Source organism: Sminthopsis crassicaudata, chromosome 2 (genome assembly GCF_048593235.1).
Source record: "Sminthopsis crassicaudata isolate SCR6 chromosome 2, ASM4859323v1, whole genome shotgun sequence".
In the NCBI taxonomy this organism is placed as follows: Eukaryota; Metazoa; Chordata; class Mammalia; order Dasyuromorphia; family Dasyuridae; genus Sminthopsis; species Sminthopsis crassicaudata.
The window spans coordinates 434,835,838-434,940,935 of NC_133618.1; the positions used below are offsets into that span (position 1 = coordinate 434,835,838).

Genomic DNA, 105,098 nt, shown 5'->3' on the forward strand with positions numbered 1-105,098 from the left:
AGGGGGTCTGGGGCCTCAGGGAAGTTTTGCATATTCCCCTAGGCTTAAGGAAACATGCCTTTGAACCTGCTGCCAACATAAGCCGTGTTGGAAGGGATTGATTCCTTCCCCCCTCTGAACCTTAGTTTCTTCCTATTCTTTACATAATCAAGATGATAATGCTTCCATTGTCCATCTGTCAGGACTGATAATTCTATAAATTGAACAATACTTACTCTGATATTAGGCAAATTATTTAATCCCAGCTTCAGTAAAATGGGGATGACAGGACCTGCTCTACTTGGCTTTGGGAAGAACACTGCATATATTGAGGAAGCTACAGGAATCCTTCACCTGGTCCTGGGTTGCCCTCCCCCCACCCTTTGCATAACTTATTCTCAACATTTATTTCTATAAGATTTTGATTTCCATTTTTTTCTCCCTCACTCCTCCCCAAGATGGTAATCTGATATAGGTTATACATGACAATCATAAACAAATTTCCACATTAGTCATGTAGTGAAAGAAGAATCAGAACCAAAGGGGAACATCCACAGAAAGGGGGATAAAAAAGGGAAAATAGTAAGCGTCAGTGTGCATTCTGACTAGATAGTTCTCCATAGTTCTGGATGCGGATAGCATTTTCCATCTTCAATCTTGGAACTGTCTTAGATCATTGTGTTTCTGAGAAGAGCAAGTTGATCATCGGTATAATGTCGCTGTTACTGTGTATGATCTGGTTCTGATTACTTCACTCAGTATCAGTTCATATAAGTTCTGGGTTTTCTGTAACCTGCCTGCTCATCATTTCTTATAGAATGATAGTATTACATTCATGTACTACAACTTGTTCAACCATTCCCCAATTCATGAGGATCCACTTGATTTCCACTTCTTTGCCACCACAAAGAGCTGCTATAAACATTTATTTTACTTTTTTGTCATATTATTAGCTAACCTAATAAGTGGGAGGTGATGAGTTGCTTTAATATGCATTTCTCTAATCAATAGTGATTTCAAGCATTTTTTCACATGACTGTAGATGGCTTTAATTTCCTCATCTGAAAACTTCCTGTTCATATCGAACCATTTATCAATTGAAAAATGACTATAGTCTTATAAATTTGACTCCGTTTTCTATATATTTTAGAAATGAGGCCTTTATCAGAACACTGACTGTAAAAATTGTTTCCCAGCTTTCTGCTTTCCTTCTAATTTTGGCTTCATTGGCTTTGTGCAAAAACTTAGCATAATCAAAAGTACTTAACATTTCATACTATCTCTTATTCATAAATCTTTTCCTTTTCCATAGATCTGACAGGTAAAGTATTCTTTGCTCTCCTGATTTGTTTATGGTATTACCCTTTATGTCTAAATCATGTACTCATCATTTTGACCTTATCTTGGTATATAGTGTGAAATGTTGGTCTATCCCTAGTTTCTACCATAATATTTCCCAGTTTTCCCAGCAGTTTTTGTTAGATAGTGAGTTCTTATTCTAGAAGCTGGAGTCTTTGGGTTTATCAAACAGTAGATTTTAGCCAGTACCAACAATTTTGATGATTGTTGCTTTATAATAGAGTTTTAGATCTGACATAGCTAAGCTTTGGGGCCTATTTTAAGCTATATGTTAAAAAAAAGGAAAAAAACAAACAAACTTCTAGCTTCTGTCCTGGGAAAGCCTTAGACCAGTACTAGCTAAATAGGCGCTTTACCTTCTAGAATGTGTTCACCAATCTCCTCATTTATGTGCTGCATGAACAGTAACAGTATTTCTGTAGCTTTTATAAAGTTTGCAGAGCACTTTCTTCAGGTTGTCCCTGTAAGACAGGTAGTGCATGATTATTTATCTCTATTTCTAAAATGGGGAAACCAGCTGGGAGAAGGTAAATAATTTGTCCATGATCATTTGCATGAGATTCTTACTTGATGGAGAGAATGCTGCATACCTGCTCAGATAGAGCTTGCTTGAGAATCTGGGAGAGGACAGACCTTTTCTCCTCTGTGGATTCATATTTCTATTGGAAGATTGCATGAAGAATGTTGAATCAGCACTCCACCCATTTGGAGTCCTCTGCAAAATACTTCAGGCTTAGTTAGAAGCTTGAGTTATGTTGCTAGTCATTGTTGGAATCAGGATTTGAATCTGATTTTTCTGTGGTCTCCCTTCTTTTTGTCCCTTCCACTACTTGCCTCTGGGATGAAGAATGCTGTGACTATTTGTATAGCAGAGCTGATTGATGGTCCCAGCCAGTGGCTGACCGAGATTTTTAATGATTCAGCCTCCTGGCTCCACCCACTTGGCCAAATACTTTATTAAGATTCCCCTCTCCTCCTAAGGAGACCAACTATAGTACTAGGCTTTTACCAATTCAGGACTTCCTTAAGTGTTTCTGGTTCCTCCAAGGGAAGGGGTGGCCTGTTACCTTGCAACTTGGAATCTGCCTAAATGGCTGAAGGGGAGAGGGGGAGATAGACAAAGAGAAAAGGAAAAAAATACATGAAATCTATCACAAATGAAGAACATCAGAGTTTAAGAAATATTTTAGAACATTAATTAAATGGTTATTATGTGCCAAGTACTAGGAATAGAAACACAATGGAAGACTTTCAGAGATCTTTCTTCTTTAGTGTCTTCATTTTTCAGGTCATAGGATGATGGATTTAGAGCTGGACAGAAGGTTCAACCACCTCATTTTAAACAGAAACTGATATTCAGAGAGGTTAATGAGGAAACCGAGTTCACAAGAAGGGGTCGTTTATGATTTGAACCCTAATCTTTGGCCTCCAAATGAAACACTCTCTTCCTCTCCCTTATTGCTTTCCCCTGGCAGGATTGTCAAGAGGCAGATGGAAAGCAGAAGTCATTTATATGGAGGTAGTAGTTAAATCCCCCAAATGGGATTGTTCCTCCAAACCAGTGGTCCTCAAACTTTTAAAATTGGGGGCCAGTTCACTGTCCCTCAGACTGTGGGAGGGCTGGACTATAGTAAAAACAAAAACTCACACTCTGTCTCCTCCCCTCAGCCCAATTGCCATAACCCGGCGGGCCTCATAAAAATGTCCTCAGAAGGCCCCAGTTTGAGAACCCCTGCTCCAAACCTTAGCCTCCATCATGTTCTATCTACTTCCTCTATATTCCAATCTCCAAGCCTTCACCTGTGCAGTTGCCCAGGCAACGGGTGATAAGGCCTGAATTAAGGAAGAAGGCTTTGTGGAGAGAAGGGGTCTTGTGTAAAAAAAAAAAAAAAAAAAAAAACAGTACCAAGGATTGGCACCTGGTGAGCTATATGGAATGACTGAGAGTAAGAAGGGTTGCTAGAAGAATGATTGTTCTCAACTGTAATACCAGTGACTAGAGGTAAGGGGAGAACCCAGAAAAGTAATGGTATGGACATCTAAGGAAGGATAAAGGAGGGAGTAATTTATGGAATCACGTCATCCAGAGGTCAAGGAAAATATCTGGGGGAAACTACTGAGTTTTGTAATTAGGTCACTGGCATAATTTGGGGATAAGAAGACGAGATGCTCTCCCTCAGCCTTCCCATACTGACTTTGATCAGCCAATTCAATCTTTTGCTATGTTGAGAGGCGTCTCGGATAAGAGATGTGATGGACACATGCTGTCCTTTCCCCTGTTCAAACCGTATGTAGAATAGTGTGTTCCTTTCTGGGTACTATGTTTGTGGAAGAACACTGATAGGCTAGAACATATCAAGAGAAGAGAGAGTGAATATTGAAGGCATAGGAGAATACTATCTGAGGACACGTTGGGGGAAAAAAGGCTGAGGAGTCTGGGAAAAAGAAAGGGGGGGAAGACTTGGAATATAGGGTGGGACTGGGCAGTAGAACTGGCATTCAAGTGTTTAAAAGAATGTTCTATGGGAAAAGGCTTAGACTCTTTCTGCTTGGCTTCCATATAGAACTGGGAACAATGGTTAATAAAAAGTTGATTTTAATCAATCAACAAACATTATTAGGCACAGTACTAAGTGCTGAGGATCCAAAGAAAGGCAAAAGTGATGACTATCCTCAAGGAGCTCAAACTAATGGAGAACAGACAGCTAGCTAGTACATAAAAAGTGTGTATAAAGTCAAGGTGACATGGCACCAAGGAAGCGTCTCTTGACGGCTTCAGGATATAGCTTTGGGGGGCATCCACATTTAGTGGGGATGAGCTGGAGAAATAACCAGCAAAAGAGATTGAGAAGGAGCAGTCAGACAAGTAGAAGAAATCCAGGAGGACAGAATGTCCAGGAGAAGACAGTGGCCAACAGTGTGAAAAGCTGTAGACTACTTAGAGTGGGCTGACTCAAGAGGATTCCTCATCATGGAAGCCTCTTCAAGTAAGGCCAAATGGCTACCTTTTGTTTTTATTTATTTATTTTTACTATTAGCTCTGTGGATTTATTTCAGTTTTATGTTTTAATTTTCAGAGTTAATTGTGGTAATTTTCTTTATTGTAGTAAGTTTATTTATTTTTAATATACGTTGCTTTATGAATCATGTTGGAAGAGAAAAGTCAGAGCAAAAGGGAAAAACCTTGGGAGAGATTTAAAAAAAACAAAACAGAAAAAAGAAGTGAACATAGCATGTGTTGATTTACATTTAGTATCCTTAGATCTTTTTCTGGATGCAGATGGCATTTTCTGTCCAAAGTCTATTGGGATTGCTTTAGATCACTGAACTGCTGAGAAGAACCAAGCCTTTCATAGTTGATCACTGCACTTTCTGTTATTGTGGACGACGTATTCCTGGTTCTGCTTGTTTTGCTCAGCGTCAGTTCGTGTAAATCTTTCCAGCCTTTCTATAAACAGCTTGTTCAAGACTTTTTATAGAACAATAATATTCCATTACCTTCACATTTGTTCAGCCATTCCCCAATTAATGGGCATTCACTCCTTTCCCAATTCTTTGCCACAAAAAAAAAAAAGAGCTATTACAAGCATTTTTGCACATGTGATCCTTTTCCCTCTTTTATGATCTCTTTGGGATACAGACCCAGTAATGGATGGCCACCTTTTAGAGACCTCGTTCCTTTCCTGCTCAAATAGGGACGAGAGTAGTTGCACTCTGAGCTTCCTTCCAACTTTGAGCATCACTATAGCATCACTGTAGGAGAAATGAAACTGATTGTGTGCAGAGATGGTCCCCAGAAAGATGTCCTGGGAATGGGGTATCGAGGGGATAATAATACCTTGGAGATTCAGTTCAGGGATACAGGGTGTTTTGGTAAAGTTTCCTCATAGGGGTGACTGAAGGTAGAGAAAATGATGATCTATGCAGCTTGCTTCAACTGAGTCTAAGATAAAATCCCAGCAAGAAGGTATGTGTATGTCTGTATACATGCATATATATATATATGCATGTATTTGAGTATGTACATGAATATATATTTTCATGAGTGTTTATATGTGTGGATATGGAAGTCTCTGTATGTATATATTTGTTTGTCACTGTCTGTAGGTGTCCCTGTGCGTCTGTATTTATGTTTTATGTGTATATATAGCTATTTGCATATATTTGTAAAAGTGTGCAAGTATATGTGGATTGTATGTATATGGGGGTGTTTGTATGTGACTGTGTATATATTTGTGTAGATGTGCCTTTCTGTTATATGTATATGTATACGAATGTGTGTATATGTAGGTGTATGAAAGCCAGACAGAGAAATGGGGACTAAAGAATAAGGATGGGTCAGCATAGTCCCAGCATCGTCCAGATCAAAGGCTGCTGCAATAAGGAGGCATATGCCCTGTGCAAATTTTGAAAATTGCAGCCCTCCCTTGTGTATTATCTGGCTGCCTTTACTGCCTTTGCTGTTTCCAAGGCAGAATCCCCTAAAGAAAGAAGTGGACTTGAGCTTTGAAAGGCAGTCAATAGAAAGGCAAGGGCAAAGGCTATAGAGTCAGAGGACCTGAGTTCAAATGCTGATTCTGCTAGTTGAGACTCAAGTGACCTTTACTGACGCATTTACTTTCTCTGGGTCTCTTTCCTCATATGTAAAATGAGAAAGGAACTTCCTAGCTTTGACATTCTATTATCTTGGGATTTTAATTCATTGCAATATTTGGAACTGGAATTATCTCACTAAAGGGTGGAGTCTGTAAAAGCAAATACATTTATTTATATATTGTGTCTTTGTCTTTTTAATGACTATAAAATCAGCACACTTACTGTTTTTAAAAATGCCCAGGGTCACCGGGCTGGAACAAATTAAGTGTCTGAAGCCAGATTTGGACTCATGTCCTCCCCAGGGCTAGTGTTTTATCTTCTGCACCATCTAGTTCCCCATGCACATTTGCTCTTTTTTTCTCCCTACAAAGTCATTTTATTAATAATGGCAACATTTTAATAGTTTTTTTTTTATTTCCAAATATATGCAAAGATAGTTTTCAACATTCCACCTTGCAAAACTTATGTTCCAAATTTTTCTCCCTCCCACCATTCTGCCTTCACAAAACAGCAAGTAATCCAATATAGGTTAAACATGTGCAATTCTAAACATTTCCTATTTGTTGTACTGTGTAAAAATATCAGATCAAAAGGGAAAAAAACCATAAGAAAGGAAAAAAACAAGCAAACAAGCAATAAAAAAGGTGAAACTACACATTCAGTTCCCGTGGTCCCTTGGTTCACACATACATCTCCTATTCCTGGATGCAGATGGTTCTCTCCATCACAAATCTATTGCAATTCCCTTAAATCACCTCATTTTTAAAAAGAGCCACATCCATCACAGTTGATCATCACATAATTTTGTTGTTGCTGCGGTTCATTTACTTTTGAAGCCATGAAAGTCTGCGTGTCTCTATCCGTCTGTGAGATAATGTAATTCTCCTTTGTTGTTGAGTTATTTTTTCATTCGTGTCCAACTTCATGAATCCATTTAGGATTTTCTTAGCAAATATGCTGGCCTGATTTGCCATTTCCTTCTCCAGCTCATTTTACAGATGAGGAAACTGAGGCAAACAGTTAAGTAACTTTCTCAGGGTCCCAGAGCTACTAAGTGTCCAATGTTGGATTTGAACTCAGAAGGAGAGTTTTCCTGACTCCAGGCCTGGCACTCTGTGCGCTATGGTGCCACCTAGCTGCCCGTTAGTCAGTCTCATGTGTTGTAGTGAATTAAGAAGTTGAGAATCATCTATCGGGCAATGAGGTCATGGCAGGTGATGACTCAGTACATAGAAGTGAAGGAAATAAAGTTGTCAAAGCTTTATTTTTGGTAAAAGGAGGAAAAAAGATGAAGTGGTCATGTAGCAAAACTTCATGGTTTCAGTGTAATCTGTGGGGGCTTGGTGAGCCTGCCTCTGGCCATGCGGGACTGGGGATGATGAAATATCTTCTAAAATGACTCAGGAGCTGGGAATGTCAGAAAGAGAAGAAGAAAGGAGGGAAGGAAGGAAGAAGAGAAAAAGAGAAAGGAAGGAAGGAGGAAAGAAGGAAAAGAGAAAGGAAGTAAAATGAAAGAATGAAAAAGAAGGAAGAAAGAAAAGAAAAAAAAGAAAAAGAAAAATCAAATCTATCCCCTCAGCGGTTGGCATCTGTAGCAGAGTTCCCAGGAGCTGGTTGCCATAGGCCATGTCAGCCAGCTTGACCTAGTCTGGCAGAGAAAGAACTTGTCAGCTAAGACGCTTCCTCAGACAAGGAGCTGACTCAGATGGCAAGGGAACAACTTATCCTAGGCAATGTGGGGGCTCCTTTAAGAAAGAAAAAGATTCCCCCAGATTGAAAGGTATTTTTGTAACTTTTGCCCTTAATGGTTTCTTTATAGATATTCCATTGTAAAAGCTAATTGAGTCCAACAGATTAATTGATATTAGGGGGAGCACGTTGGACGGGGCTGTTAGCAGTAGTCTGGGAAGTTCCTCCTCAGAATTTGGAGGGGAGTAGTCACCCCCTGGGCACCCACCTGGGGGTGGGGTGGGAGAGGGCGGCCAGAGGAGTACAATTATTTAAAAAGCCATTGCACAGGATCTCTCATTGCCAGCCTCTCCCACCATATTTTTCCTGCTCCTGATTCTAGTTCTAACGCACTGGAATGGTGAACTCTAAGTTCTCCACTGGCTAACAAACAGCTTGCCACATCGGTGGTACAAACCTATTCCCTGTTTGCAGAGGAGGAAACTGAGGCTCTAATAGTGAGGAGAATGGCCAAGATCTGACCCAGACTCTCATCATTTGTTGCAAGGCCTCTTTGCACTGACAGAACAGACACTCAGATTGACTGTCTGATCCTCATGGGGGCCCTTAGCATAGGTTCCTGAGCCAGAGGACAGAGACTCGGGCCGACTGACCCCACCTCCACCCCCCCCTTGGGTTCCTCGGGCCCTGCCAAGGGAAAAAGCTCTGGGAGCAGCCTGCCTCCTGACCAGCTTTGGATTCCCACAGGGAGCAGCTTCTGTGGCACGCTGGGGGCGGGAGCCAGATTGTGGGCCTCGGGAGGGAGTGGGTGGTGAGGAAGAGCAGGCTGCGGGGTGACTGCAAGCTTTAAACTGGGAGAATTCTGCCTGTCTGAAGATTAGAGAGGACAGACCCCGTGGAGAAGGCAAGCTGCAAGGGGGCAACAGTAGAGAATGGAGAGACCCCAGGAGGGAGGGATGGGATGGGTACCCAGGGCCACATTGCCCCCGGCCAGGACAGACCTCTGACATCCCCTGAGCAGTGGTGGCTGGAGCTAGGGATGAAGATGCTAACGGCTCCTCTGGGGTCTGTCCCACACACACACGTGCTCCACCGGCATCACAGGTGCAAGGGAGAGGGCCTGGCGGGGGAAGGGGGGAGACAACACCTGCTTTTGGACCCTGACGCTAACTGTAAGGTCCTGGGCAAGTCATTGAATCTCGTGCAAGAGTAAGAGGCGCTGAACACCTCACAGAGCCATGCTGAGAGCTTGACAACCATCCAGATTGCATATGAGTTATAACAATATGTCATTATATAAATGCATAATATATTAAACAATTATATAACTATTTAAAATATTATATAATGTATAATGTATAATATATAAATAAGCTACATGTAGCTTGAAAATGAGAGTTATTGTGATTGAACGAACAGCTCTTCCTCTCATATTTATATAAAATATATAACATATAGATATATAGATAAGTTATGAAAATGGGAGCTATTATGATTGAACGACCAGTTTATTTTTTAATTTATATAAAATGTAAATTTTATTTTATATATATTCTCTCATTTATATAAAATATATAATATATTATAAATAAGTTATATGTAACTTATGAAAATTGGATTACTGTAATTGAACAAACAATTCTCATTCTCTCATATATATTATACACACACACACACACACACACACACACCCCCCCCTTCTGCTCAGATCTAGGCCAAGCAGACCAAATTGAATCCCTCTTCCTTATGGTGGGTCTTCCAATCCAAGAGAGACTGAATCAAAGTTTAAATAAGGAGGTCCAATGTATACATATATTGTATTTAACTTATACTTTAACATATTTAACATGTACTGGTCATCCTGCCATCTGGGGGAAGGGGTGGGGAGAAGGAGGGGAAAAGTTGGAACAAAAGGTTTTGCAATTGTCAATGCCGAAAAATTATCCATGCATATACCTTGTAAATAAAAAGCTATTAAAAAAAAAAAAAAAAGCAAAAAATAAATAAAATAAATAAAGAGGTCCAGACCTGGGTGAAAGGTGAGGAAGATAAATGATTTTGATCCCTTAGGAGAAGAAGAAAGACCCTGGAAGTTTTCTGAAGTGATCCTAGAGTAAGAAGTGCCTGATTTCGACCCTTGAAAAAAGGAATAGGCTTCAAAATGTCTCATTTCATCTTCCTAACAACCCAGACACACTTAGCCTGTTATTATCCCATTTTACAGAGGAAGAAACTAAGGCTAAGTGATTTGCTCAGGATCACACAGCTAATAAGTATCTGAAGTAGAATTGAAACTCAGATCTTCCTGATTCCAGGCCAAGCACTATGGCCTGGAATTTATTCTCCCCCCCCAAAAAAAAATCATAATAGAAAATAATATCCACATCCAAGAAAGAAAGTCTGAATGCAGATCAAAATATACCATTTTTACTTTTTTTTGTAGTTTTTTCTTTTGATCCATTTCTTCTTTCATCATGACTAATATGTAAATATGTTTTATGTTATTTCACACATATAACTTATGTCAAATTGCTTATCGTCTTAGAAGAGATAGGGAGAAAATTTGGAACTGAAAATTTTATTTAAAATGTGTGTTAAAAATTGTCTGTAGCTAGATAACACAGTGGATAAAGCCCTGAAATCAGGGGACCTAAATTTAAATCTGGCCTCAGACACTTAGCTTCCTGTTTTCACGATCCCGGACAAGTCACTTAACTCCAATTGCCTCGCCAAAAAAAATTGTCTTTACATCTAATTGGAAAAAGTAAAATACTATCTATACACTGTCATTTACCTCATCAGGGCCACAGGCAACTCTCTCAAACTGTAAGTCAGAGAACAAACTACATGGATAAAGAGAGAATTCCCTAAGAATTTTGTGGTTCAGTGAAATTTAAAGGTCTGCTCCAAAACATACCCCAAAATACCCCAAAGTCCAAAATTTAGAAAAATAAAATAAACCAAGTGAACAAATTATAAGTTGATAAGTTTTATAAGTTTGCCAGAAGTCAGTCAAAATCAGTTTTCTAGTTTGCCAAATTTCAATATCTTCCATTTAAAACAATTTTTTTTGGTGAGATGAAGTTAGTAAGGGTAACCCATAGAGCATTTGATTTAAACTCGGATCCTTCTTTCTTCTGGTGCCCTCTCCACGGTGCCACCCAGCTGCCTTTAATCAGGCTATCTTTTGCCCCTCCTCAGATTTACAAATGGGAAGTTGGGGTGGGCACCCTAAGCTTTACTTGTAGGGAACGGCTCTCAAAGCAGCCCTCATTGTGGGGGAGGTGGCAAATGTCATCCCCCAGGGTGAAGACCCAGGACGCTGGCCGAGGCTCCAGTAGGCCATACTGCTTTGCTGGAACGCCAGGCTTCCACAGACTGAGAACCACAGTTCGTTCCCTGACACCCAGGTGGATCTGATCAAAAGGAGCCCAGACATCAGGCTCGCAGGCCACTAGGTGGCACAACGCGTGACATGGCAGCAATCCCGGCAGGATAGCTGGAATTTAAATCTTGCTTTAATATGGATGATAATAAGAATAATAGGAACTAAGTATTTATGTTTACTGGCTATCTTTATATTTATAACACGACTATATTTATGTCCCTATTATCTCTCCTGGCCAAAGGTCATTTCCTTTGGTGGAGAAAACAGAATCGTGCATTTCTGCCCTGACTAAATGTCTTGCTCTTCCTTGACTGGGGGTTGTTCATGACCCCATTTAAGTTTTCTTGGCCCCTAATGGGGCGGTTTGCCATTTCCTTCTTCAGCTCATTTTGCAGATGAGGAAACTGAGGAAAACAGGGGTAAGTGACCTGCTTGGGGTCACTCACTTTGTGAGCATCTGAGACCAAACTGTTCCAATATGTATAGATGTGAATTAACTTTTCTGTGTGGGGACAAAATAGATGAATTTAATTTAAATCCCTTAATAGTAATAATCATAATTAATAACAATATTAACAATATAACCTTAATAATAGCAATCATAATTGTAGCTAACATTTATATGTCAGGTATTGTGCTTTACAATGGATAACCATTTTAACCTCAGGAGCTCAGGGAGGCAGATGCTATTGTTATCCCCATTTCACAGATGAGGAAACTGAGGCTGAGTGAAAAGATAATGACTTGTCAATGTTCACACAACTAATAAATATCTATAGCCACAGTTGACTTCAAGTCTTCCTGACTTCAGTCCTAGTGACGTCCTTCTAGCTGCCCTAAATACTTACTAGTTTGGGCAAGTCACTTTTTCTCTCTCAATCTCAGTTTCTATATCTGTTCAATGGGGATAACAACAGCACCTGCCTCCCTGATTTGTGTGGATTGAATGAGGTAAGGAATAACTTAAAAATACTTTGTGAATGCTGGCTGCTATTATTACTATTAGACCTGCCTGTGGTCCATGTTTAATATTACAGAAGTCTTATTTTATAGAAGAAAAATGAGGGGACCTCTGGGCCTACCATCTTCCAGGCTGGCACTGTTTCATCAGCTGCTGACTTTCGTTAACCCCTGCAGAACAACAGCCTCTGCTCTAGTGACCTGGGAGAAGTGTCTGAACAACATGTGGAGTCCCCCAGTTTCTCTGGGTACATTATAGTTTGGGGCTGACCCTCCCTTCTCTATTTGCAGGAATCTTTTTTTTAAAGGATAACATTTTAAAAAATTAAATAAAAATTTAAAAAGATAAACTTTGAGTGGGGTGTGCCTCCAGGAAGGCATGGTTCTCCATGGGGAGGCCCCTTCCCAGCCTAAGGCTTAATTAGCTTCTCAGTCCCCTGGAAAATATGCTTTCAGGAGGTCCTGAGGGGCTGAGCTTGCTCAGTCCCTTAGCTGGGCCCCTCTCCCCACCTCTGCCAGAGCTCCCTCCTGCCAGTTTTACATCCTTTCTCCCCTTCCTCATTCCATAGAACCTGCTCCTAACCTCATCAATAGTTCTTCCTTCTTACAAATTCTTCCATTCCCACCTTCTTTAGAGAAGGATAAGTACTAAATGATGGAGTCTTCACATTTCCCAGGTTTGGATACATTTCCAGCCCTTGCACAAAAAACCACCTTGGCACAAAGCCCAGGTGACCAGACCTGGTTGTGGCTCTGCCTTTGTCTAAAAACCCTCTGCTCCTTTTCCTGTCCTCCCCAGTCACTCAAAGAGCACTGGAAATGGTTCAGTAATTACATCACTTTTAGTACAGGAGAAGTAATCAGGAACATGCTGGTAAATGTTTAACAACTGACTGGGAAAATTGTACGCATGATATGCTTTTAAATTGAATCTAAATTATTAACATTTTCTCTATCCCTTTCTTAAATGTAGATAATCCATAAAACAATAGCCCAATATCTAATATGGAATATGTGCTCATTTCTGAGAGAGAAATGTTCATTCTGAGAATTTAGTCAATTTTCTCCAGCTTCCTCTGGTGAACTGGCCTGTCCTTTTACTATCTGTCCTGACTGATCTTGGGGATCAACTCTCTTTTACCTACATTTGTCCTAGATGTCCAGCCCAAAAGGACATTTCTCTTTGTTGCATTTCTACACTGATTAAATGTTTCGCTGTTCCTTGATTGAGTGGGAAGCCAACTTTTTGTATATTTGTATAGGTCTGAGTTAATTTCCAAAGGTCTAAGTTTTTAACTGAGTAAAGCAGCTGGGTAGATAGATAGATAGTGCAGTAGATAGAGGGGCAGGCCTGGAATCATTAGCTGCGTGGCCAGTAAATCACTTAATCTTGTTTGCTTCCCTTTCCTTGTCTGCAAAATGAGCTGGAGAATAAGGGAATGGCAAGCCACTCCAGTGTCTCTGCTGAGAAAACTCCAAGTGAGATCACAAAGAGTCGGACACAACTGTAAAAACAATGAACAAGGGGCAAAGTGAGTCAGATGGATAAATTACTATTAAAAACTTTCAGGATTTGAACCCTATGTCAAAAACCAGAACTAGCTGCAGCTCAGGCTACATGGATATGGTCGGATCTGCAGTCTCTTTGTCCTCCTTTTTCCTTCCTTTGGACATAAATCCAGTTTATCAATGTCCTTTTAAAAATGCAGTGCTCTGAACTGAACATAATATTCCAGGTGTAGTCTAATGAAGACAGAGAACAGGAGGTCTGTATCATCTATCAATCTGGACACTAGGCCTCTATTAACAATGCAACCTAAGCTTTAGGGGAAACTATGTTATACTGTTGACTCATTATGGAAATATGTTTTGCATAACTTCATTTGTATAATAGGTATCATCTTTTTTTGCCTTCTCAATGGGTGGGGAAGGGGGTGGAGGGAGTGAAGGAATTTAGAACTAAAAATAAAAATTTAAAAATTAAAAAAAATATACCATTGACTCATAATAAGTTTTGTTGTTCGGTCATGTCTGACTCTTCATAACCCTGCGGACCATTTTCTTGACAAAGACAGAAGTAGTTTTCTGTTTCTTTCTTCAGCTCATTTTACAAATGAGAAAAATGAGGCAAAGAGGGGTAAATAATTTGCTCAGGGTGAAATAGCTAGTAAATGTCTGAGGTCAGATTTGAACCCAGGAAGACAAATCTTCCTACTGCTAGGTCCAGTCCTCTATCCATGAGCCATCTAGCTTCCCCCAAATGGGAATGGGGATAATAATAGTACTTAACTTACCTGGGTGTAAGGATCAAGTGAGATAATTGTAACGGACTCTACTTCAGTGCCTGACACATACTAGGTGCTATATAAATATTAGTAATTATTATATTATTAATGGAACTTACCTCAGAGAGTTGTTTATGAGAATCAAATGAGATATTTGTAAAGGGTTTTGTAAACCTTAAAATATGATAGAAATGTTAGTTGTGTTTTATTATTATTACATCGTGACTGGGCCCAGTTCCTTTTCAAAAAATATTCTTGCTTTCACCACTTCTTTTGCATCAGACATCATTGGGCATATGCCAAGCCTACTTGTGCTCCATTGCATTTTGGGTCACTCACAACTAGTATTCTCCAGCAATTGTGGTATTTCAATATTTGAAACCAGATGGAAACATAAGGAAAACATTTGTGCTGAAAAGTTGAATTTTTGCATTTGGTGGGGAGAACTGCACTGTACAATTTTCCAAAGGAAATTCAGCTTCTTTCTTTTCCCTATTCAATTCTGCCCCAATTTATTGTTCATCTGCTTTGCCCTGTATTACATATATGTACTGACATACAAGTTTGGTAGAATGGCCAGTCAGCTGCCGGTCAGAATGTGAAGAACAGGTATTTTTCATCCACTTGATATTTCCTGTATACATTATTAGTCCAATCTCTTGTGAATAATTATAGATCTCATTAAGAGGGACTTGTAATCTTCTAGGGCTTGAAGTAATTCCATTTATATGCTGTGTAAGACATCGTCCCTGATAGTGGCCTGACCTTTGTCAGGTATATATTTCCCGGTTTTATGCCACATTAGATGAGGGAAACCTAGCTGGCGTAATGCATGGGTATTGGATTCTATCTACTTAGGAAGACTCTTGAGTTCAAACCTGGTCTCAGACACTTACTAGCTGTGTGACTGTGGACAAATCTACTTAACCTGTTTCCTCAGTTTCCTCTTCTGTAAAATGAACTGGAGAAGGAAATGGCAAACCAATGGAGCATCTTTGTCAAAAACAAAACAAAAACAAAAACAAAAACAAAACCAAAGCAAACAACTCAAGAAAAGATGGACATGACTGAAATAACTGAACAACAACAGGAAGATGAAGTTGGGAGAGAATTTGAACTAGATCAAGAATACACTGAGAAAATCTACAATCTTGACAGCACAAAGGGATGACTTTACAATATATGACTCAGGAGAAGTTATTAGAAGAATAGAAAAAAAATCAGGGACAATATAAATATTCCCTAAAAGACGATCAAAAACTCATCAATAATTCCTGTACCATATGTCTACTTTTTCACTTTGTATTTATATCACCTTCACTTTAAAATTTATCCTTCCCTTCCCCTTAAAACAATTTTTTTTTTAAGAAAGAGGAAAAAAAGTAGTTCAGCAAAATCATTGTATACAACTGAGTCTGGCATGTATGCAATATTCTACACCCATAGCCACCTCCCAAGCTACCATCTGAGAACTTATTTTAACTGATTATTCTTCCTACCCCAGTGCTATGCCTTTTTGCTTCCAGCTGTTGAAAGAGTATGGGTGGTTAGCAGCCTCTAAATTTTGGCACTCTGGGTCAGCGTCCCAGTGGCCTCACTCTAGTTACAGCTCAGATTACAATTATTTATCCACTTGCCTTACTCCTCCCTATTAGAGTCCCTAAGGGTGACGACATTTTCTTGTTCATCTGTTTCCCTGCAACATTCAGTTCAGGGTCCTACACAAACTTGGCTAGATGCCTGTTGAGTGAATTGATCAAATATAAGAATGACTCACATTTTTATGGCTCAGTTCTTTCCTCACAACATCCCTATAGAGCACATTATACAAATGTCATCATCCCCATCTCACAGATGAGAAAAACTGAACTTCTGAGTGACTACCCAGATCACATAGCAAAAGCCGAGACTCACACTTAAGATCTCTAACCCTAAATCCAATGTTCTTCCCATCATTCCACAGAAATGAAACATCAAAAATGATTTAGACCTAGAAATTACCTTAGAGATTATTTACTCAAACACCTTCATATTATGGGGAGAAACTGAATTTGAGACAGTTAAAGTGACTTGCCCAAAGTCACACAGAGAATTAGTAGCAAAGAGATGACACGAATCTAACTGCTGCCCTCTGGATTCCAGGAATAGAGCAGAAGACGAGGCAATATGCTTGTCCACAAACACTCCTTTTTGTCCATAGTACTAGGCAGGCGCTAGGGAAGATAAAGAGATGGAGCGGAGATAGATCACAAGCTCCCTGCCCTCTTGGACCTTAGAGACTGGCACAGACGCCTATAACGCTAACACACATTATCTCAGGATGAATTCATTAGAGAAGTGATGACTGATGCCATGGCAGTTCTGATGGGGAAGATTTGCAATGAGGGGGATGAGGAAAGGCTTAGGGAGGAGGTGGCCCTGGAGGATGGGCTTTCAGGGTGTGGGAGGAAGCAAAGTGGAGGAGGGGAGACATTTCAAGACTAGGGAGTAGTAGGAACAGTCTTGGAGGTGGGAGTAGAGAAGGCACATTCTGGGGGCAAAGAGTTGGTTACAGCCTTGAAGTCAGGCTCAAATAGAAATGGGGGCTACTAAACCATACGGAAGGATCCCTGTGGGCTGCATATTGATTTAGTTTTCAAATATAATATTATCTCAGTTTTATTCCATTTTTATTTATTTTGTTAAATATTTTCCAGTTACGTTTTAATCTGGATTCAGGCACACTCTGGAGAGTGTGGGTGGTAAGCAGTCCTTGGGCCATATGTTTGACACCTCTAGACTAGAGTATAGGGCAGTGTGCCAGGGAGCAGCAGGAAATAAAGCTGGATATCAGATAGTGGAGGGACTTCTGGGAATTCTATTTGGTAGGCACTAGGGAGCCATTGAAGATTTTTGAGCAAAGGAATGATGAGTCCAGATTGTTGATAGATTAGAAAGTCAGAGCAGGAAGTGACCCTTAGAGATCATCCAGGTCCAACCCTTTTACTTTGTAAGTGAGGAAATAGTTTCAGAGACACTCCATGAATAATCCAAAATCACAGAGCAGTTCTGTATCCTGGGGAGGATTTGAATCCAGGTCCCCTACGTCCAAATACAATGCTTTTACTTTATACCTGGCTGCCATTCTGTGGCCAGTTTCATTAGTAAGGAAATGAAGGCCTGCTGGGGTAGATGGAGCCCTTGCTGATGTGAAACCCTAGCCCGTCCTGCTTGCCTTAAAGGGGCCTGAACAAGAAACAAGGATGGGGTCGAGCTGCCCCTCTCCCCAGCTCCTGAACACTTGTTCCTACAGGATGGGGATGGACAAAGAGCCGAGTGAGCTGGGGAGAGGGGCTTCTGCAGTGAGTTCCTGTTGGGGCTGGGGATGTCTAGCTATTATTCATTCCCTTGTTGGGACTAACCAAGGGCAACTGGACAGAAAAGTGGATAGAGTTAGGAAGCCTCAGGCGCTTATTAGCTGAGTGACCCTGGGCAAGTCATTTAACTCTGCTTGCCTCAGTTTCCTCATCTGTCAAATGAGTTGGAGACAGAAATGGCCAACCGCTCTTGTATCTTTGCCAAGAAAACCCTGAATGGAGTGACCAGAGCTAGGAATAAACAAAAACATGGACCACCTAATGCCGTCCTGCAGAGACCACAAGGAGGTGTTGTTCTTCTGTGTTTCTGTGCTGGAGTTGGTGGGGTTGTGATGGGGGAGGGGGATGCCAGTCTTTAACATCCAGGCTCTGGACTCGGCCCTGGCCCTGGAGTTAGAGCTTGTCTGGTCTCCTGCTGAGACCCTCCTTCTCAAAGGAGACCACGACATCAGACAGGTCAGTGAATTGGATTTTAATGAGGGAGAGCTGTCAAGGTCCCCTGCCTCACTTTCCCCTCCGGAGCCATCTGGGTCCAGTGGCAAGATATAGATCAGGACGACTGCAGACGGCCCCAATGGGCACAGGAGACTCATATCAGAAGACCTAATTTTCATGAAGGTTCTGACACCTTTGGGCTGTGTGACTATGGGCAAGTGACTTCCCCTCTCTGAGCCTCCCTTTCCTCATCTGTAAAATGGGGACAGGCAATAGTAATGTTTGGATGACTCATATAACTGTTGTGAAGAAAGTGGCAAAGAAATGGGAAGCAGTATTATTTAAGCTCCAACTACTGAAGATGGAAAATGAAGACTTCTTCCTTGCCTCAGGCTTTTTATTCATCCATAGAGTAAGCTCCTGTTTCCTCTTTCTTTTCAGTTTCTGGACTGGTCTGCTCCCTTCCTTCTCCTCTTTTCTTCCAATCTGTACTTTCATGGATCCTAACTCTGGAGCTGAGAGGACTCTCAGGGGTTCTGCTGCCCAACCCCCTCATTTGTGAGGATTCAGTGGCACAAAATAACGTGCCCAAAGACATACAAAATGTCAGAGAACTCAGCTTCTCAGACTCCACAGCCAGACTGCTTTACTGGATCAGGCTTCTCTGTACCTTTGTTTATATGCCCAGAACACCCTCCTTCCATGTATTCCTCTTTTTGATTTCTGCCCATCCATTAAAACCTAATTCAAAACTGCCACACTGATACATTGTTGGTGGAGTTGTGAATTGATCCAACCATTCTGGAAAGCAATCCGGAACTATGCCCAAAGGGCTATAAAACTGTGCATACCTTTGATCCAGCAATGCTACTACTGAGTCTGTATCCTAGAGAGATCATAAAAAGAAGGCAAAGGACCCACATGTGCAAAAATGTTTGTGGCAGCCCTTTTTGTAGTGGCCAGGAACTGGAAATAAAACGGATGCCCATCAGCTGGAAAATGGCTGAATAAATTGTGGTTTATGAATGTTATGGAATATGTAAGAAACGACTAGCAGGATGATTTCAGAACGGCCTGGAGAGACTTACATGAACTGAGGCTGAGTGAAATGAGTAGGACCAGGAGATCATTGTATATAATAACAAGAAGATTATGTGATGAGCAGTTCTGATGAATGTGACACTTGTCAACAATAAAGTGATTCAGGTCAGTTCCAAAAGACTTGTGATGGAGATAGTCAACATATATTCGTATTACTTGCTGTCTAGGGAAAGAGGTGGGGAGAAAGGAGGAGGAAAAAATTTGGAGCACAAGGATTTGTAAGGGTAAATGTTTTGAAAATAAAAAGCTTTATATATATATATATATATACCTAATTCAAATGCCTCTAAGAAGCATCCTCTGATTCCCTGAAGTAACATCCTTCCAGCTATAACTCTTCTGCAGAATTTCAACTTACATCTTCAACTGCCCATTAAAAAATTCCAACTGCATGACCCGTTGTTATTGTTCAGTCCTTTCAGTCATCATGACCTTAATTGGGGTTTTCTTGCCAAAGATACTGGAAGGCTTTGCTCTTTTTTTCTCCAGCTCATTTTATAGATGAGGAAACTGAGTCAAACGGCGTTAAGTGACTTGTATATCTAGGAAGTGCCTGAGGCCATGTTTGAACTCACCAAGATGAGTCTTCCTGGCTTTAGGCTTAGGGCTCCAACCATTGTGCCACCTAGATACCCAATAACCTGTAGACACCTTAAACTCAATAGATCCACAGCTGAACTCATTCTCTTTTCCTTTAAGCCCTCCTTTCTTTTTAAATGTTCTATTGAGAATTGAGTATTGACAGCAGCATCATCTTCCCAGTTATCCAGGTGCATAACCTAAGTGCTGCCATGGACTCTTCCTTCCTTCTTGCCCCACATAAGGATTTTTGGTTTTACTTTCCAGACACCTCTGAAATATACCTACTCTAGTCCATCTTCTATCAGTTGTCAAAGACATTTTCTTAATGACTGACTGCGTTGTTCTCCCCTATGAAATAAAGTCCAGAGGTTCTCTATCACTTCTAGGATCATAGATGAAATCTTGCTTGGAATCCAAAGACTCTCCCAATCTGCTCTGTCTCCTTCCTTTTTAACCTTCTTATGCTTTATATGCCCTCAAGGGCTCTGCAGTCTAGAAACATTGGTTTCTTGCTGTTTTTTGAGTAAGAGATTCTTCATTTCCTGATTCTGGGCACTGGATATCTCTCCCCCCATCCCCTTGTGTCTAGATTTTCTCCCTCCTCATCTCTGATGAAGTTGGGAACCAAATGTTGAGGTTGGGAGAGCAATTCCTAGTTTGAAATACAAGGTGTATGTGAAAAATTCACAATAGTCTTCTCTTTGTGGAAAGGTCTCTTTATTTGCAAGAAGAGGTTAAGGACAAAACGAGGAGGTGAAATAGAACCAGGGGAGATGTGGGAGAGCATATAGTTAGCAAAGACAGGGATTTTTTAACAATTAACAAGGAAGAGACAAATTCTCTATTGGAACTCACAATTAACCAGGAGAAAGGGAATAAAGGGAATACACCATGAGATGGGAGTATGCCATAGACTGGCCAAATCCATAGAAGAGTTTAGCAGAGTAATCTCAAAAGGGGTTAGCAAGAGAAGATTATACCACTGATTGGCAGGCTAACCCAAAAAGGAATTTAGTACCCTAAAAGAGTTAGCTATAACAAGGAGAAAGATACCATGAGGCATGAGGGAAGGGGTGAGGAGAAAAACACCAAGAAACAGAACATAGTGGAGAGCTAACCCCAAAAGAGATTCAGTTACCTTCTTTCAAAGTCAGCTAAAATCTCACCTTCTATTGGAAGTCTTCTCTAATCCTGCTTAATTCTAGTGCCTTCCCTCTGATATTTTTGTTCTGATCAGAAATTCTAAGGATCTTCCCCTCCCAGACTGATTCTTTTGTGAAAGTGAACTAAGTTGCTTTTTGCCTTAATGTTTACCTATTCTTTGTTTTTTTAATTAAAGCTTTTTATCTTTTAAAACATAAGAATGGATAATTCTTTAACATTAACTGTTGCAAAACTTTGTATTCCAATATCTCCTCCTTCTCCCACCCCCTCTCCTAGATGGCAAATAGTCCAATATAGGTTAAACATGGTAGGAATATATGTTAAATCCAATATATGAATATATATTTTTACAAAGAAAAATCGAATCAAGCTGGAAAAAATGAGAAAAAAATAAAATGCAAGCAAATAACAACAGAAAGAGTGAAAATGTTAAGTTGTGAACCACATCAGTTCCCACACCTCTCTCTGGGTGTAGATGGCTCTCTTCATCACGGGATCATTTTACCTACTCTTTAAATACCAAACAGGCATTGCCTCAGACAAACTCAGACCTAGGAAAGAGCTTAGCTTAAAAAGGCCAGGGTCTCCCATTGCATTTAGGGCCATCATTGGTCTTGACTTCTGTCTTGCCACAGAATTCCTATGATTTTGGAGAAATGGGACTGCATTAGCTCTGCCTCACTTAAATCCAATTCACTTGCAAGTGAAGACATCACCCTAGTGAAGTCCTATGACTCTTCTAGTAGGAAGGACAAACAACAATTTATTCTGCACATGGCTTGTTTGCATGTTGCCTTCCTCCCTTAGACAGTGACCTCCTCGAGGACAGGGACTGTCCTTTGCCTATCTTTGTAACTCCAGAATTTAGCACAGGCTGGCAGTAAGCAAGCACTTAAGAAACGTTTCCTGACTGACTGACTCCTCCTTGATTAGCACCTTGCATTTCTCCAACACACTATCAAGTACTATTTTGTATTTTAGTCTACACTTGATGCTTGTACTTCCACACCACCCACTTACTTCTCAGCCCCTTGCAATGAGGCTGCCCAGCCTATCACTTGACTGACACAGTGCTCTCCAAGGTTCCAGCAATTTTTTAATTGAGAAATCCAATGGCTTTTCCCCAGTCTTTATCCTCCCTGACATCTCAGCAGTTCTTAGATGGTAATGACTATCCCTCTGGTTTGAAAGGTTCCTTTCCTGGAATTCAGGAACAATATTCTCTTCTAGATTATCTTCTACCTGTCTTACTACAGCTTCTCAGTCTATTTTACTGGCCTATATCTCCTCCAAGTACACTTCTCCTGGGGGGAAATCCTGGGTCCCCTTCTCTTTTCACTGTGTATGATTCAATCCAATGAGCAATTCCTAATTGTCTGTTATATGACTGGCACTGTGCTAAGTACTGGGGATGCAAAAGCAAATTAAACAGTCCCTGCCCTCAAGGAGCTTATACTCTATCAGGAGAAATGATGTGAATATGTAGTGTGTGCATAATATGGATTATATATATGAACACACATATGTATATGTACATAGATCTATATATAAATTAGTAAGTATACATTAGGGCAGGTGGGTGACACAGCAGATAGAGCCTTAGCCCTGGAAACAGGAAGATGAGTTCAAATCCAACCTCAGATACTTCTTAGCCATGTGATACAAAGCAAATCACTTAACCATTGTTTACTTCAGTTTCCTCTGATGTAAAATAGCAATAATAACATAGTCTAGCATATAGTAGGTGCTACATAAAGGCTAGCTATTATTATTAAGTAGGAAAGTATTATTAAGTAGGAGTAAGTCAGGAAAGGTTTCATGTCAGTGCTGAGTGCATCTTGAAGGAAGCAGAGATTCTACAAGGCAAAGATGAGGAGAGGAGAGCAGAGGGAACACTGAGCAAAGGTCCTAAGGTGGGATATGGAGGGTCCTCTAGTAACATTCTCAAGACCCAAAGCTTTGTTTTGCAGCCTCTTTGAGGGTTTGCAATTGTGCATTCCAATAGTTTTACATTTTGAGTCACGTCGTTCAGTCCCTTCAGTCATGTCTAACCCTTTGTGATCCCATTGTCATAGATACTGAAGAGGTTTGCCACTTCCTTCTCCATCTCATTTTACAGATGGGGAAACCGAGGCAAGCAGGATGAAGTGATTTGCCCAGGGTCACACAACTGCTAAGGCCTGAGGCTGGATTTGAACTTAGGGAAGGGAAGCTTTCCAGGCCTGGCACTTTATCCACTGCACCATCAAGCTTCACATCAGCCTAGGCCATATGGATTTTATGATTTTCTCTATCCTCCATAACCATTTGTTAAAGCCAGATGCTGAAATTCTAAGTCTTTTGTTCCTTTTCCTATGATGATACCATTCCCTTTAAGACAAGCTAGTAGCTTGAGTCTGGATTCCTGCTGGTGGGGGGATGCAGGAGCATTTTTTGGGCATCATCTGTTGAGTTTGAGTCAAGGTCCTGGGTCTTAGGGCCTCAGGGTCATAGTAGACTATGAGTTCCTGAGAGAAGAGAAGCTCCCTTGGTGATCTCATCAGTTTCTGAGTTCAAATATCATCTCTCTAGAGCTGACTCTCAGGTCTATACAGCCTGTTCTGTTCTCTTATACTCCAGTCTAGCAACGATGGCGGGCTGGGCATCTCCCCTAGTTGTGTCACAGCCATGTAAAACACATGGCCAAAATGGAGCTTATCTTTCTTCCCCCCTCCCCCCCATTCATCCCACGCCATACTTGCTTTTCCTCCAGATTTCTCCATTTCTGCAAAGGGTCATTGTCTGTCCTTCCTTTCTCAAATGATATCAGGGAGGTGATGCTATGAACATGCAAGTGAATTGGATTTAAGGGAGGGAGGGCTGTGCAAGGTCACCAGCTCCACCATCTCCCCCAGAGCCCTTTGGGTCCAGGGACCACCTACAGATCAGGACTATTAGAAATGGCCCTTCTCTGAAGAGGGCATCCTCCTCCTCTCAGTGCCCCAGGCCTCCAACCTTGGAGTCATCCTTTGTCTCACTCCTACCAATCTAAACAGTGGCCAAATCTTATCCTGTCTAACATTACAATGTAACCTGTAGCTGCCTCCTCTCCACTCACACATTCATTACTTTAATTCAAATCTTTGTCCCCTCTCACCTCCCTATTCCAATGCTTTCTTCACTGGTCTTCCTGTTTCTGGTTTCTCCTGTCTAACCTAATACACAGCTGCCAATCTTCTCCGGGCTCAGGTCTGACTACTAAGTGCCCCACTTCAAAAGCTTAGATGGCTTCTTAGTATCTCTACGCTAAGAGAATTTCCTCAGCCTGGAACTCAAGGACCTCCATGATTCAGCTTTGTTTCTTACGAATGCTTTTTACAACCTCTACATTCCCACAACATGAGGCTCCATCTAGCTGCTTCCATGTTTTTGTACAGTCGCCTCCCGTGCCTAAAACTCATTCTCCTTGCTCTCTCCCAGAATTCTTGTCTTTCTTTAAGATTCAGCTGAAAGAAGGACCATTGCCTTCATTAATATTTCTCCGAGTCCACCCCACCCTAATTGTCAGTTTTCTCCTCCTCTTCAATTTTCTTATTTTATATTCATCTCTAACTCATCTAACCCATGATATCCAGCCAGCCCCAGCCCATACCAAATGGCCAGCTCTCCTCCTCCTCCACTGTACTTTCCACCTCTTATTCTGTAAAACTAATTAACCCTACCACCATTGCTTCTGCAAAGGATCTGGCAATCCACTGCCACATGGCTCCATTCCTCATCCTTCTGACTCAGACAAAAACATGCTTCCGTGAACATCACTTCTGTAATATGAGCCTTCTCTTCATATTAGAATGTAAACTCCTTGAAAACAGGGGCTATCTCTCTTTTATCCATTAGCTTGATTCCTGGTGCACAAAAGGAGCTTAATATTCAGTTTTAAAATGTATACTGTATTCCCACCTCCCCCCCACACACATAAAAAAGCTTTTCTGAAGGCTGAGACTATTTCATATTTTCTCGGTACCTCCAAGGCCTTTCTTGACTAGAATAGGTGCTTAATAGATGATTATGGTTGACTTGAATCTCACGGTTATTGATGTATTTATCTTGTTCTCTAGTAGACTAAGAGTTCCCAGAGAGAAGGGAAGATATCTTATCTAAACTTTGTATCTCATCCTGTTTTACAACAATGCTCATAAGCTTACTGTCTGTTTGCTGTTGAAAGCTGAAGTGAAGCTTGAGCCCCACCTCCCTTTATGTTTCTCAAGGCCTCAGAAGAGCAGAGATAAGCTCCCAGAGACTGGCTAAGTCTGGTCTTTGCTTCAGAATGAGGCTGGGGGCTGAGCCCACTGAAGGTGCTGTTGACATTCTTGCCTCCTGAGAGGAGAGAAGGCCTGTTATTTAGTCATTTCAGTTACATCTGACTCCTCATGACCCTATTTGGGATTTTTTGGTTAAAGATCCTAGTATGGTGGTTTGCCATTTCCTTCTTCAGCTTGCTGAGGGATGAGACATCCTAACAACATTTGGGGGTCCCCAGGTCGGTGTTGCAGGTTTTGCTAAAGAATTCACAGTTCCAATCTCCAAGTTGGTGGAAAAGAGTTTATTTTGACACTGAGAATTCTCCTGATTGGAATAGCAATCAAGCATTGAGAGACAGAGTTCAATTTTATCTAGTCTACCATGTATACACATATTGTATTTAATTTATACTTTAACATATGTAACATGTATTGGTCAACCTGCCATCTGGGGGAGGGGTGGGGGGAAGGAGGGGAAAAATTGGAACAAAAGGCTTAGCTATTGTCACTGTTGTAAAATTATCCATGCATGTATCTGGTAAATAAAAAGCTATAATTAAAAAAATTTGTTATCTAGTCATCTATAGCCTGGGGCTAGGGGATCGTCTCCAGATGAATTAAGGGTGGGCTAGGGAGTGGAGATCAGGAGATCAGGAGAGTTCTCCTAGCCAGATTCCAAAGGAGAAGACTCAGGGTTTCCTGTTTCAGACCTCCCACAGAGATCAGAAGACCAAAGAGTCCTATTACATCAAGCTCATTTTACAGATGAGGAAACTGAGGCAAACAAGGGTAAGTGACTTGTGGAAAGTCACTCGGTAAGGAAGTATCTGAACTGAGATTTATAATTCAGAAAGATGAATCTTCCTGATTCCAGGCTTGGTATTCTATCTACCCTGTCACCTATCTGCCCTTGAAGAGAAGGTCCCTCAGACTAAGTGAGGGCTAATGTGTTCTTGGAGGATTCAAGTACACTCTTCTAGAGACCCTCACTTTCTAGGCAGAGTCTGGGAGATGGCCTGTGAAGGAGAAGGGTGGCATTCTACCAAGTGGAGCTAAAGAAAATCCTCTAACACAACCTTTACAAACAAAATGTGTGGGAGGAAGCACAGACAATTAGGAGAGGTAGAGACTGGAAAGGATTTCAGGTCAATGCTTTCTCTGTTTAAAGGTGACAAAGTTTACTTAAAGTCACTTTACTTTTGCGAATAATAAAACTTTCTTTCTGAAAACAAACCCTTTCTCCTTGTACTTTTCCCTCCCCAATCCCAGATTTACAAAACACTTTCCTCACAACCACCATAGGAAGAGGACAATATTATTAATCACATTTTTCAAATGAGGAAACAGGCTTAGTGATGGGAAATGACTTAGAAATGATACTTTAGGAAGGAATAAGTCTGTGATCGACACAACAAAACTTTGTGGCAATGGGAACTGCTGAACATATTGAAAAAAGTTAAGAAAAGTCAAATGGTTGCTCATTCTTCGAGCTATTTATCCTTTCTCCATCACAAGAATTCCAAGGTATCAATTGCCAGTTCTCAGAGAAGGTAAGTCAGAGTCTAGAAACTCAACTTCCTTTCCCGAAGAAACAGATACTTTTAAGGCAGAAAAGTTTTCCATCCTGAGAAAAACTGTGCTGTACAAGGTACAGGAAGAAGCCAGCATGGTATAGTGGGAAAAGTCCTGAACCCTGTTCAATATCTGGACAAAGCAAAAAAAAAAAAAAAAAGTTTTCTTATAAGAGAATTTTAATATTACCACTAGTTCATTAAGTCAATTAGTCACATCAACTTTATTTTTTTGTGATAATTTAATGGTTGCTTTATTTTAGTAATGATTCTTTTTTATCATTATTAAAGCATTTTATTTTCAAAACATAACCATGAATAATTTTTCAACATTAACCCTTGCAAAAGCTTGTGTTACAACCCCCCGCCCCTTCCCCCCTTTGCCTAGATGACAAATAATCCAAAAATATCTTAAACATGGGAGAAATATAATCACATCAACTTTAAATCAAGCTGAGACTCCAGTTACAGCTCTGGTACTATCTGGTTAGTTTCTGTTCTGTTTACAAAATTCCAGTTTAAGATATCAGCTAAATCCCCTAATATTTGCTGATCAGTTTATTTTACCTTATATAGATTTTCTTTTTCTGCTATAGGTTCTTTGATGTGTAAATCTTTCCTTAACTAAAGCAAATTAATAGACAGTTTTCAAAAGAAGCAATACAACTATCAATAACCAAGTAAAATAATGCGCCAAATCAATAATAAAAGAAATTACAACACTAGGAGAGATGAAAATGGTCAATTTTAGGCATAACACAACTTGACTCTTACTTCCTCCATATTTTTAGAGATTAAGAAGGGAAAGTTTTTGAAGAAAGAGGGTATGTTTATGGCTGTTGATAGAGCTGTAAAGTGGTCTAAGTATTCTGGAATTATCCTAGAAAAGTCATTAAATTGTATATACCCTTTGATCCAGGGTAGATACCACTAGCCACAGACACACACATATATATCTATATCTATCTATCTATATATGTAAATTAAGAGTCTGTGTGTGTGTGTGTGTGTGTGTGTGTGTGTGTGTGTGTGAGGAGGGGAGGTAGATGGCTGAACACATTGTATATATAAGTGTAATGGGATAGTGAGCCATAAGAAACAAGGAATGTGAAAAATTCAGAAAAAATTTGAGGTGACTTATTTTGAACTGATACAAAGTAACATAAGAACTAAAACAATTTCCCCAATCATTGCAGCACTGTGAAAGAAGACAACATTGAAAGATGTTCAATTTAGTAAGATGATCAATTTAGTAGCCAAACTTAATTTTAGAGAACTGACAGTGAAGTATTTCCCCTTCTCAGCAAAGAGGAGGCAGGCTCTTGATTCTAAAGGAGACCTACACTATCAGTCATGGCCAATGTGTTTACTTTGGTAGATGGAATGGGAGGGGAGGATGGGAGCAGTCACTGGGAAATAGAGATTTTTTTTTTTTTTTAAGAGTACCAATTATATAACCAAAATATTGAATCTGACACTGTAAACATATTAGAATAAAATCAGATCTGGAATTTTTCACATGTATGACTAGGAAAAAAAAATAAAATGAAGGACAGAGTGGAATACAAAAGGTAAAATAAAACATTTTAATTATGTGAAATTGAAAGCTTTCACAGCAGCAGAATCAACACAAGGAGGGAAAAAAATTGAAGCTATCAATTGGGGAAAACAAGCAAAAACAAGAATTTTGTACCTATTTTTGATTTTGTTTTTATGTATGTTCACATGAGTATATGTGTGTGTGTTTGCATGTAGGTGTGTATATCTATCTATATGAAACAGTTATATAAGGCTACAAATTATTCCTTAATGAATGTGTTCAGAGGATTTGAGCAAATAGTTCTCAAAAGAATTGCAACCCTAGTAAAGATCACCCCAAATCACTAATAGAGAAATAGAAATCACAACAATTCTGAAGTTTCTCTAAACATCCAGCTAATTGGTAAGGAGGACAAAAAATGGGGAGAGTTAAGTGTTGGTGGAATTGAAGAAAGAAAGTAGGAAATAAGCATTTATTAAACACCTATTATGTACCAAGCACTGTGCTAAGCACATCATTTGATCTTCACAATCACCCTGGGAGGGAAATGCTATTATCAGCCCCATCTTTAGGCAGGAATCCAGAAGTTAAATGACTTATCTGAACATCGTAGCTACTAAGTGTCTGAAGATAAATTTAAACTCAGGGCTTCTTGACTCCAGTCTTATCTCTTTACCTACTGTACCTCCTAGCTAGCTCTAGAAAGAGTAGTTTCTTACCTGCTGTGGTGCCGTGAATTGGGCAGATCATTTTGTTTATTTGATATTGTATTTTCCCCAGTTACATGTAAAACAATTATCTTTTTTTTTTTTTAATATACTTTGAGCTTCAGATTCTTTTCTTTTCTTCCCTCCATTGAGAAGGCAATGTGAAACATTTCCATGAAAGTCATGTTGCAGGAAAAAAACACATAAGTTCCCTTTGCCTCCCAAAAAAACCCTCAAGAAAAATTAGGTAAAAAAAAAAAAAAAAAAAAAAAATATATATATATATATATATATACATATATATATATATATATATGCTTCAAGCAGATTCAGACACAATTAGCTCCTTTTCTGAGTATGTAAAGCATTTGTTATCATAAGTCCTTCAGAGAACTCCTAGATCACTGCATTGCTAAGAAAAGCAGTCATTCACAGCTGATCATCCCACAATATTGCTATTACTTTTTACACAGTACATTTCACTTTGCATGAGCCACTTGCATCTCCATGCTTTCCAAGTTTTTCTGAGAGCATCCTGCTCATTATTTTCCACAGAACAATAGTATTTCATCATAATCACACACCATAGTTTATTCAATCATTTCCCAATTGATGTGCATCTCTTCAATTTCCATCTTGTAGGCAGACCATTATGGAAAGTAATTTGCAATAATGCAATCCATAATCTTTGATTCAGGGACCTCAGCATATACTCCAAAGAAGTCAAAGGCAAAAAGGTCCTATATATCCCAAAATATTTGTAGTAGCATTTTTTTTTTAATTAGCAAAAACTAAAAACAAAAATTGGGAAATGGTAAACAAGTTGCGGTATATGAATGTAACAGAATATTACTGAATGAATGAAAATAAATCCTTTAGTAAGAACCTACTATGTACTAAGTACTGTGATAAACTGGGGATACAAATTTAAAAGTCAGTCTCTGGTCTCAAGAAGCTTACATTTTAACAGGATGATGAGTATGAAGCCTAAAAATGGCTGATAGTTGTTTTTCAGTCTTGTCTCAATTGAGTCAATTGAGGTTTTCTTGGCAAAAATATTGAAGTGGTTTTGTCATTTCTTTCTCCAGTTCAATTTACATGTAGGGAACTTGAGGCAAATAGGATTAAATGACTTGCCTACGTCACCAGCTTGTATTTGAGGTTACATTTGAACTCAGGGCTTCCTGATTCCATGGCCAGTGCTCTATCCACCTTACCACCTAGTTGCTCGGAAATTTTATTGTTAGGAGCTTAGAGGGGGGCAGCTAGGTGGCGCATGGATAGAGCACCAGCCCTGAAGTCAGGAGGACCCGAGTTCAAATGTGATCTCAGACACTTAACACTTCCTAGCTGTGTGACCCTGGGCAAGTCATTTAACCCCCAGCCTCAGGAAAAACAAAAACAAAAACACATGAATTTATGCAAAGTAAAATAAGCAGAATCAGTAAAACCAAGGTCTACAGTAATGTACATGGAAAGAATCCCCTTCCCCCCCCCAAAAAAAAAACACCCTGATTGCTGTATAATTAATTTTACTATTCAAAAAATTATATCCTGCAAAACATCTCCTTTCCCTCTTTGCAGAGATAGGGATTATAGGTGTGGAACCCTACATATACTTTCAGACTTGCTGAATTGTTTTTTTTTTTTTTTTTCTTAAAAAAAGTCTTTGTTATGAAGGATGGCTTCCTGGGTGGGGGAGGGAGATATATTTGGAAATGAAGGTGATGTAAATGAATGGGGGATAGAAACAGAAGATGAGTTCATTTGCAGAGCACTGGAGGCATCATGCTGAAGAGAGTGTCTTGGATTAGGAGCTGGGAGGAGGGAGTGAGATTTTGAACCTTAGCTCTGCCACTAATAGATTTGTGATTTTGGCTAAGTGTCTCTTCTCATCTCCTCTTTAATCTCAGTTTCCTCAGTTGTAAAATGAAGGAACTGGACCAGATGACCTCTAAGGTCCCTTCTCGATCTGACACCCCATAATATCTGGGTTCCTCATTCAGTAACCTAGAGTGGGTCTATTTGTGGAAACCAAGTCCATCTGTGGAGCCAGAAGCTACTTAGAATTAAGAGAAAAGATAAGCTAAAGCTAAGATCTCTTTCTACTCAAATGTCCTCTTGCTTTAGCAAACTTAAGGCAAAACAGATTCCCCCCGCCCCCCAGCCCCTTTGATGGGGAAATTCATGCAGAATTTCATGCAGGTTTTATTAGGCCTTCCTAAAATCATTTGGTGGTGGGTTTGGGGGCATTCAGATATAGGTTGTCTTGGGATGCTGATACATTCCCACCTAGGCTGTCTTTTCACAGCCTTGCCCTACTTCTTTTCCTAATAATAACACATTTCCTATAGCACTTAAATGTTGACAAAGCACTTTCTCCACCACTCTGGGCTCTTTTCTCTATCCTCTCCACAAAGAGATTAGCCACTGACATGGCTTTAACAATTAAATTTATGGCGCGGTTCCCGACATATTCTTAATGCTTCTTCCCATCTCCAGGTCTGGATCTTCAGTTTCCTATAAGACTTGTTCACCAAGATAATGGGGATGGGTGGGGCATAAGCAGAGTTGTGGATGGGGTTAGTGAAGAGGCTGAAGGCACAATTTTTGTTATAAATGATGGCTTTGGGGGAAGGAGAAGAAGAGAGACAGGAGGGGAATGTAGATATAAAAACGAAAGATATCAATAAAATTTTATTTTAAAAAAGAATAGAATGAGGACAGACAGGATTGGGACAGGAGGGACAGGGACAGGGAAGGGATAAGAGTGGGGATAGGAAGACTTGAAATTGATTTTGAAGAAAGATAAAGAAGGAAAGTGGGGCGAGGGATGCAATGGGTTGAAGAACCAAATAGTCAAGGGCAGAGATGGAATGGGGACAGGGTTAAGGATGGGAATGACACGAGGTTGGTTTTGGGGTGGGGAAGATGGGAAAGGGACAAGATAGGTTGGCGAAGTGGCAGGAATGGGGTTGGGAGCAGCTTAAGGATGAGACGGATGGTCGGGTCAAGGGCTGGGACGGGGACGGGGCTGCGGAGGAGGCAGGGACGAGAATGATTTGTGAGCGGCCGGGGATGAGGTTGTGGGTACGGATGGAGAGAAGACAGGTGGGATGAAGGGGACAAACCTGGGAATGACTATGAGGATGGACTGGGAGTGGGGACAGTTTAAGCCTAAAAAGGGCCCGGGAGTAGATAGGCATCAGAGAAGCCCTCGGGCCCGGCACAGATCCCGAGGGAGGTGGGGAGAAGGAAGACGTCTGGGCTGGGTGGGGGAGGGCAGTGCTGCAGCAGGGTGGCCCAAGTACCTGGGCCATGTGCTGGACCGGGGAGTGTCACTGGAAGGGGGTCAGTGACGTGTGACGAGGCTGGGGGTCAGGAGCTTGGATGGGAAGAAGGCTGTGGAGGGTGTGGGGGGAGGGGGCGTAACTAGTGCTCCTCCCTCCCACTGGGTCCAGCTCCTTAGGTAGAGTCTGGCGCTAGGACCGAGCGGAGTTGGGGCCGGGCGGAGCATCGCGCCCCCCACCCTCCTGCCTCTCCTCCCCCCTCCCCCCTCCCTGCCCAGCTCTCTCTCCCTCCCCTCCCTCCCTCGCTCCTTTTCTCCCCTCCCCTCCCCTCCCCTTTTCTCCCCTCCCTTCCCTTCCCCTCCCCTCCCCCGGCTGAGCTGTGCTGGGCTGTGCTGCGCTGCAGTGTCTCTCTCCGAGGCAGCGGCAGAAGCAGCGGCCAGACTCCTCGCCGCTCTCTCGGCTCCGGCCCCGGCTCCTCTGCAGCCTCCGGCCCGCCGGCTGCACCATGGCCACTGTCAGCTTCAGCGGCCACCGCCTGGCGCTGCTGGCGGCGTACCAGGAGGTGATCCAGGAGGACTGCCCTGCCGACTGGTGAGCGGCGGTCCGGCCTGGCCCCCGGCCCCCGGCCCCGGACCCTTTGTTCCTCGCCCGCCCGGGCTCGGGAAAAGGGCTGCCTCTTTGTGTTCCCTTCCGGGGGGGGGGGTGAGCTTGGGCGGGGCAGGGGCTTCGGGGATCCCCTGGAGGGCCCCGGAAAATGGTGCATTGGGCAAAACTAGCCCGGGCCCGAGGGGGGAGGGGGCCGCCTTTGTGCGATCCGGCTGGGGAGGGAGGGGGTTCCTCCGGAGGGATGCTCCGGGTGGGGCCGGGCCGGGTCGGCTGGGGCGGGGCCAGGAGCTTGGAGTTGGGGTGTGTGAGAATGGGGGGCTCCCTGGTCGGAGTTGAGTCGTGGGTGGGGGGAGGGCTAGGGAAGCTCGGTTGGAAGATAGGAGATTAGATCCAGATGTGCAGCCCCGCGGGCTCCGGAAAGCTCGTGGGGACTCTCTCCCTCGGAGGTTCCCGGGCCCTCTGTCCCCGCCCGTCGACTAGCTTCGGGCAGGTGTGTGCGCGCGCTCCTGGGCCAGCCAAGGGCACCTTCCCGTCCGGTCGGCTGGGGGTGGGTGGTGGGGGTGTACCAGGCCTGGGCTCCGAGACGTTACTGCCGGGCTGAATGAGGGCCCCGGCCCGGCCCTAGCCGGCAGCACAAAGGAAGGAGGGAAAGAGGGAGGGAGGAGGAGGAGGAGAAGGAGGGCGCGGTGGGGAGGAGGAGGGATCGAGGGGATATGTCAGGAGGGGAGGGGGAAGGGAAGGACTGGGGCTGCTATCTGGAGATTAGGTGCTGGGGAACCCTTTTCTAGGGCCCCGCCCCCCGGGGGGTGCCTCTCCACGCGCACCGGCCCTTTTCTCGGGGAATTGGGTCGGGGGAGTGGAGCCTGAGGCGGCGATATTGGAGGCTTGTAGCTAGCTCCAGGAATGTGCTTGAGGATCTAAGAGCCGGCAGAGAAGCTTTGAAAGCTGTTCACCGAGACTACCCCGTCACCCCATCCCCGGCAGGGAATGCCCCTTCGGCGTCCAGAATAGGAGCTCCTTCCCCGCTTTATTCCATCCCATTCTCTTGTTCCCGTCCTTCCTCTGTCTCCCGATATCTTCTTTTCCCTTTCCCCAACTCCTGGGGATCTCAGGAGGCCGTGTGTGACCGGGCTGGGGGCGCCGGGGAGGAGTGTGACCCGGCCCCAAGCCTGGAGAAGTCTCACGCGGAGCGGAGGTGGGGGCGCAGTGTCTTATTCTCCCAGAAAGGGCCGTTTCTGTCCTGGTGCTGGGGCTAGGAGAGAACGCGGGGAGCTGGGTGTAAGAACCCTAGAAGACCTGCTGGGGGTGGCTTGTGGAAGGGCGAAGGGAGTGGCCCCCAGTAGCCCAGCTGTGGTGATGCGTTTTGTGCATAGTAGGTGTTCTATACCCGTCTGCTGAATCCAAGAGAGGACAGGCCAGCTTCCAGACCGGGCATTTCCCGAGATTGGGAGGGGACGGGTCCCTGGGACCAGAATTCCTCTCCAGGCGTTATAGGGTGCAATCTCTGGGATTCCAGAGCACGACTGGAAACGGAGAGAGAGCAGGGCAGAGCAGAGTATCCACATCCCAGCCCCAAACGTAAACCTTTGTCCTGAGCGAGACACAACAGCTGGTAAGGATTGGGAGTGTGAGCCGGGCCATTAAGTCTCCGAGTTAGTTTTGAGTCTGGGGAAATCAAGTTGGTCCAGATCTGGAGGATGAAGCCTGCCGTGCTGCTGAGGCTGGGAGAGTCAACGAGCTTCAAGTTTGGAAGGTTTAATACTCACGCATCAGATCAGGTTCTTAGAGTGGGGCCGTGTGCTAACTCCGAGCCCCGTGAAGAGATCACACTACTCCTGTCCATGGCGGACTGGGGGAGGAGGGGAGGAGGGGATCCTGGGATGTGTGTGAGAGGCCAGTTAACTCTGAGTCATGGGGGGAAGAGGGCAGCTTCGACCCCAGGGTGACTCCCATGAAGCAGTCCTGTTTCTGGGTGGGCAGTGAGCTAGTTCTGAGTCTGTGGGGACCCCAATGAGTTAACCCGCCTGTGTGTAGGGGAGGAGTAGTGAGTTGGCTGGCGCGGGGGGAGGTGGCTGCAAGTCAGGGGGATTTGTGGAGAGGGGTGGGGCAAGAGGCCTTGAGGGGTTGGGCGGGCCCCTCAAAATGGCTCCAGCAGCTGGAGTTCCAGCCCCAGCTGTTGGTCTTAAGGCAGCCTCAGGGAGAGGCAGCTGCCACCTGCTGTGGTCTGGCTGAAGGCTCTGCCCTTGCCCTGGACCCTCTGAGCAGACTTCTAGGCTTGGGATCATTCTTCTTCCCTTTGTTTTCTGAATTGGGGGTGTAATGGGCAAAAACCTGGGGTTTTTTCAATGCCCTGAAGCTCCCCAAGGCTGGGAGAGGGCAGTCTAGACCCAAGCCCCATATATATAGCTATTACCTAAAATATCCTCCTCCCATGAAGTCTTCCTATGCTCTTGCCCCTCCCCAGTTTGGTCCCTTTCCTCTACCTGGAAAGGAAAGTCATCCTCCTCCCCTCCCCCTTGCCTCCCCAAGCAAAGTATTCTCTGCCTAAAAGGTGACACCTAGGTTTCATCTTCTGACGTGAGACTGGGGAGAATTCAGGGCTTGAGATGGGATTTAGCTATGGGTAGGATGAGGTTGATGGGAAGTTTAGACATGGGGGGTTTGGGGGGAGGGGGGATCATGCACACACTGGTTCCTGCCACACCAGCATTGCACCACTGGCCTGAGGCCAGGGCCGGAGGGAAATTGGAGTTACTAAAATTAGCTGTCCGGGGACCAGTTGGTTGGAGACGGCTTCTCCTTGCCCTGACCCAAGCACAGGGGATAGGGCTATTGATGATAAAGAGGGTACAAAGTGGACAAGCTATGGGGAGTGGGTCGTCTTTCTTGCCCCAGCCTCCCCTGGGTAGGGAACAGCAGAGCTGAGCGACAATAGCAGAGACTGGTGGGGTGAGCCAGGCCAAGTCAGGATAACAAGGCTGGAGCCCTCACTTTAGGCTGCCCAGAATAACTGTTTTGGGCTGCTTAGGGTCTTAGAGAAGCAGGACCCACTATGGGGGGTGGACCGTATCTCAGGATTCAGAGCTGAAAGGGAGCTTAACAATCACTTAGTTGAGTTATTGACAGATATGGAAACTGAGTCTGGAAGAGGAAAAATAACTTGTCTAATCAAGGTCACATAGGTTACAAATCTGAGAACCAAGATTAAAACCCAGTTGCTGCAATTTTAAATCTAATTCTCTGCATCCCCTCCCCTTCCCCATACTTCTTGCCTGTTCCTGAAAATGGGATGAAGCCATAACTGGAAGAAAGATAAAGGATTTAAGCGGTCTCCTCGCCATGATTTGAGAGCTTTTGGACAGCAAACTGGCCTATTCTGGACCCATTCGTGCCTACCCTTATCCTTTGGGAAAAGTGCTCCATGGCACATAGTAGCCATGTAATAAATGCTTAATGATTGGCCATTTCCCCACTCCAGGAGAACCACTTCAGTCACTGTCCTGATTGAAAAACTGAGTAATACCCTGTTAGCACTAGCTTTCTTCCTTGAGCTCCCTTTAGTGACAGGGAGCCCCACACCCAGTCTTGGCACTTAGACCACTACAGGGCACCCTCTGAACTCGGTATTTTGGGGTGTATACTCGAGCCCCCCTCACAGGCACTGGGTCTTCCGCCTCCATGGGCAGCCTACAGAGCCCAGTCTATGCAGCCAGATCAAGTTATTCATCAACAGCCTGTGCGTCACAACCCATCTGGATTAGGAAGGGGGTTGAGGGAGATGTGGATGGTGGAGAGGGACTAGTAACAGGAATCAGAAGACCTGGCTTCTTCTGAACCTGTTTCCTTAGGTGGGAAATCAAGGTGCTTTCTAGAGCCTATGAAACTGGGAAGCTTCTTTATCAGGCAGTGAGTTGGGGAGGGGACACAGAGTCCCTGGGAGGGGTCTTAAGGTAGGACAGTTGTAGCTTGGGCAGAGCTGTGGATAGTGTATTGGGTAAACCTGCTTTAGTTTTGTTTAGTTAGAGGATGAGGTAGAGAGGGAGTGAAAGGGAGATCTTGACTCTGTTTCCCTCAGGAGTACAGAATGCCTACTCTGGAGGGCCCAGGATGCAAAGTGAGCGAAACAACAGAGGCTGGGTGGCACTTAGGTAGATCATTTTCCAAGGACTGCTTTTTTTTTCCCTGAGGCTGGGGTTAAGTGACTTGCCCAGGGTCACACAGCTAGGAAGTGTTAAGTGTCTGAGACCAGATTTGAACTCGGGTCCTCCTGAATTCTCCTGAATTCAAGGCTGGCGCTCTATCCACTGCGCCACCTAGCTGCCCCCCCAAGGACTGCTTTATGTTAGCACTGGTCTCCAATCCCAGCTCCGGGGACCCATAGCTCTGGGGAGGCTAACATGTCCCTGGGTTACCAGCAACTGGTTTTGTGGGCTCTTGGCTTTCTCCGAGACCAGTAGAGCTGATCCTAGAGCAAGCCAGAGATGAAGATGCCCTGATTTCTACCCTGCCCGGGCAGCCTGATGGAAGCTAAGGAACGAAGTGGACATGAGGTTTCCAGATGACTCAGCTGGTCAGGGTTCAGTGTTACTGCCAGGTTAGATATACCTACCACTTTACAAGCCCCTCCAGGAAGATCATGGGATCATGGACTTCACATTGGAAGGGAATTTAGAAAACTTGCAGACCAATCCTCTCATTTTGCAGATGAGGAAACTAAGGCTCAGAGAAGTAAAATGATTTGCCCAGTCACGAATTTGAGTTCAGTGCCTTAAGGTAACTCAGTAGTGTTTTTGAAGGCACTGTGAGGGAAAGTCATTTGGCAAAATATTTCAGGAGCCTGGAATTTAAATACCAACCTAGTTCTGCTCCCTGGCGATAGTCCTGGGGATTCTGTCCCTGCTGCTGCCTCACTATGTGTTCTTATACAAGTCAGTTCCCCATTTGTGGGTCTTAATTTTCTCCTTTGGAAAGAAGGTGGAGGCGGGTAGAGGACCTTTGCCAGTTCTAAGATTGTTTTCAGGTTGGAGGACTAAGGCGGGGGTGGCTAGGATGGCTTTCAATGGGGTCGCTGGGATTGGAAAGGAGCAGCAGCTGTCCAGGGGCCCCTTTCTTCTGACCCGGGCCACAGGTGGGCTTTCAAAGAGACAACAGCTGCAGCTGATTTGATATCTGCCAGGAACTCCCCAGACCCACACAATTCCTTTCTTGAGGGTCTGGGGGTGGGGTAGGCCTATCCAGGAGGGAAGAAGCCCTCAGGATTCTGATGTAACAGGAAATGGGCTTTGTAAAGGAAGGAAGGGAGGGAGGGAAGGGGCTGAGGTTGTCAAGCACTGGCCTCCTAAACTTCATCTAGTTTCTTTCTCCATTCTTTTTACCTTCATCTTTTCAGTAATCCTGAGGGCACATAGATCCAGGCCATCTGGGGAGTAATCATTTTCAGAATCAGAAATTTAGAGCTGAAGGAGATCATCTAATTGGATTATTTTACAGATGAGTCCTCTCTCCCAACCTAGGGCAAATGACTTGGCCAGAGTCATGTGGGGAGTGACAAGCAAGGCCAGGACTAGAGCTCCAAGGCCTCTTCCCACTATACCATATTATATATAAAACAAGCTCTTTATAAACTATAAGACTATTATCTTAAAGTTTATAAAGAGTTTGTTCAATATCCATCCTAAGAAGTAGATTGTGTAGATATTAGTTCTATGTTAAGGATGAGGAAAGTGAAGCTAAGAGAAATTAGTGATATTAACTCACCTCTTTAGTGCCTTAAAAGTGCTTTGCTGGTGAGGTAGGTGGTACAGGGATTATTCCCATTTGATGGGTGAGCAAACCAACCTCTTTCAGTGGGAGAATAAAAGCCGAGGTAGTGGGCTGGTGGATGCATGTCTAGTGTCCCTACACCTGCTCTAAGTATGAGAAGATGACTAGCTTTTGTTTCCTAGCATGTCCTGGGTCCCTTAGCTGCCGGTAGCTGTCCCCGGGGCTGTGAGGGTATTGAGGCTAAGGGGACCGGAGGCTTCTGCTGTAGGTACCAGCTAAGCCTGGGGGACTGGCTTGTAGAGGAAAATGTGACTCATTATCGATTTCAGTAAAATCCTGTGAGGGGACTAGGGTGGGGGCCGGACCGCAGAAATCCCCTAGGCCTGCCTCTTCACCACTCCCTCACAGAAGATTAGGGAGGAGTCCTTAGTATCTCTCCATCTTCTGCTTCATCTGCAAAAAGAAATCCCAGATGTTAATCATGGAAGCCAACACCCTGATCTTTTGCGGAAAGACTGAGGCCTCGAGGGGAGGAAAGGACTTGACCAAGAGCATGTGCTGAGTAAAAGGCAGACTAGAACTAAAGCCCAACCTCTGGACTGTCCAGGCCAGGACCTTCAAAGGGTTGAAAAGATGAGGATTGTCAAAACTGCTAATAAACCAGTGAGGCGGAATCATCGGGATGGGACCAGAAAAGCTGGCTGGTTAAAGAGGGGCCCTTAGAAACCGGAAAGGGGGGGTCAGGTTTGCTGGAAAAGATGGGGGAGATGGGAAGTCAGAAGCAGAGGGGTGGGCCAGACGGCCCTGTGGGGAGTGGGTGCAGAGGTGAGAGGCAGTACAATTCTTGCTTTAGTTTTACAGTCCTCCCCCCTCCCCCCAAGGAGGAGTGGTCCCTTTTGGGAGGGTCTGAATATAGATGAGGGATAATGAACGGGGATGGGGGTAAGGAGGGCCAGAAGGTGCCTAGTGGGAGTTGGGAAGAAGAGTAGCTGAGGGCTGAGAAGCTTCCTGGGAAGGAAGGCTGGGTCTGGGGGAGAGTAGGGCCCTTAAAATTAAGGGTCTGGAAGAAGGGCTGACTGGAAAGGGGACTCTGGGGCAGGGAGGAGGACATTTCCATGCCCCCGGGGTACCAGGAGGGCGGGGCTTTCAGGGTGAGGGGCGGCCAGTTCTCCTCCAAGCCCTTTGTGTGTGAGCTTCAGCTCAGCTTGTGCTGGGGAGTTGGGCCCGTGCCCGACGGCTGGGTTTGCCATATGGGGGGGAAGGGAGCAGTGGGGAAGTGCGTTTCCACCTCTCTACCCAACCCTCCCCCCAGTGGGGGTGGGGCGCACACGCGGGGCACGGGTACCACAGCACGGTCTAGGTACGTTCTGGGCCGGCCAGCCAATGGGGAATGAGGGGAACCGTATCCAAGGAACGGTATCTAAGGAACTGTCTCCATGGCAGAGCCATCGCACACCCCAGCGGCTCATTGACTAGGGCGCCTTTCCTCAAACCCCAACCATTATGGCCCATGCAGGGCTGGCAGGTTATGGCCCGGGCCCTGGGCGAGAGGCTTCGCCCCCGGCCCACCCCCGTCCAGGCCCTGGTGCGTCCCCTGCAGCCTGCGAGCCGCCTCCTCCGAGCCGGACCGGAGCGCTTTTGGGGAGGCCAGGGTCAGCGGACCCAGACTGGGAAAGGAGAAGAGTGGGAGCTTCGGGAGGCCGGCGCTTCCTGCCTCCCCCGCGCCTTCCCTCCCTCCTTCCGAGGAAATGGCCCCGGCTGCGGGTTACCATGGTAACGCCCAGTACATCGGCCCCACCGCCAGCTCGCCCCCCCCCCCCCCCAAGCCCCTTTCTTTGCCTCCCCCCGCACGTCCTGCTGGCTCATTCTCGGACTACTCCGGTCCCCACTCGAGCTCGACTGAGACCCGCCCCTAGGAGGTTCCCAACCGTCTTGGACTAGGCTTCTTGCTTGCCAGCAATTTCCCATTAGCCCCCCCTTCTCTCCCAGTCCTCCTCTCCATTTTCTCTAGGCCTGGAGAACAGAGGTGGGCGGGAGAGGAGGGGCGCCCCAGCCTGCGGAGTCATTGAGCCTTTCCTCCTGCCCCCTCCCTCTCCCCAGGGCTCTCTACACTTACGAGGACGATTCTGATGACCTCAAGTTAGCGGCGTCAGGAGGTAAGAATTCTCCCCATTCCTCATTCCGGGCAGCCCTCCCCCTTCGGCTTCCTCTTGGCAGTTTTATTCTCCCTCCCCTTCACTCTGGATTCTTTTTCTTGGTTTCCCCCAGGGAGGTCATAATTATAAGCTGGGGCCTCCTAAATCAAGCAGAGGGGTTGGAGAGTTGGGGGTGGGGAGAGGAGCAGGGCCATTTGATGACAGACTTCAGGAAGGTAGAGTCCGGTGGGACCCACACAGTGCACGCTGCCTGAGGGGGGGAAGAGTTGGGAATTTGGGGACCCACTCGATTTCACTTGGTCAGCCTGAGACCCGGTGTCCTCTGCTTGCTCCAGGGGGGGGCCTGCAGGAGCTCTCGGGCCACTTCGAGAACCAGAAGGTGATGTACGGCTTTTGCAGCGTCAAGGACTCCCAGGCTGCGCTCCCCAAATATGTTCTCATCAACTGGGTAGGTGGTGGGCCAGGGGCTGGGCCCAGCGGGCAGAATCCCGCCCCTACTGCTCGGGTGTCTTTAGCCAGTCATGTCACCAACGTGGGCCTTTTTCACCATCCAGAAAGTGAAGTTTTGGGTCTTAGGATTTACAGCTGGAAAAGACCGTTGAAGCTTGTGGATTACTATTCTGGGGCAGGGAGGGGGTGAGACCAGAACAGGAAATTGCTCTAGTGGAGCTGGAAGATAAAGGACAAATTCTGATTTCTATCAATTTGTGTACAACCCATGAATTACCCAGCCTCCGAGCTCTGGGCTTAGCCTGACCAAAGCCAATCTTGAAAATAGCCTCTTCATAGTTACCCTTTAGCTCAAGTTCTCCCCCACTAGCCAGGGTTTGTTCTGTGGAATCTCAGGATACAGGTCAAATGTTGGCTCAGGTTCCGTCTCCACAGCTACGGGTAAAAAACATTTCAGTTTTTACAAAAGCACTCAGGACAACAGTACACTTTTCATAGAGAAGATTCATAGTAGCCTCTAATTGATGCAATTTTCTTTCTTTGGTGAGTCCCTTTAACTCCTAGGATTCTAAGTTCCCTGAATCTTAATGGTTTAGATTGCCCTGAAAACTTGTGAATTTGTTACTCTTTAAAGTGATTGGACAAGTAATAAACAGGGATGATAGAAGTCAAAATCTAGGTATTTTGCTTCTCTGTATCATGGTATCACTTCCTGCTGATTTATAGGATGCCATTTCCCCAAGAGACTAGGAGTATCCATTGGTTCCTGCTTCTTTTGATAGAAGGCAAAATGTTGGATCTTTCTCCAGGAGGCTGGAAAACCCCTCCATCCAGAAGCCTGGATCACACTCAAAGTTTGGATTGCTCAACCTCAAGGCTTGAGCCACCCAGAAACTTCCTCTAAAAGGGTGAATTGCAGCACTTGGGGTCTAGAGACCTCCTCATACCCCATCTCAGGTTTAAAACATAACAGTGATCAGCAATTTTGGGAGAGGGGAGGGAACCCACAAAACACTTAGCTAATCATAGAAATTGTGAAATCATAAACCTAGAGAGAACCCCAAAGTTGACTTTTTCCTGGGACTTGGAGCCATTTGAAGCTCTGTTGCTGTGACCCGGAAAAGCAAATAAGGGAAGAAAAGAACAAGGGCTGAGTCTTCAGTGAAGATTGCTTTTCCCAGCTCCAGTACAAAAGATTAGCTTTAGTCCACAGAAGTCTGAGGCAGTCAGTTCTTACCCAACTGATGAGACACAAGTTCCTAAACAAAGATTTACCAGCCCATAAATTCAGCAAGTTGATCTGGGTTGATTAATCAACTTATACTTGGACAAAGATATAAATAGAAAGCTTATCAAATTCAGTGATGGCACAGAGCCAGGATGATTAGCTGGATAGTTCGATGTTAAGCAGGATAGAAAAGCATAGCTAATACACTGGATGATAAGAATCCAGATCCAAAAAGATCTTAATCAGCTAGGCTTAATTGAATAGATGAAATTTAATAGGGGATAAGCATAAGGACACAGAATCTCAGCTTTGGAAGGGCTCTCACAATCTAGTTCAAAGTACATGTCACTGTTAGCCTAAAATCCCAAACTCTGGGCTGGTGTGAAATGGATTCAGTTTGAAGGGAAGGAGGAAGGAGAGACTTCTCAATCACTTGGTCAGTTTAGTTCTTTCTTTTAGTCCTGTTTAATTCTTCGTGATCCCTTTTGGGATTTTCTTGGCAAGGATGTTCTGATGGTTTGCCATTTCTTTCTCTATCTCATTTTACAGATGAGGAAATTGAGGCAAATAGGGTAAAGTGAGCATTTATTAAACGTTTTCTACATGCTGGGCACTTTGCTAAATCCGAGGATACAAAATAGAGTAAAAGACAGACCCACTCTCAAGGAGCTTTCATCCTCTTGGGGGAAACTTCAAATAAACTAATAGGAACAAATAAGATATGTTACAAGATAGGTTGGAAATAATCAAATTGCATCTTTTTGATTTGTTTTGCTGCCCCTCCCTCCAAAAAAATTTCCTCTCAAAACCTCAATTGGGAGATTTAAGAAAAAGGGCCCGTCCTGTGTGCAATCACTAGTTTGCTGTTACGTACAGTATTCTTTTGCTTTAACTCACAGACAGAAGGTAGAAAATCATATTGATCAAGATACTATTTTTCTCTAATGAATCCCATTTTCCATTATAGGAACTTTATCAGACCTCCAGGTTTTTTTTTTTTTTTTTTTTTTTTTGTTTGTTTGTTTGTTTGTTTTTTGCTGAGGTAATTGGGATTAAGTGATTTGCCCAGGGTCACATAACCTGAAAGTGTTAAGTGTTTGAGACTGAATTTGAATTCAGGTCCTCCTGACTTCAGGGCTGGTGCTCTAAACTACAATTTGTACTTGTGTAATCCACTACAACTAACACCCCAGACCTCCTTTCTTTTGGTGCTATCTTAACTTTTCTCTGCCAGCAAAGGCCAGCAAGGATGACACCTTTCTCTTTATTCTCAAAAGGGTGGAACTAAGTCATAGAAGAAAGTTGAAGAGACAGATTTTAGCTCAATAGAAAGAAAAACTTCCTAACGATTATTCACTCATGTCCACCTCTTTGTGACCCCGTTTGGAGTTTTGTGGGCAAAAATCCTGGAGTAGTTTGCTCTTTCCTTCTCCAGCTCATTTTACAGGTGGGGAAACTGAGGTGCAGAGGGGGTTAAGGGACACACAGGTCACACAGCTAGTAAGTATCTGAGGTCCAGGCCAGGTGCTCTTATTTTCTGTGCTTCCCATTTCTGACAATTAGTGTTGTCCCAAAGCAGCATGGATCTCCTGGGGAGGCTGGGTAACCACTTAGTGAGCATCTTGTATGAGGAGAGTATCAGTCAAGGAGGCAGGTGCCTCTTCTTATTTTCTATTTTTCCTATATGCATCATCTTTGTATAGTTCTGTTTGCTTGTTTTCTGCCCCATTAAATTGAACTCCTTTTGCATTTCTTTGATTCCCCACCAGTTAGCATAGTGTCTTAACACATTCTAGGCACTTAGCAAATGCTTGTTGACCCTTAGCTAGATGGCCCTTTTCAGCTCTGAGATTTGGTTTTTCTGTGACTCCGGGGAATGGTAAGGCGGGGGAAGTGAGGGGTTGCTTCTCCAGTTGAGGGGCTGGAAGGTAGCTGAAAACCCCTGCAGAAGCCCAGCTTTTGCCTAAGCCCCTGAACTGCCTTCCCTGCTCTCCTCCCTAGGTTGGTGAGGATGTGCCAGATGCCCGCAAGTGTGCCTGTGCCAGCCATGTGGCCAAAGTGGCTGAATTCTTTCAGGTGTGGACTTGGGTGAGAGGGATGGAGGGCGGGAACGGTGTGCCTCCTCAGCCCCCCTCTGGGCCAAGACCCCTCTGAAGGGAACCTGGCTTCTTCTCAGGGTGTGGATGTGATCGTCAACGCCAGCAGCGTGGAGGACATAGATGCTGGTGCTATCGGACAGCGGCTTTCTAACGGCCTGGCTCGCCTGTCCAGCCCGGTGCTGCACCGACTGCGGCTTCGGGAGGATGAGAACGCCGAGCCTGTGGTGAGCTGCCTCTCCGGCCTTTCTTTCTCTGCCGCCTGCTCTGTCCAACTGCTTACCTGTCCCTCCCTCCCTCTCCCCCCAGGGTACCACTTATCAGAAGACAGATGCGGCTGTGGAAATGAAACGGCTTAATCGGGAGCAGTTCTGGGAGCAGGCCAAGGTACGGGGCCTTGAAAGCAATGCCCACTGGCTCGTCCAGGACCCCTGGTCCTTTTCTCCATTCCCCACTGGCCAGGAGCCCCACCCTTCCAGCAGACTGCTGGAGCAAGCAGCTTTCCATAGGCAAGGGAGGATGGTTTCAGAGGCTGGGGTCCTGGGCGTGAGAGCCATGTGACTGACAGTTAATGGGGCGGATGCTGTGCGTGGGCCACAGAGAGAAGAGGAGCTGAGGAAGGAAGAGGAGAGGAAGAAGGCCCTGGATGAAAGGCTGAAGTTTGAGCAGGAGCGGATGGAGCAGGAGCGCCTAGAACAGGAGGAGAGGGAAAAGCGATACCGGGAGCGGGAGCAGCAGATTGAGGAGCACAGGTGCGGCTCCTTTCCCTTCCCTCTCCGTGACTGCCTGCCTCCTGGGGCCTCCATCCCACTCTGCCCTCACTGCGCCCCTCCTTCCTTTTCACTCCCCCCCTCCCCAGGCTGAGCCCCCCAAGCGCTCTTACCCTATTCTCCAATAAGCCGAGGGGATCTTGGGAAACGCCCTGGGCCCCGGGTGGATAAGAACACTCCTTTTCCAGGCATAAGGTCTCTGTGTTCCATCCCCACCCTGTCCCCACTCCCCCCTCCCTTAGTCATTTGCCATGCTGTGCTTTCAGGAGAAAACAGCAGACTCTGGAAGCCGAGGAAGCCAAGCAGAGATTGAAGGAACAGTCGATCTTTGTAAGTTCTGGAGGTGGAGTGGGCTCCACGGGCTGTGGGGGCCCGGTGGGGAGCAGCGAGGCAGCAGAGCTGGCCCTCCATTGGGGTCAGGGCAGCACTCCTGGGGGGCCTGTTCTCTGCCTGGCTGGCAGGGGGGCATAAAAATGCCTCCTGTTTCTCTAAAGCTCTAAGCTGTGAAAAGCATTATTTTCTGCATCTCCATGAGCCTGGGAGAATGCGTCTTATTATGTGCCTCAGGAAACTGAGGGACTTACTTGGGGGGGAGTGCTAAGGCAGAGCCAGGGCTTGAATGTGGGTGCTCTGCTTCCAAGGTTCTTCTCCATTTGGAAAAATAAGACTCATAGCAAACGATTGGTGTGCACGGGGTTTGTGAGGGGAGAAAGGGAGAGAGACGAAGGAAGAATGGGGGAAGGGAAGAGAGAAGGAGGGAGAGAGGAAGAAAGGATGGGAGGGAGACAGAGGAGAGGGAGGGGAGAAAGGAAAAGGAAAGAGGGGAGAGAGAGAGACAAACAGACAGAGAGAGGGAGAAAGGAGATAGAGAGAAAGGAATAATTACCAGCTCTTGAGTGGGCAGTGGTTGACCTGATGGCTGAGGTGCTGAAAGAAAATTGCCCTCCCCCCGGGGTCTGGAGTGCAAGTGGTTGGGGTGTTAGATCAGGTGTGAAGTGATAAGAGTCTGGATGGAGGCTGCTGACAGCCTGGAATGGGCAGGATGCTTCGGAGGAGAGGGGCAACACTTGGGAAGAGGCATTAGGAGATAATGCAGAAATGTTAAGCCTCTGGGGCTGGAAGAACAGCAGGGCCACTGCTGTAGAGGAAGAAGTCAGGGAAGAGCTGGTTTGGGGGCACTGGAAGAGGCTGAGGCTAGAGTTCTTTGGGAGTTGGAGCCTCCAGGACTTTGTACTCTGGTTACCAGGGCGACCATCGTGAGGAGGAGGAAGAGGCTCAGATGAAGAAGTCAGAATCAGAAGTGGAGGTGAGGGGTCCTTGTCCCTTTCCCCTGGAAAGTGGAGTCCGCTGGATGGGGGTGGGTCCCTTCGCCCTGGGGAAGGGCTGGGTAGCTGATCCTGACTGGGCTTCCTTGGGTCGGCAGGAGGCAGCTGCCATCATTGCCCAGAGACCCGACAACCCCCGGGAATTCTTCAAGCAGCAGGAGCGAGTGGCTTCAGCTAGCGGCTGTGAAATGCCCACCCCCTTCAACCACAGGCCAGGTATCCTCGCCCTCGGGTGTCCCTGGCCCTCCGACCGAGGCGCTGCTTGCGTCCTGGGTCTGTGGGGAGAAGGTCCTCTCACCTGGTCCCTGGAGAGCCATCTCCCTCTACTCCCAGGGGTTTGGGAGGGGCATTCTGCGGGGATATTTCTTAATCTGGGCCCCGGAGGCCTGCCTTTGTGGGAAGGAAAGGCCCGCCAGGAGCCCCTGACCCGGAACCAAACAGGAGTCACACAGGTGCTCTCCCTCCTAGGGCTCAGAGGGAACAGTCGTGGTAAAGGACTAGGAGAGCTCTTCCTCAGATACCTGCCCCAACCCCAGGCAGGCCCCTCCCTCAGCTAAGAGAAAGCACCTGTGGCTGCATGTGGGAGGGGAGGGAGAGAGAAGACTCCTTCCAGGTTCTGTCGGGCTCCCGCCCTCAGAACGTGGCCCCGTGGTTAGCCTTGCCTAGAGACCCGGCCCGAGGAGCGGCTCCTCCGGGGCACTGCCCTCCAGGACCTCGGGGCGGGTGGTGGGGAGGCCTCTGGCAGCCTCGGGCCTCGGGCGCACCGCCCTCAATGTTGCCTGCCTGGCAGGGCTTGGGAATGAGCTGGCCGTGGTGTGCTGTGGCTGTCTCTCCAGAGGTGCTGCCCTGTGGGACTGCTGGCTTTCCGCTTTCCTCGCAAGGTGGGCTTAGGCTCGCTGGGGGCCTGGCTGCACTAGCCCAGGGACTGCACCTTGAGCTTTGAGGCTGCGCCACATTGTCAGGGCCATCCCCCACCCTTGAAGCAGTGGGACCGCTGCCAAGGCCTCTGCCTGGCACTAAGGGAGCCCTGCTTTCTGCTGCAGTTCACCCTGCTTACCCCAGCCCGCTGATGCCGGGGCAGGGGCGGGGGGAAAGGTCAGGCCCATTCACACACTTTGCCCACGGTCTGCCCAGCGGCGGCATAAAGGCATGGGTCTGGGACGGGGTTGGGGGCGGGGACGTCCTCTACAAGTCTCCCGCCGTCTGGCTGGAGCTCCCCCTCCGGCAGCTCCCCTCAGCGGCCTGGCTTCTCGGGCATCAGCTGGGCTGGGGCTCCCCATCATGCTTGACCCTTTGCTGGCTGAGGAGCCTGCGAGCCCTGGGGGTAGGAGGTCCCTAGCCTGATAACTAACTTCACTAGCTACATTGCATGACATGACCCCGCTCGCCCCAGGCTTGGGACTGACGCCGAGCAAGTCACCTAACCTCTCTGTGCCGTGGTGAGGTGGACCGTGGCCTCTAAGGGCCTCTCCAGCTGTGGGGCTGGAGCCGTGACTGCTGCTGTCAGGGGCGGGGTTGGAATGGCTCCCCGCCGGCGTCACTAGGACACCGGCCTTGCCTGGCGGTGGGTTCTCTGCCCAAGGCAAGGGTTGGCTGGGCCCATGTCTCCCCCACCCTCCAAGGACCAAAGGTGAGACTCTTCTGATGGTCCCTGGAAGGCGGGGGTAGGGGCCCCTTCATGGGAACACTGACTCTTCTCTTCTGCTCTCTCTCTGTCTCCGTCTGTCTTTGTCTTTTAGCAGGTCGTCCGTACTGCCCTTTCATAAAGGGACCGGACAGTGGGCCGTCTTCCTCTTCCTCCTCTTCCTCTTCCCCTCCTCGGACTCCCTTCCCCTATATCACCTGTCACCGCACCCCAAATCTTTCTTCTTCCTTCCCATGTAGGTAGCAGCTCCCACGCCACGGTGGGGGGGTGAGGAGGGCCCCTCATCCCAGCGCCCCCTCTCCCACCTAGGCCCCCCCCACGCTCGATTCTCCCCAGGGGCCACTCCAGTGACTGATAGCACTGCCCGTCCCCCCCCAGGGGCCGGGCTGGCTTCCACTGGCCCTGCAGGGCCGACAAGCACCGGGCACCGCTGTTGGGTGCTCGGAGTAAAGGTTTGGGAGCACGGGGATCTGCTCAGCACCCCGGTACTGGAGAAGCCACAGACTTCTCTGCCCCAGCCCGGTTTCTTCCTGTCTCCAGGGAGGAGTCCGGAGGCCCCAGCTGGGGCAGGAGGCGAGGAGGCCCCCCACCTGCTGTCCAGGGGACATGAGACGGAGCCGACCACCCAGGACAGCTGCTCAGCCCAGCCCTAGCCCCGGCTCCCAGCCCTCGGGGACCCCTCTGTGACGAGCCTCCCTTGTTCTTCCTTGCAGGTAGCCAGATGGACAGCCACAGGAGGGCCATAGCGGCAGCTGCCCGGAGCCCTTCGGACTCCAGCTCCGCCTCCACACCTGTGGCGGATCAGATCGAGCGAGCCCTGGATGAGGTGACGTCCTCGCAGCCACAGCCTCTCTCCAGAGGTGAGGGACTGAGGGGATGCGTAGGAGGGCATTCAATGACACCATCCCTCCCTTCTCTCCACACACACATGCCCCCCCCACAGGGTCTGTCTGCCTCTCCTCCCTACCTCTAAGGTACTTGTCAAAGGCTAAATGGACCCAAGTCATAAATGCTTGGTCCAGCAGTTTGAATGGAGGAAGCAATTGAGGCTGGTGATGGTTAACCTGTTCTGTCCTGCAGACTGGAGGTCAGGCCCCTAACAAATTCTGGGACACCGAGGCTGAAGTTAATGCTTTCTCTTAGAACATGCCCCAGATGGGAAGGCACCAGCTCGGTGGACCTGGGCTTTACCGATCTGCAGGAGATAGGAGAGATCTCAGGGGAAATGGGAAAAGAGAAATGACATTTTATTTTTACTTTCCTTTGCAATGTTATGCATTTTATTTTATGCGTGTATAAACATTCTGAGAAGTGGTCCATGGGCTTCAGCAGATGGCCAGAAGTGAACAGGACACAAATAAAGGGTAAACAGCCTTGCTACAGAGGAACCTTGGACCGGCAGTTCTGGAAAGGACTTAAGCTAACACATAAGCAAGTGCAAGAGGGGGAAACAAAAAGAGAAAGGCAGACAGACAGGAAAGAGAAACGAGAGAAATAGAGAGGAGAGACTGAAACGGATCAAGAAGGATGGATAGTTAGAATTAGCACATAGGGATCTTGGAGCTTAGTCTGATCTTCCCGCTATAATCCTCTGCCCCTTGTCTTCAAGGAGCCATGGCTTTCTTCCTCCAGAAATGGGCCTGGTATCCTTCAGTTGCAGAAGGATTGCTTTACTTCTGCTCCTAGGGCATAGGAGGGGGCACCATGATCTCCCCACAACCCCCTTTAGTATCATGGATCTAGAACTGGAAGGTATCTCAGAGACCACCTAGGCTGGCCTCCTTTTTTATTAATGGGGAAACTGAGAAACTGGGAAGTCATGTCAGACATATGATTCAAATCCTGGTTTTCTGCCTCTGGACTGTGAGGGGACGAATGCTTCCCCTCTGCACCCCTGGCCAGTCTTCCTTATTATGCTTCTCTGACCTTTGAGATGGGACCCCTTCCAGTCAAGAAAGCCAACACATAGGTCTTTATTGTGTACCAGGCATTCATTGTGCTGAACTCTGGGGACGTAAAGGGAAAGGAGAGAGAGGGAGAGGTCCCCTTCCGCCATTAGCAAAATCGGGATTCAAAGGCAGACCTTGTAACTCCTAGGCCCGTGCCCTTTCTAGGCCCATGGCATGATAGCTGGTTCCTGGGGTTCCTGTGATGGGCTGAGTGGTTGGGTAAAAGTGGCTGAGAGCAAGCTTCCTTCTCCCCCTTCACTCCCCCCCACCCCCAGCATCCCTCACAGAAGGACCTTTACCCCTGTCTCTTTCGGCCCTATAGAGCCCATTGTGGAGTCCTTGTTGGAGAAGGAGCCCCCAGGAGAGACAGCTGGACCCCTGGAGGATTTAGTGTTCCTGGAGACCAAAGAGAAGGTGGGGGCTGCAGACTCGGCAGCCCCAGTAGCTTCTGCTGAGAGCTCCGAGGAAGCAGAGCTGGCTGAGCCTGCTGGCCCCCCTGAAGCACCAACTCAGGGGAGTCTCATCGACTTGTGGCAGAGTGATGGGGTCGCCCCTCCTGACCCTGAAGAATGGGAGCTGCAGGCCGATCTGAGAGCCCCAACTCCGCCCCGGGAGGAGCCTGGAGCCACACTGGAAGAGTCTGAATTAGTAGCCCCCCCAGAGCCTCCTCCACTGGGGGAGGGGGCCCCGGAGCCCCCAATACTGCCTGCTGACAACAGTGCCAACCTCCTAAACTTCGATGAGCTGCCTGAGCCTCCAGCTACCTTCTGTGACCCTGAGGAGGGTGACCGAGAAGCTCCCAACATGGGTGGAATGGAGGGGTCCCTCCCTGGCTCTGAGCAAGATGTCCTGGTGCCCGAGACCCTGCCCATGGACTTGGAGGAGCTGGAACCAGAGCAGGAAGCCCACTTGCTAACCAATGGAGAAACTACCCAGAAGGAGGGGACCCAGGTGGGGGACCTTCTGCAGCCTGATCTGGGGGAGGCAGAAGGTGGAAGGGGGTACAAGGTGTCAGGTTTTAGTATGGGAGTAGGCTCTGGGCTCTGTCTATTCCCCCCTCAATGTTCTTCCCTCACTGGGCCCACTTATCACTCCTCCCCCCTTAGGCCGCATCAGTCCTCCTCCCCTCCTAGGACCACAACCCCTGGATTTTCTTTCCTACTCCAGAATTGAATTCAAGGAGCCTTTGCTCTCTTTGCAACCTCCTCCCCCATCATTTGCTTTCCTCTTAATCTATTTCAGCATCTCTTCCTCTTCACTCCCCTGAGGGTCTTGCTTGGAACCTTCCCACTCCATCTGTTGCCCTTCCCCCTTGAGGGCTCTCTCAACACCTTTCATTGAATCTAATTGCCTGGTTAATTATAAGAGGGAACACACATCCTAAGACCAACAATGGGGATGGTCCAGGGCTCCGACACAACTAGCTCTCCCTGTCATTTTGCTCAGGACCTGACCAAGGCACCTTCAGTTCCCTGGCAACCAGTGATGGCATCAAAGAGATCACTTGTGTCTGGTTGCTGGGCCTAATAGGTCCTCCCCTCTACACACTCCTCCCAACCACCTCCCCACCCCCGTCCCCACTGACACCCAGTTTACATTAACACACCTTGGGAAAAGGTGAAACTACTGACCAGCTGAGCCTGATGACCTTGAGTTTTCCCAATGCAGGCCAGTGAGGGATATTTCAGCCAATCACAAGATGAGGAGTTTGCCCAATCAGAAGAGCTATCTGCTAAAGCCCCACCTCCTGTATTCTACAACAAACCCCCAGGTGAGCTGTTGGGTGGGATGGAGGGCTGGGTAGGACTTCCTGGTGTTGGATCTGAGTGCTGGCACTAAGCTCAGTACCTGGGCTCCCAGAAGCTTTGGAGATGTTTCCCTGTATCATAGATAATAGATCATAGGATTAAGGAGTTTCATTTTTCACCCTTCCCTCCTCCCCATTTTAGAAATGAGGTAATACTTAGATCCTGGCCGTGTCCCAGTTCTTTGTTTAAAAACGGGTGTAAGAGTAAGTTTGCGGGTGTTCCCTGCGCGCTCTCTTCACCACCCCACTTCTCCCTACCTTAGCAAGGCCTGGAGGTCCTGAGAAAAGACTCCTGTAGGAGATGGGTGCTGTGCCAAAGAGGAGTGTGTATGGGCTTGGGAGAGGGCAGGGGCTGTCAGAATTGCCATTATAACAAAACAGCTGGATTTAACCCAAAAGGACCTGGGGTTCGAATCTCAATTCTGCCATGTACTCCGTGCGACCTTGAACAAATCGTTAGTTCTTTTTTTAGTTCTCTCTTTTGTAAAGTGAGGGACTTGGGCTCAATCTCAATGCTCCTAAGAGGGTGACAGAGTAGAGATATAGGGACCCTAACAGAGTTGTTAGTTGTTCTGCTTGACTCCTGGCTCTCTTTGCACCTTCCCACCAGAGATTGATATTACCTGTTGGGATGCGGATCCTGTGCCTGAGGAAGAGGAGGCCTTTGGAGGCAGTGTCTAGCCCTTGGGCTGGGTCTCCCCAGGCAGACACCATGTGAAGGCCGCCCACTCTCTGGGCTCCATGCCAGCTGGCCCGTCGCGCCTGCGCCCGCAGCATTTCCACCTGGTTGGTGGTGACTCTGGACTCCCGGCCCCTGTCCCGGAACGGGGCCACCTCCCCATCCCCTTGTCCTGCCCGTGGTGGGGGGCCAGACTTTTATAGCTTTTCTCCCTTTTTTTTAAAAGTTGATAGGAAAAGTGTACAGTTGACTGGTTTTCCTCTCTGTTGGTAGTGAGATGCTGTTCCGCACCCTCCCCCTCCATACCCCTTGGGGTTGAGGAGGTAGATTTCTGTACCCCCCTTCAGCTCTCTTGGCCTGTATCAGAGGCCCGGACCCCAGTTCTGGCCAGCCTTCCCTGGAGTTGCTTTCAGACTCCAGGGAGAGTGGTTCTCCCCATACACATCCTTTTCCTATTTTTTTTGTTTTGTTTTGTTTTGTTTCTTGAAAATATCACTCACTGCATTCTCTGTCCAGGGCTTGGATAATTTGCACGAATTTTAAAACATGGCAATAAATGGCCCTGTGGGCTCTGGTTCCATGGGACCCCTCCCTTTCCCTCCCCCTAGGAAGAACCCAGCTGGGGGGCAGGCCAAGGTGGAGCCCGAAGGCCAACACGGTTTAGGGTAACAGTAAGGAGAGTTCCTCTATCCCTGTAATGGCTCCTGAGTGAATGAAAGTGGGTCTCGACCATCTGCCATCCTCCCCTGGCCCTGGCCTTTCAGCCTTCTCTAATGTTGCCCTCCTGCTGGGCAGGTCCCGGGCTGGAGGCCTCTATATGGCTCACATGGCCCCCTTGGTCCCAGCTGGGCCATGGGAGGGGCCTAGGTAGTAGGGCTGTTGGGGTACTCCCTCCCCCCAGGAACCAGCCCCCTCCCCCAAACTGCCCTCCTCTTGTCGCTTGGTATCCTTTTTCACGTTTAGTAACTGTTTTTGGAAAGCACAAACTTCTGTAATGGCGTGTGCTCATGTCTGTTAATAAAGAAATCCAGATCCAGGCCCTGGCTCTGGATTTCCTAGGGGCCGGGAGGGCAATCCCAACTTGTCTCCCCCCCTCCCTTCCCATTTCCTGGACTCTGTTCTTCATCCCCCAGCCAGAATAACTGATTGAGGAGGCAGGGGTGGGGCAGCCTCTGCCAGGTTAGGGACACAACTAGGAGCAAGATAAATTTACACTAGTAGGAGGAACTAAAGCCTCCAGTTGTTTGTATTAGCCTTTGTAACACAAGATCCTCATATTTAGAAGTGGGAAGGTTATTGATTTAAACTGGAGAAACCTGAGAGGCTTTGGAAATATAAATTCCCCAATGGAAGAAATTTAGAGATGTCTTGACTTAACCCACATCACATAAAAGTCTGTTAGATAGTGGAAGTGAAAATTGAATTCAAACTTTCTCCCTTCCCCCAATTCTGTATTCTTTCTACAATTTTCCATAGTAATTTCAAGCTCAGGTCTTTGAGCTGAGAAGAGAAAAAGGAAGGGGTCACTGGTCCAAAATGTATGGATCAAATTTAGTGTAAGATGATCCTGTGGCCCTGGCCTGGAGCAGACGGTTCAAAAGCCAGCCCTACTCTCTCCTGGAGAGATTGGAAGGAACTGTGTCAGGACAGACATTGGCTCCTGAGAACCTTGGATGACTATCACAAGCTGGACACCAGAGTAGCAGTGTGTGGGATGGTGTGTAGGATCATAGCATTTAGAGCTAGATATCATCCAGTATAATTTTCATAGAAAGAAATTAAGGCATAAAGAGGATAATTTGTCCAAGGTCACAGAAAGAGTCAAAGAGTTTGGCCTTTTAAATCATCTAGCAGTTGTCCCACTACATGGAGCTGCTCAGAGGATTTGTCTGCTTTTGGTTGTGTGACTGTGGGGAAGTCACTTCCTCATTTCTGAAACAGGGCTGCATTTAATTTGGCCCCTGTCCATTCTTAAGTTTGGCATACCACCGGGGCAAGTTGTGATGTTTCTTGTAGGATTTAGGTAGAAGACTTCATAAAGCATCTGAGAAAATCTTGCCCAACAGCTGTGCCTTGAGGGAAAGCAAGCCTGGTTACTAGGAGGTTTCCTGATTTTTATTCCTTGGTGCTCTTGAGTCAATAATCTCGGGTAGTATATTGCAAAGAATTGGAATCACAGAGGGAGTAGTTCCAATTCTGGCTCTGTGACCTTGGGCAGCCAGTTATCTCATCTGGGCCTTGGTTTTCCCTAAATAGGGAAAGGCAATATTTTGCAGATGTTAAAACAAGGATTAAAACGTGGTGAATCCTAGGGACCTTTTCCGGCTTTCACTTCTCTGATCTACCCCCGCCTTCTTTGCCTCCCTCCCCCACCCCTCCTTACGAGAGTGGAAATGGAGCCCCAGAGAGAAGAAACTTTCCCCTAGTTCCACAGGTAGCTAGTGGCAGAACCAGGTTTTGGGATTTCAGATAAAAGTCTCTCCTACACTCTGACTTCCAGAGAAGGTCTCCTGAATTGGGAGGTGGAGCTGGCAGAGGTTAAGCCGCAGACCGAAGAGTCAAACATACAGGGAGGAATCCCTGGGGCGGGTACCTTTTTTCCTCTGTCCCCATCCCTGGGTGCAAGCAGCAGGCTCTCCCTCCCGTTGTACCAAAGCCGATCACACACCTTTATTATCCTCAAAATGTAACAAACAGGGTAAGAAATAGCCCCGAGTCCCAGGGAAGCGTTTTAAAAACCCCCCCAAGGCCTAAGAAAGGAGTCTGAACGGCCTGCCCTCGGGGAGGGAGAAAGGGAGGAAGACGCGGGGCAGGGCAGGGAGCTGGGCAGCGCTGGCTCCGGTCCGGGCGCTTAGCCCCGGGGTGGGGCCGGAGGGCAGGGGCTCGGGCCACCCCCTCTATACGGCTGTAGTCCTCCCGAACAAGGGGATGGAGACCGGCAGGCGCCAGGCTCCGTGCTCCAGAGGGTCGCGGTTGCTCAGCTCCGAGTCGGTCCAGCTGGGGAAGACGCGGCGGGAGCGTTCGGTCTGCAGGTAGAGGGCGGGGCAGGGCGGGCCGGGCCGCGGGGCGCTGGGCAGGTGCAGCGCCGACGAGTAGCCCCGGTCCAGGAAGAGCGGCTTGTAGTTGGGCGGCTGCTCCTGCTTCTCGGAGCTGTCGCGGCTCAGGAAGGGTGTCACGATCTTGCGGTAGAGGCCGCGCGTGTCGGTGAGCACCTCGCTGTAGGGCGGTGGCGGTTCGGCCATCAGCACCGCCTCCTCGTAGCACGGGGGCTTGGAGAGGTCCGATTCGGCTACGAGAATTCCCATGGTCACGGGTCAGGGTCGGAGTCTCCGGTTCCCCTCACCCTCCGCTCCTCATCCTTTCAGGCCACCCCCGCCCGCCCTCACTGCCTCCCAAGCACTCTCCTCACCCGGCCCCCAGCTCCCTTTGAAGACTGACCTCCCCCCTCCTCACATCGCCCCCCCCCCCCCCAGCTCAGTCATCCTCCAACCCAGCACCCTCCCGGTTTTGTGCAGTCCCATTCCCTCTTGCTGGCCGCAACCCTCTCAGGGCGCCCACCTTGGCGCGGGTAGCTCCAGGGCCGGGGCGGCACCAGGACGTGAGGCGGGTGCGGATGCGAGTGCGGATGCGAGTGGGGAGGATGCGGGTGATGGTGGGCTGGATGGGGCTGGTGCTGTTGTGGGGCCGAGTGATGCAGGGCGTGGGTATGGCCGGGGGCCTCCAGGCGGACTCGGGCCTGAGGGGCCAGTCCTTGGGCCAGCCCCAGCCCCAGTCCGGGGGGGCTCCCGGCCAGGCTGCCCTCTAGCTCCAGGGGTTCCAGGGGCTCCAGGGGCTCCAGCTCCAGGGCACGCAGGTTCTGCTCCCGCAGCCGCTCCTCGTGGCGCCGCTTGAGGCGGCGGCGGAGGAAGCTACAGAAGCAGCAGAGCAGGACCACAAGGCCCCAGATGAGCCAGAAGCCGGCGAAGCAGGTGAGGAAGGTGTAGGTGCCCTGGGACATCACCATCTTGGCGGCGGCGGGCGGAGGGCTGGGCTGGGGGTAGGGGCGGCCCGGGCTCAGTGGGCGCCCCGGACCCGAGCCATGGAGTCACTCAGCGACCCGCTCACTCCCCTGCGAACATCGCTGGCCTGAGGCGGGGGCCGGAGGCCCGAGCAGGGGATCCCCTTAGGGGCCGGCCGCTATGAGCTGAGCCGCGGGCCTGACTGTCCGTGGAGCGCTTACCGAGGCCGGGGGCTGCCCACGTCCGGCGGGGGCGGGCGGGCGCGGGAGGAAGCGGCTGTTCGCCCAGAGCCTGCCCCGACTCATTCCCATCGCTCCCGCAGGCCCCGCGGCGTGGGCACCTACTCAGCCACAGGCGGGCTGGATCTGTGAGGGGGGAGAGCAGAGGGTAGGGAGGATGGTCAGTTTCCGACTGAGCCTGTCTGCCCTTAATGTGCCTGCTTCCTTCCTCTCCCTTCCCATTCTTTCTCTCTCCTCTTTGTCTTCTATTCCTTTCCTCCTTCTCTGACTACACTTCCCTACATTCCTAGTTTGCTCTCCCTCCTCCCCCTTGTTTTTCTCTTCCTTTTTTGATTTTTTCTCTCTCCTTTCCCTCTTCCTCCTTTCCTTTGCTCTCTTTCCCCGCACCCCCCAAGTTCAGAGGGCAGCTGTTCCTACTTGCCCCACCTCCCAGGCAGACACTCTGGTCTGGTCACGCTCTTCACTATCCTGACCCCCGGTCCTCCAGACCCAGAATCAGCATGTGATTTATGGTTGGCTTAAGGATGGATGCCCCTAACAATTTGGGGATTGGGGAAGGAGGTGCAGTTTGTAGATTGAAGTGAGGGGAAGCACTACGGCTGGATTGGAGACAGAAAAGCATGGGGGAAGCGCAGTTATCCAGGGAACTTGGTTTAGGGTAATATGTTAAAAAATCTCTTTGAAACCCAGAAACCCTAAATCCATGTTACAACGACTATCCCTGGACTAGCTGGGTGGTCTGCAGGAAGTAGAAAAAGGAACAGAACTATCCTATTCTGCAAGAAATAGGGAGGGCAAGAGGGGGAAGTAGAAGAGGAGCTGACAAAGTGGGTGGGAAGAAAAGCCTCTAAAAGAGGCAATGCAGGCCAGATAGGCAGGAAGACCAGCTGCCCTCCAACCCCTAAAGAATATTTGCTTTCAAAGGATCTGTTGTTTTCTTTAGCTTTTGTCAGACCAAGCATATAAGGAGAAAAAAAAGGTGATTTTTGATCCTAAGGTATTTCCAGTTGGTTGGGAAGGCAGGCAAAATAATCTTTTGAATGAATCGGTCTGACCATTGAAACCTTCCTTCATTCATGAGTCTTCATGTCACTCCAGATCTGAAGCTCTCTCTTGCCTATGCTAAAGGATAAACAAGCTCAGATGTTGCAGGCTCTCCACACTCCAGATCCAACCTATCTCCCCAGTCTTATTTCACTGTATTCTGTTATGTATTCCAGGCAAACTAGACTCTTACTGTTCCCCAATCTCATCCTGACTTTTCTGGTTTCAGCACATTTTTAGTATGTTTCATTTTTCCTGTTGAAATTCCCTTACTTCAAGGTCCAGCTCCCCTTCCCCAAATGCTTATTCTTTCTTCTCATCCCTGTCTCATGTTCCCCTTCCCCTCAGATTTTCCCACAGCACCTTGCCTAGATCTCTTTTCTACCCCATCACATTATATCTTGTATTATCTTTGTGTACATGGTAGATACCCCATCCCACTTCTTCCCCATTTAATTATAAATTCCAGGAGAGCGGGCCTCTGTTGTTTTTCAGCTTTCTTTCCCCAACCTGAAAACAAAGCCTTGCTTAAGGCAAGTGTTTAATAAAATTTAATTGAATTTAATTTGTTAGGGAGAGAAAGTCTGAAGGAAAAGGGAAGATGTGGAAAGAAGAGAAGGAAAGATGAAGAGAGAGTCAGTATTGGGGGTCAGGAAGGATGGAGATCGATAAGGGCTAGTGAGGGGGTGAAGGCAAGTGAATGGAAGAGGACAGATATAGGAGAAAAGGGGTAGTGTTGGAAGTGGGAGGACAGATGTGAACAGAGTTCTTTTGTGTAAACCGGTTCCTGGCTTCCAGATTAGAGTTTATATCCTTTACTGATTTCCCTCTCCCAACCCTCCATCTCTCTTCCTCCATCTCTGGGACAAGCCCATCTCTATCCTCAGATACTGCCTGATCTGCTCCCTCGGAACGAGCGTCCTCTCAGGGCCCCAGAGTGACTGACTGATGAGGTCATTGGAGACATTGACGTCACTAAGGCTTCCCCCGGGTCGGCCCAAGTTCGTGTTCCCCGGGTCGTTCTCCAAGTAGGAGTGGGAGGAAGGTGCTAAGAACTCGGGCGAAAGCTCATTTCATTCCCAGAGATCCCTAGACTGCCACAGGGCGAAGTTTGGGGTAGGCTACAGAAATTAAAGCCTCAGGCAAGCTTAGAAAGGGAACATCAAACTTCCCTTAACCTTACATTTTAAATCCTTTTCTCTAGAGAGCTGTCCTAGCCTTAGCCGAAAAAGACTAAAGCTCCGCAGCGACCATCACTCCGGCTTTCTTGTCCCAATTCCCACCCCTACTCATTAAGGCAGGAGCCTCAGTCCGGCCCTTGCGAGGAACTTGTTCTCGAGAAGTTCACCCCTTTTCCCTTCGAAGTGCACCAGATAAAAGCTTTAGGTAGGCCTTCTGGCATTCTGAGAGACTCAATCAATGCACAGAGCTGACGGGTCTTTTCTGATACATGCAGGGGCGGGAGGGGGCCATGAGACAACAACAGAGGCTGAGCAGTCATTAAAGTAATCTACGGGGACCTGGAGAGAGGGAAGTACCGGGACGTAGCCGCTCTCCCATCAGATCCCCAAAGGAAGCCGTACAATATAATAGTTTACTCTTGCTTAGCATATAGTAAGCGCTTAATAATTGATTATTGACTGACTAATAAATACTTGGTTCTTTCATTCCTTCCCTTTCCTCACCATAATACTGCAAAATAGTGCAAAGAAAGATATAGGGAAAATGAAGCCCGGAGATATTGAGTGACTTATTTGCTCACGGTTATGGAGCTAGGAAGCGGCAAAGTCCACACTAGAACCCAGTCTCTTGGCTGAGTTCTTTCCATTACACCGTGGTGCCGCGCTGACTGTAAGTGTTCCGATTTCTCTAAAACCCATGGGCATGGAGTCTATGTCCCTGGCTCTCCCGGCTCACTAGAAATAGCCTGAAGATACCTACCTCCCTCTACTTCCCTCTCCCCCTCCCCCAATAAGCCAGGGACATAACGGAACACATATTATACATGCAAGTGCCGACGTCTACACGTGCACAATAGCGCTTTATGGAGGGGGCCACTCTCCCACGCACCTCCCAGAGCCTGCCCGGGCCACCTTTTCGTTCCCCAAGCACTCGCTTTGGGGCCCTGTCCTCCCGGAGACTGCCGGAGATACCAACCTCCAGATCTTTACCAACGCCCCCAGATGCTTAGCCTCGCAGCCATAGCTTGGGTTTCCCACACTGGTGGGACGCGCCCGCCCCACTACCACCCTGCCCAGCCCCGCCCCGACACACCTGGGGGAAGCACCCCCAGCCTTCCCCTGGTCGTTTCTGCAGGTGGGGCGGGGGCGAGGCGGGCTCCGTAAAAGCTCAGGAATAGCTGGGCGGGGGCGGTCTCCTGCCAAGCCCCGCAACGTTCGCCCACCCCGAGAGGCGGTGGTGGTCCAGAGGCTGACCGGAGCGTCTGGAGAGAGTGAGGGTCCCTTTGTTTCTTCGATGCTCACTGGATGGGGTGGGGAAAGAGTTCAGGGTTGGCCTCTCTCTTCGCTAGCTGCCCGGAACACTCCCTGCTCAGGGTGCTTTTCTCTCCTTCCCGCTGTCGCATTCCCGCCCCCCTCGCTGCTTGTCACACTCCTTCCCTCCCCCACTTCCTTGTCCTCACCCCCTCCCTCTCTCCATCACACTGCATTTTCCTCGCCAAGCCTCTCCAGTCCCTTTTTCTGCCTGAGGGAGATGGCAAGGATGAAGGCTGGCATCTTCTCCTAGAGAGAGGAAAAAATAGACACGGGCATGGGAAACGGGAGCCTCTGCTTCCTCTTCTGTCACAGGGTCTTGGGGCCAGTCATCCTTTAGTGGCTGCCTGGACTCTTCTCTAATGACCATCTGGTCTCCAAGGTCTGGTACCTCAAGCCCAACCATTTCACTATGGGAGTGGATCCTCCCTGCCCACAGGTGTTTACATCCTGGGCAGGCTTTTTTCTTCCCATGGACGCCCCTCTAGGTTCTCCTTGGGTTGGGTGGCCTGTAATCCCATCTCACATTAGCTTTTTGTTTCCTTAATTCTTTAATGCTTCTCTCATGCTAAACAACTGTAGTTGTCTAATGGATAAGGTCAGCTTTGGAGTCTGAGACCTACCCACATGGGGCACACATTAGCTATGTGACACTAAACAAGTCACAACCTTACAGTGCACCCAGACAACTCCCTAAGCCTACAAATTATAGATTGTTTTCCACATTGGAAAATCATAAATCCAGATTAAAATGTATTTCATAGGATTTAAAGCTGAGTAGTAACTTGGATCATAACTCCCTCATTTGACAGATGAAGAAACTTTGGTCCTGAGGTGGAGGTCGGGGCAGCAATTGGTTGAAGTTGTAAGGAATAAGCAGCAAAACCAGAATAGACTCAGTCCCCTGATCCCAAATCCTGTCACCATATCACACTGATGCACTTTTCATATGTATTATAGAAATCAGTCTTATTTTCCTAAACTTTACATAAGCTTCATGAGGACAGGAACTGTTTTGGCTAAATTTATCTTCTAAAACAATTTTCTGAATATTTGATGTTCAGTGGTGTCCAGTTCTTTGTGACTCCATTTGGAATTTTCTTGGCAAAGATACCAGAAGGGTTTGCCATTTTCGTCACCAGTTCATTTTACAGAGGAGAAAACTGAAGCAAGCAGGGTTAAGTGACTTGCCTAAGGTCACACAGCCAGTATTTATCTGAGGTTGGTTTCAACCCAGGTTTTCTTGGCTCTAGGCCCATTTCACCACCTCAATATTCTAGTAGGTGTTTTATAAAGTGTTTGTTGTTTTGTATTATATCAGGGAATGGTAAGGTTGGGGACAAGTTATTAAAATGACAATAACAGTATGGGATCCCTGGTGTTGACTTCCTTTTCCTATGCTTTTCTTTTCATTTTCTCTTTTTCCCTCACCTCTATTCTGTTCCTTTTTTTTTTTTTTTCATTTCCTTTCATCTTCCTACAAAAAGAGGTCTTAATCTTTGATGTCATGATTTGTTTGGGTCAGTCTGATAAAGCCTGTGGACTCCTTACAGTAATATTTTTAAATAATTGAAGGAAATGCTAAATTTCAGGTAGAGACTCATGAGGAAAGAGGTGTAAATTTCTTCCCCAACCAAATTAGTGGATCTATCCATATAAATCTACCCTTGGGGCACCAGTTCCTTGGTTATGGGGACTTCCCTCCTAAATAAGAACAGCCTGAGAGTTGTCTTAAAGACATATTGATGAACTGAAGAGCTGGCAAGGTTGTGAAGATGCTGACCCGTAGGCCTTCTGCCCCTTCCAACTGAGAGAAGGGTGAGCCCTGGCCTGGAGACATATCTAAAATAGAGAAGAGGCACAAGCCTCAGGAAGCATGATCTGGCCCCCAACTCTACCCAGTTTAGTCCCTTTTTGTCATGTACCATTCCAGACCTGGGACAGTTCCACTTCTTGGGCTCTGTGTTCTGAGTCAAGACAATGGTAGGAACAATAGCGCCCGCCTGCCCGCCCCCATGCCAGCCCTTCCACACAGCTGCCATGGCGACGGAGCCCAGAGAAAACCACGACATTGCTGCCTGCCCGACAATGCTGCTGCTGCTGCTGCTGCTGCTGCCAGTCACTTGGAGTTAATTAAAGCTGTTGTTCTCCTTTTTCTGAAACCCTGGGGAAGTGCTTCAGGAATGCTTCAAGACTGCCTAGCACATTCATTTAAAGAGACCCAGGCCCTGGTCGAAGTGCATGGCAGCAAGACTGGCCCACAGGACAGAAATGGGAACTATGGCCTCATGGATAAACTGAGCCTGATAATATCATCATAGAATTTAGACCTGGAAGAGGTCTTCTAGAGGTCATCTAGGTCAACTCTTTCATTTTACAGATAAGGAAATTGAGGTCTACAGATGGAGTGACTGTCCAAAGTCACTTGGATAGTAAGTGGCAGAAATGGAATTCAAATTCATCTCTTCAGACTAAATCCAGGGCTTATTTCCTAGGCTCATGCTGCTCAAAAGAAGGAGGGGAGGGATAGAAAACTATGGGGAAGATGTCACTTTGGCTACTCAAGTTACTGGGCAGAGCAAATTTTTTGGGAGTGACAGGGGAAACGATACATTAAATTGTCACTCAAACTTTCAGAGAAAAGGAAGATTGAACTTGGAGCTCCAAGGTCAATGAAGGGCACTGAATATCCCCCTGTTGACCCCTTAATGCTGAGAGAAGCTGCCCAACTCTTTTATCTTTTTTCCTTTGCTCTTGGCAATCTTACACTCACCTCTTTGAAGATGATTGCTGAACCTCTCTTTCTGGCTCTGACCTTTCTTCTGTGCTGGAAACCCAAATGTCCAGCAGCCTGCTGGACAATTCCACCTGGATGTCTTACCATCACCTCAAAGGTGTCCCAAGTTAATTGACTTTTTGCCTAAACCTGCATCATTTTTTTAGTTTCACTATTTGTCTAGCCCCATTAGTAATGTTTGCTTGATTATCTTAGGGTTATTTTTGATCCTTCTTTCTTCTTTATCTCTATTATAGATCAAGGAATTCAAATCCATCTTCTCTTCTTTATCACCATTGTCACCATCCTAATATAAGTCCTTTTTACCATCTGTCTATTCAATAGACTTCTGAATAGGTCTCCTGATTTTCCCCACTTGAATCCATCCACACTGCTGCCAAAGTAAATATTCTATCTATCTCTCTGTCTACCCATCCATCCATCCATCCATCCATCCATCCATCCATCTTTCTACCCATCCATCCGTCTGTCTGTCTTTCTACCCATCCATCCATCCATCTACCTCTGTTCATCTACCTGTCTGTTTATCCATCTATCTCTCTGTCTATCTAAACTGTTCCTCTAATTGTCCATCTTTCTTATACATAAATATGGTTATATCACTTTTTTTGTTGTTGTTGTTGAGTCTGGGGTTAAGTGACTTGCCCAGGGTCACACAGCTAGGAAGTGTTAAGTGTCTGAGACCAGATTTGAACTCCGGTCCTCCTGAACTCCAGGCTGGTGCTCTATCCACTATGCCTCTTAGCTGCCCCCATATCACTCTTTTAGGAAAACATTTTCAGTAATTTCCTATTGTCTGATGAGTACCAAAGTTCTTTGCCTGGCATTCAAGGCTTTCTGCAATCCACAGTACACATCATAGTACTCTTCCTTTTGAAATTTATGCTCACTCAAACTAGTGTACTTTTATGTCCCTTCCCTACCCTCTTTCAACATATTGTGCTCTCATAATTGTATGTCATTGTTCACAGTTTTTTTTTTGTCTGTAATATCCTGCCTTTTCTTCTTAGATTTTAAATTCCTATATATTTTTAATGCCCAGCTCAAATGTCTCTTTAAGAATCTTGCCCTGATTAACAGTGACCTGTTCCTCTCCTCAAGACATCACACAGGACTTTGTCTTGAACTATTCTTATTTCATATTTTGTATAATTTTCCCCAACAGACTGGAAGCTCCATGAGAACAGGAATAGAGAGAGGCTCATTTAAAATTTGGATCTTCTTCAGAATCTAGCACTGTGGTCTGCAATCCAATAGGTGCCTAATAAATGTTGTTGAATGTATTACATTGTAGACTTGTCAGCACCCTACAGCATACAATCTGAGTTCCACATGGCAAGCTTTAGGTTAAGCCAAAGGCTATGTATGCTATGGTAGAGAGAGCACTTGGATCTAAAAACTTAGGTTTGGGCCTTAGTTCTTCAACAAACTCAATGGGTGATTGTAGGAAAGCTATTTCTTTTCTCTTAGCTTTCTTACCTGGAAAATGAATGTAGCACTTGACACAAGGATAAGTGCTGGATGGGGGCAGCTAGATGGCACAGTGGTTAGAGAATCAGCCCTGAAGTCAGGAGGACCTAAGTTCAAATCTAGTCTCAGACACTTAACATTTCCTAGCTGTGTGACTCTGGGCAAGTCACTTAACCCCAATTGTCTCAGCAGAAAAAAAAAAAAAAAAAAAAAAAAGATAAATCCTGGATGAATGTCATATGTATTCATGTATGTATGTGTCTATCTGTCTAGCAATCTAACCCATCCATCTCTGTCTATGGCTATTTATTTATTGATATAATCATTTAATGTGTCCAACTATCTGTCTATCTAATCTGCCTCCTTATCTAATCCATCCATCTCTATCTAATCTAGCACCTATTTAATAATCGAATCTATCCATCCACCCACAAGTCCATCTATTTATCTTCCTGCTTACCTATCTATTCATCTATCTAATCCATCCACCTCTATTAATCTATCACCTAATAATCTAATTTACTAATGTCAGCCATTTGTCTATTTATCTTCTCTGCCTGCTTATCTGCTTAATGCACCTATATGTATCACCTATTAAATAATCTAACTATCCATCTACCCACCTATCTGTCTGCTTGTCTATCTATCTAAACTGTCTAATCTTTCTGCCTGACTGTCTGTCTACCTACCTACCTACCAATCTAATCCATCCATATCTACTAATTTGTCACCTAATAATCTAATCTATTCACACCACCCATTTGTTTGTATATCTATCTAATCTCTCTGCCTGCTTATCTATTTAACCGATCTCTATCTGATCTATCACCTAATCCATCTATCATTTTTCTATCTGTATCTCTACCACCTGTCCAATAATTTAATCCTTCCTTCTATCCATCCACCCATCTGTCTACCTATCTATGAATCTGTCTTTAAGAATTATTCTATAGGGTTGCTGTCTGGACCAAATAAGCTTTAATGTAAAGCATTTGTTATAGGAATATCAGCGATCATTCTTATTAAGAATACTGGGCAGAGGCCCTGAGTATTTCAGCTAAGAGAACCGAGTGGCCTGGGCAGGTAGCTCCATGTCAGGCATGGTAACAGACAATATCATAGGCATCTAGTGGCAGGATGGTGGTGTATTAAAAGTGCTTGAACCTGTCAGAGGACCTGGTTTTAATTCCTGGCTCTAAAACTTCATTATGGAACCCTGAATGAATCATCTAACCTCAGTTCTCTCATATATAAAATGGAAATACTAATTCTTGCACTACCTTTGTTCACAGGACTGTCCATAGGATTACAGATTTTGTGCTGGAAGGGACATTAGCTTTAAGGCCACTGAGTTCAATCCTTTCATTTTACAAATGAGGCAACTGAGGCTAAGAGGAGTTAAAGTGACTTGTCTCACATAGAACTACTAAATGACTGAAATAGGATTTGAACTAAGTACATTAAGGCATTGAGTTACCTAGTTACCATATAGATATAGACCTAAAGATAAAAAAAAAAAAAGATATATCTTTGAAGATATATTCTTCAAACAAAAGACCTTTGCTTCCTAGAAAAATTCTAAAATATGGCATTAATTACATGTTTTGTGAGTACTTAGAAATGAAAGTACTCTTAGCTCCTTATATCTGTATGTATATTTCCATATTAGAGAAGAAAATGGCAAGCCACCCCAGTATCTCTGCCAAGAAAACAACATGGACAATATTGGTGTGCTATGATTCACAGGGTCATGAAGAATCAGACACGACTGAATAACAACAATACCTATTTATGGTTTGTATACAGGGTGTCCCAGAAATCTTAATGAAGTTCTAAGACTTGATCAAATGAGCTTTTGTCAAATATCATGTGGCTTGTCTATAAGTAAGAATTGAAATTTCCTCCACTGCTTGACTTATCCTGTTAGTCAGCTTAGTTTTGGGTGAGTTGGAACATTACTAGGTGGCAACCCTGGCCCTGACAATACAGGAACAGTATTTTATTATGCTATTAAAATTGATTGTATATCTATAACCTCTACCAATTTGCTTGCTGTTTTGAGGAGGAGAGAGGAAAGGAAGGGAAGAAGAAAAAAAAAATTGGAACTCAAAATCTTAGAAAAATGAATATTGAAAATCATCTTTACTTGTAATTGTAGAAATACTATTAAAATTTTTTAAATTTTAAAATATTTGATTATAGAAAAATCAGGTCAAGGAGGAGTACTTCTCATTTGCATCAGTATCTCATAGCATCACAGGATCTAAGAGGGAATTTGTTGATTAAAAAGGCCTATAGAAATAGGAACCATAATTATTTACCCATAAAATTATAGCCATTGATGTGATTGCTGAACCATCATTTGTGATATCTGAAAAATCATGGACACTTCAACCCAAAGGATGTTCTCTAGCACACAGAGAATCCAAGCAAGTCTCTCTTTAAATGCCTGTTGACTAGCTGGCTATCAAAGGCCAGAAAGCTTGTTTTTGGTTGTTATCAAAGTTCTAGAACACATTATTAAAGTCATATCACATATGTTCTTAGAAGGGAAAGTATTACTAGCTTTCTTTAGGTTGGCTGGCTGACAAAGGCCAGGAAGCTTGACTTTGTTTGTTAGCAAAATTCTAGAACATATGACTAAATCATGCCTTTGTTTATACTTGGAAAAAGAAGTATTCCTAGCTTTCTTTAGGACTCAGCTCAAATCTTACTTTTTGGAGGAGGTCTTTCCTCATGCCTCCCACTATTAGTCCCTTCCCTCTAAGATTGTCTTCTATTTATGCTATGTATATCTTATATGTACATAATTATCCGTATGATTTCTCTCCATTATAATGTGAACTCTGTCAGAGTAGAAACCATGTTTTTGCCTTTCTTTGTGTTCCTGCATTTAGCAATAATAATGTTGAATAAATGCTTGTTGATTGATTGACTGGTCATCACCAGAGCCAAAATGGTTCAACAAAAGCAGACTCTCCCAGATTAACTTTGTTTTTGTTACTTATGTGGTTGTTAAACTGATTCTTGGATGACATACTGATTGAATTAAGCCATGAAACACTGCAAAGCTTCCTAAATTAGATAATCATTCATGTAACCCTTTTGCTAACTATCCACATGGGGAAAACCAAGTGGATGGAAAATACCCATTGCTTAGTAAATGATGGAGTTGATTTATCAGTGTATATATCTTGGATGGACCTCATACATTTAACTTGGCCTAGTATTGAATAGGAGAAGAGCAAGTTGGATTAACTTTGGAAACTGTCCAGTTATTTTAATGATTCCAACTTCTTCTCGATTAAACAAAAGCCAGTTTGTTTGCTAGATTTTAACAAGGTTCTTCTGGTGATTCTGAATAGCTACAAGTGATGGGATACCACTTCTCTGAAGAATTAAAGGTAAAGGTTGCCCAGTGGCAATGGAGAGGCACATAGTTGATGTGCACAGGTACAAATTACTAATGAAGAATTGCACAGCTGAGTTGATGTGAAGGATGGCATCCTGTAGATAGAAGATGGGAAAAGTAGGTAATGGGAGTGGATGCTCCATTAATGTTCATGAGATGTGAGGAGTTGGAAAACAATGTCCTGAGGATGCTGGGTGAATCCCTGTGAAGGATTTGCAGGAGAAAACGGACAACAATCATCCAGGAAGATTAGGAAAGGATAGATTATGCTCTGCCCCAGTTAGAGGAGAGTTGATATCAATGAAATGACATCCATTGATGTCCTGAAAGAGCTACATGGTATACATTAAGAGAATGATAGAGATGTAGAGAATCGGGATTTTGTAACAAATTATTTGACAAAACTTTAAAAATATACTTTTGGGCAAAGTGGAAAGAAGTGGATTAAATAAGTCAGTTACACTTGGTGGTGACAATGTAAAATGCAGCAATTAATTGATGTCAGCCTGGAGGGAGGTCTCTTAGTATAATGCTCTGGAGGAGATCATTAGTGAAATGCTCTAGAGACAGATTATAGATTTGGAGCTGACAGGGACCTCAAAGGCTGTGTAGTTCAACCCCTTCATTTTGCAGATGAGAAAACTAAGGCATACAGGGTTAAATGACTTGCACAGGGTCACACAGCCAGTAAGTCTTCCTGACTCTTAGGTCTGGTGGTCTACCCACTGCATCACCTACTTGCCCTTAGGAATCATTTGGAATCACCTAGGCCTCTGTACCCTAGGAGGAGCAGCTTGTATAGTGGGAAAAAAACCAAACCAAACCAAACCATAGGATCTCCAGAGTGAAAATGAGAAGTTAAATCCTGCTACTTCTCCGTATTACCTATGTGATCTGAATCAGATACTTTTAACCCTTTGGACCTGAATTCCCTCGCCTATAAAATAAAATGTCCTTCTTTCCAGCTCAAAATTTCTGGTCTACAAATCATATTTGATCCTTTTCTATTAAACATTTTTGTCAATGGTGTATATGAACATGGAGGTGCTATGCCTACTAAATTTGAAGATGTAACAAAGCTAAGAGGGAAAACTAACATATTGGATGCAGAATCAGGGTAAAAATTTTTAATGAGATGAAATACAAGAGGGATAAATAGAAAATCTTTTACTCAAGTTTTAAAAGAAAAAATTGACAAAAGGTTTAGGATACAGGGGCAGCTAGATGGCGCAGTGGATAGAGCACAGCCCCTGAAGTCAGGAGGACCTGAGTTCAAATTTGATCCTAGCTGTGTGACCCTGGGCAAGTCACTTAACCCCAATTGCCTCAGTAAAGGAAAAAAGAGTGACTTAATATCGCAGGAGGTGATTTCCTACTGCATTCTACCATAATCAGATCACATCTGAAGCAGCTAGGTGGCGCCATGGTACACAGAGGCTGGACCCAGAGCAAGGAAGATCTGAGTTCAAAAGTTACCCTGTGACCCTGATAAAGTCACTTAGCCTGTTTGCCTCAGTTTTCTCAGCTGTAAAATGGAAATAATAGCACTTATCTCACAGGGCCATTGTCAGGATCAAAGTAGATAATATTTGTAAAGCACTTAGCACAGGGCATGACACACATAGTATATGGAAGGTGTTATATAAATGCTTATTCTATTCCCTTCACATCTAAAGGACCTCATTCAGTTCTGAGTGAATCACTTTAGGGAGTCACACTGGAGTGTTTGCAAAGTTTGTTGACCAAGATGAGAAGGAGTCTTGAGAACATGTCAGTGGAGAGTCACCAGAGTCACTAGAAGTTAGCCTGGAACAGAAAAGACAGTGTGGATATGATGGCTGCTTATCTGTAAGGGTATCATGGAGAAGGAGCCCCAGAGGGAAGAATTGGGAATGATGGGTAAGTCTCAGGGAATAAGATTTTGGCTGGATAGAAGAAAGAATTTTCTGACCATCAGGGTCAACCAAAAAAGGAAAGGGCTGCTTCTGGAGATGGTGAGTCGACCTTCCCTGGAGGTATTCAAGTTGAGGCTTTGATGACCACTTGTTGAGACTATCATAGAAGGAATTCTTGGTAATGGAAGAGCTGGTCTATATGCTTTCTGAGGACACTTCTAATTCTGAGATTGTTGATTCAATCAGAATATCTAATGTTATCATTCTGTATTGCAAACTCTGGTCTACAAAACACTTTGCATTACATCTGTATCACATTTAATCCTCCCTATAGCCTTATGAGGTAAATCCAGGAGGGCCCTTTTCATGGAGATTAGAGCTAGGAAGGACCACCCACCTTGTCCAACACTCATATTTTGCAGATGAGGAAACTAAGAGCAGATAAAGGGAGTGAATTTCCCAAGAATACATAGCTGGTAAGTAGTCCAGCAGGAACAGAACCCCTTGTGGCTCTTAAGTCCAGAGCTGCTTCTTCTGATCAGCAGTCTTTCACCTAGATTGTAAACCCCTAGGAAGCAGGGGGTGTCTGTGATGTAAAACTCTGTTCTCAGCACACGTCCATGATCCCCATTTTATGTTGCTTTGTCATTTTCAACATTCTTCTACTTCTACGAACCATCAAAGTTTCCTGAACACTTCCTGTGTAGAGTCTTGTGGGAGGGCTATTTGCAAGACCCTGAAGCAGGGGGTCACAGCTTTGTGGAGGACATAGGACAGATGCAAAGAGGAAGCACAAAAGCAGGAGAGGGATCCTGCTTTTGTGAACTGGGCCACCTATGGAGGAAGTGTCTCTTGAAAGAAAAATAATTAACAGACAAATAGAGAAGAGTTATATTCTAGCTCTGCCATTTACTATCTGGGTAACTTTGGGCACATTATTTTCTTCTCTGGACCTTAGTTCTCTCTTGTATAAAACCAGGAAAATTGGACTGAGGCCTAAGGTCCCCATTTTATAGACGAGGAAAACAATGCCCAGAGAAAGGGGAAATGACTATCTCAGTGTCACACAGCAACTGGGTTCCAAGCTGGGACTTGAACTAAATTCTGATCTGGTGAGTACATAGAGCCGTGTTTCCTCTGGGAGTTCTTTGGGACTTGTCACACTGTCTAGGTCATCCCCAGACTCCAGTTCTGCAGCCTCTCCTGAATGGCTTGGCAGACTTTTTATTGAGCTGGTGGGGTCTCTGATCTAAGGAGAGAAGCTTCTGAGCCTTTGAATTCTAACCTGGTTTACCACAGACATAAGACTTAATGCCTTGGTTTATTAATCTGTAAAATGGAAATCATCAGATCTTTGCCCCAGACAGGTAGTCTAATATGGAAAGAATCCTAGACTAGATAGAGATGTCAAGAGGCCCAGTTCTATTTCTGCTCCTGACCAGCTGTGTGGTCTTGGGCAATGGACCTTCCCACTTCTAGCTTCAACTTCCATCTTTATAAAATGGGGAAGCACAATCTTTCAGTGCCATTGGGAGGATCAAATACTGTTTTGTTTTGTTGTTTTTGTTTTTGTTTTTTTGTTTAAGTAATAGCTTTTTATTTTAAAAATATGCACAAAGATACACCTTTGCAAAACCTTGTGTTCCAAATTTTTTCTCTCCTTTCCCCCATCCCCTCCTCTACACAGTAAGTAAACTAATGTATGTTAAATGTGAAATACTGTAACTATTAACAATATAGCAATAATTGCTGATCTGTGCATAAAGCTTTAAGTTAAAAAAATGCTCCACATTCATTATCTCATCTACCATCTCATCTGTAAGGAAGATGAGCAGCAGCTACTGTGCCCATTTTACAGAGGAGTAAACTAAGACCCATAAAGGAGAATTAACTCCTTCAAGTGTGTAGAAGAGCTTAGATTCTCAAGTCTCTACTCCCAAAGTGCATATAAAGCACTAGGCACATGTGAGGGCTGGTTATAATAAAGACTATTATGAGTTACAAGGTAACTACAAAGTGGTATAAAGACTTGGAAGAGAAATACTGCTTTCTATTGTATAAGAACCTAGAGGGAAAAGCTGTGTCTTTCATGCAGATCATTTTAAAAAGGGGACTTTGGAGTCTTTTCTCCTGCTTTGTTCTCTACAACCCTCAGATTCCCTCTGATCAATCCCTGAATAAATAGATCTGGTATTTGCATGGTGGGTCACTAAGGCTCTCTCCTCCTTCCATTGTTTCCTGTGCTCCTGGTACGGAAGCTGAGTTGAGCCTTTGCTGATTTTTGGCCCCCTTGTTCCACTCAGGATTTAAAGAAGCCACTTCTGACCTCCCAGGTTAGACTCACAGACCTTCTTTGTCTATTCTCTGCCCCAAAGTGCTGACTAGAAATGAAGATAAAGAGATAATTACAGCCTAGTCCCTGCAGAGCGTTGGGAAGGGAGGGAATTTGGGATTATTTAGCCTGAAAAATAGAAATCTGACTTCAGGGCTGAGAAATGGACTATAATCCCCTGAGAGATTTAGATTGAACAAGGCCTTTCACTACAGGTAGATGTGTGAAGAAGCCTGATGGAATGTTTATACATATTCTCATAAAGAAGATTCTCACCTGTCTGAGATGGTTTAAATGAAGCCTTTGAAAAGCTTGGATTAGAGTATTTATAGAATACCCTTAAGTCAGCTAAGGAACTTGGGGGAAGAGACATGCAGAAAGAGAAAGAACAAAAGGAAAGAAATGGAAATAGCACTTGTCATGACTGTTTTGCAGATGAAAAAGTGAAGCACAGAGAAGGAGCTTCACTTCTCTGGTGACCTAGGATGTCCACGAATTGCTCCAAGCTAGGATTAGAATCCAGATCTCTGAATTTTCTGTCTGGTTCTCTTCCCATTATGCCACCTTACACTGTCCAACCAGAAGGGCCGTTTTATTTAAGCCCATTTTACACCTGAAGAAACCAAGACATTGAAATAAAGGTTTAGAGCTGGAATAAAATTTAGAGATCTTGTCATACTGATGAGGAATTGAGGCATGAATAGGGAAAATGATTTGCCTAAAATCAAATAATAATAGCTCATAGAATAGAATGCTTTATAGTGTATAGGAAACTCTACTTATTTGATTTAATCCTCATGACAACCTTGGAAGGTAGGTGCAATTACTATGCCCATTTTACAAATGAATAAACTGAGGTTGGGAGAGGCTAAGTGATTTGCTCAAGTGATAAATAGCCAGAGGGGATTTGCACTGAGTCTTCCAGACTTTAACTCTGGTATTCTAACCCCGATTGCCACAAAGGTGATAGATAGGAGATGAGGCTGAATTCAAACCCAATACCTTTTGACTCAGGATCACAGAAACTGGATCTTGGATTAGTGCTTGCCCCCACTGCATCACCGGGCCTCCTATTATTAAAGGCCCTTCCAGTGGATGCCAATGAGAAAGCTCCAGCTGCCAAGAGGGTTCAGCACTCAGTGCTTCATCCTTGACTCACCAGGTTTTTCCATGGCATGGGCATCATGTGCCAGTGCAGGGGCATTACAAGAAGCAGTGACCCCCAGCCTTGTGTTGGGCTGAGTCAGGCAGGGAGGAGAGCCATTTATTCCCTGGCTGTGGGGTGGAAGGGAGGGCAGGGAAGGAGGCAGGTCATTTCCTCTCACTCAGATCTCCTTTCTCACACTGCAGCTGCCACGGTTGGAATGTGGGCCTCTAGGTCTAATCTCTGGGCCTCCCCTCATGGGGCCGGAAGAGGGCCCCCATTTCCTCTAGACCCAGGCCATCTCAGCACAGGCAGTTCATTGTCCTCAGACAAGAAAAGGACACTTATGGCCCCGGGAACAAAGGGAGAGAAAAATGTGGCTGAGCTCCGGCTGGCTCCCACATGGACGCTGCAACTGCAGTACGTCAGCAATCTGCTCCCCCACCCCTCCTCCTCTTCTTTCTCTTCCCTGTTCAGTTGCTTCCCTCCCCTTGGTGTTTCCCGGGAGAAGCAGACAGGTCTTGGATCAAGGAGAAATCTCAGGATTCCAGACATGGGGGATTAGGCAGATGGGTTTAAGAAAGAGAATCCTGGACCATTTCATATGAGGGCCCCTGAGCCAGGGGACAGAGAAAGCTTCTTTGGGAGATCTGAGAGGATCAGGTCTGTTGTTAACGAGACTTACTTGTTTCAGACTGGAAGCTCACTGGGGCATGGGCTTGAGTGGGTGAAACAAGTCACGAATGAGTCCCCTGGGGTTTGCTCCCAAGTCCTAGAGAAGTCCTAACTCTAGCAGAAGCTTCCCAGCCTATCAGTCCACTGTCATGTTTGTAGTCTCATGGATCTGCTCTATGCTGATTCAGAGGCAGCCAACCTATATGAAAATTGGCTCATGCCCTTTCAGGGGGTGAGAAAGGTTGTCTGAGAAGGAAACAGGCTTTGATGCCCTGTGGTTGCAGAATACTGTCAGGCTCTTCCTCCCGCATCTCCCCACCTCAGCCTCTACAGCTCTGGCAGAGTCATTAAGGAGTCAGGGGAGGGATGCATAGGGATGAGTGGATAGATGGATAGATGGGGATCCTGTGAAGATGAAGGGACTTTGGGGGTACAGGGTGTTCCCTATATTCACTGGCAGTAACTTTCATGTCTCCTGCAGGCTGTGCTGCTCCTCCATCCTATCTTCCTTAATGGTCTGGCCTTATGGACTGTCTTGAGATGTCTTCAGTGTCCCAGCCTTAGGAACCTTCCTCATTGGTCTAGCTTTTAAAGCTGCCCTTTCTGAGCATCGTGTCACAGAGAGAATCAGTTTAACTCTTAATGGAGGGTATGAAGAAAGAATATCTCCACGTGTTACCTGAGGAGGGGGAGGACGGAAGGGAAGAAGCTGCCCCTGCTCAGAGCCCTTGGTTCGGGGCCCACCATGGGGGAGCAGCAGGCAGTTCTGGCCTTCCCTGGACCTGGAAGGGAGCTGAGGCCAGCAGCTCTATGCAGGAGGGAAGGCAGTATGGCTTGCACGAGAAGCCCACTTTTGGACATCCTACGTTAGCTCTTCATAACCAAAAGCCCTGGCTCACAGTGAGAAGCCTGATAGTTACTCCTATATGTGATCACAAGTGCATCTCCTCTGAGTTTTTTCCTCTCACGTGCGGAGTGGGGGTGGGGTTAGACAATCCCTAAGATTCCTTGGCTAGCTTTGATTATTCTAAGGCCCTTTCCAGCTCTTACACTCTGTTCTGTATGCTAAGATCCCTTCCAGTCCTCACGTTCAGTGTTCTGAGGCCCATATTCTGTGTCCTAAGATTCCCTTTAGCGCTACCATTCTGTGCTTTGAGATCCCTTTTAGCTCAGATGCTCCTCTCCCACGGCCCTCTCCCTGGGCCGGCTCTGTGATTTAAGGTCCCGCCCAGCTCGGAGCCAGGAGGGCACCCCTGGTCTGGAAGAGGTGGGGACACGCTGGGCTAGGAGGCCGCCCTGGGTGGGGCCGGGGAGGGAGGCCTGCCTTCGGGGACGAGAGATTCCCTTTGGTGGGGGAGGGGGGAGGAGGCCTGAGGCACCCACCCTCCTGCAGCAGCCGGGCTGGGGGTGGGGACTGGGGAGGAGGCGTCCCTGGATTTCTGGAGATGTGTTTCCCTGGTGAGCGCAGCCTCTTTGCCATGGCAACTGTTACCAAGCGAACCAAGGGCTCTCTCGCTCTCCGGGAGCCGGCGCTTGTGTGTGTGTCGGGGTGGGGGGGAGAATAAGGGTTGGGGTGGGGTGGGGTGCTCCCTGAGCTGCCGGGCGCTGAATGCAGGCGGCGTGGCGGTGGGGGTGGGGGAGGAAGAAAGAGCCGGGGCGCGCAGACCCCGCCAGGCACACACCCACCTGTCTCCCGGCCCGGGAGTCCTCCGGGCTCCCCTTTTCCTGCCTGCATTCCCCGCCGGCCTAGGAGACCCCGCTTCCCGGTCTGGTCCCCTGCCCTCCCTCCCCCCGCGGACCGCGCTACTCACGGGCCCCGGCATCTCCTCTTCTGCCTCCTCTTCTGGCTAGTGGGCCCGCTGTGAGGGCCGGGGGCCGGACCGGACCGGGGTTCCGGGGCCGGGGACAGCCCAGGGAGAGCAGGTTCCACGCTCCAGTCTCGGGCTTCCTGCGCGCGGGCGCGTGCACCAACACACAGAGTGCACACTCACACATGCATGCACACACACATGAACACACACACAGACTCACAAGCCCGGAGCAGAGCGTGCGCGTGCCCGGACGGGAGCTCGCGCGCGCACCGCGGCCCTCCCCTAACCAAGCCCCGAACCCCACACCCTCCGCGAGGAAGAATCGCCCAGACGCCGGAGAGCGCACGCCCAGCACAGCGCCCCGGTCCGGGTCACCGCACACTCCCCGCGCCGACAGACCGCTGCGCTCCCAGAGGCGCGCGCACACACCCGGAGCGCGGAACAGCGCGCTTGCTCCGCGCCCCCACGCGCGGGGACTGGGCTCGGGGGTTGAGGACGAGAGAAAGTTTGGAAGGAGACGGAATGGGGCGACGTGGCGGCCGCAGCGAGCCTCTCAGGCCGCTTCCTGACTTCCCCGGCCGGGCTGGCCAGCCTGCGCACGGAGGGAGAGGATGGAGGAGCCCGCTTACAGCTGGTCCACATTCAGCACCCGAGCCCACCCGGCGGCGCTGTCCGCGCAGGCGGCGTTCCGGGTCGGGCCCCGCCCTCAGGGAGCTTACACTCCGGCAGGCCCACCATACTCCGGAAATCTCGTTTCTTTGCATTCCTGCACTGTGCCCGGCACAGCACGTCCGAGCTTATCCCACCCAGGCCGCAAAGCCACGGGACTGCCGCCCCTCGGTCCGCAGCCGCTGGTCCCGCCCCGCCGCCCCGTCCCTGAGCCCCTGCGCTCCGGCCCCGGGCTCCCTCCAGTCTCACTTTTCTCCTGCACACGGCCCGGACCGCGAGAGGGCGCCACCGGAGCTCGTTTCCAAGGGAGGAGAACCACAAGTCAGGAAATAATGTGCGAGAGTAAAATCATTAGAAATAGGAACAAGTCTATCAAGGCCCAGACGAGGCCGGCTTCAGCTTTTAAAAAAAGCGACATTTACCCGGTCCTCTGAGCCTTCTGCAGCTGCAGAAATTCCGGCTGGGTCCCCTTGAATTTTATTAAAAATTTTCCCTGAGGCTGGGGTTAAGTGACTTGCCCAGGGTCACACAGCTAGGGAGTGTTAAGTGTCTGAGACCAGATTTGAACTCGGGTCCTCCTGAATTCAAGGCTGGTGCGCTATCCACTTCGCCACCTAACTGCCCTCCTCTCTGAGCTATCTAGGGACCCCTTTGTGAGTGTATAGACCTCAAGTGAGTGGACCTTTTACCGTAGAGCACAGACAACATCGCCCCAAGAAGTGGAGGTTCGGAAAGGTTAGTCCGTGAATGATCAGAGGCAGTTATTCCATTGGTGAGATTACAGATCCATCATAAGGTTTTCAGAGGAGAAGAATCAATATGATCCAATCCAACACTTCCCATTTTATAGGGAAGAAAACTAAGGCCAGAAAGCCACCTGCCTACAGCTATGTATGGAATGAACGGCAGAATCAGGTTTAGAACCCAGATCAAAATTGTACTTGTCTTGATCAAGGGATGAATAAAGAAATGCAAACAAATACAACAGTTTTCAACTGATTCATGGGTTTAACCCCCACAGTTCAGAAGCATCTCTTTACAAAGGACAACCCAATTCAAGGAGCTTGCATAATGGCTTGGGGGGGTGGGTGTAAGAAAGATTTTGAAATAGGAAACAACAGGCAGCTAGGTGGCGCAGTGGATAGAGCACCATCCCTGAAGTCAGGAGGACCCGAGTTCAAATCTGGTCTCAGACACTTAACACTTCCTGTTTGTGTGACCCGGGGCAAGTTACTTAACCCCAGCCTCAGGGAAAAACAAACAAAAAGAAAAAATAATAGAAGACCAGGAAATTGAGTGGATGCCCATCAGTTAGGGAATGGCTGAAAAAGTTATGGTATGTGAATGTAATGGAACATTATTATGTCATAAGAAATGCTGAGTGGCTGATTGCAGAGAGGCCTGGAGAGACTCACATGAACTGATGCTGAGTGAAGTGAGCAGCACCAGGAGATCTTCATACCGGCAACAAGAAAATTACGAGACGATCAACTGTGATGAATTTGGCTCTTTTCAACCATGAGGTAATTCCAATAGACTTGGGATGAAAGTGCCATCCACATCTCCAGAGAGAGCTATGGAGACTGAATGAAAACCTTTGGTTAAGGAGGACAGGGTATCTGGGTTGTTCTTTGCTTGCTTGTTTGTTTGTTTTTTTTCCTTTTGATCTGATTTTTGATGAATATGGAAATATGCTTAGAGGAACTGCATAGGTTCAACCTATATTGTTTACTAAATTGCTTACTCTTTTTGGGGAAGAGGAAAAAGGGATTAAAAATTTGGAACACAAGGGTTTGCAAAGGTGAATGTTGAAAATATCTTTGCATACATTTGGAAAAACAAAATACTATTAAAATATAATAGCACAGGGCAGAATCCCCCTAACTCAGAGTTGGGTGAGGGCTGTTAGTAACTCCCAACTTGTTTTAGCCCTAAGGTTTACCAGGGTGTGGCTGTTGCATATGCTATAGCTTCTTGGACACAGGTGGACACTAAAGGTTGGATGAGCAGCCCTGGAAAGGGCTCCCCAAGCCCTCACATCAGAGCTGCTAGTCCTCCCTGAATACCTCACATACCCCAAGCATTTATATAGGACCTACTAAATACCAGACACTGTGCTAAGTGCTTTTTACAACTAATATCTTACTTGGTCCTCGCAAGCCCCCTAGGAGGTAGGTGCTTTTGTTATCCCCATTTCACAGTTGAGAAAATGAGACCGAGGTTAACACTTGCACAGTCACGAGCCAGTAGGTATCTGAAGCCAGTTTTGAATGTTTTCCTGACCTCCAGCCCAGCAGGTACACCTATCCAGTGTACCACCACAGCTACAAGATACAAAGGAGAGTGAGGAGGTTACTTCTCTACTGCATTAAAGCCAGGCTTGGGAAGGGAAGGAAGAAGAGGCAGATAGGTTAGTCCTGAGTTTCACTCACTAGCCTGCCCAATTCTCAGGCATATAATTTCATTAGCATTTAAGGTATATAAAACACCTCTCTCAAAAGCCCTGAGGTTAGTATAAGTATTGCTCTCATTTTACAAATGAAGAAACTGAGCCTTGGATTGTCAAGTTTCACACAATGAGTTAAGCTTTAGAGCTGGGACTCAGTCCCCGGGTCTTCTGGCTCTCAGGCCACTGCTTTTCCCGTTATTTCTCTAGGGAATATCAGTTGAGCACCCAAGGACTTTAACCAGAGAGTCAGGGAGGCAGAGGATTACTCTGGTCCTGACGCTGCCAGATTCATCCAGCTTCCTCCAATAGCCTTTTTTTGCACTGGAACCCCAAGGTCCATGCCAGGATCTAAACAGGGCCTTGGCTGTGAGCAAGGGAAGTCCCTTTTCCTTAAGCAACCAGTGGTGGACAAAAAGCCCATCGAAAATCATTGAAAGAGACGGGATTTGAAGTAGCAAACATACCTTTGATGGCCACAATCATCAGTAGGACTTATCAGTAGAACCAGAGAATGCTCTGGGATCACTTGACTATTTTCTTCCCCCCACACGTGCATAAGGAAGGAGAGGTAAGGTCAGACAAAAATTGGTACTTCAAGGCAGAAACAAATTTGGAGCCCCAAGAGAAACTCAAGGTGACAGTTTAGCAGAGTAGACGTAGCAGTAGAGTTGGAGTCAGCTCTATTGCATTTGAATCCTAGTTCTATTTACTTAGCTTTGTGATCCTGGGTACGGTGCATCACTTATCTGGGTTCAGTTTCGTGTGTAGAAAGAATGGCTCTTCTTCCGAGGTCTCATCCAGATCCTAGTCCAAGCTCCTCACTCATACAGGATGAAACTGAAGCCCATGGAGAAATAACTTGATTAAAATTGTACAATTTAAAGGCAGAGTTGGGAGTAGACTTTAGCACTCTTGGTTGATAAACTAATTCCCTTTACAAGAATGAGGAGACTGGGTCAATACAGGACTCGAGGGCTGCCCTCAGAAGAGTAACTTAGCAGACTTAGGGAAAACCTTTTCCCTCACATTCTTGGTCACTGTGGATTTCAGAGCCTCAGTGGATCCAGGGAAAAATGTTCTGCTGTCAGAGATGAAAGTGGTGAGAGCCGCTGATTCTTAGTTCTGTCAGAGCTGGCTCAGGGCAGGATGGGAACTGGCGACTGCCACCAACTGGCAACTTTTCTATTTGGGTGCAGACTTCTTTCAGTCCTGTGGGAAGAGCTTACCTAAGAGGGCACCAGTCCAATTTATAAATAGAGAAGGGATGCCCACAAATGGGGGATCTACCCCCTCCAGAGGCAGGCCATTCCACTTTGTACAGGTCTGCTTGTTACAACAAAGTTTTTCCTTATATTGCTCATAACTCTCTGGGCTTTCATCTCATTTCTGTTTTTGGGAACCAGGCAGGATGAACCTAATCCCTCTACCACAGGAGGGCCCTTGTAATGTTAGGATACAGTACTTCCACTTTTTTCATGAGAAACACTCCCAGATTCTTTGATCATTTGTTCTATAGAATATGGCTTGTAGTTGCCTCATCAGCCTGGGAGTTTTCTAGTTATTTTTCCTAAGATGTGGTACCCCAAATCTAATCTAATAACAGCAATCTAATGCTATCTAATAATAGCAATAGCTACAATTTACATAGCACCCATCTACTATGTGCCAAGTACTGTATAAATATTTTATTTGATCCTTAAAATCACTGTAGAAGGTAGGTGTGATGTTACCCCCATTTTACAGTTAAGGAAACTGAGGTTAAGTGACTTGCTCAGTGTTACACAACTAATAAATGTTTGAGACCACATTTGAACTTGGGACTTCCTGACTGCAGGCTAGCTAAGATTCTAATGCATTACCCGCTGCACTGAGCTAAGAACTGCAGAAGCATGCTCTCGCTTGTGCTGTTAGCGAAAGATTCTTCGCTTCTGTGAATGCCATCTCAGACCGTGTCACTTTCTGGTGTCCTATCACACTGCTGACTCATTGGGCTTGTAGTCCCAAGTCCCCTACTCTGTACTCTGTGCAGTTAAAAAAATATAATAAAGTCCCAAACTGCTAACTTTTTTTGCAGTTAAATTTCACTTGGTTTCATTTTTCAACTCCAGTCACCCTGGAGGGCCTTCTCTGTCCATCCACTCTAAACATGCTTCAAAACCTGCCTACCCTCCTTATACTTGGTATGAAATGTTCACGGTGCTTAGAGTCCCCTCTCTTTCCCTTTTCACGCTTTTCACAAAGTCCCACTGAGATGTTCCTTCCAGGAATGAGCCCTCCTCGAGGACTCAGCTTCTCCCCACACAATCACACAGCCCCTTCCTCGGTCCTCTATCTGCCAGCTAATTAGCAGCACATCCCTGCTGCTGGCCATGAGCTCCTAGAGATGGTGGTAAGGTCCCGTTTAGATGCTCTCTCTCCCAGTGTCCGGGAGAGTGCTCCACACACAGAAGGCATTTAATAAATATATCACGTGACTAGGTTCATTGCTCTAATTCAAGACGTTTTAGCCTATCAACCTAAATGTCCCCACCCATGTGAGCTTCCTGTCAGATTCACAGATATGCCATCTACAAGAAACAACAGCAGCAGACCAGCAGCCCAGAGCCCAGCACAAGATGTCTGCCTGGAGACTGACCCTTGCCTCTGACTGGTGCTACTTGGTGAAACTCTCCTCAGGGTGAGTCCGTGAGTACACAGCCCCCCACGAGCCTTTTCTAGAAACCTGGCTGGGGGGCCAGCATGCTCTGCTCCCACCCTGCCCACCTCTTCCTACAGGGGTCACAATCCCCGGCCATGGTGGGGATCCCAAGAAAGAGGCAGGCTGGGGAGGTGTAATCCGTTTGTGCTCTTATCATATTCACGTTTGCATGAAGGAAACAACAGAGACACTGGGTATCATACATTGAATAAAAGGCGTAAAAATCAGTCTTTACATATTGGAACATCAGTGCAGTGCAAGCAAATGCTACCACAGATATGGTGCCATATTGGGTAAGTCACAGTCCCAAGAGGCCTGGCTCAGTGGGGTGACAGGGCCCAGGCCGAGGGCAGGCACGCCACACGCTCAGAAACACGAGGAAGGGGCAGATTATTGCTAGGAACACACAGGGACAAGTGGATACTGTGCAATGTGGCTGGAATGTTTTAAAAACTGTCCTCCCCAAACCCCTGGGAGGGGGAGATGGTGCTATGCTGGGGAGGGAGAAGAGTCGGGCCCCTGGGAAGGCACATGAGCTGGAGGCCCCCAGGGGGAGGGGAGGCCTCTCAGCTCAGCCCTGGCAGGGGCTTTATGGAAGAGATGCCTTCTGGGAAGACTAAGGGTGGTATGCAGACACCCCCCCACCCCATGCACTCCTTTCCAGAGGGTGTGGCCCCTGTGGCCCAAGTGCCCAGGCAGTGGGCCCTGGTCCTGTGGGGGGCCCTCTGTCCCCACATTCCGGGCCCCACCAAGCGGCCCCGAACATTCCTATCTGGAAGCAGGCAGGGAGGGAGTTTCCAGCAGTCACGAGGCTATGCCAAGCCACTGGAAACAAGGCAGTGGGATATGTAGGCACAACTGTCACTAGTTCACGGCGGGTGACACAGTGAGTGTGATGGGGGAGGGCCCGGGACCCAAACTAGCTGCCCAGCAGCCCCTGAGGGCCAGGGGGGCCCTTTGGTTTGGCAATAAATCTTCCCCCTCTCTGCTCTGGCCCAGGCAGGGCCACAGTGAGTATCGTGGGCAGTGGTGGGGAGGGAGATGGCTCCTCTGCCCAGTGATTTAAAAATCTACAGTTGATATATACATACATACATACAGATATATAAATATATAAAATTCCAACACCTCCTGGGGGGCAAGTTGGGGGCCAGGACCTGCGACGAGTGTCCTGTGGCACCCTGCCCAGGCTGGGAAGGAAGGAGGGAGCAGAATTCTCCTCCCTGCTCCGTCCCTTGGGGACGGGGAGACGTCCTTGGCAGGCCAAAGATTTAGAACAATCCTGGCATGGGCAGGGGTTGTCCGGCTCTGAGGCGCCTCCTTGGGCCTTTGCAGACATCTTTAAGGACAACTGTGCAAAACTGTAAACAGGCAGGTGCGCAGCTGCTACCGCCATGCGCCAGGCGCAGGTGTCAGGCCCTCGGGGCTAGAGGCGGGTGGGGGACTCTTCCTCACTGTCGCTGCAGTTCCCACAACAGTCCTGGGAAAGGGAAGGGTGGGAGGAGAGACAGGGAAGAGGGAAGCAAGCAGGCAAGGTTGGACAATGTTACTGGACTCAGGCAGCCTAGGGCCGCCCAGAGGTGCTGCAGAGACGCCCCTGCCCACCCCAACCCGGGAGTCCACGGAGGGCCCCCCCAGGGCATTCTGGGAGGGGGCAAGTGCTGAGGTCCCTGCGGAGCACAGAGTTAGGGCACTGGGGCTGGGAGAGGGGAAGAGAGGGATGTGGGGAGGGCCGGAGCCCATTCAGGCTTCCCCTGCGGCCCGAGCACCCAGGCTGGCCACAGCCCCGAAGGAAGGAGAGCTGCAGCCAGAGGGGCTGGGGCGCGGCGCAGTCTGTGGGCCACCGGCCCCGTTTGAGGAAGGAAGGCTCTCCCACATTTCCCATAAGCCAGCAGGTGCACGCTGTGGTCTGGGATCTGTGCGCATTTAGAAAGGGGGCCCCACTCTCCCACCAAGCCACTGCCTCTGAGGACAAACTTGGTGGCTTCCAGGAAGGCACGGCAGCCTGGGCCGGGGAGGGGGCGACCGATCTCCTTTCCCGGAGGGCCCCCCCTCCCCCCGCCAGCGTGGTGAAAGCAGGGTCTGGGCAGCTGGGGTAGCCAAGCGAAGGATTAGTGGCTCTGGGGCAGTGAAAAGGAAGCAGTGGGCAGGAAGAAAGGGGGGGGAGGGCACCAGCACCGGACTCCTCTTGGCCACTGCTGCAGAAGGGATTAGGCCCCGCCGGGACCCACACACTGCTCACCTCTGGAAAGAGAAAACACAGCATGAAGGAGGCCCCGGCAGGGGGGAGGGCCTGAGGCACAGGGAGGGCACTGCTTCCCGGCCTCAGCGACTGTACCAGGGCGGGTAGGGGAGCTTGGGGAGCAAGCTGGGAGCAGGACCAGTAGCCCAGAACAGTCGTTTCCCTTGGGGCAGAGCGCGCTCAGGCTGGAGCGACAGCTCAAGCAGTGCCCGGCACCCCGGGAGTGACCAGAGTGTCCAGCTCCACGGGGAAGGCCAAACCAAGAGGGCGTCTCCTGGGGACCCGCACATGCTTGCCCAGTACCTGTCTGCTGAAGAGCCGCTGGAGCAAGCCCTTTTTGGGCTGCGGTGAGGGCAAGCCCTTCCAGTCGAGGTCTGGGGGTACTGTGCCATCCATGCCAAAGACGTTCAGCTCCTTAAAACACTCCGTCTCAATCATCTGCGGCCAGGAGGAGAGAACCGGGTGCTAGGACACCCGTACCTCAGGGAGCCTCCCAGGAGAGGACCCCCACTCCCCCTGCCCTTTCCCACCCACCATGTGCTGGGCGCCCACCTACCTCATTCTGCCAAGGGATGGGCACGCTTCCCGTGGCAAACTTTTGGTAGAAGTCGTTATCTGTAGACTCCAGTTCGACCCCCTTGACCGTGGAGAACTGCTCGATGTCCAGCACATCTTTGCAGTAAATGGCTTGGGGCTGGGAGGGGGAAGAGAGGAGAGGCTGTCTGGCTGATCCAGAAGCCCGGCAAATGGGAAATGCCAATAGGTACAGTGGAAGCATGGGCCCGGACACCCTTTGCTGGTGTGGCTCATGGCCTTCCTGAGCCCCAGCTGGCCCACAGGGCCTCCTCACACCTGGGCAGGGCAGGAAGCGGGGCCTCCAAGTCTATGTATCAGCCCCTGCCCTTTCAATCCCAGTGCTCCAGTCTGTTTTATCTCACCCATGGCCTCCGACAATATGTTGAGGCTGGGCTTCTGATTCCCTTTGGTTGTCAGCAGAGCAGCCAGGGAGAGAAGGGCCCCGGTTCTGCTGGCTGTTTGATGGCCTCAGTGCAGGCTGGATTGCTGGGGCCCAGCTCAATCCTGTCCTGGTCAGTCCCCAAAGCTGGCTCCTACTCTGGGCCACCCAATTCAGGGGTGGGGGCAAGCACTCACATCAGGCTTGAAGGGAGGATCAAGCATCCCAGCCTCCAATCGCTTAAAGTTGATACGTTTGAAGATGGGGTGCTCCTTGACTTCCTGTGCACCGCCCCCTCGGCAGCCGAGCCTTTCCCGGGGGTCCTTGCACAGAAGCTGCAGAAAGGCAGGGAGGTCAGGACTCCTAAGCTGGCGGGAAGGAGGAAGAGAGCCCCTTCCGCCCTAGCCGTGGAAGCCCCGCTACATACCGACGTGCAGAGAGAACGGGCTCTGGATGAGAACTTGCCCGAGTATTCTTCAGCTACCTCCTTCACCAGCCGCTCCACCTCCTCTCGCTTTATCTTCTTCTTTCGCTGCTGGAAGGGTGACTGGCCCTCGATCATCTCGTACAGGAGGCACCCCAGGGCCCACCAGTCTGGGCTGAACGTGTACCGCTCGTTCTTTACCACTTCGGGGGCTGGGGGGACAGAACACAGCGCGCCATCAGTGCCAGGTTGGAAGGGGGGGAGCTGGGGCCGGGGAGAGTGCCTCCGGAAGGGAGAAAAGAGTGAAGAACACAGGACTGAGAGGAAAACCTGAGGGATGACCAAGGGAAAGGGCGGGACTTGACCAAGGTAAGAGTAAGCTTGGGTTTTCTACTTTCAGATTCAGGGCTCTTTCTACTTTTACTAGCCATCCCTGGGATTCCCTGGGGCAGGGTAACACAAGTGGTCCCCAGTTTGTCTTTCCACAAACAGGCAGCTGAGCACTGTCAGCAGCCACAAGGCCAGGCCAGGGCTTTGGCTCAAACACAATTGATGCCGGCCCTCCCTTGGGGTGCACTGTGAGGATGATGGGAAGGGAGGACCTGGGGCCCAAGCCAACCATCTGCCAGCCCCATTGGCACAGTGGTATAGAAAATATTTTCCCCAAAGTATAACAAAATGGCTGCTGGTGGGATAAAGGCGCTCAGCCCGTGCCTGGGCTTCCTCAGTCCTGGAGACTAAGGCCTCTATGAGCCAACATCTTTATTCACCCAAAAGCAATGAGTTTGCTTGACGAACTCATTACTACCCCTTGTTCCTCAGGAAGAAGAGACTGGGCAGAGTTGGGGGCGGTGCCCAGAAAGGCTGGTGAGGCCGAGGGCTCAGAAGTCTGTCTGGACTAAGCAACAATGGGGAATAGTGCAGAGCCCGAGGAAAATAAAATGGGAAGAGCGGGAATCAGAGGGTATGTGTGGGGCAGGCAGTTTTGCTGAAGATGAATGGGCTGACCTAGCCGTGTACGTCTAGTAGAGGATGGACGCAACCCAGGCCTGGAAGGCAGTCTTGGTTTGCAAGGGAAAAGATACTCACCCATGTAGCCCACAGTGCCCACTCGACCTTTCATGGTCTGACCTTCAGGCACATACACAGCCAGTCCAAGATCAGAGATTCGAATGTGGCCTGAAAAGGAGGGGTGGTCACAGGGCATCCAGAAGAGCCAGCCCCACCCCCACAGGCACCTGCTCCCTGACTCACCATGGTCATCCAACAGTATGTTCTCTGGTTTCAGGTCTCTGAGGGAAAAGGGGCAGGATTAGCGCTACATCTGATATGGGCTGGAAGTCTGGGCATTCCCCCAGGGTGGATAACCCTGCCCCTCTGGGGACCAGGCCCTGACCTGGTTTCCTACAACACTGATCCCCAAGCCACACCGAGGCGCCGGCTGGAAGAGACCTCATGGAACTCACAGGTCACTATAGCTAGAGCATGGCTTGGAGTTCATCTGGGGCAGCTCCCTTCCAGAGATGAGGAAATGAGAGAGTGGCTTGTCCGAGATTACTCACAAGTACCTGACAAAAGCGGGAGGCAAGCCCGGCTCTGAACCCTGCCTAAAACACTCTGCCAGGCGAGTCCGGCCTCTGTTTCCAAGCCTTCAGTGAGCAGGAGCCTGCCCTCTCTAGAGGGGGCTCATGCCATTCTGCACAGCCTTAATTTTGAGGAAGTTCTTCATATTAAGTGCAAATCTGCCTCTTCCTTGAACAAGTTCCACTTTTAACGTCTGGGGTCCCAGGGGCCCCCAAAAGAATTGAATCCTTTTTTTGTGACAGTTCTTCAAAAGCTTGAAGAGAAATGCTCCCCATTAGAGAAGGGCTGGGTGGTCCTAATCAGTCACACGCCCCCCTCACCGGCCATGCCCTGCTGCTCTCCTCCCATGGCAAGCTCTGTCCGCCAGTCCTCTGACCCGGCTTACCTGTACACAATCCGCTCTCGGTGAAGGTCTTCTAGGCCGCAGCAGATCTCAGCTGCGTAGAACACAGCACGGGCCTCCTCAAAGCCTGCTTCACCCATGTGGTAGATGTGGAATTTGAGGTCTCCGCCATTCATCAGGGTCAGCACCAGGCATAGGGCATCCTTGGTTTCATAGGCATAGGCCAGGCTCACCTGGAACAGCCAGCAGCGATGGGGGTGAGGTGACAGCGGACGACCAGGTGCCCGCTCCACCCTCTCGTCTTGGGGGGCCTGGTAGGAGTTGGTTCCTTTATTACTTCAGGGATGAGGGGGCCGTGTCAGTCCTAGGAGAAGCCATTTCGCAGGGCAAGGACCCATGTGTGGACGTTGTTGGCCTGAGGCAGAGGGCAAAGTGGGTCCCCTCCCTGAAGCCCCAGATGGGGGTGTGTGTGGAGGGGCTGAGCTCTTCTCAGAGAGCAGAGCCAGACATCGGCGTGGCACAGCATGCACAGGATTGGCCAGATCCCTATGGGCCAGATTATAATTGCCTCATTCACAGACATCCCAGGTGTGATTAAGAAACTACCTTGGGATGTAGAGGAACTGATGCCTTCTGGGGAAGCGCTGCAGCTTTCCCCAGCCATCGAGCCATGGCCTCCTGGGTACCATTAGGAGATGCTGGCCCAGTGGGAGGAGTCCTGTCCCACATCAGCTCCCAGGTAAGAAGGCGCTGGCATGGGTCGGAGAAGGACTGGGCGGGTGGGGGCTGGGGAGGATGCCAAGGGCAGGCTCAGAGGCCTCTCTGGGAGGTGCCCGAGGGGAAAGGAAAAGGCCTCCTCTGTACTTACTACAAACCTACTGTTCACTCTCTCCAGGATCTGCTTCTCATTAAGGGCCATGGCTTCTCCTTTCCTCTTCTTGATTCGCTTCTTCTCCAGCTTCTTGCAGGCGTACATCTTGCCTGTTGCTCGCACCTGGCACGCACAAACCTGGGAGGAGGGTGGGATGGGAAGAAGTGTCAAGTGAGTTTGTGTTCTTCTTGCCAGCATCCCCAACCAATGGGCTCTTTTTTGTTTTTTAGTTTTATTGAAGCTTTCTATTTTCAAACATATGCAAGGATAATTTTTCACCACTGACCCTTTCAAGACCTTGTGTTCTAATCCCCACCCCCAAATGGCAAGTAATCCAATATATGTTATACATGATAAAAATATATGTAAATTCAATATAGGCATACATATTTCCACAATTCTCTTATTGCACAAGAAAAATCAGATCAAAAAGGAAAAAAATGAGAAAGAAAATAAAATGCAAGCAAACAACAACAAAAGAGTGAGAACGCTGTGTTGGGCTCCACACTCAGTTCCCAGACCTCTTTCTGGGTGTAGATGGCTCTCTTCATCACAAGATCACTGGAACTGGCTGAATCGTCTCCTAGGGGGTCTCCTTTTGATTCAAGGATCCATCTTTGAGGACCTGCATTCTAACTCACCTTACTCAGCTCCAGAGGGAGGGGCAGTCTATGCCCCCTTACCCAGCCCGAAATCCATCTTCTATCAGTTTCCTAAAGTCCCTTGGTCTGCACTGCCTCTAGTGTCTGCTTGGCCCTGGGGAATAAGACTCTTTTTCCTTTAAATCCCATTCTGGCATAATGAAGAGAAAAGGGAATTTTATAGGGAAACCAAGGTGAAATATTTCTCAGCAGAAATCATCAATGTGCATATTCTCTAGCACACCCCCTCTCCTTCCTGCCTTCTCATCGCATGAGACTTTTGTCCATTTTTGGCTGGTCTGAAGGGCTGTCCAAATCCCTGCAAGTGTTTCACACCTTTGGGAACCGGCTTATGTACCTGGCTCATCCAAACGTTCTCCATCATCTGGGCAATGTTCCTTCTGCCATTTTCTGTGCAGAGGTCAGTATGGTGCATCTCCCCATGGACCTTGGCACACGCACAACTTTGATTCTTTGGTGGCTATGGCGTTTAAGATGCACAGTTACAGAACACAGCCAGGAGAATCTTAATCTTAAATAGCAGAGGCTGCATGTTAGGGAGAAACTTGGGATCAATGATAGGACCTAATTATTAAGCAAATGCAGCTTGGCCTTTTCTTATATTCCTAATCTTCATATATTTTTTTTTTCTTTTCTGAGGCTGGGGTTAAGTGACTTGCCCAGGGTCACACAGCTAGGAAGTGTTAAGTGTCTGAGATCAGATTTGAACTTGGGTCCTCCTGAATTCAAGGCTGATGCTCTACACACTGCACCACCTAGCTGCCCCATCTTCTTCATATATGGACCTAGCTCACTGTTCATCCCATACAGCTGTATTAACCCTATAGCATTTTTAGACACTAGGCACTTGTCATTCACTTAGTTTTTCCTATATTTAAAGGCAGTGTTTATAATGGATAGAACTAGCCAGAAAGCCCAGGCTCAAATCTTTGACCCATTCTTTGCTGTGTGTCCCTGGGTATTTAACCTCCAGGTATTCTGGAGAGCATAAAGTTGCAGAGGGGCTGATTAAAAGTAGTAGAGGGAGTTTCCTCTTCTGGGAGTATACCACACCAAAGAAATCACAAGTTCAATCCCTTATCTTTATATGAATGTGAGGCCTACCTTTTTTTGATTACAGAAAGAACTCATCAAGGAGCCCAAAAATATACCAGGGCTGAATTAATCAGTGTGCCATTTGCAAACATGAGCAACAAAGATAAGTATCTTTGGCAGGCATTCATCTCCCTGTTTTCTGTCTTGCTTGATGTTAATATAACCATTTACCTCAAGAATGTCAATATTGATGTGGTTTAGTTCTATGAATAAAAACATAATTCACTAGTTGTTGGACAAAAATCACAATTTGTAATACCTATAATAAATGCTGATTAAAAAAATCTAAAAACTATCTAAAGGGAATGTCTCCTCCTTTTGAATCTTTTGTGGGCTATCTTCACAATACTGGCAAAATTTGGGCAGAAATGAACGACCTACTAGTTTTATGGATGTTAATAATCTGTCATCTCTGTGGATGCATGTAAGCCAGGCCCTTTACATAGGGATGAGACAATCCTTGTTAAAGGACTCTCTTTAAGGCTGCATTTTACTCTACCAAGTCAAATGAGTTTGGACTTATTTTTCTTTTTTGGCATCAAAAACCAATAAATACAATGTGTGACCCTGGGCAAGTGGCTCAGTTCTCTCATCTGTAAAATAGGGATAATAACAGAACCTACCTCTCAGGGTTGTTGTGAGGAACAAATGAGAAAACAATTGTAAAGCCCCTAGCAGAGTACCTAGCATGTTGTAATAACTGCTACATAAATGTTAGCTATCATGTGACTTCGAAGAGGGCTCTGCTCTGGTACATTATATCACTTTTTCTGATAATAGCCCACATGATTAAAAAAAAAAACCAAACACAAAACAATTTGGGCATCTCCTCCCAAACTTGCAGAATGATTCCTTGATGTTTCTTAGGATATTATTGCTTCTAGTTTGGATACTTTGTGTGGAACTTGGTGGGGTCCAGGCACTTTTTTCTAGCTTCATCTCATGTGCCATTTTCATTCTGTCTCATAGAGACTAAGGTATTAAGATTTAAATGTGGTGATTTTACTGTCATTGATGAAAATGGATGGTCCTAACACACTTGATCTACTTATCTACTCTATTTGTTGTCTTGAACCAAGGTTTCTACAGAATTTAGCCTATGTTGCTTTCCAATGCTCTGGCTGTTGATAACTTTCTATCTTTCTTTTTTGTAGTGTTTGCAAATGTGCTTGATCTTGTATTTTAAACCTGTTCTGCCCTAAGCTACAGTGTCTGGCAAGGAGATCCATTGTGTTTGCTCAGTAATGTCACTTTGTTCTAGGTTCCTTTGACCTCCCTAAGGGGGTAACTATTTAATGTTATCATCTAAAGAAAATGGTGAAAAATGAAGATCATTGGTTCCCTTCCTGATATCAACAGTTTGTCTGAAATAGGCCAGGTTAAAGCTGGGGGATACAGATCCAATTCTTCCCATTCCTGAACTTTCTTTCATGTTGATGCCAATTTTTGATTCTGCCTCCCTGGTGGATGATATGACAGCTCAGAGATGGCTAATTTTCATGATTCCCATAGCAATAACACCTCTCAGGGTAGCCAGTTTCATTTTTTTTTATTTTTTATTTTTTTGTGATGTTGGGTGTCTGTTTCCTCCAACTAACACCTTCTAATATACTTATTGAAGCATTCCATATATTGTATTTAACATATACTTTAACATATTTAACATGTATTGGTCAACCTGCCATCTGGGGGAGGAGGGGAGGGGAAGGAGGGGAGGGGAAAAGTTGAAACAGAAGTTTTTGCAAGGGTCAATGTTGAAAAATTACCCATGCATATGTTTTGTAAATAAAAAGCTATAAAAAAAAGAAATAAAACTTATTGAAGCATTCATAACATAGACACATGAAGCTTCTGAATTAGCCTATGAGTTTTCAGCCTCTTTTTGTTTCTTAAAATGGAAACATATTTCCCAATGTACTAAGGGCCCCAGATTTAGAGTTGGGAAGGATCTTGGGGGCACTGAGATCAACTCCATTTTACAGATGAGGGAACTGAGACCTAGAGAGATTAAGTGACTTGCCCAAAACTCGAGAGAAAGTAAACACCAGAGATGGGTAGGAGCCTAGCTTTCCTGACTCCCCCAATGTTCTTGCACTTAACATGCTGCACTTTTGGCTGTCTATCCATCTTGCAATGTGGTCACTAAATGTAAAAGCTTGGATTGAGTTGGTTTGGAGGATCTTACCTAGTTTGTCATAGGATTTCTCTACTCATCATTTTCAACAAATGCTTGCATATTCTCTTTTTGATGGTCTTTTTGCTTATTCTCAATGAGAGCATAACAATGGGAGCTGACCAAGTATGCCATTATATGTTTCTTGTTTCCTCTGAAAGCACAATTAAATCAACTTTGCCTACTCTGTTTACTTTTCAAAGGAGAACCAGTGAGCCACGCTTCCACGTAGTTGCGACTTACAAGAACGACAACACTGATGTGGTTCACTAATTTCAATAACATGTAAACTCATTGGCGAGAGATCTCCTATTGAGAGTAATCTAAAAGTTAGTGTTTATGGATACTCTAAAATTGGATCTTTACCTTCTCTGCCTCCTTTTCTGCAGGCAATAGCAATGAAAGTGGAAACCCCAGGTCCAAGAGTCATTTGCAACAGCTAGTGAATTTATTATTAGCAGACAACCTATGGGGTTAATCCTGAGTAGATTCGGTCACTGGGACTGTATTCAAAATCTTGTCTTGGGGGAAGAGCTTATACTCAATTGGTACAGCCTTTGAGAACTCAGGCTTCCCTTACCTAATGAGGTGTCCTCCTCCTAATAGTGGCAGTAATAGCAGCAGCAGCAGAAGTTGCCACTGCTCCTGTTCACTTCTGCTGCTTCTCTCGGACTTTAAGGTTTACAAAATCTTTTTAGCCAAATAACTCTACAAACCCTATAAAGGAGTCAGGGAAAACTCTCTTATTCGCATTTTATAGAGGGAAAAATTGAGGATCAGAGAGTGGCCTAACATCCTAAAGCTATTAAGCTTTAGAGCTAGGATTTGGATCTTCCACATCACAAATGGAATAAAGATCCTTCCATTTAGTTGGCAGAGCCAAATTTACAATTTCTTTTTCCTTAAATGCTTTAAGCTTGTCTCAGTGGGAATAAGTTGGTTTTTTTCTGCCCTGATCCCCAGAAATCAAGCAGAGACTGGAGCAGTGCAGACAAAGGAACAAGGACAGACCTTGGTTCAGGCCAATTAGAGAAAAGAACCAGAAGGGGTGAGAATCTGGGCATCCACTGCCACTCTTTCTCACCTGAGTTATGTTCTACGAGTGGTGGTAGCAGAGGGATAAGACACAAAAGCTACTGCCATTCCAAAAGCTTTGGGGACTGGTAAATAAGAAATTACAGCAGCATGTACAAGAGCCAGGTCCCCCTGCTGCCCTTCAAAGATCTCCCAGATTCCATTTTATTCCAGGGCACTCACCTCCCCAAAGCCACCCTTGCCCAGTACACGATACTGCCGGAAGGTGTTTTTAGTCACTGGCTGCCTGCAGAGAGAAAGGAGGATTATCAGAGGCTTCTGAGACGGGGATGGGACATCTGCCTGGTCACTGTTGAGTTGGGAAGGCTATGGGGAGTGCTGGAGTGTGGAGCCAGGTAGAAATGAGAAGGAGGTAGATGTTTATTTCTCCTCTTCCCATCCAGAGCCGGTCTCATGAACCTCATTCAAGATCACAAGCTGCCCCAGCCAATTGCCATCAGGATCCCCGTCCCCTAATTGCTCGATACATACCCCCTGTCCCTACATACTTTAAGGGTACAACAAAAGGAGTGATTCTAACCTTTCCATCCATTTCCACTGGAGGAATCGATTGAAGTAGATGCTGTCGAGGTAATCGGCAAAGGGGGCCACGCTCAGGTACTCATGGGTCAACCTGGAGGTCAAGAGAAGGCTGAAGCCTCAGCTGGTTTCAGTCCTCACAGGGAGACCCTGCCCTTCCCCCCATGGTGGGAGAATGGGATGGCAGCTTCCCTTTTCCTTCCCTCACCAGGTCTTCACTCTACTGAGGTAGGTTCTCCCAGGAGAGCCCTGTTCTGAGGGGAGTACTTTTCCTATCCCTTCCCTGCCAGGCTGACCTTGCAGGATAGAGAACAGGTTGATACCCACCTGGTGAGCTCTTTGAAGAGGTCTTTGCAGGGTCCCTGTTCAAGTCGCTCAGCACAGGCACTCACCAGCTGGGAAGGAACTTCGGGGATGTAGTCTGTACACTGGGGATTTGGGAAGAGGCAGAGAAGGGTCAGTGTGAAAGGCTGACTCTAACTCGAGTGAGCCCCTACAATGAGAAGGGGCAGCTGAACTTTCTCCTAAGCCATACTCATGCACCACAGGACTGTAGGCCCTCAAAACTCAAAAGAAATAGGAGCTATTGATCAGAATCCAAATTACCAGCCCCTTCTGGAATACTTCTTTTAGAATATCCCAACAGGTCTACTCCTCTGCTGATGAGTTCACTCCCCCCACCACTGGGAAGCATTGGATAATTGAGAAGGGGATCCCAGAATGAAAATCCAGGGGATTCTGCTCTGCTCCTGCAGGATTCCATAGCCTGACCCAAGGACACTCAGGGGAGAGATCATTATGGGAGCCACTTGTGAATGCCTTGTAATTTCTTGTTTTCACTTCTGACTCTGCACACAGGTACTCCTTTGGAAAGCAGTGAGTCTTTCATGCATGGGTAGGAGGTGGGTAGGAACTGAAGGGACAGAATATAGTGTCCAATAAGCTAAGGATATAAGACCTTTTTAAAGGAGGGTAGTGGGTTTTAACTTGAGATTTACAGAACTTATTTCTTAAAAACATTTAAAAACCATATTTCAAATTGGTTTCTTTTGTAGCCCTATGCATTTTCTTTTATATGTTTAAAACTATGCTTCTGTGACAAAGTCCATAGGCTTCCCCAGTTGGCTGAAGGGGTCCATGACAACAAAAAGGTTAAGTACCTCTTCTGTGGAAAGACTATTCAAGAAGAACTAGGAGTTTAGAGTAGATGACCACCACTGCCCAGTTCTCAAGGTCTAGAGGAGTTCCCAACTCTAGGGGTCCTCCTGGTTCTCCCACTTGCATGCCTCTTCCTGTCAGAAAGGCTCCCTATATTTTGGCTGCCACCCGGTCTGAGGCTCACTTCCCATCATTATTCAGATCAAATCTTTTGACAAGGACAGACTCCTTCATCCCAAGATGAAGCTCTTTCACTGGTCCTAGTAGGTTTAGGTTGCAGTTCACTTACCTTGGGGTTCAGGTAGTTCTCCATCAGCCTCTGGGCAGCCTCTTTCCGCTTATCATCAGGGGTCACCTCATATTCAGCCTACAAGAAGAATGACCCTGAGCCGAACAGGTCTTAGCCTAAGAAAGGCAGAGACTATAGACAGACCAGATGAGGAATAGTTGGGGGTGGAAGGCATGGTTTTCTGGCCTGGCCTTGAGAGTCAGGGTCCAGTGGGGGTTGGCTAAGGAAGACATCGAAGATGTTCCTACTGTGGGACCACTGCTGCTAGGAACAACCTGCTTAGCTTTCCTGGCCCTTGGCTTTGGGACAAAGAGGTCCCTCAGGAGACTTGCTTCCCTCACCCTGGTCACAGGAGCCCTTGGCAGGCAGGGGAAACCCTTACCACCCCGTCCAGGAAACTGATGCATCGCGATAGTTCCGGCCGAGTCTCGCAAAACTGCCGGAAGAGCAAGTGACCAATGGGCTGCTTCTCACACAGGCTGTGGTAGTCCCGCTCTACAAACAGAGAGAGTATCTGTGGCTACCATCAGCCTAGGCAGCACCCCCACCTCCCTGCAACCCCTCAGAGCAGAAGCTGAGCTAGGAGAAACTCTGATTGATTGGCCAAGGCACTGTGTAGGCCAGGTATTCTGGGTCTCCCAGTTCTGAGAAAGTGTGGCAAGAGTAAGTCTAGGGAAGCTTCCTGGAGGAGGCATGACAGGAAGGAAAATTCCAGTAAGGAGCATTGTCAAGGGCATTGGATCTAGAGTTAAAAGACTGATTCCATCTCTTTTCTCTAGCTAAGTCATTTTACTTTTTACTTATCCACTGGACTAAATGATCTGAATCCCTTGTGCCTAACAGAAAGATGGAGAGAACACTGGTCCATGTGCCCTCACTATGGACCTCAGGACCTCTCTGACCTGAATAGGCCATGGGGAGTGGGAGGAAAGAGAACATCTCTGCATTCTGGATGTTTTAAGTGTGGCACCCTGGGAGGAAGCAAGGTTTTCCTGCATACCTTTCAAGAATACAGGGCTCAAGGGCAGAGGTACTCATTCATCTCTAGTGTTAGGGGGGAAAGGGCAAACCCTGGTGGCCTCTAGGGAATCCCTCCTCCCCTTTTAAAAGCAGGTCCTAGGACTGTCTCTTCTAATATCCCAGCCTCAGCCCTGTCTTGGGGAGCTGGCAAAGAGGGACTAAAACTTTTGGGGCCGGGCCAGGCCAGAAGCATGAGAGGAAGTAACAAGTCTGCTTCTGAGTTTCAGGGTCCAGTTGGGCTCTTCTCCCAATGGACAGCTGCCACAGTTGGGGACACAGCCCCAGTCTACTTTCCACTTATCTAATCTCCCCATCCTGAGAGACCTAGCTCCAGGCAATCTCCTCCCGGTGAATCCCAAACCCTTTCTCTTCCTCACTTGAGTCATCTGCAGCAGTTCATCTGAACTTGTCACCGAACAGTGCAGCTGGTAGGGGCCTTGGCAGCCACCTAGCCCAACCCTTTAAAGAGGGGAAACAGGCTCAGGAGAGCACGCTCTTGGCCACAGCATTAGTTGAGTGGTGCAGCCGGGATTTGACCCAGGCCTCCTGCCTCCAAATCCAGGCTTCTTCCTCTAGAGTACAAGAGTAACAGTAACAATGTTCCTATTTGTTACATTTTCAGGTTTACAAAGTACTTTCTTTACAATAGCTCAATGAAATAAGTAACAAACTCCCAAGTGTGAGTTAGACTTGGAGTCAAATGTTGATCATCACAGCCTCCTATCCAACTCCAGCATCATTTAACATTTCATGGACAGTGACCCCAACCAAGACTGTGAGCTCCCTGAGGGCAAGGCTGGACCTTTGCAGAGCACACTACAAGGGGGCTCAGGATCAGTAAATGTCTGAAGAAAGATGGGTTGAGGAAAAATTGCTGCCCAGAAAAGATCCATCCTATGGCTGAGGCTGTTCCTCTGGAGTTTAAACCAGCCAGGGAACTGGGCCTGGTCAGGCTGAGAGGAGCACTGTAGTCAGTCCCCTCCCCTTGGACAGCCTGCCTTCCTCCCAGGAGGCATCTTCCTTCTCAGCAGCAAGGTTGGGGTAGTCTGCAAATACTAGGGCCCAGGAAGCTCTTACTTGGGGTGGAGTAGGCTTTCCCCCCACCCAAGCTCAGGAACTGAAACTCTCTGGGGAGGGAAGGGGGTGTGGGTGGTGCTCACAGCCTGGCTTCCTGTCACGCCCCCTCCCTAAATGGGGGAATGATTCCTCCCAAACCACACCTGGTAAACTCAGCAGGCTGGGCTCAGAAGAACCCCAACTGGGGCAGAGGTACAGGAGCAGCCTGGGTAGGCTGCTATCTCCTAGGCTAGAACCACCCTACTGGAGATGTCTAAACGCTCCTCCCCCCTCCCCCCGCCCTTGAGAAGCAAAAGCCCAGAGAAGTGGACTGACAAGCATGGGGTCACACAGCATCTGGCTGAGCTGGGGCCTGGGTTTAGTGGTTTCATGTGGCCTGCTCTGGTGCCCCTGAGACAGAGGCCTCTAGAAGCCTTTGGGCTCTTTCTTACCCACACTTTGACGAAGATCCTCACACAGGCTGATGTGAGGGAACTGAAGCATCTGTCGCCATTTCTTGCTTTTTCCTTTCCTGTTGCCACCACCACCTGTGAGGGTCATGGGAGGATTAGGTCATAAGGTGATAGGGGGCTTTAAGTTTCAACCTCCTTCTCTTCACTTCCCTCCTGGGGTACACCCAGGCCCCCAGGGCCAGCCATGGCCCACTTCTCCATGTCCCTCTCCTTCCCCAGGTCCCTGGGAGTTTCTGGACGGGAGATTTGGGATTTATACAACTTGATTTCAGGCTTTCCCTACCCCTTTCCTCTGTGCAAGAGAGACAAGGTTTGATCTAAGATTCAGGGTAACTTCTGGGCCCATGGGAAGATGGGAGAGACACTTAGATAAGTGGCTGAATGTGGCTTGGACCTCAAAGGACCTACAGAAAGAATGAGGTATCATGTGGATGTTTGTTTTACTTAGTTCTGCTAATTTGTTACAAAGGTTTGGTTTTTCTGTTTGTGTTATTTCTCTGCCCTCCCCCCCCCCCAACCCCAAACTAGGGAAGGAAGTGGGAAGGAGAAAAGAAAAAGTGTTTGACAACTGAAAAAATTTAATGACAAAAAAAGAACACTGAATAGTAAAAAGAGCACCGGATTTAGGAGCTAATTCTAGCTCTCCTTACAACCTGTTTACAAAACACTTTCTCTTTTTAAGTCTCACCTGTAAAATGAGGGGGGTGAACAAGATAACCCCTAAGGTCCTTCCTAGATCTAAAATCTTAAAACTCCATGAAAGGCAAGAAAGAATGGTAGTTTGAGGAGTGGGGCCTATAGCTACCCAACAACAGCTCCCCTCAGCTTTCTCCCTTGGGGAATTCAAAGAGCTATTGACAGGGATACTCTATGGATATCCACTGGACCCTGGACAGAGCCCAAGATGGGATACTCTGCACCTCAGGATTACCTAGAACATGAGTGGGGCACAAATGCTCCAGCCTGAGGCAGAACTTCAAAGAGGAAGTGTCCATTGGGAAATTCTTCCCTTCCACCCCTGCCCATAGAGGCCTGCCTCAGATGGTTGCTTCACTCAGCAGCAAGGGTGTCTGAAGGCTTGGCCCCAGCACCAGCCTCAGGCCCAGTTACAAAGCTTTTGGAACAGAAAAAGGTTTCCCCTACCTCCTCTCTAATAGTGTGGGCTTCGAGGCCTCAAGGGGAGACCAGAAGAAATGGGAGAGGCACAAGGAAGCTTCTCCAACAAACCCTCACCTTCTACAGGTCATTCATGTGTTTTAACTAGCCCATCTTCCCTTTCCCCACAAGCTACTTCCTCCCACCTCTCTTTAGGCCACATCAAGGTTGCTGCAGAAAGTCTCATGCAAATATCCTGTCCCCACCCTATCCCTTGCTTCTTCCTCTTCCTCGCCCAATACCTAGGTACCTGTCTCTTGTTCTTTCTAGAGCATATTATCAGGGGGAGAAAGAAGCTTTAGAAAGGGAAAGGGGAGGGGAGGGGGAGAGAAGGGTGAAAAGAAAGATTTTCCTTCTTATAAGGAAATTCTGGGCCTGAAAATTGGTCCTTGGAAACCAGATGCACTTCAGTTTCAACTCTTACCCTAGGACCTCAAAAGCTAAGTTAAGCTCCAATCTCCTCCTCCTGCACAAAAAGGTTCCTGAATGAAAGAAACCCTCTCACAGCTGGAGCTACATCACTAAGCTCTTATCAATTACTTTCCCTCCTCTGTCTGGTCTTGCCAGGTTAGACTAGCCAATGTTCTCCACCAGTTTATGCATTTATACCCAGGGCTATTCTCCCCAGCTTAAAAACCTAAAGGCATTGAGCTGTCTACAGCCATGGCAGAAGAACCAGCTTGGCAAGGGCCCTGCCTCCCCTTCCCCCTCCCCCCCTTGGGGGGATGATGAGGCAGAAAAAAGAAACCAGAAGATGTCTCTCTTGGGGATGGGAGGAAAGTCTGGTCTGGCTGACCTGATAAGGGAGCTGAGATAAGCCAAGCCAGGCTATCCAGTGCTGTGTGTCAGTCTGATGTCTCTTGGGTAGTCAGTTTAGCATTTGTGGCCAGCAGTCCATCCCCCTCAAGGTACCAGTACATACCTAAGAAGGATTGTCTCACCTGGTCCCAGCTAAGCTATTTTGGCAAAACTGCCAATATAGAGGGCACTACAATCCCCTATATCTTTTTTGAATATATCCAGAATCTATGTCCAGCTTTGGGTACCTCTGGCAGGAAAAAAATCTGTCCACAATGTCTCTCTGAGTGGTGATGGGTGCCTGGAGTTAGAGGAAAGGCCAAGAAATCCAGCAGGTAGGACTATGGGGCTAAAAAGGCAGAGTAGGCAGGATAATAGATATAACTGGGGTTGACCTGAGCATCTAATGAGGGCTAATTACTGCCAGCCAATGCAGGTTTATCTGGCTTGAGTCAAATAGCTTAGAAGGCATAGGAGAGCAAAGGCAAAGAAGCTATGGGTATGGAAGGTCACAGTGCTCTTGGTACTGAGTCTAGGGACTCAATTCAAGTTGACTTTAGTGGAGCCTGTGTCTCATCCTTATGAACGGGACACCTCTGTGTGTGTGTGTGTGTGTGTGTGTGTGTGTGTGTGTGTGTAGAAGAATAAAGCAGTGAAAGCCTATCAGAACAGAGGCAGAATTTTCTGAGCAATTCAATTCCATAAGCATTTATTGTGTCTATTACATTCCAGATAAGTGATTTTTTTTCCAAAAAAAAAAAAAAAAAAAAAAAAAAAAAAAGGCTATAGAACAAGTGCCAACCTAGATTGGTAGAGAGAATTTTCTTACTAGAAGTTCCCTATGTTGATAAAAATCATAGATTTGTGGCACCCCCTACCAAAAAAAGAAAAAAGAGAGAGACAAACATGGCATTGTTACAGGAAGCACTCAGGATACCAAGACAAAATTAAAACCAGTTGCTGCCCTTATGGAGGAGAAACCACATGATTTTAGACTGTAGATTAAGGTAGAAGGGGCCTAAAAGATCATTTAGTTCAACCGGCTCATTTTACAGAGGAAGAAATTAAGCACAGACATTATGTGACCTGTCCAAGGTCATAGGCAACAAGTAGGAGAGCTGAGAGACACAGCTGGTCTATAATAGCGCAGGAGCTGTGGACCAGCAATGGCCACTATAATAGGACCCCCATTCTGGAATCACTAAGGCCTTACATACACAGCCATGTTGGCCCCAAGGCTATGTGGATCTTATGTTCCCCAACATTGCCAGCTGACATGTAGACTGGGCTTTACCTTGCAGAGAAACGTGGTTCCCTAAGGGTCACTGAAACATATACACCTACCAGGGAGTCCTGCAGATGGCTTGTTGGGGTAGTAGATTCCCTGTCCATAGCATGGCTATAGTCAGATCATGCTGGTAACTGAGATTTTGGGTGGCCAGGTCCCTGCCTGTACATAGCACTATGATGGGTCTGAACTGCTGGAAGAATTTGAGAAAAGAGAAATTATAAGATCAGAGATTTTGGGCTGGAAGAGAATTCAGAGATCAGATTACTTATTCTAACCATCTTTTATGGATGAAAAAATTTAGGGTCCAGAGAATTTAAATGGCTTGCCCAAATTCACACAGATAATAAAGGATACAGTCAAGATTCAAACCCTGCACCAAATTTAATATTTTTCATTACACTCACTACACATTGCTTTCATTACCTAATTCAGATCTCTCCCTCTCACTATCTCTTCCCCCCACGCCCTTCACACAGACTCCTTTTCCAAAGGCTCCACTTTAGGAGGCTCCAAAGAATGTCTGCTCATCCTTAAAAAAACTTTCAGGTTCCCATCATAGTTCCCATTGGGCTACTATAGCCTCTTTCTTCCTCCTTCCCCTCATGAAGGATCACTTTGGGATGTGTTTGACTCCTTAGGCCTACAGAGTCAAAGCAGCATACCCAAGTCTCCAGGAGGGCAGCCCACCATTAAAGCAGCTAAAACAGCCCTGAGACAGCTTCCTGGAACGGACTCCAGAGTCGCCCCCATGCAGAGTATCACCCTGACTTTGGCCATCCGCAAAAGGTCAGACTCTACCAGTGGGGTCTCCATGCTCAGTCAGCTCCCAGTCTCTCCTCAGCTTGTCTCCAGACAGGGGGGCAAAGGGGTTCCCAGCCCAGCCTGGCCTCTTCCTCCTCCCAGGAAGCCGGGCCCCGAGCTCACCCAAGCACCCCAAGCTCCACAACGCTCCGCCGGAAACAAGAACCCCGGTACAAAGGCGGGGGCTGCGCTTGCCCAGCATCACGCCGAGGGGGCCAGGCCCCGGGGGTTTCTCGGAAACCAGGGGAATCTGGACCCAAGAACCGGATTCTCCCTTCTCCTTAGGGTCACCTCCGTGGAAAGTCAGAGCAGGTGGGGTGCGGGGAGATAAACAGGGAGCGGGGGAGGGGGCCAGGAGGCCCAGGGTCCGCAAGGGGGGGGGGGTCCTTCCTGTGCGCGTGGCCGTCCCCGCAATGTTCGGGGGGAGCATCCGCGTGCGCCCGCGGGCCCGGGAGCCGCCCGGCCCCGGCCCGCAGGGCCCACAGTTGCGGTCCCTGGGCCGGGAGCTTGGCGCCGGGAGGCCGGGAACGGCGCCGGGGGTTGGGCTGCCTCCACCTCTAGCGCAAGCCCGGCCCCAGCCCTGACCCGAGCTCAGCCCAATCAGATCCTTGTCCCAGCCCAGCCTGGCTCACCTTCCCGGGCCTTGAGCAGCACAGTGTTCGCTACGATGTTCTCAAGCTCCATGGGGCCGCGACGCTCGCCCGCCCGTTCGCCCGCTCGCCCGCTGGCTAGCTAGCCGGCCAGGATCGCAGTGACTCCGCCACGGCCTCGGCCTCGGCCTCCCGGGCCGCCGCAGCCGCCGCCTGCCGCCCGCCCGCTGCTGCTGCGGTAGCCGCGGCTGCTGCTGCTGCTGTTGCTGCTCTAACTGCTGCTGCTGTTCTAACTGCTGTTGCTACTCTAATTGCTGCTGCTGCAGCTGCTGCGGCTGCTGCGGCCGCGGTGGCTGCTCAGTCTCCAGTCGTCCCCCCCCCCCCATCCGCCACTGAGGGGCCGCGCCGGCGCCGGGACCTCCTACTCCCCGCCTACTGTTTACTTCCCACTGCCAATTGCAATTCACCCGCTCCCCGCGCCGCCTTCCCATTGGGCTCCACTTGCCCGCCGCCCCACCCCTCCTACTAGGGCCTAGCCCCCGGCCAAAGGCGTTGAGGGAGGAGGTGGAGGTACTTGAGAACGTCATCTCACCTCGGTTGGTTTGAGCACAGGGCGCGGCGGTCTGGGTTCCGGATTCCAGGCTCTTGATTGGTCATAGATCTGCCAATTACGGACGAGCCCTTCGTCTTCGGAATGTGGTTGGGAGTCAGAAAAGTCCCGCCTATTGAATAAGCCCCACCCCCTGAGCTGGATTGACATTATGATTGGACAGCGAAATTTCACTCAATCTCAGACTAGGATTCCAATAAGAGATTTTACTTAAGGGGTGGAGCCAGAGGAAGACACTCCCCTGACCGGTGGCTACTTTGCCTCGGGGGTGGCTTTTCCGAAGGTGGGGCGGCGCCCTCCCGGCACCTGGGGGAGTTCCTCTGCAGCTCACCTCTGGAGGCTCCCAGGCCCGGCGCGAGGTGACCTCACCGCTCGGAGCTGAACCTGTCCAGTCCTGTCCCGGAGGGAAGTGGGGGAGCCTTTTCCGGAAGACAGGCTCTGGGCTCTGTGTTAGACATGCCGCTGCTCCTCCGTGGCAGAGCGGCTCCTAGCCGAGGAATCCTCTTTGTTCCTTGTGCTCTGCACAAATCTTTCTTCCCTGAGATAGGAAGTCAATTTCTCTAGCCTTCCCCGTTAGCCCATAATGCATTTCCCAGGACACACCCCAGCCTCGGCTGGTCTGCCCAGCCCCGGAGTCCCAGGCTCAGAAGTCCGGGCTAGAATCCTGAAGCCGTTCTTGTGTGGCTGGTAGTTGCAGGGATGGGGGTATAACCTTACTAGGCTGCTCTGGGATCAGAGCCAGCATTGAGCAGGAACTAAAGCATTGCTGGGAGGGGGAAGGGAGTTTGTTCCCAGATTACCCCCCATGACGTCATGAGGTATCTTATCTTTTCTGGTTTCAGCTTCTGTTAAAGGCCTCTTACTGGGTAGAACTGGACCTACCTACAGGTTTCCAAGAACATCCGGGCTGGTCGGTAAGCAAGCGTGCACTGCAACTTCCTCCATCTCTGAAGTGAGCACGACAAGCTCATCAATGTGGTGCTCTCAGGCTGTCTTCTACGTGGCTCACAGAACAATTAGCTGGGACGGATCTTAGCCCCCACTCGCCATTCCCATTCATGTTACCGATGTGAAAACGGAGTCTCAGGTGATTTATCCAAGGCCCGTGTCTGCCATCCAGTTAGATTTCTGAGCACCTTAAAAGCATGGCTGTGTTCAGTAAGGACTCTATACTGGAAAAAGCATCAAATTTGGAGTCAGAACTCGCACTGAGCAAATCCCTTACATTTTCTGAGCCTCAACCAGCCTCCTTTGTAAGAGAAGGATGAAATTTGAACCCTATATAAATGCGATTTATTATGTCTGTCTGTACACAGGGCCTAGTTCATCTAGGTGAACCAAAGCGTTTGCTGCTGCTGATTAAAGCCTTGGGTTTCAGCATATCAGTGTTAGAGTTGTTAGGAACTTTGGAGGCCGTAGAGTCCAAACCCCTGACAGTTGGAGGAACTGGATCTCAAAAAGGTTAAATGGTTTTGCCAAAGGCCATTCAGGTACTAAGTAGCAAAACCAGGTTTCGAATCGAGGTTGGTGTCAGTCAGTTAAGAAACACTCCTTCCGTGCCTTTGTTCAGTCTGCTCCAATGTGACCCCCTCCCCCCATTTGAGGTTTTCTTGGAAGAGACACTGCAGTGATTTGCTGTTTTCTTTTCCAGTTTATTTTTACAGATGAGGAAACCAAGGTAAACAAGGTTAAGTGATTTGCCCAGGGTTACACAGCTAGTAAGTAGCCAGTAAGTATCTGAGTTGGAATTTGAACTCAGGTCTTCCTGATTCCAGACCCAGTACTCTATCTGTTGTTGCCCCATCTAGCACTGGTGCTGAGATTAAAAGGAAAGGTAAAAGTTCCTCTTCTCAAGTTTTACAGTCTGATGGGGCAGACAACATGCACGCATTTACAAACAAGCTATGTGCAAGACAAATTGGACACAGTCAACCGAGGGAAGGTGCCTCAATGAAGGGAGATTGGTTAAGGTTCCTTGTCAGAAGTGGGATTTTAGCTTAGACTTGAGGAAAG

At 47.3% G+C, this 105,098-nt stretch overlaps 3 protein-coding genes across 12 annotated transcripts; 1 reads left to right on the top strand and 2 right to left on the bottom strand.

The window, feature by feature from the left end:
• The first annotated feature begins 32,527 nt into the window (after nt 1-32,527).
• On the top strand, nt 32,528-53,793 carry DBN1 (drebrin 1). 2 transcript variants are annotated; one of them, XM_074292269.1, is made up of 15 exons: nt 32,528-32,873; nt 40,752-40,807; nt 41,143-41,255; nt 44,487-44,561; nt 44,662-44,808; nt 44,891-44,968; nt 45,182-45,333; nt 45,618-45,681; nt 46,598-46,657; nt 46,775-46,892; nt 48,416-48,556; nt 49,035-49,181; nt 50,593-51,221; nt 51,939-52,041; nt 52,688-53,793. In XM_074292269.1, exons 1-15 carry the CDS (start codon nt 32,788-32,790, stop codon nt 52,756-52,758), a joined length of 2,040 nt encoding a protein of 679 aa, XP_074148370.1. In that variant the 5' UTR covers nt 32,528-32,787; the 3' UTR covers nt 52,759-53,793. The 2 variants fall into 2 exon arrangements, with proteins under 2 accessions (XP_074148370.1, XP_074148371.1); XM_074292270.1 differs by lacking the exon at nt 48,416-48,556.
• A 1,603-nt stretch (nt 53,794-55,396) lies between these two features.
• Nucleotides 55,397-76,372, bottom strand: PRR7 (proline rich 7, synaptic). Of its 3 annotated transcripts, XM_074292280.1 has the most exons (4): nt 76,066-76,291; nt 60,312-60,519; nt 56,315-57,119; nt 55,397-56,045 (listed from the first exon to the last, which is right to left on the bottom strand). In XM_074292280.1, the coding sequence occupies exons 3-4, from the start codon at nt 56,757-56,759 to the stop codon at nt 55,654-55,656; spliced, it is 837 nt and encodes a 278-aa protein (XP_074148381.1). In that variant the 5' UTR covers nt 56,760-57,119; nt 60,312-60,519; nt 76,066-76,291; the 3' UTR covers nt 55,397-55,653. The 3 variants fall into 3 exon arrangements, with proteins under 3 accessions (XP_074148381.1, XP_074148380.1, XP_074148379.1); XM_074292279.1 differs by lacking the exon at nt 60,312-60,519 and having other exon boundaries at nt 76,066-76,372; XM_074292278.1 differs by lacking the exon at nt 76,066-76,291 and having other exon boundaries at nt 60,312-60,635.
• Nucleotides 76,373-82,018: 5,646 nt separating this feature from the next.
• Nucleotides 82,019-102,852, bottom strand: GRK6 (G protein-coupled receptor kinase 6). Of its 7 annotated transcripts, none has more exons than XM_074292272.1 (17): nt 102,518-102,841; nt 97,820-97,915; nt 95,674-95,786; nt 95,292-95,369; nt 94,172-94,272; nt 93,846-93,938; nt 93,488-93,551; nt 89,300-89,422; nt 88,298-88,438; nt 87,472-87,662; nt 86,757-86,794; nt 86,592-86,681; nt 85,506-85,714; nt 85,276-85,413; nt 84,680-84,817; nt 84,427-84,561; nt 82,019-83,361 (listed from the first exon to the last, which is right to left on the bottom strand). In XM_074292272.1, the coding sequence occupies exons 1-17, from the start codon at nt 102,567-102,569 to the stop codon at nt 83,308-83,310; spliced, it is 1,854 nt and encodes a 617-aa protein (XP_074148373.1). In that variant the 5' UTR covers nt 102,570-102,841; the 3' UTR covers nt 82,019-83,307. The 7 variants fall into 7 exon arrangements, with proteins under 7 accessions (XP_074148373.1, XP_074148374.1, XP_074148377.1 ...); XM_074292273.1 differs by having other exon boundaries at nt 82,019-84,125; XM_074292271.1 differs by having other exon boundaries at nt 83,137-83,363; nt 84,427-84,537.
• Between the last annotated feature and the right edge of the window lie 2,246 nt (nt 102,853-105,098).

Coding starts and splice junctions, on each gene's coding strand:
- PRR7 (XM_074292279.1), bottom strand. CDS start 56,759: ATGGTGATGTCCCAGGGCACCTACACCTTCCTCACCTGCTTCGCCGGC. Junction 56,046..56,314: donor CTGGAGCTACCCGCGCCAAG/GTGGGCGCCCTG, acceptor GAATTCTCGTAG/CCGAATCGGACCTCTCCAAG.
- DBN1 (XM_074292269.1), top strand. CDS start 32,788: ATGGCCACTGTCAGCTTCAGCGGCCACCGCCTGGCGCTGCTGGCGGCG. Junction 44,809..44,890: donor ATGAGAACGCCGAGCCTGTG/GTGAGCTGCCTC, acceptor CTCTCCCCCCAG/GGTACCACTTATCAGAAGAC. Junction 46,893..48,415: donor CCCCTTCAACCACAGGCCAG/GTATCCTCGCCC, acceptor TTTGTCTTTTAG/CAGGTCGTCCGTACTGCCCT.
- GRK6 (XM_074292271.1), bottom strand. CDS start 102,569: ATGGAGCTTGAGAACATCGTAGCGAACACTGTGCTGCTCAAGGCCCGG. Junction 88,439..89,299: donor AGAACGTTTGGATGAGCCAG/GTACATAAGCCG, acceptor CCCTCCTCCCAG/GTTTGTGCGTGCCAGGTGCG. Junction 86,682..86,756: donor CATACTGTTGGATGACCATG/GTGAGTCAGGGA, acceptor CCTCCTTTTCAG/GCCACATTCGAATCTCTGAT.